Below are 144,179 nucleotides of genomic sequence, written 5' to 3'. Positions count from 1 at the left end.
TATATTTTACATTAGGTTTTAACTGCGACTAAAGTTTTAAAATCGACAAACCGGTCATTAAACGGTAAAAACCCCCCTTTATAATAATAATATTACTTATATATATATTTGTATTTTTATAAAAGTAAACTAATATAGCGTTGAGCTTTGTTTAAAGATTTCCCTGTGGAACGAACCGGACTTACTAAAAACTACACTACTGTACGATTAGGTACACTGCCTATAAGTGTTGTAGCAAGGTTTAAGTATATCCATTCTATAAATAAATAAATATCTTGTGTAAAATTGTATCGTATTTAATAGTATTTCCTGCTAAAATTTAATAGTATTTTATACCCCCCTGCTTTGACATCAAGTATTTTTGGCGCCGCTGCCGGGGAACGCTCGAAGCGAAACGCCATATTTTTAATTTTTAAGTTATAATTAGTTTTTGTAAAATTTATATTTTTGTTTAAATAATAAAAAAAAAAAGAGAGCTTTTAAAAACCGAAAAAAAAAAAAAAAAAAAAAAATATACTTATATATATTTTTAAGATTTTTATTTACAAAATTATCAAATATTTCTATTTTTAGTTTTATAAAAATATAAGTTTTTATTTAAACTATATAAATATTTTATATTAAATAGAAAAAAAAAAAAAAAAAATAATAATAATAATCGGGCCAAGGTACTGTAGCAGCCCAACTTTTGGCCTGGAACCGAACACCATGCGAGTCGCATGAGATTTCAACTAAACCCCATGCGAGTCGCATGAGGGGTCTGACAGGGCCACATTCAAACCCTAATTTCGCATTTAATGCGTATTAATTTATTATTATTATTTAAACCCTAGTTTTATTTATTATTATTAATTAAGTTTTAGTTATTTAAATTAATTATTACTTTTAACTAGTTTTAATTATATAATACTTAATACTTTAAATTATAAAATATAAAAATAATATTTTTATAAAATCTAATATTTTTATAACTTTTAATAACTTTTAATATTTTGTACCTTTTTAATCGTTGTAGCGTAATATTTGTATTTTTAGCTCATATTTAATTTTAAACTTAGTTTTCGCTATAGTTATTTTTACTCCTATATTTTTAGGCTTCGCCGTAGAACTCCTTAAGTGCTTTTTCTTTAGACTAAGATTTAGGTGCTTTAGAATTTTGCGACGCCTTTTTAAGTTTTAGTTTCTTTTTAAGTTATTTCCATTTGGGATTTAGTTTTTCCTGTAAGCTTTAATATTTTTAGAGACCTTTTACTATGTATCAATTATCATTTCAATTAGTAATTTCAATTTGCGATTATAATTTTAAGTTAGTTGTAGTAATAAGGTTAAATTAGTTAAGTATTTTTAAGTTTTTATAAGTTTCTTTTATTTTTCCGTCACCTTTTATTTTTCAACCATTTTTCTTTTTCGACCTTTTTCGACGAACTCTTTTTCTCTCTTATTTCTCGCTATTCTAGTTTTAGGACTTAGAATTTTTTCTACTTCTTATCTAAATTTCTTAAAATTACGAAAATTTATTTTAAGTAGTTAAATTGATAGACATAAAAATTTTCTGGTTCGTAGTAATAGTTGGATTTGTACGTGGACCGGGTTATTGGAGCCAAACAGTCCTCAATTATATTGAGACCAAACGAATCCTGCCTCTCTGCTGCATCTTTTGGCTATTCAAAACGTGGGCAAAATCAGAAAAGTCTATTAATTGGATAACTTATTATAATTTTTCTTTCCTTTTAAAAACTAATAGGATATTCAGTGAATGCACCGAGCAAGACGTTCACCACCTTTTGTACGTTCACCACCTGTAACTCGATCAAGACATCGTTTAACAAATATAGCCGCCGTTGATTTTTCTTTAGACTCGTCATCCAGTAGACCAAGTACTTCAGTTCAAATTTCCGATAATCCAGTTTTTGAAACAAACCTCACAATTGAGAATCCAGAAAATATTCAGGAACGGTTCATAGATCCTGAACCACTAAACTTTCCTCCGGAACCACCAATCATTCAAACAGAGATTGTTGAGGAACGAACTATTAAATCAGAACCATCTAGTGATACTGATTCAACAAATTCAATTATGGAGAATCTGGAACCTTTAAGTATGGAAGACCGAATGAGAGCTAAACGCACTGGCCAAGGTCACGCAATTACTCATCCAGACATTAATGCGCCAGATTATGAAATCAAAGGACAAATTCTACACATGGTGACTAATCAATGCCAATTTAGTGGTGCGCCGAAGGAAGATCCAAATGAACATCTACGTACCTTTAATAGGATCTGCACACTATTTAAAATCCGAGAAGTGGAGGATGAACAGATATATCTCATGTTATTTCCCTGGACTTTAAAGGGAGAAGCCAAAGATTGGTTGGAATCGTTACCTGAAGGGGCGATCGATACATGGGATGTTTTAATTGACAAATTTCTTAAACAATTCTTTCCTGCATCTAAAGCCGTAAGACTTCAAGCAGAAATTGTTACGTTCACACAAAAGCCAAATGAAACTCTATATGAGGCATGGACAAGATATGGAAAGTTGTTAAGAGGATGTCCGCAACATGGTTTAGACACCTGTCAAATAGTACAAATATTCTACCAAGGATGCGACATCACTACAAGGAAAGATATAGATATAGCAGCTGGTGGTTCTATTATGAAGAAAACCGAAACTGATGCTTACAAAATTATTGATAACACTGCTTCCCACTCACATGAGTGGCACCAAGAAAAAGACATCATTAGATCATCTAAAGCAGCTAGAGCCGATTCTAGCCATGACTTAGATTCCATTTCCGCAAAGATAGATGCTTTCGAGAGACGAATGGAAAAGATGACTAAGGATATTCATGCTATACGAATTAGTTGTGAGCAGTGTGGAGGACCACATTTGACAAAAGATTGTCTCAGTATTGAATTAACAATGGAACAAAGAGAGAATATTTCATACATCAACCAAAGGCCTGGAAATAATTATCAGAATAATTATCAACCGCCAAGACCGATTTACAATCAAAACCAGAATTATAACCGAAATATTCCATACAACAACCAACAAGGTCCTAGCAATCAACAAGTATCCAATAATACTTACAATCAGCAAAGACCGAATTTTCAAAACAAACCACCACAACAAACCGATGATAAAAAGCCGAATTTAGAAGATATGATGACGAAGCTAGTTGAAACTCAAACGCAGTTTTTCACATCTCAAAAACAAACAAATGAACAAAATGCTCAAGCATTTAGAAATCAACAAGCTTCTATTCAAAATCTGGAACAAGAAGTAAGTAACCTAGCAAGGTTAATAGGTGAAAGAAAACCGGGAAGTCTACCTAGTGATACAAATACTAACCCCCGGAATGAAACAGCTAAAGCTATTACCACAAGAAGTGGTACAACACTTAAACCACCTGAAATACCTATAACTTCTGATGAAACTATTCCTACTCCACAAGAACCACAACCTGATCAAGATAAGGAAAAAGAACCGGTAGTTGAAAAGGTTAATGAAGATAACACAGTTAAGGATAAACCTTATGTTAAACCATACCAACCACCACTTCCTTACCCGAGTAAAATGAAGAAAGAAAAACTTGAAGCCGAGCAATCCAAATTCTTGGATATGTTTAAACAGATAAATGTAAATCTTCCTTTCATTGATGTGATTTCAGGAATGCCAAGGTATGCTAAATTCTTGAAAGATCTAATCACGAATAGAAGGAAAATGGAAGAACTCTCGGCTGTTACTATGAATGCTAATTGTTCAGCAGTGCTGTTGAATAAGATACCAGAAAAACTATCTGATCCAGGAAGTTTCACAATTCCATGTTTTCTGGGTAGTCTTAGTTCAATAGAAGCATTGGCTGATTTAGGTGCTAGTATAAATCTAATGCCGTATTCACTATACGCTAAACTAGACCTTGGAGAATTAAAACCAACCAGAATAAGCATACAACTAGCCGATAGATCAATAAAATATCCTAGAGGGATAATGGAGAACATGCTAGTTAAAGTTGGTACTTTAGTATTTCCAGTAGACTTTGTTGTTTTAGACATGGAAGAAGATTCTCAAGTTCCTCTCATATTAGGAAGACCATTCTTAAACACGGCTAAAGCAATGATAGACGTGTTCGGTAAGAAACTGACCCTAAGTATAGAGGATGAGAGTGTTACCTTTTCAGTTGATAGAGCAATGCAACAACCACAATCTGCAGATGATACATGTTATTATATTAAAACTATAGATGCACATGCAGAATTATTAGAAGAATTTCCAGAATTACAAGGAACAGGAGAATGTTCCTTAGGAGAAGGAAATGAACCAATTGATGAAGCTGAAATGTTAGCTACACTAATAGCTAATGGATATGAACCAACAACAGAAGAAATTCAAATGCTAAAAGAAGAAGACAGATATCGATATAAATCATCGATAGAAGAACCTCCGAAATTAGAGTTAAAGCCACTTCCAAACCATTTGGAATACGCTTATTTACATGGTGAATCTGAATTACCTGTAATAATATCGTCTTCTCTTACTGAAAATGAGAAATCACAACTCATTTCTGTGTTGAAAGCTCATAAACCAGCCATTGCATGGAAGATTCATGATATTAAAGGAATAAGTCCTTCGTATTGCACACATAAAATCCTTATGGAAGAAGGTCATAAAACGTATGTGCAACGCCAACGAAGACTAAATCCTAATATGCAAGATGTAGTTAAGAAAGAGATTATTAAACTGCTAGATGCAGGTTTGATATATCCAATCTCTGATAGTCCATGGGTAAGCCCAGTTCAATGCGTGCCTAAGAAGGGTGGCATGACTGTCATCACAAATGAGAAAAATGAGCTTATTCCTACTAGGACTGTAACAGGATGGCGTGTATGTATTGATTATAGAAAATTAAATGACGCCACCAGAAAAGATCACTTTCCCTTACCTTTCATAGATCAAATGTTGGAAAGATTAGCCGGAAATAGTTACTATTGTTTTCTAGATGGATTTTCCGGATATTTTCAAATTCCAATAGCACCCGAAGACCAAGAGAAAACCACATTCACGTGCCCTTATGGTACTTTTGCTTACAAACGCATGCCATTTGGACTTTGTAACGCCCCTGCAACCTTTCAAAGGTGTATGATGGCGATTTTTCATGACATGATAGAAGATTGCATGGAAGTATTCATGGATGACTTTTCAGTCTTCGGTGATACATTTAAATCATGTCTAGTTAATCTGGAACGAATGCTAATTAGATGCGAAAAATCAAATCTAGTACTTAATTGGGAGAAATGCCATTTCATGGTTAAAGAAGGCATCGTTCTTGGACATAAAATTTCAAAAGAAGGAATTGAAGTGGATAGAGCTAAAGTAGATGTAATTGCTAAACTTCCACATCCCACAAATGTTAGAGGAGTTAGGAGTTTTCTAGGGCATGCCGGTTTTTACCGACGTTTCATAAAAGATTTTTCAAAAATTGCCACTCCTATGAATAAACTCCTAGAAAAGGATGCGCCATTCATCTTTTCAGATGAATGTATCAAATCTTTTAATATTCTTAAAGAAAAACTCACTAATGCACCGATCATGATAACACCAAATTGGAATCTACCATTTGAACTAATGTGCGATGCAAGTGATTTTGCAATGGGAGCCGTTTTAGGACAAAGGATTGAAAAACGATTTCAACCTATATATTATGCTAGTAAGACATTACAAGGAGCACAAACGAACTATACAACTACTGAAAAAGAACTCCTTGCTATTGTCTTTGCATTTGACAAATTTCGATCATATCTCGTTCTAGCAAAAACGGTGGTCTATACCGACCATTCTGCTCTTAGATACCTATTTTCAAAACAAGATGCTAAACCAAGATTAATCCGTTGGATCTTACTCTTACAAGAGTTTGATATTGAAATCCGAGATAAAAAGGGAGCAGAAAATCTCGCCGCTGATCATCTTTCTCGTCTTGAAAATCCCGAATTAGAAGTTCTGAATGAATCGGCCATACAAGACAACTTTCCTGATGAATATCTATTGAAGATAGATTATAAAGAAATCCCATGGTTTGCAGATTATGCAAACTACTTAGTTTGTGGATTCCTTGAAAAAGGATTATCGTACCAAAGACGAAAGAAATTCTTCAGTGATATAAAACACTATTTCTGGGAAGATCCACATCTGTTTAAAAGTTGTCCCGATGAAATAATACGCCGATGTGTATTTGGAGATGAAGCGAGTAAAATTTTAAACCATTGTCACACAGGACCAACAGGAGGGCATTATGGGCCTCAACTAACAGCAAGAAAAGTTTATGAAGCTGGATTCTATTGGCCTACAATTTACAAAGACGCACACCTTCTTTGCAAATCCTGTGATGCATGTCAAAGGGCCGGAAAAATAAGTCAACGTGATGAAATGCCACAAAATGTCATCCAAGTATGTGAAGTATTTGACATTTGGGGTATTGACTTTATGGGTCCATTTCCAAAATCTCATAATAATTTATATATACTCGTAGCCATTGATTATGTATCTAAATGGGCGGAAGCACAAGCTCTCCCAACTAACGATGCACGAGTTGTAGTCAACTTTTTAAAACGTCTTTTTGCAAGGTTTGGAACACCGAAAGCTTTAATAAGTGATCGGGGAACTCATTTTTGTAATAATCAACTTGAGAAAGTTCTTAAAAGATATGGAGTAACTCATAAAATCTCCACCGCATATCATCCACAAACAAGTGGACAAGTTGAAAATACAAACCGAGCTTTAAAACGTATTCTAGAGAAAACCGTAGGATCAAATCCGAAGGAATGGTCCATTAAATTGGAGGATGCACTCTGGGCTTTTAGAACAGCCTACAAAACTCCAATTGGAACCACACCTTTTAGACTTGTTTATGGAAAAGCGTGTCATCTTCCAGTAGAAATTGAACACAAAGCATTTTGGGCTTTGAAGACATGTAATCTTGATTTACATGAAGCCGGACGTCTACGATTAAGTCAACTAAACGAATTAGAAGAATTAAGACATGAAGCATACGAAAATTCGTTAATCTATAAAGAAAGAACGAAGAAATGGCATGATAAAAGAATCAGAAGTTCAAAAGAATTTAAAGAAGGAGACAGAGTTCTTCTTTTCAATTCACGATTCAAGCTATTTCCTGGAAAATTGAAATCAAGATGGTCTGGACCATTCATAGTCAAAAGAGTTTTCCCATACGGAACGATAGAATTGATAAATTCAAATGGGATTGAATTTAAAGTTAATGGTCACAGAGTTAAACATTACATACATGATCCGATGGAAGTCGACAACGAAGTTAATCACAATTTCGACACCACAGCTAACTAAGTATGGGGAGAATCAAGTCTTTAAAGAATAATATGAATTTCTGTTAGAGTTAGATTGTCTGTTTTCGTGTAGTTCTCGAAAATGGAACACGTATGGTCTTTCCCTAGCAGACCCTAAAGAACTAGTCTTCTCCCCCCATTCTGAATTTTTATTTTTTTTAGGTTTTTACGAAATGAAGACTGCCTGTGAACTAAACCATGGTCTAATGCTACACGCTTTGATCACTAAAAGAAATAATGACATACTACCAAGTGAATTAGTATCAGTAATCAGAGAAAGAATGGACGGAGTTAGAAAAGGATCCAGATGCGAAGATAATAAGTTACAATTTGGTAAAGGAAAATCAAAATCCGCAGCGAAAAGAAGAGCACGACACCTAGAAAAATGTCACAAATGCGGAAAATGGTCACATGGAGGTAAATGTTCAAATAATCAAACCTATTCAAATACCGAATTTGTTACTTTATGCAGAGACGGACCGTTCATATGTTTAGAAGAAAAGACAATGAATGCTAGAGGTTACGCCTATGCAGCCATGGAAGACCAATTAAACCGACTATCTTATGAATATAATAGATCATATAACTAAGAAATCTATTTCACAGGTATGTCTGTACAGTTTTTATTTTTATTTTTATTTTTAACCTTTTGATAATAAACGCTAATTTGTTCGCTAAAAAGTATTAAATTGGTATTAAATAAAATTAGGTTTGGCGACCGAAATTATTGATATCATTCAAAAATTTATTACATCACTGCGAAATTTAACGTTTATTCTTAAGGTATAAATATCTTTAATCAATCAACCCAAAATATTTCAAAAATTCGTCATGAGTTAAATTAGGTCTTGGAACCGAAATTACTTTACCGAAAAGAGGGGCGCATATTTTTGATAATATTTGATTGATTAAAGTGGGATAAAAAGACAAAAAGATTTTTAATTTATTTTTACCATGTTTTTAAAATTAATATTTAAATCTTAAATTAATATTGTAAACTTTGTAAAAACAATATTTTTAAAATTGTAAATATTTGAAAAATTAATATAAGTTTGATATGAATTTATGAATTTTTAAATTAAGTTTGGTGTAAATTTTTAATTTTTAAAATATGAATTTTAATTTTATGCATTTCAAATTTTAAGTTTGGTGTGAATTTTTAATTTTTAATTTTTTAATTTTGAATTTTATATTTAAGTTGTGTGAATTTAAAAACAAAAATTTACTTTATCTCATTAAGTTAAAAATATGATTTTTAAAATTCGTCGTAAGTTGAAGACTAGGTCTTTGAACCGAAATTGCTTTACCCGAGGAAGGGACGAGAACTTTTATTATCATTATTTTTAATCTTATTGATTTAAAGTATGCCAAAAACATTAAAAAACCCAAAAATCTTAGCTTTTAAAACAATCGCTACAAAGAGACAAATTTTAAAATTTTGTCGAGGGACGGACTAGGGCATCGTCCCGAAACGACCTCGTCTTAAAAAGAAACAAAATTTTTAAAATTTTATTAATTCTATGTTTTAAAAGTATAAGGTTTTACAAAAAAAAAAAAAAAAAAAAAAAAAAAAAAAAAAAAAAAAAAAAAAAAAAAAAACCCTGGAATTACACCCCATGCGAGTCGCATGGGGATGGGCAAGAAGCCATGCGACTCGCATGGATGTAAAAAACTGGACAGGATCAAAAGCTCAGCGAGTTCTGCTTCTTTCTCACAATACACACACATATACACGAAAACTCTCCCAAACTCTCTCAAAAATCCGCCATTTTTCACCAAATTTCTTGCAAAACTTCACAATAATCATGCCTAGATTCAGTAGTCTCAACCCCTTCAGGAGAAAGGTAAAGATTTCACCCCTAATCTCTTTAAATTCGAATTTTTGTGTTCTTGAGCTAGAAAATTTATATTTTGATTTTGTTAAATTTAGGTGTAATTAGAGCTAAATTGTTGTTATATTATGCATGTATATCCTAGATAGAAGCTATTTAACATGAATTGAAGCTAAAAACTTCAAATTTTTAAGAATCTAGGGTTTGTGTTCTTGAGCAATTTGGGGCTTTTTGATATAAATAGGTTATGGCCGATTTTTGTCATGAATTGTTGCTAAATTAAGTAGTGTAACATGTTTAGGTAGTTAATTGATCCAAACTTTGAGCCTAAACATGTTTTTGAGAATTAAAGTAGACTTTTTAAGTCTAAAAATTCATGAACTTGGATAATTTGATATAAAGGCCATTTGAAACTTGTTTCATTGCTAGTAGTGATTATTTTGGCATGTTATTTAAGATAAATGCTTATGAACTTGATGTACATTTTTCGTATATGCTTATTTGACAAAGTGTAGACTTGACAAAAATAAGAAAATGAGCACTAGTTTGATTTGAATGCCATGTAACAAGTGTTTAATTGTTATAATAATTATTGTTGACATGTTTAAGAGTTTAAATGTGATAAAACATTGTACACATTTTCGTATGTAAAAGTGTAGAATTGTTATTGTTAAGAAAATGTGTATAAAATGTGTTATGAATTGAACAGGTCATCATAATTGTTTCAAGTTATTATTTTGCTAACACTAATGCATATTTGGATGCACAAATTTTGTGTTTAATGTGTTTTGCAGAAAGCCGATACTGGAGGTTCAGGAGCATCATCATCCAGGCAACCAGAGCCCGAACCGCAAATGTTTCATGAACAAGAACAACATATGCAACAAGAAGAAGAAGAACAGGAGGAGCAACATATTCCTTATCACGATCAAGATCAATTATTCGTGAATCAGTTTCGTCAATTCGCTCCACATCAAAGGATTCTGAGCTTAGACATTAATGAAGATCAGTTACACCCAAATCTGAGATTTGATCGATGTTGGATAGAGTATCCAGATTATCAAAAGAACATGCACATTCTCTACAATAAGGTTGTTGAAATGCCAAGGGCAATTGACTGGGTACCTTTGGAAACAGTTGACCTTGCCGAACCGATTCGGGGATTATTGGTGCAAAGGTATGGTAATTCTCAGTTTAACGATTGGATGCGCCTATTTTCCATTCGTAGAACCATATATAGGGAATGGTGTATAGAATTACTTAGTACTATTAAGTTAAACAGTGATGTTAGGAGGATAGATGATAGAAGCTTTATTAGATTTCTGTTAGGTGGACGCATGTACAGAATGTCCATGATAGATTTAGCCAGGGCCTTACAGATTTACACCCCTGCTGAACTTTTGAGCCCCGACTGTAATAGCCTGATTGCCCAAGGAGAAAGGGTAGATAGGGAATTTGATGTTAACGCTGTCTGGAGGCGTATGTCACACTTTAATGAATTTCACGCCAGTGGAAATCATACATACTTAGATATAGACAGAGCTGAACTCCGGGTGATTCATAGATTCTTAGCAAACACAATTACACAAAGGGGTAGGAATAAGGAGAAATTGACCGTAAACGATTTGTTCTACCTTAAGTGTATTAGAGACCCGAGGAGTTTCGTTAACATTCCCTATTGTGTTGGTTATTATCTCGCTAATGTAGTTTCGGGGATGAAATCGGGGAGTATTATAGGTGGTGGTATTTTCATTACTCTCATTGGAGAGTATTTAGGTGTAGATAAGCACCAAGGGGGTCCAATGAACGAAATAGAGGACGGAGGTGAAACTATAAGTTCAAACCTTTATCACGGTGCAAGGGTATTATTGATGAGACGTGGTCGGGTATATCGATACGAGGGACCTCAGCGACAGGTAGAGAGAGGTTCGGATGACGAGATGGAGGAGGCGAACAACATTATAGGAGTTGTTCGGGAGACTGCTCTTGATTTAGGTATTCGTATGGAGGATGAATACATGACGAACTATGATAGGCATATGCAGTACGAGGCATGGCAACGCCGGAATGACTACGAGCATTCCCGGCAACGAGAGCATGACCGATGGGATTATCATCAGCGCCAAATTATAAGCCAGTTGCAGCCTGGTGAGATGTATTATCCGACCCGACCCGCATACTATCCCGCACATCAGCCAGAGATGAGACCACCCTATGATTCATATGATTATGACGCAGCATACCAGTACACCTATAATCAGCCATGGAACCCGGACGCGAACATGAATTGGGATCCCTATCCTAATTATCCTCCTAACCCACCTCCTGATCAGTAGAGATAAGTTGGTAATTTTTATTTTTATTTTTTTTTAAAAAACACTTAACATTTCTATTACGTTTATGTAATGTTTGATATTTCTATTATTATTGTGTACTAATATTTTTCTTATAGTTTGAAAGTGGGATGCCAAAGTTCCATTTCAAATTGCATGTATGATTATATTTGTATTGTATGTATTCTATTTTATGCACAAAACAGGGTAAAACAACGCGTTTTCAAAGACTGGCATTAAGTTCAGCAAAAGCAAGTAATTTTGACGACAATGATGCAAAATGTATGTGAAATAACAACAAGACGGAATGAACAAATGACGTGCACCATTTATCATTCAGCAAACAAACGCCAATATATTTGGAAACTTTGGTAAAAATTTAATCATTTTCACACAAATCACCCTCAATAATTTAAATTGTTACTGATTTCTTGCAAATGAGGGCATTGCAAGATCTTAAGTGTGGGAAGGGGTTAAATTGTTAAATTCTTTCGGATTTTAAAAATTTTTATTAAACACTTGGTTACCATTAAAAATACTAGTAAAGCAGTAGTTGTATTAGAATCTAGTGCTCTCTGATAAAAAAAAGAACAGCCCTAGTCTTATATACTGACTACCCAATTCTAGTAAAATTTTTCAAAATTTTCAATTAAATGAATTCAAATCATGTTTATACATATTTATGAACGATAAAACTAGGTTTTAACACCGAAATTATTGTTACCTCGGAAAGGACATAAATTGAGAAACAAACTAAAATGTTAAAATTCATTTAAAATGGAATAGAGGACGATAAAAAGAAAAATAAAAAGCCAAGTGTGGGAAAATTTACCAAGTTATTTTAAACATATGTCACATATATTTGTAACAAATAACTGAAAATACTTTTGCTTTGAACTAAACTAAACTGTTTTACCCGATGAAAGAAAAGAAGAGATGGATCTACACGATGAATCAATTCCATCATTAAAAGGAAGTAAAGTCTTCCGAAAAAGACACGCGCTTCTTGATTTAGGTCATGAAGTTGTCGTTCAGACCAGCTGTAGGTTGACGAAAAATCTAGAAAAGTCATCACTAAAATCAGCAGGAAATCCACGGACCTCAGCATTAAACAGGGTCGTCAAGTGGTCAGATTTATCCTAACCATGAGAAGGATTTATCTCGTACAATGGGGAGGCACCGTGCAAATTAGCTGGATAAGACTAATGAATCAGATCCCCAGAAAGGATAATCTCCTTAAAGATTAAAAATCAGCTTTTAAGACTGATATTACTCAATCCTTGAGATTGACCTTAAAGATTGAGAATTACAAACTCATGGAATTCAATGATATCTAAACTCGAGCTTGAACGAGAAAATATTTTGATCAAAATTATAAACCGATTTGTTTTCTGAAAACCCTATTTTCAATGCGTTCATTACCATTGAACGTAAAATCCTAGGAATTCACCTGGAATTCATTAGGTCACCTGAACTAAATCGGGTGTCAACCGTAAGAACGGTGGTTGCATAACATGGTCAAAGACAGGACCTTGTGCCAGACCGACAAATTATAAGGGTGAGCTTTACTATTGCTCCTACCAAGGATAGTAATTGCGTCCGACACGTTATAGACCATAATCAAAAGCATGTCACGGGACATTGCCTTAAACAGTTGCTTGTTCAACGCTTTCCTTTAAAACCGGACGGTAGTTTGCCGAAAGGTAATATACGGGACAAGTAAACTGGACGTGTTGCTTTCCAAATACAAGGTTAGCAAGTGGGTGACACAAAACCGCAAGTTTTGAGCTAAAATTTTCAAATCTGAAACCCACCAAACCCACAAAAATATTTTGCAAACACCGGTAAAGGGTTATTCCGGAAAACTTATCTAGGGTAAAAACTAGATTTCAAAAGATCAAATGTTTTCATAAAGATCCAATTTCCTTAATGGATCTAAATTTTTATAGTCATGTGGGACTGTAAACCATATCGTTACTACCATTGTTTATACCGCCGTATAGAAATCACTGATGTACAAAGTATGAAGAATAAAGAAGTGATTCTAGTATTTCAAGACAATATTGCTTGAGGACAAGCAACGCTCAAGTGTGGGAATATTTGATAATGCTAAAAACGAACATATAATTCATAGCATTATTCCTCAAGAAAGACAAGCTTTTAGTTGCAATTGTTCTATTTACAAGTGATATTCGTTTAAATAATAAAAGGTGAAGACAAAAGGCAGATTCGACAAATTGAAGACAAAAAGGTCCAAAGAGCTAAAAAGTACAAGATACAATCAAAAAGGTTCAAAATATTGATGAGGAACGTCTCAAAATGACAAGAGTACAAGTTACAAGACGCAAAGTACACGATATAAAATAATACGCGAGGACGTCCGAAAATCCGGAACCGGGACCTGAGCCAAGAAGAAACGCCCGACGCAACGGACCAAAAATATCTAGTCTACTATGCACAAGAATATAATATAATATATATATAATTATATATAATTATATATTATATATATTATTATTATTATATTACGTCGGCAAGAAGAAAACAAAAGTAGTTGGCTGAATCCAGGGTGGCCATGCGACTCGCATGGCCAGAAGCACAAAACCATGCGAGTCGCATGGTGTGAGATTTCTGGTCAGGTCCTATAAATAGCCAGTTTTCTGACGAGTTTTATTATCCTTTTTCTCTTCCTCTTCATAAGTAATATATATTTATATATATAATTTATATTTTAATTTTAATTATAATTCTAATAATAAGGGTATGTTAGCAAATGTTGTAAGGGTGTAAGTCGAAATTCTGTCCGTGTAACGCTACGCTATTTTTAATCATTGTAAGTTATGTTCAACCTTTTTACATTAATGTCTCGTAGCTAAGTTATTATTATGCTTATTTAAAACGAAGTAATCATGATGTTGGGCTAATTACTAAAATTGGGTAATTGGGCTTTGTACCATAATTGGGGTTTGGATAAAAGAACGACACTTGTGGAAACTAGACTATGGGCTATTAATGGACTTTATATTTGTTTAACTAAATGAAAGTTTGTTAATGTTAATATAAAGATTTACAATTGGGCGTCCCTATAAATTACCATATACACTCGATCGGACACGATGGGCGGGGTATTTATATGTACGAATAATCGTTCATTTAACCGGACACGGGAATGGATTAATAGCCACTAGAATAATTAAAACAGGGGTGAAATTACATTCAAGGGTAATTGGTGTAATTGTTAACAAAGTAGTAAAACCTTGGTTTACACGCAGTCGATAACCTGGTGTATTCATTAAACAAAGTATTAAAACCTTGTTACAATTCGAATCCCCAATTAGTTGGAATATTTATCTTCGGGTATAATAATAATTTGACAAGGACACTTGCAATTTATATTTATGACTGATGGACTGTTATGGACAAAAACCAGACGGACATATTGAATAATCCAGGACAAAGGACAATTAACCCATGGGCATAAAACTAAAATCAACACGTCAAACATCATGATTACGGAAGTTTAAATAAGCATAATTCTTTTATTTCATATTTAATTTCCTTTATTTTATATTTAATTGCACTTCTAATTATCGCACTTTTATTTATTGTTATTTTATATTTAATCGCACTTTTAATTATCGTACTTTTAATTATCGCAATTTTATTTTATCGCATTTTTATTATTCGCAATTTCATTATCGTTATTTACTTTACGCTTTAATTTAAAGTCTTGTATTTATTTTATATTTTACATTAGGTTTTAACTGCGACTAAAGTTTTAAAATCGACAAACCGGTCATTAAACGGTAAAAACCCCCCTTTATAATAATAATATTACTTATATATATATTTGTATTTTTATAAAAGTAAACTAATATAGCGTTGAGCTTTGTTTAAAGATTTCCCTGTGGAACGAACCGGACTTACTAAAAACTACACTACTGTACGATTAGGTACACTGCCTATAAGTGTTGTAGCAAGGTTTAAGTATATCCATTCTATAAATAAATAAATATCTTGTGTAAAATTGTATCGTATTTAATAGTATTTCCTGCTAAAATTTAATAGTATTTTATACCCCCCTGCTTTGACATCAGCAGTAATGATCGAGTTCTCTATACAGGGTTGAGGTTGATTCTATAATAATATATATACTTTGAGTTGTGATCTAGTCTGAGACGTATACGGGTCACGACACGTATTAATTAATTCGAATATTGTATATTAAACTATATATGAATTATTGGACTGTTACTGTGGACTATCGACTGTGGACTAATAACATTGGACAATTAAAATGAATTAAAATATTGATTATAATATATGAAACTAAACAATTCTTCAAGTTGCCACTTGATTTCGTCTTAAACATCATTTGTATCTTCACGATTACAATCTGCGTTCAAACCTTTCATGATTTTTGAAAACACCTCAATCGATAGGATGAATCAACCGCACTCCATCTACGGAAGGAAAGATTTATGCATATAGTTATGCACCAGAGAAACTCTCAGCAACTGAGTAAAAGTTTAACACGTAGCCGCGTCAGATCCTTTGGCATTTATTAGCAAAAATAACTTTACGATCCCTTTTCAAAGTAGCCAATTTTTTCACAGCTCCAGTAAGTCAACTTCGACTTTTCATCCGAAGTAACCTTACTATAATCCTGATATATACGATTACCCTTTTGATACCGGAGAATTCTTTTATATTCCACTATATTACCAGTAGACGTACCAGCAACCTCGTTGCTCCTTGGCTCAAATCTCTCTGACAAATCATTATATTTATATTTATTCATTGAAACCCTATCATATACTCATCCGTATCTTGTAACGAGAACTGCCATAACAATTACTGGGAATCAGCAATCAGTACTTTGAAAACTCACAGCATATCTACATCAACAGTTATATGTATGACATTTATCTCTTAGAATTATGATCTCTCATTCTGAAATTCTGAAAAGCACTCAGTCACAAATCAATACTCTGAATGTTGAAAAAGCTGAATGAAGCAGCAGAAACCATAGACAACCGTAAACGACTTTAATCGTCGGAAGTTTGATGATAAAGAATAATATGTTGAAAAAGCTCAGAAACGTTGGAACTGGAAAACGGATAGAGTTAACCACGAAGGAGACCAAGGACAAATACAAGGACCATACCCTATATTCAAAGAATCCAGATAATTCTGGATCCGTTGAAATCTTTAGAGAATATCTTGCTCCGAAGTCATGTTAAAATCTTGCAGAAAATCTTTCTCCATCAACCATCGAACTTAGAAATTCCAAAATATCATCATCAATATCTTCGATATTTCTGAGGATATTTTCATAAATATTCTCGTTCAAATTTATATACCTCTTCGTGCTTCCTGTGTATCATTATATTGGAAACATTCAATAGAAAATTTAGTACCGAAAAGCAGATTATGCGAAACTATGAAGAAAGTCGTGGACAAATCACAAAGAATAAGTTTGACTTCAAAGAATCCAAATAATTCTGTTTCTGATGAAATCTTTAGCGAATACCTTGCTTCCGAATCTAAACCCTTACGGATAAATCTTCTTCATCATCCATCGATATTAGAAATTCCAAGATATCATCGTATCTTTCATTATAAATATCCTCCATATTTCTGAAGATATTTTCATAACTAATCATATCTGAAATCATTAACCTCTTCGTGCTATCAGTGTTACATCATATAGAAACTGTTAGTTTCTATATTCTGTAAACTTTCGAGTTTAAAATACAAATGTTTTGAAGTAGTGTTGGGAACTGATGCATGAGTTAGTATAATATAATGACACTTGATCAACGTGATTATATTACAGTAAGTCATGCTGAGTTTCTTAATGGAACGCGATGATTCACAGATTATAACATCATCATGTGCCATGTTACATAACTCTTTCATTGTGCTTAACTTCTGAACATATCAAGAAAATATATTCTTGATAGTTCTATTCTCAGTGTTTCAGATAATTTGACAAAACAAATCGTGCTACTACCTTTCCTTTCTACCTTGTATATTATGATAATTTGAAACTCTATATCTACAAATTCTGGACCATTATTCGCTTGACTTGAAGTCGGGAAGAGAAAACAAAATCATAGAGCTTTGAAATATAAGGGAGAATAAAAAGCCCGATAACAACACATAAATTACAAACCGTGTATATCAATGTTTATCGCAACATAAAGACACGGGAGAATTAAAAACATTATAATCTCGAGGGCGAAGTAGAAGAAAGCAGATTCCTCTGGTGGAAGTTAGAAAATGAGAATGATTTTTGCGATAATAAGGATGAGGACAAGGATCAGAACTGGATTAAGCATTCTCAGAATCCTTTGAATATATAAAACAAGAAGGAAAGTATAGAAATGGTGAGAATAATGGAACGAAAGAGTTTAATTTATAATGGAAATATCAGACAGAGTAATCGAAGCAGATCACCGCATTTAATTCGAGAGATTTTAATTTCCTTATTCGCCGAAGAATCAGATCTTAAAGATCTTCAAGATTTTCTTTTAAATCCCTTGAATTCCGGAATTCAAACCTGACTACGTCAAAAGTTAAAAACAAATCTTTGTTTCTCATTTCATTCTTTTGTGAATAGCTTCATTCGTACTCTTCGAATAATCAAATTTTTTTTATCCATATTACTCAATGATGATAAAACTCAAGTTATCAACTCATATTCGTCATGAAAACATTTTTATTGTTAGCCATGACCACCTCTCTCAAATTTCAAGACGAAATTTCTTTAACGGGTAGGTACTGTGATGACCCGAGAATTTCCAACCAAATTTTTAACTTAATCTTTATTGATTTCGACACGATAAGCAAAGTCTGTAATGTTGTGTTTATATAATCAATTACCTTTTGACCATTCTCGACGATTCACGAACAATTGTTTGTAAATAAATATATAGATATAAATCTAAATTACAAGTATACATAGATATTAATACGAATTAATAAAATGAACTCCAAACAATTGGAATTATTAATGTAAAAATAAAATATAGAACAAATAAGTTGCTAGTAGAATATATATATATTTATATACATGAATTATGAACATAAATAATATTATATGTATTGTAAATCATAAATATTAAATATTTAATATAAGTTATTATATAATATATATTATATAATTAGTGACTAGGATGAAATTCATAAATTATAATAATTTGAATTACAAGTTTGAATAGAATCGTTATGTTAATCTTATTAACACTAGTTACATTATAAACACTAATATGAATATTTGAATAATTAATAAAATATATATATGAATATGTAAAACCTGATATGTACTAGTAAAATTAATATTATTGACATTATTATTATTATTATCACTTTATTTAAAAATCATGACTGCCATTATTTTGTTTTTTTCATTATCACTAGTAATACTAATAGTATTATTTTTATTATTTTTATTAAAATAATACAACTTGTTATATTTATCATGAATGCTATTAATAATACTGGTTATTAATATTAAAAATATTACTATTAATATATTTAACTGTATTACTATTTATTGTTAAATAAATTGTTATTAATATAATTATTATTATTATTATTTATTATATAATATATAATGTAAATATAAAGATAGTAGTGGGATCTTATTTTTTTTTTTCAACATCTACTTTATTTTTTTTTTGTTTCTTCTTCAACCCGTGAGCATACCTTTCCATATCAGTTGGTACAAATCAAATCCTAAACTGTTACTGTCATATTACTCAAGTAATTACATATATTATATACTGCAAATTGATGAACTCGATATTAAAGAAAACCCTGTATTTTTTTTCCTCTGTCGTTAAACCTTTTTAAGCATGAACACAATTTCTATGAATCTTCAAAAAGTGTTAATGCTGTTTTGTTAGGATTCTCACACTCAATGTTTCTGCAAAGTTTCATCCATCAATTTCTAATATCGAATAAGAATTTTCAAGTCAAAGTTTTGATATCAAAAAGTCAAATGATTTTCTATGAACAAATTCGAGTAATAGGTTACGATTCTGATGCAATTGATGATTCTCGTGTATTCCATTGTCGATTTGAAAGATAGTTTATGAAGATTTCGAAGTCTAAAAACGTTGCAATGTCGAAATCAATTTTTTTTTCTCTTTGTGTTACCGTCGCTGCTCAGCAGCTTTATTTTTTATTTTTTATTTTTATTTTGCTTTTAAAACAATGATATCATAATTAGCTAAAACTTGTTTCGTTTACGTTTTTAAATCTAAACTTTTAAGTTGTTGATTGTATTTAATCTATAAGTATTGATCGAGTTCCAATTTGATGAGGAAGAAGATGAACACTAGTCACAGTTTATATGTTTGGGTGTGGGATAAATATCAGAAAGAGCATCGATGGAGCAGTGGTCTAGGGTGTTTTTGGGTAGACGTGAGGTCGTGGGTTCGAGCCCGACTCGGGACAGTTTTTTTTTTTTATGGCTTAATGAGGTAGTTTCCTAATTTAATGATTATTATTATTGTTGTTATGATCATTATTATTATTATTAATATTATTATTATTATTAAGGTTATTATAATTATCATAACTAATAAAGTAGTAATTATCATTATTATTATTTTTAGTTACACTTATAGTTATTATTATAACAATTGCTAGGTTTATTTATTATTATCACTATCATGATGAAAAGTAATATTACTATCATTAATAATAGTATTATTATTATTAAAACTATTACCATTAGTAGTAAAATTATAGTCAGTATTATTATTATTAACATAGGTATCATTATTAACAATATCGTTATTAATAGTATTATCATTATTAGTCTTAGTAATAAAAATGTTATCTTTAGAATTATTATTATTATCATTGTTATTATTATAATTATTTTAACAACTAATATATGTATTATCAGGAGAACATAAATACCATGATTAATATTAGAATTAGTATCACTTTTAGTATTATTATTATTATTATTATTATTATTATTATTATTATTATTATTAATATTATTATTATTATTATTATTATTATTATTATTATTATTATTATTATTATCAGTAACATAGGTATTATTATATATAGTAGCATTAATATCATTAATATAATCATTAGTATTATTAAATTTATTATTATTATTATTATTATTATTATTATTATTATTATTATTATTATTATTATTATTATTATTATTATTATTATTATTATTATCATTCTTACTAAAATTATTATTTTGTTATCACTAAATATATTAAACTTATCTAAATAACAAGTATATTATTAATAACCAAATATATATATAATTGCTCAATTACGATTATATGTTTTAATATATATATATGAATAATATAGGTTCGTGAATTCGAGGCCAACCCTACGTTTGTTCAATGTCGTTATATGTATTTTTACTACAAAATACATTAGGTGAGTTTCATTTACCTTTTTACCCTTTATATTTTTGGGCTGAGAATACATGCGAAATTTTTATAAATGTTTTACGAAATAGACACAAGTAATCGAAACTACATTATAAGATTGAATGATCGAAATCGAATATGCCCCTTTTTATTAAGTCTGGTAATCTAAGAATTAGGGAACAGACACCCTAATTGACGCGAACTCTAAAGATAGATCTATCGGGCCCAACAAGCCCCATCCAAAGTACCGGATGCTTTAGTACTTCGAAATTTATATCATGTCCGAAGGAGGATCCCGAAATGATGGGGATATTCTTATATACACATTGTGAATGTCGGTTACCAGGTGTTCAATCCATATGAATGATATTTTTGTCTCTATGTATGGGACGTATGCTTATGAGAAATGGAAATATGAAATCTTGTGGTCTATTGAAATTATAAAATGATTACTTATGTTAAACTAATGAACTCACCAACCTTTTGGTTGACACTCTAAAGCATGTTTATTCTCAGGTATTAAAGAAACCTTCCGCTGTGCATTTGCTCATTCTAGAGATATTACTTGGAGTCATTCATGACATATTTCAAAAGACGTTGCATTCGAGTCGTTGAGTTCATCAAGATTATTATTAAGTCAATTATAGTTGGATATATTATGAGATGGTATGCATGTCGTCAACTTTCGATGTAATGGAAGATTGTCTTTTCAAAAACGAATGCAATGTTTGTAAAAATGTATCATATAGAGGTCAAGTACCTCGCGATGTAATCAACTGTTATGAATCGTTTATAATCGATATGGACTTCGTCCGGGTGGATTAGGACGGGTCCTTTCATCGCATAAATCAAATGACTCAGAGCCAGTTGATTCCAAAAGCCCATCCGATTGGAGTTTTGAAATGCGTTGTTTATTTATATGACCAAGACGACAATGCCATAGATAGGTATTATTCAAGTCTTGCTTGACTCGTTTGGCAGTACAGGTATATACAGAATTATTATTTGAAATCACACCATGCATATCAATTTCAAAAATACCATCACGTGGAATAACATTAAAATAAAATACATTATTCTTAGAAGCTGAAATACCAAGGTGCGTAAATGTAAGTTCAAAACTAACATCTTTCAAAAGAGAAACTGAAATTACATTGCTCGTAATACTAGGAGCATAATGATATTATTCCAACAAAACAATAAGACCACTAGGTAGAGTAAGATCATAGGTGCCAATAGCTTCGACTGCAGCTCGAGCCCCATTGCCCACTCTTAAGTCTAGTGTGTTGTTCTTCAGTCTCTTACTTCTTCTCATTCCCTGCATATTGTTACAGATGTGAGTACCACAACCAGTATCAAAAATCCGGGAGTCACAAGAAAAAGTATATAACTGTATATGAAATATACCTGATTTGCTGGTCTGGCCAGCTTTGCCTTTTCTCAATTCAGATAGGTAGGAAGGACAGTTCCTCCTCCACTGACCAACTTTTCCACAGTGGAAACATTCGGCGTCTTTCGCTGGGTTTTCTTTCTTGGGAGATGGTGGAATATTTTTCTTAGCAATTGAATTGCCTTTTCCTTTTCCCCAAGTTTTCGGCTTATTCTTTCTCACCTTACCATCCCTAATCATCAGGACACCTGGATTGGAAACCTTATATGGAATATCCTGTTCAGCAGTTTTGAGCATCGAGTGCACCTCTGCCAGAGATTTCTCCCAACCTTGCATATTGTAATTCATCACAAATTGGTGATACGATTTTGGTAGTGAAACCAAAACCGTATTCACAGCCAAGTTAGGTGGCAAGGTAGTTTCAAGTTTTTCCAATCGGTCAATGTAGCTTTTCATTTGTAAGACATGAGAGCTCACTGATTGACCCTCCTCTGTTTTGCATGTTTGAAGAAGCTTATAAGTTTCATATAACTCTTGACTAGCCTGTTTCTGAAACATATTTTTCAGCTCAGTCATCATATCATATGCTGTACGATCTTTCATTTCCTTTTGGAGGTCAGAAGTCATACTAGCAAGCATGATTAAAGCTATCTTCTCTTGCTCATTAAACAACTTCTGATAAGCATTCTTTTGAGCAACAGTAGCTGTCTCAGGAGGAGCTTCGGGTAAGGGTTCTTCAATTTTGTTCAACTTCCCTTCATATTTGAGAACAATTCTCAGGTTGCGGTACCAATCGAGGAAGTTTGAACCATTGAGTTTCTCCTTCTCCAACAAATAACGGAGGGTGTTTTGGTTTACGTTTTGATTGTTTGACATCTACAAAAGAACAAGATTCAATTTTAGTATTTTCGATATTGTACTTTAATAAATTAACTACCCAGGTTTTAATATATTTGAAAACAATTAATTTACGAAAGCCTAAGATCCACATAGAGGTTCCATAACTACATCTGTTGATCAGGTAGCAGTTATAGAGTCTATTGGTAGGTAGCGGTTACCAATTGCATCACAAGTGCAGCTCTTAGATCATTATGGAACTCAGTAGTATGTGTAGTTCAACAAACCACTATTATCTACTAGCATGTTTGTCCCATCCTTGCCTCGAACTCAGGTCTCACCGTGAATACGATTAAGTCATCCAATTTGAAAACTGTGAAAATTCAGCCTAGTCTCACTCGTAACTGAAAATCCACCTCGTGGTTATAATTCAATTAGGTCTCACCGTAATCAAAAATAACGAGGAGTGTTTGCAAGCTCATTGGATGGCATGACTTAAATTTGACGGGTATTTTAAAAATGTTTGTGTTAACGAATAATGCATGCACACAAGATTCGCTACACTATTTGTTAAAAATCATTTTAACCAATTGTATATATGTCGATCGTGTTTATGCATCTAGTTTGTTATTTTATTTTATATATAAAAATAACAAATTTACAAACGTGTATCGTTTTAAAACTATTTTAAAAGATTTCGGTCATACATAATTTGTGTTTCAATAATCATTTAACTTTAAACTCGTTAGAGTTTAACTTTTAAAATCATCAATTTTAATCTTTGAAACTTTTTCCGGTTTTATTTGATGTTTTCATCAAAAACATTTAGCATATGTTCTAATTAACAGTTATGTATAATGCAAAAATAAAGCACAACCATATCATGCAGCACACACACACATAGTCTAGCCTGAAAATCCTATTCTCGATCCCATGAGCCGACATGGGATCAAGAGGTCAAACTAAGGGTAATATCGAAGCTCCCATTTGATTCAAGAATCAAGTGAAAACTTGACAAACGTCATCGTTGTCAACTTGACCTGTTCGCCATCTTCTAAGCCAAAAGCATGTTGTATTTTATCTTCAATCTTCATCTTGTTACATTTATTTAAATTTGAAAATACAACTAAACTAGTAATTTTACAAATTGAAATAAACTTAAATACAATAATATGAAAATGAAAAATAAATATAATACAACTTTGGCTTCAAAATGGCCTTTATAATGATACAAATAATCAATCATGACATAATATTGCCGTAATCAACAATCACAACAATCATACATAGGTCGGGGCATTATGGGCTATGTGTGCAATCACAATTCTAATAACTACATTATTAAAAACTACATATGGCTTGTCCATGGTTACAATGCATGTGTACAACCATGGAATGAAATAAACAACAATTATTCAAGCCATAATAAATTCAAAATTTATAACAGTGATATTTTTCAGATCTTATTTGTGCCTCATGAGGTTTAATTTAAAACAAACATGTTGAAATTATATAAAAAAAGTTTTTACTTTTTACCAATTCACCACAAAACTAGATCTGAGAAAATCACGTGACAATTAAAATGGTGTAAAAGCGGCTCGGATACCACGGAAGGAAAACCGTGTGTACTTTTTCATTCAGATTAACGCAGCGGATAGTTAAAATAAACTTATTATTACAAAACATGCACACGATTGACGGTTCCAACAAGATCCAATTACACCACTATTAATTGTCAAAATATATAAATTTACAAAGTGAGTAAACGATATACCTTTCTTGAAGAAACGGATTGTAGGAGAGAAACTTACGATCAATGGTATGACCGTCTCTTTGGATAGTCCACACTACACTTCAAACGACTGTCAATGGATGCTAGTCCAAACTCCAAGTAACGTATTAATATAATCAAATTATATTAATATAATAGATAATATTACTCTTAGCCTTTCTTGAAGAAAACAAAGGTTTATAGTTTTAACTTGCTTAAACTTGCGTACACAAAAATGAACCGAACTTGTGTTTTTTTTTTTTTTTTTTCATACTCTGCTACTACATAAAAACCATATGTTATGGAGTACATATTATAATTTCTTAGTGCAGCACAAAATAAGAATATATTATATTGTTTTTTGTATCAAGACTCTCCACAAAACCAAAAAACGGTTTATATAATATTAGTACATGGAGCACTAAACTTATCACATATATAAAATATTTGTATATTGAGTCGATGATGAAAGACAAAGTAGGAACATGTTTCCAATTCTATATTTTCTCTCATGTAGTAGCCAGCTAACATTTATCATTAACTATTAACTAATTACTATTAATTAATCACTATTAAATAATTCATAATTAGATATTTATATTTGTTCCGTTACTTGAGTAATATATATAAATCATATATATATATATATATATATATATATATATATATATATATATATATATATATATATATATATATATATATATATATATATATATATATTACATTTGACGTCTAGGTGTATATGTGTGTGACCCCGAATGCTCAAATAGATTTAGCCATATAGTTATATGTTGTACCTTGCGCATTAATCCTATAGAAAGAACATTCTTCATGATGCTATTGAAAACAAGAAACTTGAAGTTATCAAATTCATGTTTAGTTGTGAATTCTTTACACGACTTATCAACGAAAGTGATGGTGATGGGAATACTCCTATTCATTTATTCATGAGATCTGACGACATTGAGATTGAGATGATGAAAGTCATAATGGATTCTAGGGTTAACATGAATGCCCTGAACAATGAATATTGCACTCCGTTAGATGTAGCATCCTTGGACGAAAAAAGAGAAAGATTGTTGAAGGTAATCCTTTCTCCAATTCTATTACGGGGATTGATATTCATTTTTGGTACACTGGTCTGTCTAAAGATCTTCGTTCTTTGTCCAACGGTTGGATCGATCTGTTTCTTCCTTCTCTTTTCCCAAAAATAACGCCTTGTTTCTCTTTCGTTTGCGGTTTTTTCTTGCCAGTTGTGTGGACGGAATGAAGTATGGTCAGTGATCTTTTCAGGTTTTTCCTCTTTATCTCCCTTGTTCCTTTTGTCTGCCATGACTTTTTGTGTTTTGGTAGTCGGAATTCCTGCCGGAATTTCGGCTTACGGTTGGCTGGATCATTGCTAACTTTTTGTCAGCTTTTCTTTTGGTCTCGTTGGCTCCATCTACCTCGTCGTCATTTCCTTCGGGTCGGGTTGATGTTGTTGCCGACTTGGTTCGGCTCCAAAAATCAAGGTTTTCGGGGGTAGACTCTTGGGGGTATATCGACCGCACATACGGTTATTATTAGCCTGATCAATGGTTCTCGGTGGTTCCCGTGAGTTCCTTTTATTTTGGTGGGTTCCTCCGGTTTTATTGCTTTCAGGGGTTTTCTTCTATTAGCTGGTCTGGGGTCGGGTGTTATTGGGTTTCCCGGTGGACGTTTCCTGATGTTTGGTTTAGTGGAGGCTTGGTTCAATGTTGTATTTTAAGAATTCGAGACATACCCGAAATCTAGTTGCGGAAGCAGAAGGATCGCGGTTTAGATCATCGGTCGGAAAAATAATCACAAACGGAAAGCTTTCATGGTTCACAACCTAAGATTCTTTTGTTTGTTTGCATTAAATGAACACGGACCAAACAAGAACAATATCTTGTTTCTATAGATGTTTCTCTCAACTTAATTGTGTGTTTGTATCTTTTCTTGTGTACTCAACAAGAAGTGATTAACTCTTTATTTAGAGACACAAATGTACTTATTACCATATTAGTGTACTACCAAAAGTACATGGTATTAATTAACTCATGAGTGTACTACCACAAGTAAATGGTATTACCACTAAAAATAATGGTAGGTCAATTAAGTTTGTGGGTGTACTAAGATTTCCAACATCTCCCACTCGCACACAAATGAATTTGATATACTCATTATATCTCGAGAGAACAAACGTGTAATTTGCAAACAGTTCATACTAGAAAAATAGGTCGTGCGACCGACATACATTGAGAGCACATGCGCTATACATCTGTTAGGAATATATCTCGTCTCAAATAAAAATGATAAGAGTAGATTTAGTATGCAATATCCTAGATCATTAATCACATTACTAACTCACATGATCTCAGTTTTACTCATAAACCATATTGTATTCCCAATTATCATTTATCACTAAGACTTGTCACTAAGATGGGATAATTGACCGGCCAGTGAATACAAATTAATGTGAACTTCAAATGATCTTCCTTTATCTTAGAATCCTTTGGCCTTAACCCAACTTGATTTTCTAAGAACATCCTGCTAGGTTGAATCACTTATAACCCTTAAGCAACGTCTTAAGATAGCAAACATCAAGCTAAGCCTTAAGAGACAAGAAAAAGTCATAAGGATATTAATTGAGGTTACTAATACCTCAAGGGACTCACATAACATAGAAGTAGAGATTGTTCTCTTCTATTTTCCTTATTGGTCGTCTTGATCACATGTGGTATGAATCACATGCTGCAACTTTTCTCCTTTTCCAATGGAGGTATGTCTTTAAATCAATGTTGCACAGATGATAGTTTGAACATGCTCAATGTTCAAACTCGAGTTCACTCATCTACTCATAAAAACACATCTTTATCACAAGAACTCACATCTGGATATAAAAGACAGATAATGTGAAACTTAAGTAATTCACATATTGTTGTAAACGTTACAACTGTAGCATCAAATATTTTAAGTTTGTGCTCAATTGTCACTCTGACAAAATACTTAAAATGCGCTATTTCATCAGTCACTACTAAAGTGATGGAGCTGATCACCCATGTGAGTGGGCTGACCTCTAATCTGTCCAACATACTTTTCTCACAATAATACTTTGTATATAGGATTTGACAAACACATTGTCACTCATGGATATTAGAACACTAAATATGTTGGGAAAAATACAACTCGGTACAATCTCAAAAACTATGCAACCTTTGAGACGTGATATGTCACATAAACATATCTCTCTAGGCATGGATTTCTCAAATGATCTGCAACCATTTCATCGTAGATATGTACCACATATTTATTATTATATATCTTGCAACCTTGTCACTAAGTAACATTGCAATTGACAACTATGTGCTTTATTTTACAATGGAACTTGAAATCCTTTTCATATGTTACAAAGTACGTACTATTTGAGTAAACTGTTACTCAATTGATAACTTCGTAATAAGTTCCAAGTTTCTCAAATGATTTGTTAAGCTACACAGCTTTTGAAACCATGACCGAAATACAAAATATCAGCATCCATTGTATACAAGGCTTCATATGACTAATTCTTGTTACTCCATGAGATAACAACCTAGTCAATAAGTGTACAACCTTTTATTTGTAAATCATTTTAATTAAGTCACAATAAGCCAACATTACTACTTAGATACCTTAGTATCATTTTCATGACTTTTAATTGCTTTCAATTCTACATGAAAAGAAAGTAATCTAATTTGCACATTTCATAACATATAAAGAATTTCCAACATATTCACATAAACAACAAACTTCATTTGCTCATTTCATATTGTAGTCTAAGGACAAAACGATATGTTCAATATTCACCATAAGATTGTCAGTGAGATTATTTAACATGTTTAAGGATCTTATTAATATAAGCTCTTGTAAAAGAGATATTAACTTCCTTGAACAATCTCTTGAAATTCTAATTTCAAGAATACATGAGATTCTCTCACAATAACATTCTTCTTATTGATTCAAGCTACAAAAATATCATCAACGTATAACGATAGAATAAACATTTAGACCTTCTATACTCATGATCCTTATTGATCATAATGAAATCATTCGATATGATTACATTGTGAAAGTACATATATCATTTTCTCAAAGACCCGTTGAGGCCAAAGATTAATTCAAAAAATCTACAAACCATATGTTTGTGTCCATTGTTGAAGAAATCTACACATTGATTTCTTGCTACAGTTCTTCATTGAGAAGTTAAGACTATTTACAATGATATAATGCAATTCACGGTCTATTGTTTGTCATTGTGGCTAGAATCAACCTAACTTGGTGAAATTATAACAAGATACGAGGTTCTCACAAAGTAAACTTTTCTTGTTAGTTGTAGCCTTTTGCCACATGTTGACCTCAGGATACTCACTCCAATTCTTATCCATTACTTTTGATCCATTTATCTTTTAGATGTCATGTTAGAGCTTCTCTTATTCAATCTCATATCGAATAGGCTTTATAACGACAACTTCATTGTCGTAATTGAGATTTTTTTGAAACTAATTCTTGGTATCTCATAAGCTCCCACTCAAATCAGAATTATTCTCATTCGCAATAGTTTGAGGAATCGTGCATAGATAAACAAATTCTCTTAACATTATTCCTCAAATTTCTCCCACTCGAATGAGATAATTATGTGGCATCAAATAAAGACGAATCTTTATCTTTATTTGTATCTAGAGATTTTGGAAACTCATTTCTCAAATTGTAAATTGAGTTAGACTCCCACTGACGTGTTCACGTATGAACATATAACCTCTTGATTGTTAACGTACTTGGTGAAAACAAATTTTCACCTCTTGGACCTATTTTCCAAAATTTATTTTATAAATTTTATATATACGTTTCACAACCTTAATGTCCTATGATATTGTAATTGTCATAATCTTTCCATAACTTATATGATGTGGAAGTTACTAATTTCCAAAGACATACAATTAGGTACGAATGTGGGATTTCACATTACCCCATCATCGCCTTAACCAATTCGAGGACCGTTTATTCCAACTTTCTAAAACATCGTTTTGCTGTGATGTTATTGGAGTAAAGAAATGACGGTTGAATACATTTAGCATCACACAGTGCTATGAACTAATCACAAGATATTCACATCCTCGATTAGACCTTTATATGGAGTATATGTTTTTAATAATTTTTCGCTTAAGTTAATTCTCAACAAAATTCACATAATTTTGAAATTTAATCCAACGCTTTAGATTTTTCAAGAAATCAACTAACACGAGGAAATTATTAACAATATGTCCTTTGTCTTTCTCTAACGTTCATAAGATCACATAATATAAATGAGTCATGTGCAATGGAATAAACAATTTAGTTTACTTTCTACATGATTTTTCGTAGCTTTTTCCTTGGCGATGCTTACAAGTGCACATTTTAACTTTATCACTATCTAACTAGTAAAAAGTGATAGATTAAGCTAGAAGTATTGTTAGTCAATCTGACTAATCTAGAATGCCGTACTTACTTCATTCAAACATATTGAAATCGTAAGTGAGGAAATTTCATTTAGTTATCACTTAGATAACGATAAAATCATTTAGAATAAAACTAATATTAAATGAGCTTATTCTTAAAGAGAACTCAACCGCATTTCGTGAAATCAATAATGAAAATAAATAACACACATATATTTGTTTTGATGAACAATCATGTAAGGATCTAAATTCGATCATCATTCAAGACTAACTTGTATAAACCGTTCTTTACAACTCCATCTAAAGAGTTATTTCCCATATATATCCACTTCACTTAAAAAAGTGAAATTCATCAAAACTCTAGAAAGATTTCGTTATTCTTTAATAAATGGTTTCCCATGTTCAAAGCTACTATCCACAGAGGACAAGATGCAAACACTAAGTTTACCAACCTTGGTAACCATATACAATTCAAAACGAAACTTGATGTTTTCATTATAAGTAAGGTGCAACGTCATATGCTCCAAACTTTGAGGTAAGAAAATAATTAAATCTTGAACTGATGTTCATACGTAAGACTTTAATCATCGTATATTAACCGATATTGGCAATATATTTTTAATGATAATAAGTCGTTAAAGAAAAAAAAATTACTCAACAACATGATGTGAGTGATAGTTTAACTTGTGTAAAGCGTCGCACTCTTCACACTCCCACTTAATTAGGGATTTATTTTCTTTCTCATATACATTTCTTAAATACGGTAAGAGCATCTTGAGCCTCTTGCTCTTCCAACCGCATTAGGTATTCATGCTTCTCAATTTTCAATTTTTTTTTTTATATTTAACTTAAAATCCTCGTTAAGTTAAACAACGTTGTTGCATGTGAAAGCCATGATAGAACACAAAGTTCAAATGAGACAGTTTTAAATTGAACCAACGTTCAATACATATACCATTATGCAAGACTAGTTAATATCCATACATATATACAAAACACTTTGTCAATAATAACATCATGCCAAATAATAGTTTACGGTAGGTCGTGAAGAAAAAGTTCACTATGTTCCCAATTATCGTTCACGAAGTCTACCATGAAACTACAATTAACATAATCAATCATGCAAAGTTATCTAATTATATCACATATGCTATTTTCATAAAGGTTCTAATTTCCCTAAGAAATTACTTTTAAACGAAAAAAATTTAATTATAACACTTAGTAATGATTCATGTTTATAATATTTCACTAAGAAATATAAAATTTGGTCCTCGTAGAAACTTTTCTTTCTTTTCCTTAATAGTTTCTATAACAAATATAGAATCGAAGGATAATATTAAATTGGATACATAACCTCACTTCATGTCAAAACCAAAATAACATGAATCGATTTTGAAAAATAAATAAATCAAATCGTGGAAATATTTATTTACACCAACAAATGGTTAATATATTTAATATTCAATATTTCGTATAGAAATACCTATTCCAAATGATAAAAGTTATACTATTACTTTCAAACAAAATGAAAGTTTATCATAATTATTACTGCACGAAAATAATTAATTGTTATGATCACAATTTCATTAATTTAAAAAGAAATAAATTTGTAATCATTACAAAAATAATTAGCCAAGTTTTGTCCTCGATACAAAACTTTCTTTAAAATGATATTTATAACGTATTTAGAAGAAATCAATGGGTATAACAATTATCACAAAGATAATTAATGGACCCAAAAGTTAATGGTTGAACCGTTACAAATTCGTTTAATAAATCATTGTAAATACACGTTAGTTATTACAAAAATAACTTTATGATTCTCTAGTCCAAAACCCAAAAGTCACGATACTATATTAAAGTGATACGATCTTTCTGAATTCAAATGAATCGAGAAAGATCTCGAAACAACCTGGAAGCGTCGAAGGAAGAATCAGCTTCGGAATTAAATCGAAATGAACTTTTTATTGATGTTATTCAATTGACAGTTCACAATTACAGAGAATTAGAGAGAGGAAATGTGTTTTCACACAATACAAATCTAAGCTAGTGATCTATACAAAGGGAATTGGTATTTATACTATTTAAATGGTGAGCGTCTAACTAACTCGTTCGTTGATGTGTAACCGCTCTCTGAAGTTGGGTTCCCAAAACTCTTGTGCTTGGCACGTGACACGAATACTTATTGACTCGTAACAATCCATCCTCCTTGAAAAGATTCTTGTCCTCAAGAATCTCATTTGTATCGATTCACATGTGTTCCCCATATTAGCATTCAACATCACCTGGTCGTATCCATTACTCCATCGTTAACAGCCTTGAAACTTGAAAGTGCCACTTCCCAATTTCTCATTATACCCACTGTAGCAAATCTTAGAACCCCTTCCAACAACACCATTTACAAATAGTGAACTTCTCCTAGATTTGGATGTAACGACAACCCCACAGATTTACTATCATGCTCATCTAAGGTAGCGATTTCGTTTTTAACTTTACTCCACTGCTGAGAAGAAACCATAAGGTCATCATCTCTTTGAAATGACCCATAACCCAATTTAGTACTAAAAGCCATTTTCTCAGCAAAAACCTTCAATGCTACTTCATTTGGTACTTCAAAGGTGACATAACCTTTCTCATATTTCTCAATGTCTGCATCATTACCCACAGCAGTTAACTTTGCAATTTTTTGAAGATTAACATCTATTTTCCCTTTTGGCCAGTCATAGATTTTCATCATTTTAGCTTCTAACAAAACTGCAGCCTCTTTTAAATCCTTGGCACCATCTACAACCTCCAACTTGCTTACCCTTATTATCATTTCCATCAGCACATTCATCACCTGATCAACCTTAACGTAATCTTCCTTAAACTCAAAAGACACCCTATATAGTCTAGAAACAGAAAATTTTGTAGTTTGTGATCTATTTTTTTTTTCCTCTTGGGCCATTTCCATAAATCAAACTTCATAAATTTTTGCTCTAATGAGAAAAACTGAATTTTCTTTAAAGCAATAATTGCCATTTTACCTCTACCACAAGCTTTCTAGCCAACAATCTTCACTTGCGAGTAACTATCCATATGATAATATTCCAAATGAGAAGTGAAAGTACTTAAGTTGACCCATTTTGAATCATTAAGAACTGACTTAACTGTGAAGTGGACAGATTGTGGAAAACCAGAAGCTTCCTTAGATGATGCGCGCATTGAAGTAAATGTATTGAACCGTGAAGTGTGTAGTTTAGTCCTTCCATAATTTGTCTTCGACTTGCATTCCTTCATACCCTCCTTGCTTTGATGCATATTCTGTGTATGTTCATTGTATGCTGAGTTAGGACTTTTTCTCTTACCCAAATTTTCATCAGATAGATCATCAGTTTCATCCATTATTTCATTCTTTTCAGTTCCTTGATTTTCTGTAATTTTAGTTTCAAAAGTATCATATTTGTTGAGCAACTGACTTTCATTCTTGTCATCAATAGAATCAAGAATATCCATCACTTCAAATACGTCATCAAAGTTCACAACTTGGGTATCATCATCATGATTTAACACTTTAGTTTGACCCTCAAGATCTATGATTTGGGTTGTTAACACATCTTCTTCAAACATGCTGACTTTATTACAAGAAGTTGTTGAATCATAAAACTGACTATCAAAGACTTGTGACCTGCGCTTGATTAACGCTAGTGTCTCTTCTTGTACTTTAGCCAAAATATACGCATCATAAAGGCTTTTCGGTTTGAACATGCTCACACCACTTTTAACTTCCGGTTTCAACCCCCAAATGAAAAGACTAATGAATACCCTTCATCAAAACCCATCTTACCATACAAAGAATGAAAAGCATCGTAATATTCTTTCACTGTCTCATCTTGTTTAAATCCTTTTCTTTTAGGCATTTCATCAAACATGTGATGTGCATATTTCATGTTCTCTATTTTTTCTGCACCATCACCATCATTTACCCTCGACACTTTCAATTTGCCAACAAAAGCTGAACTATGTTCTAAATCTTTAGAAATATGACTTGAAAAATGTAAACTTTGATTGTAACCTTGTTTGTTTCCTCCAAGACTTTGTATCTGGCTGATCAAGAAATCTTGACTGTTTGAAATCATTTCCAGCTTCAAGTTCAATTTATTGCTCCAATCTTTCATGGAGTCACAAATTTTCTGAAGAGATTGTTTGATATCTTCATTTACCCCTGTTATTCCAGCAGCTGCCATTGATAGACCTTGAAGCTTCTTCTTTTATATCAATTTCAGAATTTGGCGATCAAATTATTTTTAAGCAATCAAACATCAAAATTGGATCAAATTGGCCAGGAAAGTGCTCTAGATACCAATTGATACGATCTTTCTGAATTCAAATGAATCGAGAAAGATCTCGAAACAACCTGGAAGCGTCGAAGGAAGAATCAGCTTCGGAATTGAATCGAAATGAATTTTTTATTGATGTTATTCAATTGACAGTTCACAATTACAGAGAATTAGAGAGAGGAAATGTGTTTTCACACAATACAAATCTAAGCTAGTGATCTATACAAAGGGAATTGGTATTTATACTATTTAAATGGTGAGCGTCTAACTAACTCGTTCGTTGATGTGTAACCGCTCTCTGAAGTTGGGTTCCCAAAACTCTTGTGCTTGGCACGTGACACGAAAACTTATTGACTCGTAACATAAAGTGTATTTATTTCGATTTATCATAAAAACTCATTAAACTCGAGCATTACTCGGTTTTTATAATGACGTTCATGTCATTATTAAGATCAAAATTTATAAGAGTATAGTAGGAGTTACACAATGAAAAGCCATATACTTTATAGATAATCTCATAAGTTAGCAAATATTAAATACTAATTGAGAAATATAAAACCATCGTATATGGTTTCATGACTTGCACAATATTAATGGTATGAGGACAAATTTGATTCATTATTTTATAACTCCCACCCATACAAAGAGAAACTTATTGCCTCTCAATCTAACATCTCTAATGTTTCAATTAGTAATCAACACAATACTTATATAAAAAAATATATTACACAGTGAACCAACATATATATATTGTTTTCTTGTACATAACACATATGCTACATTTTGAATCATATACATTGAAACATAGTAAAAGTTCGATCTTATTTTAGTACACAATATCAATAGCATATTTACAGTTCACACGAATATTAAAAATATTCATAGTAACACCTTTTCAACTTTTACATCTTCTAAAATTATTTACACAAAGCATCATAGGTTTATCAACATATCTTAGTTTAACGTTAATATTCAATTTGTTTCGAAAGGACGACTAGCGAAAAATATTAAACGTTACTTTTTGTTTGTGAGTGGAGAGAGTCTCATAAGTGAAACATATCAAATGCATTCCAATTCAATTATAACCATTTGATATAAGTTTTAATCAGTTTCATATTAAATAATTAATCACATCCTATTATATAAAAAATATGTAATAAAGCCTAACTTTAAGTCTTATGGAGTAGTGGAATTCATATCATCAAATTAATGATGTATCACCAAGAAATAATTATTGATTTAAGTTATGATTAACAAAAAGATCATAAACATAATAATCCGTAATACACAATAATTCACCTAACATACACCCTTTCATAGGTGAGATTGAATATGTACAGCACATCTTCGAATATATAATATGTTTTAACACATAATCATATATATTTATAACACTAAAGATATGCATGGTTAGTTATAGTTATTTTAGCTTCAGTTTGTCTGATTCATATGTGATAGAGTTGATATAAACACAATCATAAAATGATTTTACAAACTTATGTAATATTATCTTTTAACCGGGAAATAAACACCAAGCTCTTGATACCAATGTTGTATTTTAAGAATTCGAGACATACCCGAAACCTAGTTGCGGAAGCAGAAGGATCGAGGTTTAGATCACCGGTCGGAAAAATAATCACAAACGGAAAGCTTTCATGGTTCACAACCTAAGATTCTATTGTTTGTTTGCATTAAATGAACACGGACCAAACAAGAACAATATCTTGTTTCTATAGATGTTTCTCTCAACTTAATTGTGTGTTTGTATCTTTTCTTGTGTACTCAACAAGAAGTGATTAACTCTTTATTTAGAGACACAAATGTACTTATTACCATATTAGTGTACTACCAAAAGTACATGGTATTAATTAACTTATGAGTGTACTACCACAAGTAAATGGTATTACCACTAAAAATAATGGTAGGTCAATTAAGTTTGTGGGTGTACTAAGATTTCCAACATTTTTGGTGATCGATGGTGGTTGCAACTTAATTTATGTTTGGTTGTTCTGATAGTTGGTTCTTGTTGCTTTGTATTGTATGTTAAGTTAGTGGTTCTTGTACGTACACAGTTTCTTGGTTACGTTGAACGCATTATAACTTACCAAATTCCATCCTGAAAATGAGATATAGACTATATTTCTTTTTTAGACTTTGATAAAATCTGACCAAATTATTATGCAGGGCGTAGGAAAGGTTAGAGGCATAGGTAATCAAACAAGAGTCGTATTCCCTACAGTAGATATGAGTTCCAGCCTTGAAGAAGAACGGGTTCGAGAATTAGAAGAGAGACATAAAGAAGTAGAAGAAATAAATCAAGTAGTGAAAGTGAAAGAACATGAAGAGAAATTTGAACCATTTTATAAGGTTGTTACAAATGTTGTTTTAGTAACTACTCTAATAGCAACAGCAACATTTGCAGCTGTTTTTGCGGTGCCAGGTGGTTTTGACGGAAATGAAGGCAGCAATCAAGGCATGCCCATCTTACTTAAAAGGGCAGCTTACAAAGCATTCGTGGTTACTAATGCTATCGCATTCTCTTGCTCTTGCTGTGTTTTAAGTGGATATATCTGGATGATAATCTATTATATGCGTATTCATTATCAAGGCATCGATACCTACGATTTTGAGAAGATTAGACAAAAAACGCTGGTTACATACTTTCTTACCGGGGTTGCCAAGATAACAATAACAATCGCATATGTTAGACCATATATAACCCTGCCTGTGACGTCACAGGCGGATTATACACTTTTTGGCCAAAAAGTACAATCTGCCTCTGACGTGGCAGATGTCAGTTTCTGACACAAAATAACCCTGACGCTCCAGTTCTGTGTCACCTGAATGTAGGTCCCACCAGTTTTATTATTTTTTTATTTTATATTAAATATGAATACAAAGTATTTTTTATAAAATAAAATGCATGTCAAATATAAAAAACATCACAAATTAATATTTCATAAAATTCAACCATTACATAAATTATTGAGTTTTATGTGTTAAAAATGATAGGTTTTGATGAGTTTATATAGAAAAGAATATAAATAATTCAAATAAAAAAAACAAAACAAAAATCATTTGAATGAAAGTGTTAAAATGAGAGAAAATATTGAGTTTGATGTGTTAAAAATGATAGGTTTTGATGGGTTATATATAAAAGAAAATAAATAATTTAAATAAATAAAAAAAACAAAAACAAAACAAAAATAATTGAATGAAAGTGTTAAAATGAGAGAAAATATTGAATTTGATGGGTTAAAAATGATGGGTTTTGATGGGTTTATGTAGAAAAGAATATAAATAATTTAAATAAATAAAAAAAACAAAAACAAAATAAAAATCATCAAAATACGTGGACCAATCAGATCAACTGACGCGTTTTGATTTTTTCGTGAGAAATGTGACTAACGCCCCGGTTACGTCACCGGTGACGCCCCACTAGGGGCGTCAGGGGGCGTCACCCGTCGCCAGCATGTCTGACGGGACCCCTCTGACGCCGCGTTAAAATTGGTCTTACTGGCGTATATGTTGTGCTAACTCCATCCATAGGTCTGGCAATCTTCATGTGCGTGATGAGCTTATTTATTATGATATTTATGTCATTGTTTCCCAGAAAACTTGAACCTTGCATAGCCTCCCTTTTATGTTAAAATAATGGGTTAATTTTTAGGAAAAAAGATTATGCCTCATTCTACTCAATGTACTAGAATAAAGCTCTGTGTGATTTGTTGTTGTAATGTAAAAGATAACATTTTCCGTCTCCTTACTTTTAATCCCTCTTTACGTGCGTCGAAATCACGAGTTAAAAACGTCAGTCGATAAAGGACTTGACATGTTATGCGAAGTTGATACTTAACTGAGAATGCTAACAAAAGTTAACGACACCCCTCTTTTTGATTAACTTATAAAAAAAAAAAACTCCTTTATTTATATTCAAATGAAATAGATTATCTAGAATAAAAAAATAGAGAAAATAGGTTAACTTTTTTTTTTTTAATGTAATTTGCATTTTTAATAATAATAGTAATAGTAATAGGGCTTATCAAAGTATCTAGATTATTAAGTTGGGCCGAGCTTAAACGCTAGTCAATCGTTACTTTTACGACAGTCTATACAAGTTCAACCGTTTTTAACACTGACAGAGGTGATCCAATATTATATCTTAGCTAAAACGTGATAATGCGATATACTTTCCTAAGTAAAGTTCTTTCTAGAAACCAAAGGGTGAAAAGCACTGGACACTAAAGTGTCACTTAGTGGGTACTAAGGTGGTTATTAATTCCACAATCCTTTCGTCTTTGTTTATAAAACTGGTTTTAGAAAGACCCAGTTACGATATAAATTTGAGGTGCGTTTACGAGGCGTGTTTTTCTGCGCGAAAACGCGCCTCGTAATCGTGCCTCGAAAACGCGCCTCAAAAAACGCGGGTCGAAAACGCAAGTTGGAATCGCGCGTCAAAACGTGCGTCGACAAGCGTGTATCAAAAACGTGCGTTGAAATCGCGAGTTGAAAATGTCGGTCGATAAAGTACTTGACATGTTATGTGAAGTTGATACTTAACTGAGAATGCTAACAAAAGTTAACGACACCTTTCTTTTTTATTAACTTTGAAAAAAAAAGACTCCTTCCTTTATATTCAAATGAAATAAATTATCTAGAATAGAAAAATAGAGAAAAAAGTTTAACTTTTTTTTTTTTAATGTAATTTGCATTTTTAATAATAATAGTAATAGGGCTTATCAAAGTATCTAGATTATTAAGTTGGGTCGAGCTTAAACGCTAGTCAATCCGTTACTTTTACGCCAGCCTATACAAGTTCAACCATTATTAATACTGACAGAGGTGATCCAATATAATATCTTAGCTAAAACATAATAATGCGATATACTTTCCTAAGTAAAGTTCTTTTCGAGAAACCAAAGGGTGAAAAGTACTGGACACTAAAGTGTCACTTAGTAGGTACTAAGGTGGTTGTTAATTCCACAATCCTTTCGTCTTTGTTTATAAAACTGGTTTTTGAAAGACCCAGTTACGATATAAATTTGAGGCGCGTTTAAGAGGCGTGTTTTTCGGTGCGAAAACGCGCCTCGAAAACGCGGGTCGAAAACGCAAGTTGGAATCGCGCCTCGAATTCGTGAGTTGAAAACACGCCTCCAGAACATTCGTCGAAAACTCTGATAAAAAGCGCGCCTCGAAACGCACCTCAAAAAACACGGGTCGAAAACGTGCTTCGAAAACGTGAGTCGAAACGTGCGTCTAAATCGCGAGTTGAAAATGTCGGTCGATAAAGAACTGGGAAATTGTTCAAAATACACTTTTTTAAGGCTTCAAACAAAATACACTTTTTTAAAAAAAATTGTCTTTTTACACCATTCGGTAGACGGGATTTCCGTCTACCACCTTTATCTGTCGTCTACTACCATTTTTACAAAGTAGTCGACGGTGAGATAAAGGTGGTAGACAGAATTTACAAAGTAGTCGACCGTCTACTGCCTTGTTGTTGCTGTCTACTGTCTTGTTGTTGCTGTCTACTGCCTTGTAGACACTAACAAGGCAGTAGACAGCAACAACAAGGCAGTAGACAGTCGACTACTTTGTAAATGTCTGTCTACTGCTTTGTTCTCGCTGTCTACTAACCCTGCCAGTAGACGGGAATTCGTCTACCACCTTTATCTCACCGTCGACTACTTTGTAAAAATGGTAGTAGACGACTGATAAAGGTGGTAGACGGAAATCCCGTCTACCGAATGGTGTAAAAAGACAATTTTTTTTAAAAAAAAGTGTATTTTGTTTGAAGCCTTAAAAAAAGTGTATTTTGAACAATTTCCCTAAAGAACTTCGCATGTTATGCGAAGTTGATAATTAATTGTGAATGCTAATAAAAGTTCACGACACCCTCTTTTTGATTAACTTTTGAAAAATAGACTCCTTTATTTATTTATATTCAAATGAAATAAAATAGATTAATAGAAAAATTGAGAAAATAGGTTAACTTTTTTTTTAATATCTACATCTACATCTACATTTCTACATTATATATAATAACAAAGTCCTATTTGCCTAATCATTTTCAAAAAAATTTGAATGGAAAAGCAAAGACCATTAGATCAAAAAAGAACTTTCAAAATCAACCATTGGATTTATTGATCACTCAACATTTGTCTCTCTCCTCAAATTCATTTGTTGAGTGACCAAAATACCCTCCCCTAAAACGTATACAATATAACAAATACCAAATACGGAGAAACATATTTGAAATCCATCCATAAGTTCATATACAATAAACCTATTCAACAAAAACAAATCGATCCGCTCTAGATTCATCCGTAAGATTGAAACCTAAAAATTCAAATATTTTCCTGCAATTAAATTAAGATTCGACACTTGATTTTGCAATTGTTTGAAATTATTATTCTTGTTCTATAAAAACAGGGTTCTTGATTGAAAATCAAAATAGGGTTCTTCATGGTCAATCTCAGCTTGTCGCCACCTGATATTGTGTATTTGCAGGTAAAGAACCCTGTTATTAACGTAATATTCGACACTTGATTTTGCAATTAGTTGAAATTATTAGTCGTGTTCTATAAAAATAGGGTTCTTGATAGAAAATCAAAATAGGGTTCTTCATGTTCAATATCAGCTTGTCGCCACCTGATGTTGTGTATTTGTAGGTCAATGAAGATTATTAACATAAATTGAATAAACGAAGCTAATCAAAGTAACATTCCAAACCTTATATTGCAAACATCAGTTTAATTAGGACTTGACGCCACCTGATATTGTGTATTTGCAGGTCAATGAAGATTATCAACATAAAATGAAGAAAGGAACCTGATCAAAGTAACATTCCAAACCTTATATTGCAAACGTCGGTTTAATTAGCCTACTGATATTAGGGGCTTGCAGGTCAATGAAGATTTGTATCGGGCCAATTGAAAAACACAAGCTGCTAAAAGTCTAAATTGGAAAGGACATGATGGCCGATTCTAACACTCTAAATACTATCCAATCTGTAATCTGTAAGTCATCAAACACATTACAATGCAAAACCCTTGTCATCCTTAAATTATTTCTACTATGATATCTACATTAATAGATTGTGATAGGTAACTGGGCATGTTACAAAAATATATCTACATTAATATGTTGTGAAAAACTAATATCTAAATTAATATGTTATGATAGTTAAGTGGGCATGTTATACTATAGCATAAGAATAACATGTGAAAAATATATCTACATGAGTGTATCTGCATAATTGAATTATTTTCCTGTAACTTAATCACTATACACTATATATATTTTGAGTTGGATATAATTAAGAAGATTTGAAAATATATATATATATATATATATATATATATATATATATATATATATATATATATATATATATATATATATATATATATATATATATATATATTCAATGCTGTCGAAATCCTAAATTGTAGTACATCATAGTTTCTAAACATTCAAAGTCAGCTGTAGTGAGTAATTTATACGGTGTAAATTAGGATGAATATAATGATAATGATAATGATAATTGATCATCCTGAATATGTAAAAGATTGCAAAATTTTAAATTTCCATACTTAGGTCGAATACAAAATTAATCATGAATAAAAAAAACGAACTCGCCTATAAATGAGGGATTGATACTACAGATAAAGATGATTTAAAAATTAAAATACCCAACCAATCTTTTCCATAATAAAATGATCTTTTGTTACACAATCTCACTATAAATACACATCACTGTTGCACCATTCAGAAACACGCTCACCATTTCGATCTTTCTCTACATTCAAAAAATATAAGAAAAAAATGGCAGCACAACAAGAAGTGTTTACTCCTTTGAATGAATTGGACATCACTCATTCAGGGAGATCTGTAATCTGTGTGAAAGTGTTTGTGAAGTGGACACAGTCCTACTTCAACAATCCTAAGGAGATAGCTTCACATGACATGATTTTGATTGATCAAGAAGTAAATATATGTAGCAATAATTTTTACAATTTTGGTCATATATTTACACATATCACATATTTATATTGAGTACTGACTAATTTCGTGTTCACTATGAAATATTGATTTTTAGGGCAACAAAATTGTTGCAACGGTCAAAAAGTACATGTATGAAAACACATTCAGTCAAACTGTGCTTGAAGGAAAGTATCTGAGGATTGAAAATTTTGGGGTGCAGCCCTACAAAGGTTCATACAAGTTGGTTGATCATGGATTTAAGGTTATTTTTGGAAGGTTGACCAGGGCAACCATTACAGAAGAATTTACTCCAGTCACTTTTGGCTTTAATTCTAATGACCCGTCCTAATCCATCTGGACGAAGTCCATATCGATTACAACCGGTTCTCAATAGTTGATTACATCGCGAGGTACTTGACCTCTATATGATACATTTTACAAACATTGCATTCATTTTTAAAAGACAACTTGCTTTACATCAAAAGTTGACGGCAGGTATACCATTTCATAATATATCTAACTATAATTGACTTAACAATAATCTTGATGAACGCAACGAATCGAATGCAACGTCTTTTGAAATATGTCATGAATGACTCCAAGTAATGTCTCTAAAATGAGCAAATGCACAGCGGAAGATTTCTTTCATACCTGAGAATAAACATGCTTTCAAGTGTCAACCAAAAGGTTGGTGAGTTCATTAGTTTATCATAAATAATTATTTCATAATTTTTAATAGACCACAAGATTTCATATTTCCATTTCTCATAAACATACGTCCCATGCATAGAGACAAAAATCATTCATATGGATTGAACACCTGGTAACCAACATTCACAATATGCATATAAGAATATCCCCATCATTCCGGGATCCTCCTTCGGACATGATATAAATTTCGAAGTACTAAAGCATCCGGTACTTTGGATGGGGCTTGTTGGGCCCGATAGATCTATCTTTAGGATTCGCGTCAATTAGGGTGTATGTTCCCTAATTCTTAGATTACCAGACTAAAAAGGGGCATATTCGATTTCGATCATTCAACCATATAATGTAATTTCGATTACTTGTGTCTATTTCGTAAAATAGTTATAAAAGTTACGCATGTATTCTCAGCCCAAAAATATAAAGGGTAAAAAGGCAAATGAAACTCACCTACTGTATTTTGTAGTAAAAATACATATAACATCATTGAACAAGTGTAAGGTTAGCCTCGAATTCACGAACCTATATTAATTATATGTATATTAACACATATAATGGTAATCGAACAAATTCATATATCTAGATTTATTAGTTATATCATTTTTATATTAATAACTTATATATTTCATTATTCAGTTAAATATATTCATTTTATAGATAAAAATATTAATGTAGTTAAGTTATGTATATTAAATATATTTTTATATGAAGATTGTTTGTTTGTGAAATTAAATAATTATGATAATTCTAATATTAGTAATAATAAGGATACTATATAAAAATAATGATAAAAGTGATAATAATAATGATAATGTTAATAAAAATAATAATGTTAATAATGTTAATATTACTAAATTGTATTATAATAACTATGATAATAATAATTTTGTTAATTCCTTTAAATCATAATATAATTGAAATTTTTATCCTAATGGTACTAAATTTTAACCTTAGTGATAATACTAACAATAATACCATTAATGATAATAGTAATGATAATTTCAAAAATAATGATAATGATAGTAATAATAATAATTCTAATAATAATAATTATTTTAATTATAATGTTAATTTTAATGTTAATGATAACAACCACAATAATAATAATAATAATAATAATAATAATAATAATAATAATAATAATAATAATAATAATAATAATAATAATAATAATAGTATTAATAATAAAAATAGAATAACTACCTCAAAGGCTTTCTAAAAAGAAAATATTTGTCCTAGCCCAGGCTCGAACCTGAGAACTCTCGATAATCCGAACTATTCCTAATCCACTCCTCCATTCCTGCTTTCCGATTAAACTCGTAACTCGTTTATATTTAACCCAAATATTAATCCTTTTTCTTCCTCTTCTATAAAGAACATCCATAAGTATTTATCATCATCAAAATACATCTTTATCATCATCAAAATACATCTTCATCATAGAATTATGATCATAACCGAAAGCATCATCATAATTCTTATCATCATTCTTTCATTATCATAATCATCTTAGCATCATAATATCGTAATCATTTTCATTTCATCCTCGTGTAATATTACTATCATCATCCTACATCGTTCATCGTAACCCTTAACATGATCATGATTAACACTCGTTTCATCACTATCTTATTATCGAACGTATCATTATCATAACCTTCATCATCAACTTAAAATCAAAATTTTACGTTCACCATTTCTTATCACCTTATCATCATGAACTAATTGTCTATATCATCATTCTACATGGTTCAACATCATCACTGTTATCATCGACCCATCATCATCAAATAATTACGACTTACCTAATAAAGATGGGGTTTGGCCTAAATAAATCCATAGAACTTGGTAGTCCAAAAATGGCTCGGTAACTTAACCCACAAATCACGGCTCAAAGTACAAAACTCTTAACCCACCAACTATGACAATATCCATTAATAACAAGATAGATACATGCATATGTGTTGTCCCCTGGCTCCACGGAATTAACTACTAATAACATTAAGTCATCAAATTACACAAGTGGGTTTCACCTTTATTGGTACCTGTCGGCTAAAGGATAAAAAGAAAAGAGAAATGCAACACCTCATGATCTCATCTTCATTATTATGCATAAGTCATCCGATCTTAATACCACAGATCCATCATCATCCTTATCGTTATTTTACAAGAAATAGAAATAAAACTCGAAAAGAAAAGGAAGATTTTTGGCAGCGTAAGGTAGGAAACAGAAAATATGATATTTTAGTATTGGGTGGTCCTTGGGTGGTTTCAACGAGATAGAAGTAGGAGAGAGAGAGAGATGGAAATGGTGGTTTGTGGTTCGAACATGAAACAAGGAAGAAGACCGAAGATCAATGATAGGTGGTGATTGTTTGGGTCAAACAAAAAGCAACAAGAATGGTGATGGTTAGTGGGTTGTTGTGTTTAATGAGCACGAAACAGAAATAGTGATGGCATAAAAGAACTGTTTTGGGTGGTGTTCTAAATGGGTTTGAAATGGTGAAGGTGGTGACTTGTCGTTGGGAGTTGTTTGAGGTAGTAGCCGAAAGTTTCAAATGATGGTGGCGGTTTTAATGACATGGTGGTGGTAAAGTGGTTATGGAGGTGAAGATGGTGGTAGTCATAATAGTGATTGTGGGTGATGGAATTGAGTGTTGGTTCGATGACAGGTGTTGGTTTCCCGAATGCATATGTATATATATGTGTATAAGGATTTGATCATAAAAGAGTGGTTGTGAGAGTGGTGGAGAAGAAAGTCGTTGGTGATATGGTTGTGGAAATTCAAGAGGTGAAGTGGGTTGATCATGAGTAGTTCTTGGTGGTGGTGATCGGGTGGGTTTTGGTTCTCGTTCGGGAAGTGTTTGAATAGCCTACAACATGAACAATAGGGTGGGTGTTCGTACAGGATATGGCAGCAATTTTTGTTTGATAATCTGATCGAACAAAGAAGACTTAACAGTAGTATTTCAAGTGGTTTCAAGGTGATTTACGGTGGCGATTATTAGAGTAAGTTTATGAAAAATATAAGAGAGTGATAGAGATATAAAGAATGCAGAAAGATAGAAAGATATTGAGTTCAAGATCCCCGTAACCGAGCATGTATATGTATAAAGATATAATAGATAATAGAATAGGTTTAATCATATAATTCAATCAAACAAAAATCAAACACAGTAATATCAAATTCACTGTGACTAATTGGTACTACATAATTGATAGAAAAGTTAGAATATGAATTCGTGAATATGAAATATTAATAATATGATAATATTAATAATAAACGTGCGTAAGTATTCATCATTCTAGATATTTATTTGCCGACGTTTTCACGGACTGTGCTATAACGTGGTTCATTGCTAAACAGTTAGAATATAAAAGTGTTCCTAAAAATCCCAAATTATTAAATTAAATTCCTTTATTTATTTTCGTCATTTTGGTATAAAATTCGATCATTATTTTATTAAATAATATTACATCAACCGTCCCGCTCAACTCTGGGTAAAATATAAAAAGTGTTAAAATTTAATCACTAGATCCTAAATACATTTTTTTAGTAAGTCTAAAATTTATATAACTCATTTTCGTATCACCGTTTATTTTAAAATCCTATAAGTTTGAGTTTAACTTGCTTAATATCAATCGGAACCTTAAACGAGTATTACATTCATTCAACAATTTATTTTTAATATACATTATATCTATATATATATATATATATATATATATATATATATATATATATATATATATATATATATATATATATATATATATATATATAGATTCATTCTAAAGTGTAACTTCATTATCTTATATTATTTTATTTTACATATTTATTTCTAATACTTAAATAGTATTTTAATTAAATTTATATTTCAAATCATTATATATATACATTTAAATATATATGTATCTGTTTATAATTAGTTGTTCGTGAACCGTCGGGAATGGTCAAAGGTTAATTGAACACATGAACATAGTTTTCAAAGTTTTTGAGAATTCAACATTACAGACTTTGCTTATCGTGTCGGAAACATATAAAGATTAAGTTTAAATTTGGTTGGAAATCTCCGGGTCATCACATTAATCCTGTGACTTATGATGATCTGCTAGCACAAAAATTCCCCCAAACAAAGCCTATTGGTATGTATTTTACATATGTTTTGCTGTAAAATTTTAAATTATGTCATTATATCACATCAACATATATGAAATTATTATATTAAATAATCCATAATATGTTAATCATATGCTTGAAAATGCATATGTGGTTGGGCAAATTCATTCAGTACAGAATAAGAAAGAGAAGGTTGAAGAAGATGTAGAGCAAAAGTCAATAGACTTTATCATGTGTGATGTTAGGTGACTTCACAATTAACACTTATACATAAATAAAATCAAATTAGTTAAGTAGGGATTATTTGGTATTCATACACATTGTTTAACGTGTTGCATTATTTAACAGTGGTAAGCATGTCAAGTGCACAGTCTGGGGAGAGCATGCGGATCAGGTGACCGCATATGTAAGAGCACATTTGAATGATGAAACTCCTCGAGTCATCATGATACATAATGGAAAGCTGGGAAAATTTGTCGGTATGACTACTAATTGAGTATGAATGAATTTAATAATTGAATAATTTGTCAGTATGTGATAACAGTTATGTAAAACAAATTTGCCCGTCTTGATGTCAACAGGTGCACCTCAAGTATTAAACCAGCACTTTGGGTGCCGTATTTTTAAGGACGAGTCAATTGGCCCGATAAAAGAATTCATCTCAAAGTAATGTTAAAAAAAATCAGTTCTGTCTTACATTATTTCAAAGGATACATGCTTTATAAAAAAAACTAATATGGTGCAATATATTAATGAATCAGATTGAACCAAAATGATGAAGATGCAGGGAGTGTGCCTAAGTTTGCTGACAAAGATTTTGGAACTGATAGGAAGACTGCCTTGGATGAATATAAGGTTAAGGGTGTTCCTATTGTACATGTTGATGGGATAAGGTTCCTAAGTGAGGTACATTCCCTGCTATACTTCCAAAATTATATTTCGACTTATAAGCTCAAATAATGAAAATAATTTTCTTATTCTTAGGAAATACAGGATGGCAGCTGTGTCACTAAGGCTGAAGTTAAAAAAATATTTTCGGAGATGGGATGGTTTAACTATGCCTGTAAAAATTGTCATGAAAAGCTCGGTAATAAGGTTATGGGTCCAGGTGGAGAATGGGTACATTATTTCTCAACCTGTAGTGGAAATACTACTGATGTGTTTCATAAGTAAGTGAATCATGCACAAACAGACTTATAGTTACCCATAAGTACATACAAAATTATGTTATGAATGGTATTAATTACTTTTTTTGTTTATACTTGAATAGGTTAAGGATGACAATTCAGGTTGCAGATAAGTCCGGTTCTGCAACATTTGTGGTGTTTGCATCACAACTTTCTAAAATGTTAAAGAAGAGTTGTAACGATCCGGCTTTTTCGACATGCTTTTATGCCTTGTATTTTTGCGAAACTGCGTATTTGTGCGTACTGTGTTACTTTATTACTCCAGAACCTTGGCACACGTGTTTTATATTCATATATATTTTAAAACGTGCCTTGGTGTATGTAGAATGCTTAACTTGTCCACCGGATGCTTTATACCCGTTAGTGTTACTTGCCGTTACGAATAAACCGCGGACTGCGCGCACGTTTGACTTTTGTCAGAACCGGAATATTTGGGCAACGAAATATTAATTATTATTTTATAATAATAATTACTTGGGCCTTTGGATGCTTAATTTTATTTATTTAATTGCTAAAGCCCAATAGTTAGTCTTGTTGGACTTTCTACCTTGTTGGGCTCAAGCCCACCCTACTCTAGCTAGTGACCCAATTAATTAGCCCAAGTATTATTACTAGTGACCCATAATAATAAATAAATAAATAATTAATTAATTAATGAGTCATACTAGCATAATGGATAAGGATTATCTAATTGTCACATGTGATTCTAGCATTAGTACACACTTTAGACAACCATTATCCATAAAGTAACAATTTGTCTCCCCCTCCCCTCCTCAAAAATCACGGCCCATGAGGCCTTTGCCATGTCATCAATCCATGTCAATTTCCTTGCCTATAAATACTAGCCATTAGCCTCTCATTCCAACACTTGATCATTTGGTTTTCACACACACTTGTTCTTTCTTTCTTTCCTCTCTAGTTCTTCTTGTAAGTTTTCTTTTTCTTCCTCTTTTTCCTTATCATTTTCGTGTACCATCATCATCATTTATGGAGATCAAGTTCCTTTTAGCTTTGATCTTGCTTATATCTTGTTGATTCAAGCATGAATCTTTCAAGAACATGGAAGATTCAAGCTTTCTAGCTTGAATATTCATATCTTTTGTAGATCTACTTCTTTTATACTTTAATCTTTCTATTTTGTGATAAAGATTCAAACTTTTGTTTGTAATCTTCATGTATCTTCAAGATCCAAGCTTTATGCTTCAAGATCTTCAAGAACACTTAAAGGTTCAAGCTTTCTAGCTTTGTGTAATGACCCGCACTTTTTCGATCGTTCTATACTTATAAGATTAATATTTATATAAATTAAACCTTACCAACATGATAAGCAATCCAAATTGTTGAGATTTATGTCTCCGAAAAGAGTTTTACACAACGTTTGACCGTCTAGTTTGACCGATGATATCACGAACTATACAATATATGATAATTATATGTTTGTGTATATATATGTATATATACATATTTAACATGATTAATGAATGTTTTAATACCTCATTTTGTATTAATAACAATAAGTTATAAGTATGTTTTGAAACTACTAACTTAAGTTTTCAAAACGATAACCATACGTAACGTTATTTGACATAAATACTTATAATCTATAATGTTTATACATATATCGTATAAGTAATGTATTTAATCACTTTTAAGGACTTAAATACATAAAACCATATAAGTGTATTCACAAAAGATAGCTATATTTGAATCCTCATTCCATTTTTCACAAAATTTCTATACGTATATCTAGAGTATAAGTACTCGTATCATACCTAGCTCCTATACGTATTTACTATTGGTATATACACATCAAATCACCACCTAACTAGCCCTTGTTACTGCCCTAAGGTAGAGGTAATTGCTTTTGTATGATTGTTTGACAAATACACAAGATTACAAGCTAAAAATTTTGTCCTTGCCCCCCCCCCCCCATATCACGTTTTTAAAGGGTCTTCATGGATCCTCATTTTGATTCATTTTAACTTCAATTATCTTAGCTAAAACACACACTCTTTCTTAACCTTTAAACTCCATAATCATCCAGCAAGTTACCAAGAAGATCTAGCCATAAAAACCTTACTTAATCACCATAAGAAAACTCTTACAACAACACTTCAAGAAATCCTTCCAAGAACACAAACTTACTTCCAATCTTTCATCCAATTCCATCACCCTTTTGGTTCTAGCTTTTTACTCCTCTTTTACAGCAACCTTGTCCAAGGAACTTGAGGTAGTAACTATGTTCATAACCTTATTCGATTCATATATATGTAGCTATCTTATTTTGTGGTATAAGATTTAACAACAAGAACATAGTTTGAATATTTTCAAACTTGTTTGCAAACTAAATAGATCCTTCTAACTTAACTTTTAAGATACTTCAAGACCTGTAATATAACTTAAATATATGTTAACTTAACAAGGTATAACTTGGTTTTTCAAAGATTACCTTAAAAACTGTTTTTACGACGTCGGAGTGTAACCGGGGGCTGTTTTGGGTTGGATAATTAAAAACTATTTTGAACTTTGAATTGGAGGTTTATATTCTGGAAAAATGATATTTCTTATGAATATGTTAACACATAAAAATTTCATGATTTAACTCAAAGTATAAGTATTTTTAGAAAAATAATCATTTAAGGTTGTTTACATGATGGAAAATGATTAACTTCATAAGTTTCACCAAAGTTTGACCTATGACCTGTGATTTCGAAAACAAACTAAGGTATTTACAGTTCATATTCTTAAAGAGGGACTCGATCCAAGGAAGTGGCAAGTTGAACCAACGAAAACGGAGTTGTAACGAAGAAACTATGACCAAAACGAGATCGGATATCTAAGACTAGTTTAGCTACGAAAATAATTGGAGAAAATTAAATAAATCACATATTTTTAAAATAACATGATATTTCATATATATGTACTCATAATTTAATTTTATATGGTTCAGGATCACCCGTAAACAATACGAGAAGATTAATCATAAGATTCCCATGATTGTACGCAACACGTCATCTGACAACACCGGTACTTTATGTACGCAACACGTCATTTGACAACACCGGTACCATGGGTCAAGATTAATCTCGACCAATACATATACGATGGGGTTTTATTTATTTCGTTGGGGGTTTATTAAACACCTAAAAATGAACCATTTAAAATTGAATTACTAACATCGGACTGCTAACTACGGACTAAGGAATTATTAAAAGTATTAAAAGTATTACAAGTATATATATGTGACGATTGTTTAAAAAGAAAAGGTATTGATATATTATATATGGATAGGTTCGTGATATCAATCGGAGACCAAGTCAAAACTACATATCTTCAAGACGAAAGTGAGTATATAGTCCCACTTTTAAACTCTAAATATTTCGGGATGAGAATACATGTATTTTATGTTTTACGATATGGACACAAGTAACTGAAAAATATATTCTACGTTGAGTTGTACCACTGGCATACTTCCCTGTAGCTTGGTAACTGTTATTTACAGCGGTATTGTAAACGCGAATCCTGTTGATAGATCTATCGGGCCTGACAACCCCAACCGGACTGGACGACCAGTATTCAACGGTTGCACAGTACTTCGTTTCGTGACTACACTTGGTACGGTGTAGTAAGATTTCATAATAAAGGGAATATGCGACGTGATTAAATGTTAAGTATGGTTACCAAGTGCTCAACCACTTAGAATATTTTTATTAAAACGTTTATATATGAAATCTTGTGGTCTATATATATATTGCTGCCGGCATTAAACCTATATCTCACCAACTTTATGTTGACGTTTTAAACATGTCTATTCTCAGGTGATAATTAGAAGCTTCCGCTGCAACATGTTGAATTTAAGCAAGATCTTGAGTATGCATATTTGTGTCAAAAATAAAACTGCATATCCGAGGAATTGTAATGTAAAATATGCTAGAAATCGTATTGTTATCATCACATGTAAAGTTTGTAAGTCTAAGATTATCGCTAAACGATAATCATCTTTTTATTGTCTAAAGCTTGTATTAAAATAAGAGTTATGGTTTGTAATGTAAAATATATGCAGTTGTTCTTTTAAAAATGTCGCATATAGAGGTCAATACCTCGCAATGAAATCATACGTTATCTAACACGTTCTTATGGTTAAGGACGGGTTATGACATGTGGTATCAGAGCGGTGGTCTTAGCGAACCAGGTTTGCATTAGTGTGTCTAACCGAGAAGTCGTTAGGATACATTAGTAAGTCTGGACTTTGACCGGGTTTGATTTAAAAACCATTGCTTATCATTGTTGGTTAAAATTTATATGTAAATATTATGTAGTACTAATGGGTTAGTTGTTGTGTGATAGATGTCGGGCTCAAAACTTGTTATCACATTCAGCGACTCCAAACCAGAATCTTCAGATGGTGTTCCAGTCATTAACCTATCCGATGACGAAAATGATATCTTTGGGGAAGACTCACAAATTCCGGATGAACCGACTATAGAGAACCCGAAAAGTGAACCCGAGGAGGAAAGTGAACCCGAGGAGGAAAGTGAACCCGAGGAGGAAAGTGAACCCGAGGAAGAAATACAGGAAATTACAAAAGACGAGTTCGAACTAGGAAAGAAACGAAAGGCTAATGAATTAGAAAATTCAAATCCCGAGTTTAGTGAGGATGATGTGGCACCAACTCCACTAGACACTACCACCCCTATTCCCGCTATTCCTATTCGTTCTATCCCGGCATCCAGTTCTTCAGTCCCACAGCCAAAATATAGGCAGACAGCCAGGATAAGCGTTAAGCGATTCTTTGAACCTAAACGTCCTAGAAAATAGACCAAACGATGCGCTGCCGTATTAAACCATGGGATCATATAATGTTTTGTATAATATTATTAGTGTGGTTTGCTTAATGTTCGATGTAAGATAAGCATATGTAAAATAGTGAAGTGTGAAATGCAATAATTTTCCATGGTTAAGTATTATTTAGATGGTAGTAATTGATTCTGTACTAAGCTATTAAGTATGAACATTAACGGGTAGGTATTACCCTAGATATAATTATAAAACGCTAATAAGAAGAAAAGGCTTTTATAATAATACCTGGTTCATATTATTAATAAGCTATAATGTACTGTAAATATACACTACATCTATAATATTCCATGTGAATAATTATTTTCTTTTCATTCTTATAGAAGAATATGGCGCGATTGAACCGAATGACGGAACAAGAAATCCAGGAACTCATCAATCAGCGAGTGAACGACAGAATGTTATGGGTCGAGGCTGTAAGAGGTGCTGCAGTTAACCCAAATCCTCGTGTGGGGTGCACTTACAAAACTTTTCAAGCTTGCAAGCCCTCATCATTCAGTGGAACAGAAGGACCGATCGGTTTAACCCGATGGATAGAAAAGATGGAGACTGTGTTTAAAATAAGTGGTTGTGTTGAAAAGGACATGACCAAGTATGCATCGTGTACTTTACAAGATAGTGAACTCACGTGGTGGAAAAATTATGTGAAGGCTGTAGGAGGAGATGTAGCTTATGATACCCCATGGGAAGAATTTAAAACAATGTTAATCAACGAATATTGTCCAAGGAACGAGGTTAGGAAGTTGGAAGATGAGTTACGAAGTCTGAAGGTTATTGGTACTGAAATCACCAACTACAATCAGCGATTCATGGAATTAGTTTTGCTATGTCCTGAATTGGTTCCAACCGAAGAACGGAAGATTGAAATGTACAAAGATGGTTTGCCCAAAAAGGTCAAGGCAAATGTTACAGCATCGAAACCTAAGACAATTCATGAAGCTATAACCATGGCAAACGAGCTAATGGATCAGGTCATCATGGATAAGAAAGTATCCAATACTGATGTGAAGGTATCAGGTAACAAAAGAAAGTGGAATGGAAATTATGATCGAGGTAACCAACAACAATCTTTTAAGAAACAAGAAAACACGCAAGGTGCGGGTAGTGGTTTAAGCTTTGGTTATAAAGGACAAAATCCTTTATGCAACCGATGCCACAAACATCACTCTGGTTACTGTAATGTGGTATGCAACAAATGTAATCGAAAGGGTCATCTTGCTGAAGATTGTAGGGCTCTCGTTACAAATACAAATGGTACCAAGACTCCTGCCACCAATGCAAATAGAACTGCTTTGGCTACCATTACTTGTTTTGGGTGTGGAAAACAAGGTCACTATAAGAGCCAGTGCCCGAATCCAGAGAAGAATATCGGACCTGCACGTGGGAGAGCATTTGTTATTAATGCTAGAGAGGCATGTGAAGACCCGGAGCTTGTTACGGGTACGTTTACCATTAATAACTTATCCGCATCTATTATATTTGATACTGGTGCTGATAGAAGTTACGTGTGTAGAGACTTTCACGCTAAATTGAATTGTTCATCATTACCTCTAGATGCTAAGTACATGATTGAGTTAGATAATGGTAAACTAATTAAAGCCGATAAAATTTGCCGTGATTGTAAAATAAATTTAGCCGGAGAAACATTTAAGATTGATTTGATACCCGTAGAATTAGGAAGTTTTGATGTAATAATCGGCATGGACTGGATGTCCAAAATAGGAGCTGAAGTTGTGTGCGCCAAGAAGGCAATTCGCATTCCTCGTAAGGATAAAATGCCAGTAATGATTTATGGAGAGAAGGGTAACTCAAAGCTAAAACTCATTAGTTATTTGAAAGCTCAAAAGTGCTTGAAGAAAGGGTGCTATGCTATCTTAGCACATGTTAATAAAGCCGAAAAGAAAGAAAAAGAGAAGTGCATCAATGACGTGCCTGTGGCAAGAGATTTTCCTGAAGTATTTTCGGAAGAGTTGCCGGGATTACCTCCATTTAGATCTGTAGAATTTCAAATAGATCTTGTACCAGGAGCTGCACCGGTTGCCCGTGCTCCATATAGACTTGCACCGTCCGAGTTAAAAGAACTTCAGAGTCAGTTAAAAGAATTACTGGATCGTGGATTCATACTGATGTTATGCGAGGTGTATATAAAATAGTATTATTTTTAGTGCGAAAATACTATTAAATACGATACAATTTTACACAAGATATTTATTTATTTATAGAATGGATATACTTAAACCTTGCTACAACACTTATAGGCAGTGTACCTAATCGTACAGTAGTGTAGTTTTTAGTAAGTCCGGTTCGTTCCACAGGGAAATCTTTAAACAAAGCTCAACGCTATATTAGTTTACTTTTATAAAAATACAAATATATATATAAGTAATATTATTATTATAAAGGGGGGTTTTTACCGTTTAATGACCGGTTTGTCGATTTTAAGATTTTAGTCGCAGTTAAAACCTAATGTAAAATATTAAATAAATAAAAGACTTAAATTAAAACTTAAAGTAAATAACGATAATGAAATTGTGAATAATAAAAGTGCGATAAACTTGCGATAATTAAAAAGTACGATAATTAAAAGTGCGATTAAACAACAATAAATAAAAGTGCGATAATTAGAAGTGCAATTAAATATAAAATAAAGGAAATTAAATATGAAATAAAAGAATTATGCTTATTTAAACTTCCGTAATCATGATGTTTGACGTGTTGATTTTAGTTTTATGCCCATGGGTTAATTGTCCTTTGTCCTGGATTATTTAATATGTCCGTCTGGTTTTTGTCCATAACAGTCCATCAGTCATAAATATAAAGTGCAAGTGTCCTTGTCAAATTATTATTATACCCGAAGTTAAATATTCCAACTAATTGGGGATTCGAATTGTAACAAGGTTTTAATACTTTGTTCAATGAATACACCAGGTTATCGACTGCGTGTAAACCAAGGTTTTACTACTTTGTTAACAATTACACCAATTACCCTTGAATGTAATTTCACTCCTGTTTTAATTATTCTAGTGGCTATTAATCCATTCCCGTGTCCGGTTAAATGAACGATTATTCGTACATATAAATACCCCGCCCATCGTGTCCGATCGAGTGTATATGGTAATTTATAGGGACGCCCAATTGTAAATCTTTATATTAACATTAACAAACTATCATTTAGTTAAACAAATATAAAGCCCATTAATAGCCCATAGTCTAATTTCCACAAGTGTCGTTCTTTTGTCCAAACCCCAATTATGGTACAAAGCCCAATTACCCAATTTTAGTAATTAGCCCAACATCATGATTACTTCGTTTTAAATAAGCATAATAATAACTTAGCTACGAGACATTAATATAAAAAGGTTGAACATAACTTACAATGATTAAAAATAGCGTAGCGTTACACGGACAGAATTTCGACTTACACCCTTACAACATTCGCTAACATACCCTTATTATTAGAATTATAATTAAAATTAAAATATAAATTATATATATATATATATATAAATTTTACGTATGATAAGAGAAGAAAAAGATATGAATTTTTGATCAGAATTCGGTTTGCTTTATAGGCAGAGTTGAAATTTGGGGCTTCGCGACTCGCGGTGAAAACCTCTTCAAACTCCGCGAGTCGCGGAGGTTACTTTTACAGCTCAGTCCTTGGAGTTTTTCTCTGCCGACGGTTTTTTATTTATAAATATAATATATATATAATTAATATAATTAATTATATATTATATTATATTTATATACATAGTTAACTTGTAATTTTTAGTCCGTTGCGTCGAGCGTTGAGAGTTGACTCTGGTCCCGGTTCCGGATTTTCGAACGTCCTTGCGTACAATTTTATATTTTGTATTTTGCGTTTTGAATCTTGTACTCTTGTAATTTCGAGACGTTTCTTATCAATAATTGGAACCTCTTTGATTGTCTTTTGTACTTTTGAGCTTTTTGGTCGTTTGCGTCTTCAATTCGTCGAATCTGTCTTTTGTCTTCACCTTTTATTATTTAAACGAATATCACTTGTAAATAGAACAATTGCAACTAAAAGCTTGTCTTTCTTGAGGAATAATGCTATGAAATATATGTTCGTTTTTAGCATTATCAAATATTCCCACACTTGAGCGTTGCTTGTCCTCAAGCAATATCGTCTTGAAATACTAGAATCACTTCTTTATTCTTCACACTTTGTACATCAGTGATTTCTATACGGCGGTATAAACAATGGTAGTAACGATATGGTTTACAGTCCCACATCACTATAAAAATTTAGATCCATTAAGGAAATTGGATCTTTATGAAAACATTTGATCTTTTGAAAATTAAATCTAGTTTTTACCCTAGATAAGTTTTCCGGAATAACCCTTTACCGGTGTTTGCAAAATATTTTTGTGGGTTTGGTGGGTTTCAGATTTGAAAATTTTAGCTCAAAACTTGCGGTTTTGTGTCACCCACTTGCTAACCTTGTATTTTGAAAGCAACACGTCCAGTTTACTTGTCCCGTATATTACCTTTCGGTAAACTACCGTCCGGTTGTAAAGGAAAGCGTTGAACAAGCAACTGTTAAGGCAATGTCCCGTGACAGGCTTTTGATTATGGTCTATAACGTGTCGGACGCAATTACTATCCTTGGTAGGAGCAATAGTAAAGCTCACCCTTATAATTTTTCGGTCTGGCACAAGGTCCTGTCTTTGACCATGCTATGCAACCACCGTTCTTACGGTTGACACCCGATTTAGTTCAGGTGACCTAATGAATTCCAGGTGAATTCCTAGGATTTTACGTTCAATGGTAATGAACGCATTGAAAATAGGGTTTTCAGAAAACAAATCGGTTTGTAATTTTGATCAAAATATTTTCTCGTTTAAGCTCGAGTTTAGATATCATCGAATTCCATGAGTTTGTAATTCTCAATCTTTAAGGTCAATCTCTAGGATTGAGTAATATCAGTCTTAAAAGCTGATTTTTAATCTTTAAGGAGATTATCCTTTCTGGGGATCTGATTCATTAGTCTTATCCAGCTAATTTGCATGGTGCCCCCCCATTGTATGAGATAAATCCTTCTCATGGTTAGGATAAATCTGACCACTTGGCGACCCTGTTTAATGCTGAGGTCCGTGGATTTCCTGCTGATTTTAGTGATAACTTTTCTAGATTTTTCGTCAACCTACAGCTGGTCTGAACGACAACTTCATGACCTAAATCAAGAAGCGCGTGTCTTTTTCGGAAGACTTTACTTCCTTTTAATGATGGAATTGATTCATCGTATAGATCCATCTCTTCTTTTCTTTCATCGGGTAAAACAGTTTAGTTTAGTCCAAAGCAAAAGTATTTTCAGTTATTTGTTACAGATATATGTGACATATGTTTAAAATAATTTGGTAAATTTTCCCACACTTGGCTTTTTATTTTTCTTTTTATCGTCCTCTATTCCATTTTAAATGAATTTTGACATTTTAGTTTGTTTCTTAATTTATGTCCTTTCCGAGGTAACAATAATTTCGGTGTTAAAACCTAGTTTTATCGTTCATAAATATGTTTAAACATGATTTGAATTCATTTAATTGAAAAATTTTACTAGAATTGGGTAGTCAGTATATAAGACTAGGGCTGTTCTTTTTTATCAGAGAGCACTAGATTCTAATACAACTACTGCTTTACTAGTATTTTTAATGGTAACCAAGTGTATAAAGTAAAAAAATTTTAAAATCCGAAAGAATTTAACCCCTTCCCACACTTAAGATCTTGCAATGCCCTCATTTGCAAGAAATCAGTAACAATTTAAATTATTGAGGGTGATTAGTGTGAAAATGATTAAATTTTACCAAAGTTTCCAAATATATTGGCGTTTGTTTGCTGAATGATAAATGGTGCACATCATTTGTTCATTCCGTCTTGTTGTTATTTCACATATATTTTGCATCTTGTCGTCAAAATTAGTTGCTTTTGCTGAACTTAATGCCAGTCTTTGAAAATGCGTTGTTTTACCCTGTTGTGTACATAAGATAAACTGCAAACATATATACATATTTTTGAAGTTTGGTATATTACCCCACATTAAAAAATTATTAAAATCTAAGAATAAAAGTTAGATAATTATAAAAATGATTACAATATTAATTAAAAGTATTAAACATATCAATAATTACAAATTACAAAAAAAAAAAAATAATAAGTAAACTAAGGATGATATTAGTACCAATAGGGGTTCCAGGCATAACCATAAGTGCTATAGAATGCTTCGGCAGGGTCATACGTAGGATATGGTGGCTGCATCTCTATAGACCAAGGAGGAAAGATGGGTTTCGGTGTAGGAATATAGTTTCTACCTATATGTTGGCAATGAGCTATGATCTGGTTCTGATGAACTTGCCAATCTTCAAATGCTCTCTGTCTAGCATTTTCGTATTCCTGAGAAGCTATAAACCTATGCATTTCTTGCATCTCATTCCCCCCTCCTACATTACCTTGTTGCTGGTTTCTCTCCACCTGTGGATGTCTACCATGGTATCGTACTGCGGCGTTATTTCGCCTCTTCAAAACTTTCGCACCATGGTATACATTTAAACCTATAGTATCGCGGGGTTCCGGCTCTTCTAGTAATAATCCCCCCCGACTTATATCCACACCGAGATATTCACCAATCAAAGTAATAAAAATACCACCTCCTATTATGCTATGTGGTCGCATCCCCCGAACCATAGCTGATAAATAATAACCCACACAATATGGTATACTTACAGCGCTTTGTGGGTCTCGAATACACATATGGTAAAACAAATCCTGTTCATTTACTTTTTCTTTGTTCTTACCCCTTTGTGTAATCGAATTAGCTAAAAACCTATGTATCACTCTTAATTCGGCTCTATCTATATCCAAATAAGAGTAATTTCCCCCTTTGAAACGGTGATGGCTTGTCATTTGACTCCACACACCGTGTGTATCAAAATTCTCATCTATCTTTCTACCGTTTAGTATCAATCCTCTACAATCGGCAGACGCTAACTCCTCAGGCGTATATATACGTAAAGCCTGAGCCATGTCCAGTAAAGACATGTGGCGCATCGAACCGCCTAACAAAAATCTAATAAAAGAACGATCGGTTAAACTAGCTACCCGATCATTCAACTCTATACTACATAACAATTCTTCACACCATACTTTATATACAGGTCTGCGTATGGTGAATAAACATATCCAGTCATTAAAAGAAGAATTACCATACCTCTGTACAAGTAATTCCCTAATTGGCCCGGCCAATTCTACAGCTTCTAAGGGTCCCCATTCTATGACCCTCGGTACCTCAACAATCTTGGAATGAAGAGTATGCAAACCCCGTTGATATTTTGGATAATCTATCCAAAGTCTGTCAAATCTCAGGTTCGGGTGCAACTCTTCCAAGTGCATATCGGAAAAAGTCATGACTGGATGAGGTACATCCTGCTTGTAGTAGTTATCCACCTCCTGTTGTTCCAAATTCTCAGCAGGAGCATTGCGGGCTTGGGATGAAGATTCACCCCTTTCATTCTGCAAAACACATCAAACACAATTTTTGTGCATCCAAATATGCATTAGTGTCAGCAAAATCATCAATCAAAATAATTACAATGATATTATCAATTTATATCAAACTTAAGCTCATTTTCACATTTTTATCAAATCTACACTTTTTCAAATAAGCATATACGAAAATGTTCACCAAGTTCATAAGCATTCAACTCAAATAACATGTCAAAATAATCATTACTAGCAATTAAACAAGTCTCAAATGGCATTATCTTTCAAAAATCAAGTTCATGAATTTTAGACTTGAAAAAGTCCACTTTAATTCTCAAAATCATGTTTAGGCTCAAAGTTTGGATCATTTAACTACCTAAACATGTTACACTACTTAATTTAGCAACAATTCATGAAAAAAATCGGCCATAACCTGTTTATATCAAAAAGCCCCAAATTGCTCAAGAACACAAACCCTAGATTATTCAAAATTTGAAGTTTAAGGCTTCTAATCATGTTAAACAGCATCAATCTAGGTTATACAAGCATAATACATAAACAATTTAAGTCTAATTACACTAAAAAGCATTAAAATCAAATTGGGGAAAAAATAGCTCAATAACACTTAATTTCGAATTAAATGGTGTTTAGGTGTAGAAATTTACCGTTTTTCTTGAGTAATTCTTAGATAGCATCCTTCTCAACATGATTTTAGCAAAAGATTTGGTGATTAACGGTTAAAAATTGTGATTTTGGGGGTTTTTTTTTCGTGTATTTCGTGTGCAGTTTTTCGCAGTGTTTTTGGGTGGGGGAGTGAACTGATCTGTTTTTACGTTTTATTTTTTTTCTGGGTTTTGGTCCCTCCGCGAGTCGCGGAGATTTCCTTTTCAAACTTTTTTTTTTTTTTTTTTATCTTTAACTTATAAAACAATTAAGAAATTAATTTAAAATTTTGTTTCCCTTATTATTTAGGACGAGGTCGTTTCGGATCGATGTCCTAGTCCGTCTCTCGACAAAATTTTAAAATTTGTCTTTTTGTAGCGATTGTTTTAAAAGCTAAGATTTTTGGGTTTTTTCAATGTTTTTGGCATACTTTAAATTAATAAGATTAAAAATAATGATAATAAAAGTTCTCGTCCCTCCCTCGGGTAAAGCAATTTCGGTTCAAAGACCTAGTCTTCAACTTACGACGAATTTTAAAAATCATATTCTTAACTTAATGAGATAAAGTAAATTTTTGTTTTTTAAATTCACACAACTTAAATATAAAATTCAAAATTAAAAATTAAAAATTAAAAATTAAAAATTCACACCAAACTTAAAATTTAAAATGCATAAAATTAAAAATTTATATTTTAAAAATTCACACCAAACTTAATTTAAAAATTCATATTATAAATTCACTCCAAATTTATATTAATTTTTCAAATATTTACAATTTTAAAATATATTGTTTTTACAAAGTTTACAATATTAATTTAAGATTTAAATATTAAGATTAAAAACATGGTAAAAATAAAATTAAAAATCTTTTTGTCTTTTTATCCCACTTTAATCAATCAAATATTATCAAAAATATGCGCCCCTCTTTTCGGTAAAGTAATTTCGGTTCCAAGACCTAATTTAACTCATGACGAATTTTTGAAATATTTTGGGTTGATTGATTAAAGATATTTATACCTTAAGAATAAACGTTAAATTTCGCAGTGATGTAATAAATTTTTGAATGATATCAATAATTTCGGTCGCCAAACCTAATTTTATTTAATACCAATTTAATACTTTTTAGCGAACAAATTAGCGTTTATTATCAAAAGGTTAAAAATAAAAATAAAAACTAAAAACTGTACAGACATACCTGTGAAATAGATTTCTTAGTTATATGATCTATCCCATTCATAAGATAGTCGGTTTAATTGGTTTTCCATGGCTACATAGGCATAACCTCGAGCATTCAGTATCTTTTCTTCTAAACATATGAACGGTCCGTCTCTGCATAAAGTAACAAATTCGGTATTTGAATAGGTTTGATTATTTGAACATTTACCTCCATGTGACCATTTTCTGCATTTGTGACATCTTTCTAGGTGTCGTGCTCTTCTTTTCGCTGCGGATTTTGATTTTCCTTTACCAAATTGTAACTTATTATCTTCGCATCTGGATTCTTTTCTAACTCCGTCCATTCTTTCTCTGATTACTGATACTATTTCACTCGGGAGTATGTCATTATTTCTTTTAGTGATCAAAGCGTGTAGCATTAGACCATGGTTTAGTTCACAGGCAGTCTTCATTTTGTAAAAACCTAAAAAAAATAAAAATTCAGAATGGGGGGAGAAGACTAGTTCTTTAGGGTCTGCTAGGGAAAGACCATTCAGGTTCCATTTTCGAGAACTACACGAAAACAGACAATCTAACTCTAACAGAAATACATATTATCCTTTAAAGACTTGATTCTCCCCACACTTAGTTAGCTGTGGTGTCGAAATTGTGATTAACTTCGTTGTCGACTTCCATTGGACCATGTATGTAATGTTTAACTCTGTGACCATTAACTTTAAATTCAATCCCATTAGAATTTATTAATTCTATCGTTCCGTATGGGAAAACTCTTTTGACTATGAATGGTCCAGACCATCTTGATTTCAATTTTCCAGGAAATAGCTTGAATCGTGAATTGAAAAGAAGAACTCTGTCTCCTTCTTTAAATTCTTTTGAACTTCTGATTCTTTTATCATGCCATTTCTTCGTTCTTTCTTTATAGATTAACGAATTTTCGTATGCTTCATGTCTTAATTCTTCTAATTCATTTAGTTGACTTAATCGTAGACGTCCGGCTTCATGTAAATCAAGATTACATGTCTTCAAAGCCCAAAATGCTTTGTGTTCAATTTCTACTGGAAGATGACATGCTTTTCCATAAACAAGTCTAAAAGGTGTGGTTCCAATTGGAGTTTTGTAGGCTGTTCTAAAAGCCCAGAGTGCATCCTCCAATTTAATGGACCATTCCTTCGGATTTGATCCTACGGTTTTCTCTAGAATACGTTTTAAAGCTCGGTTGGTATTTTCAACTTGTCCACTTGTTTGTGGATGATATGCGGTGGAGATTTTATGAGTTACTCCATATCTTTTAAGAACTTTCTCAAGTTGATTATTACAAAAATGAGTTCCCCGATCACTTATTAAAGCTTTCGGTGTTCCAAACCTTGCAAAAAGACGTTTTAAAAAGTTGACTACAACTCGTGCATCGTTAGTTGGGAGAGCTTGTGCTTCCGCCCATTTAGATACATAATCAATGGCTACGAGTATATATAGATTATTATTAGATTTTGGAAATGGACCCATAAAGTCAATACCCCAAATGTCAAATACTTCACATACTTGGATGACATTTTGTGGCATTTCATCACGTTGACTTATTTTTCCGGCCCTTTGACATGCATCACAGGATTTGAAAAGAAGGTGTGCGTCTTTGTAAATTGTAGGCCAATAGAATCCAGCTTCATAAACTTTTCTTGCTGTTAGTTGAGGCCCATAATGCCCTCCTGTTGGTCCTGTGTGACAATGGTTTAAAATTTTACTAGCTTCATCTCCAAATACACATCGGCGTATTATTCCATCGGGACAACTTTTAAACAGATGTGGATCTTCCCAGAAATAGTGTTTTATATCACTGAAGAATTTCTTTCGTCTTTGGTACGATAATCCTTTTTCAAGGAATCCACAAACTAAGTAGTTTGCATAGTCTGCAAACCATGGGATTTCTTTATAATCTATCTTCAATAGATATTCATCAGGAAAGTTGTCTTGTATGGCCGATTCATTTAGAACTTCTAATTCGGGATTTTCAAGACGAGAAAGATGATCAGCGGCGAGATTTTCTGCTTCTCTTTTATCTCGGATTTCAATATCAAACTCTTGTAAGAGTAAGATCCAACGGATTAATCTTGGTTTAGCATCTTGTTTTGAAAATAGGTATCTAAGAGCAGAATGGTCTGTATAGACCACCGTTTTTGCTAGAACGAGATATGATCGAAATTTGTCAAAAGCAAAGACAATAGCAAGGAGTTCTTTTTCAGTAGTTGTATAGTTCGTTTGTGCTCCTTGTAACGTCTTACTAGCATAATATATAGGTTGAAATCGTTTTTCAATCCTTTGTCCTAAAACGGCTCCCATTGCAAAATCACTTGCATCGCACATTAGTTCAAATGGTAGATTCCAATTTGGTGTTATCATGATCGGCGCATTAGTGAGTTTCTCTTTAAGAATATTAAAAGATTTGATACACTCATCTGAAAAGATGAATGGAGCATCCTTTTCTAGGAGTTTATTCATAGGAGTGGCAATTTTAGAAAAATCTTTTATGAAACGTCGGTAAAAACCGGCATGCCCTAGAAAACTCCTAACTCCTCTAACATTTGTGGGATGTGGAAGTTTAGCAATTACATCTACTTTAGCTCTATCCACTTCAATTCCTTCTTTTGAAATTTTATGTCCAAGAACGATGCCTTCTTTAACCATGAAATGGCATTTCTCCCAATTAAGTACTAGATTTGATTTTTCGCATCTAATTAGCATTCGTTCCAGATTAACTAGACATGATTTAAATGTATCACCGAAGACTGAAAAGTCATCCATGAATACTTCCATGCATTCTTCTATCATGTCATGAAAAATCGCCATCATACACCTTTGAAAGGTTGCAGGGGCGTTGCAAAGTCCAAATGGCATTCTTTTGTAAGCAAAAGTACCATAAGGGCACGTGAATGTGGTTTTCTCTTGGTCCTCGGGTGCTATTGGAATTTGAAAATATCCGGAAAATCCATCTAGAAAACAATAGTAACTATTTCCGGCTAATCTTTCCAACATTTGATCTATGAAAGGTAAGGGAAAGTGATCTTTTCTGGTGGCGTCATTTAATTTTCTATAATCAATACATACACGCCATCCTGTTACAGTCCTAGTAGGAATAAGCTCATTTTTCTCATTTGTAATGACAGTCATGCCACCCTTCTTAGGTACGCATTGAACTGGGCTTACCCATGGACTATCAGAGATTGGATAAATTAAACCTGCATCTAACAGTTTAATAATCTCTTTCTTAACTACATCTTGCATATTAGGATTTAGTCTTCGTTGGCGTTGCACATACGTTTTATGACCCTCTTCCATAAGGATTTTATGTGTGCAATACGAAGGACTTATTCCTTTAATATCATGAATCTTCCATGCAATGGCTGGTTTATGAGCTTTTAACACAGAAATGAGTTGTGATTTCTCATTTTCAGTAAGAGAAGATGATATTATTACAGGTAATTCAGATTCACCATGTAAATAAGCGTATTCCAAATGGTTTGGAAGTGGCTTTAACTCTAATTTCGGAGGTTCTTCTATCGAGGATTTATATCGATATCTGTCTTCTTCTTTTAGCATTTGAATTTCTTCTGTTGTTGGTTCATATCCATTAGCTATAAGTGTAGCTAACATTTCAGCTTCATCAATTGGTTCATTACCTTCTCCTAAAGAACATTCTCCTGTTCCTTGTAATTCTGGAAATTCTTCTAATAATTCTGCATGTGCATCTATAGTTTGAATATAATAACATGTATCATCTGCAGATTGTGGTTGTTGCATTGCTCTATCAACTGAAAAGGTAACACTCTCATCCTCTATACTTAGGGTCAGTTTCTTACCGAACACGTCTATCATTGCTTTAGCCGTGTTTAAGAATGGTCTTCCTAATATGAGAGGAACTTGAGAATCTTCTTCCATGTCCAAAACAACAAAATCTACTGGAAATACTAAAGTACCAACTTTAACTAGCATGTTCTCCATTATCCCTCTAGGATATTTTATTGATCTATCGGCTAGTTGTATGCTTATTCTGGTTGGTTTCAATTCTCCAAGGTCTAGTTTAGCGTATAGTGAATACGGCATTAGATTTATACTAGCACCTAAGTCTGCCAATGCTTCTATTGAACTAAGACTACCCAGAAAACATGGAATTGTGAAACTTCCTGGATCAGATAGTTTTTCTGGTATCTTATTCAACAGCACTGCTGAACAATTAGCATTCATAGTAACAGCCGAGAGTTCTTCCATTTTCTTTCTATTTGAGATTAGATCTTTCAAGAATTTAGCATATCTAGGCATTCCTGAAATCACATCAATGAAAGGAAGATTTACATTTATCTGTTTAAACATATCCAAGAATTTGGATTGCTCGGCTTCAAGTTTTTCTTTCTTCATTTTACTCGGGTAAGGAAGTGGTGGTTGGTATGGTTTAACATAAGGTTTATCCTTAACTGTGTTATCTTCATTAACCTTTTCAACTACCGGTTCTTTTTCCTTATCTTGATCAGGTTGTGGTTCTTGTGGAGTAGGAATGGTTTCATCAGAAGTTACAGGTATTTCAGGTGGTTTAAGTGTTGTACCACTTCTTGTGGTAATAGCTTTAGCTGTTTCATTCCTGGGGTTAGCATTTGTATCGCTAGGTAGACTTCCCGGTTTTCTTTCACCTATTAACCTTGCTAGGTTACTTACTTCTTGTTCCAGATTTTGAATAGAAGCTTGTTGATTTCTAAATGCTTGAGCATTTTGTTCATTGGTTTGTTTCTGAGATGTGAAAAACTGCGTTTGAGTTTCAACTAGCTTCGTCATCATATCTTCTAAATTTGGTTTTTTATCATCGGTTTGTTGTGGTGGTTTGTTTTGAAAATTAGGTCTTTGATGATTATAAGTATTATTGGATACTTGTTGATTGCTAGGACTTTGTTGGTTGTTGTATGGAATATTTCGGTTATAATTCTGGTTTTGATTGTAAATCGGTCTTGGCGGTTGATAATTATTCTGATAATTATTTCCAGGCCTTTGGTTTATGTATGAAATATTCTCTCTTTGTTCCATTGTTAATTCAATACTGAGACAATCTTTTGTCAAATGTGGTCCTCCACACTGCTCACAACTAATTCGTATTGAGTGAATATCCTTAGTCATCTTTTCCATTCGTCTCTCTACAGCATCTATCTTTGCGGAAATGGAATCTAAGTCATGACTAGAATCGGCTCTAGCTGCTTTAGATGATCTAATGATATCTTTTTCTTGGTGCCACTCATGTGAGTGGGAAGCAGTATTATCAATAATTTTGTAAGCATCAGTTTCGGTTTTCTTCATAATAGAACCACCAGCTGCTATATCTATGTCTTTCCTTGTAGTGATGTCGCATCCTCGGTAGAATATTTGTACTATTTGACAGGTGTCTAAACCATGTTGCGGACATCCTCTTAATAACTTTCCATATCTTGTCCACGCCTCATATAGAGTTTCATTTGGCTTCTGTGTGAACGTAACAATTTCTGCTTGAAGTCTTACGGCTTTAGATGCAGGAAAGAATTGTTTAAGAAATTTGTCAACTAAAACGTCCCATGTATCGATCGCCCCTTCAGGAAACGATTCCAACCAATCTTTGGCTTCTCCCTTTAAAGTCCAGGGAAATAACATGATATATATCTGTTCATCCTCCACTTCTCGGATTTTAAATAGTGTGCAGATCCTATTAAAGGTACGTAGATGTTCATTTGGATCTTCCTTCGGCGCACCACTAAATTGGCATTGATTAGTCACCATATGTAGAATTTGTCCTTTGATTTCATAATCTGGCGCATTAATGTCTGGATGAGTAATTGCGTGACCTTGGCCAGTGCGTTTAGCTCTCATTCGGTCTTCCATACTTAAAGGTTCCAGATTCTCCATAATTGAATTTGTTGAATCGGTATCACTAGATGATTCTGTTTTAATGGTTCGTTCCTCAACAATCTCTTTTTGAATGATTGGTGGTTCCGGAGGAAAGTTTAATGGTTCAGGATCTACGAACCGTTCCTGAATATTCTCTGGATTCTCAATTGTGATGTTGGGTTCAAAAAATGGATTATCGAAAATTTGAACTGAAGTACTTTGTCTACTGGATGACGATTCTAAAGAAAAATCAACGGCGGTTATATTTGCTAAATGTCTTGATCTAGTTACAGGTGGTGAACGTACAAAAGGTGATGAACGTCTTGCTCGGTGCATTCACTGAATATCCTATTAGTTTTAAAAAGGAAAGAAAAATTATAATAAGTTATCCAATCAATAGACTTTTCTGATTTTGCCCACGTTTCGAATAGCCAAAAGATGCAGCAGAGGGGCAGGATTCGTTTGGTCTCAATATAATTGAGGACTGTTTGGCTCCAATAACCCGGTCCACGTACAAATCCAACTATTACTACGAACCAGAAAATTTTGATGTCGATTAATTTAACCACTTAAAATAAATTTTCGTAATTTTAAGAAATTTAGATAAGAAGTAGAAAAAATTCTAAGTCCTAAAAACTAGAATGGCGAGAAATAAGAGAGAAAAAGAGTTTGTCGAAAAAGGTTGAAAAAGAAAAAATGGTTGAAAAATAAAAGGTGACGGAAAAATAAAAGAAACTTATAAAAACTTAAAAATACTTAACTAACCTAACCTTATTACTACAACTAACTTAAAATTATAATCGCAAATTGAAATTACTAATTGGAATGATAATTGATACATAGTAAAAGGTCTAAAAATATTAAAGCTTACAGGAGAAACTAAATTCCAAATGGAAATAACTTAAAAAGAAACTAAAACTTAAAAAGGCGTCGCAAAATTCTAAAGCACCTAAATCTTAGTCTAAAGAAAAAGCACTTAAGGAATTCTATGGCAAAGCCTAAAAATCTAGGAGTAAAAATAACTATAGCAAAAACTAAGTTTAAAATTAAATATGAGAGAAAAATACAAATATTATGCTACAACGATTAAAAAGGGACAAAATATAAAAATATACAAAAAGTTGTAAAAAGTACAATTTTTATAAAAATATTATTTTTATATTATTTATTTAATAAAACTACTAATTTTACAAATTAATTAAACTAATTAATACTAAATAAAACAAATTAAATAAAAAGTATATCTTAAAATAAAACTAATAATAATAATAATAATAATAATTAGGTTTAAATAATAATAATAATTAATTAAAACCCGTAATTAATGCTGGTTTAGGGTTTTTTGTCGCCTGTCAGAAAGGCTCCGCGAGTCGCGGCAATTAAAGCATCAAACCCCGCGAGTCGCGGGGTTCCAGAATTCAGCTGACAGGTTTGAATTTTTACGCGTTTTTCTTTATTTATTTTTTTTTATTTTCTGTTTTCTGTTTTTAAATAAATAAAAGATTTTAAAATAAAACTTATATTTTTATAAACTAAAATAAAAATAAAGAAACTTATAAAACTTAAATATTTAACAAAATCTTAAAAATACATATATTTTTGTTTTTCTTTTTATATTTTTGAATAATTAAAACGTATTTTTACAAAAACGAATTTTAATAAAAGTTAACTAAAAATCTTTTTTTTTTATTAGCGTTGCGCTTCCGGCTTTTAAGATAATCCCCGGCAGCGGCGCCAAAAATACTTGATGTTATGCGAGGTGTATATAAAATAGTATTATTTTTAGTGCGAAAATACTATTAAATACGATACAATTTTACACAAGATATTTATTTATTTATAGAATGGATATACTTAAACCTTGCTACAACACTTATAGGCAGTGTACCTAATCGTACAGTAGTGTAGTTTTTAGTAAGTCCGGTTCGTTCCACAGGGAAATCTTTAAACAAAGCTCAACGCTATATTAGTTTACTTTTATAAAAATACAAATATATATATAAGTAATATTATTATTATAAAGGGGGGTTTTTACCGTTTAATGACCGGTTTGTCGATTTTAAGATTTTAGTCGCAGTTAAAACCTAATGTAAAATATTAAATAAATAAAAGACTTAAATTAAAACTTAAAGTAAATAACGATAATGAAATTGTGAATAATAAAAGTGCGATAAACTTGCGATAATTAAAAAGTACGATAATTAAAAGTGCGATTAAACAACAATAAATAAAAGTGCGATAATTAGAAGTGCAATTAAATATAAAATAAAGGAAATTAAATATGAAATAAAAGAATTATGCTTATTTAAACTTCCGTAATCATGATGTTTGACGTGTTGATTTTAGTTTTATGCCCATGGGTTAATTGTCCTTTGTCCTGGATTATTTAATATGTCCGTCTGGTTTTTGTCCATAACAGTCCATCAGTCATAAATATAAAGTGCAAGTGTCCTTGTCAAATTATTATTATACCCGAAGTTAAATATTCCAACTAATTGGGGATTCGAATTGTAACAAGGTTTTAATACTTTGTTCAATGAATACACCAGGTTATCGACTGCGTGTAAACCAAGGTTTTACTACTTTGTTAACAATTACACCAATTACCCTTGAATGTAATTTCACCCCTGTTTTAATTATTCTAGTGGCTATTAATCCATTCCCGTGTCCGGTTAAATGAACGATTATTCGTACATATAAATACCCCGCCCATCGTGTCCGATCGAGTGTATATGGTAATTTATAGGGACGCCCAATTGTAAATCTTTATATTAACATTAACAAACTATCATTTAGTTAAACAAATATAAAGCCCATTAATAGCCCATAGTCTAATTTCCACAAGTGTCGTTCTTTTGTCCAAACCCCAATTATGGTACAAAGCCCAATTACCCAATTTTAGTAATTAGCCCAACATCATGATTACTTCGTTTTAAATAAGCATAATAATAACTTAGCTACGAGACATTAATATAAAAAGGTTGAACATAACTTACAATGATTAAAAATAGCGTAGCGTTACACGGACAGAATTTCGACTTACACCCTTACAACATTCGCTAACATACCCTTATTATTAGAATTATAATTAAAATTAAAATATAAATTATATATATATATATATATAAATTTTACGTATGATAAGAGAAGAAAAAGATATGAATTTTTGATCAGAATTCGGTTTGCTTTATAGGCAGAGTTGAAATTTGGGGCTCCGCGACTCGCGGTGAAAACCTCTTCAAACTCCGCGAGTCGCGGAGGTTACTTTTACAGCTCAGTCCTTGGAGTTTTTCTCTGCCGACGGTTTTTTATTTATAAATATAATATATATATAATTAATATAATTAATTATATATTATATTATATTTATATACATAGTTAACTTGTAATTTTTAGTCCGTTGCGTCGAGCGTTGAGAGTTGACTCTGGTCCCGGTTCCGGATTTTCGAACGTCCTTGCGTACAATTTTATATTTTGTATTTTGCGTTTTGAATCTTGTACTCTTGTAATTTCGAGACGTTTCTTATCAATAATTGGAACCTCTTTGATTGTCTTTTGTACTTTTGAGCTTTTTGGTCGTTTGCGTCTTCAATTCGTCGAATCTGTCTTTTGTCTTCACCTTTTATTATTTAAACGAATATCACTTGTAAATAGAACAATTGCAACTAAAAGCTTGTCTTTCTTGAGGAATAATGCTATGAAATATATGTTCGTTTTTAGCATTATCACATACGACCAAGTACTTCACTGTGGGGAGCTCCAATTTTATTCGTCAAGAAGAAAGACGGATCTTTCCGAATGTGTATAGATTATCGTGAATTAAATAAGTTAACTATCAAGAATCGGTATCCACTACCGAGAATTGACGACTTATTTGATCAACTCCAAGGATCATGTGTGTACTCGAAAATTGACCTAAGATCGGGCTATCATCAATTACGTGTCAAAGAAGAAGATATACCGAAAACTGCTTTTCGGACACGCTACGGTCATTACGAATTTTTGGTCATGCCGTTTGGATTGACGAATGCGCCAGCTGTATTCATGGACCTCATGAATCGAGTTTGTAGTCCATATCTAGATAAGTTTGTTATCGTTTTCATTGATGATATTCTTATCTATTCCAAGAGTGAGCAAGAGCATGAGCAGCATTTAAGGTTGATATTAGAGTTGTTAAGAAAAGAACAGCTATATGCTAAATTTTCTAAATGTGCTTTCTGGTTGAAAGAAGTGAAATTTCTTGGCCACGTTGTTAGTAGCAAAGGAATTCAGGTTGATCCAGCAAAAATTGAAGCCATTGAAAAATGGGAGACTCCTAAGACACCAATGCAGATACGCCAATTTTTGGGTTTAGCCGGTTATTATAGAAGGTTTATTCAAGATTTTTCCCGAATAGCTAAGCCGTTGACAGCGTTAACGCAAAAAGGGAAGAAATATGAATGGACTTCTGAGCAGGAGAGTGCATTTCAATTACTGAAAAAGAAGTTGACTACGGCGCCTATTTTATCGTTACCAGAAGGGAACGATGATTTTGAAATATATTGTGACGCTTCGCGACAAGGTTTTGGTTGCGTTCTTATGCAACGGAAGAAAGTTATTGCATACGCATCCCGACAATTAAAGATTCACGAGCGGAATTATACGACGCATGATCTAGAACTGGGAGCAGTCGTGTTTGCATTGAAGATATGGAGACACTACTTGTATGGGGTTAAATGCACTGTGTTTACTGATCATAAAAGCCTTCAACATATTTTCGATCAAAAACAGCTGAACATGAGGCAACGTAGGTGGGTTGAGTTAATAAATGACTATGATTGTGAAATTCGTTATCATCCCGGGAAAGCGAACGTGGTGGCCGACGCTCTAAGCAGAAAGGAACGAGAACCAATTCGAGTACGAGCGATGAACTTAAAAATTCGCATGAATCTCAACTCACAAATCAAAGAAATTCAACGAGAAGCACTTACTAAAGAAAATGTAGGGAATGAAATAATGAAGAAGTATGAGAAGCAACTCGTTATACGGGAAGATGGAATTCGATATTTTGCAAATCGTATTTGGGTACCGAAGTTGGGTGGATTAAGGAAGTTGATATTGAACGAGGCACATAAGACAAGATACTCAATACATCCTGGAGTCGGAAAGATGTATCAAGATCTTAAGACGCATTATTGGTGGCCTAACTTAAAGACAAACATTGCAACATATGTTGGGGAGTGTTTAACTTGTTCCAAGGTCAAAGCAGAACACCAGAAGCCGTCAGGGTTACTTCAACAACCAGAAATCCCAGAATGGAAATGGGATGGTATTACCATGGATTTCATCACGAAGTTACCAAAGACTGCCTGGGGATACGACACCATTTGGGTGATTGTTGATCGTCTCACCAAGTCTGCACATTTCTTGCCTATAAAGGAAACGGATAGAATGGAGAAACTATTACGATTGTATATAAAGGAAGTTGTTTCAAGGCATGGAATACCTATTTCCATTATATCCGATCGTGATAGTAGATTTACATCAAAGTTCTGGCAATCACTACAGGAGGCCCTAGGAACTCGTTTGGATATGAGTACCGCGTATCATCCGCAAACCGACGGGCAGAGTGAAAGAACGATTCAGACTCTTGAAGACATGCTCAGGGCATGTGTGATCGATTTTGGAAACGGATGGGATAAATATCTACCATTAGCAGAATTCTCGTATAATAATAGTTATCATGCGAGCATTAAAGCTGCGCCATTCGAAGCATTGTACGAAAGGAAGTGTAGATCTCCTATTTGTTGGAATGAAGTAGGAGATCGACAATTAACTGGTCCCGAGATCATACACGAAACGACTGAGAAGATAGTACAAATCAAGGAGAGATTGAAAACAGCCCGTAGTCGCCAAAAGAGCTACGCCGATGTTCGAAGGAAACCATTAGAGTTTCAGATCGGTGACATGGTTATGTTAAAGGTGTCACCTTGGAAAGGTGTAATACGTTTTGGAAAAAGGGGTAAACTGAACCCAAGATATGTAGGCCCGTTCAAGATCATCGAACGCATTGGACCGGTAGCTTATCGACTCGAGTTACCGCAATAACTCGCCGGAGTACATAATACCTTTCACGTCTCAAACCTTAAGAAGTGTCTTGCAAAGGAAGACCTCACCATTCCTCTTGAAGAAATCCATGTCGACGAGAAACTACAATTCATCGAAGAACCAATCGAAATCATGGATCGTGAAGTTAAACGGCTCAAGCAGAGCAACATACCGATCGTTAAGGTTCGTTGGAATGCTCGAAGGGGTCCCGAGTTTACTTGGGAACGAGAGGATCAAATGAAACAAAAATATCCACACTTGTTTTCCGATGACGCAAAATAGGTACAATTTTAAAATTTCGGGACGAAATTTATTTAACGGGTAGGTACTATAATGACCCGCACTTTTTCGATCGTTCTATACTTATAAGATTAATATTTATATAAATTAAACCTTACCAACATGATAAGCAATCCAAATTGTTGAGATTTATGTCTCCGAAAAGAGTTTTACACAACGTTTGACCGTCTAGTTTGACCGATGATATCACGAACTATACAATATATGATAATTATATGTTTGTGTATATATATGTATATATACATATTTAACATGATTAATGAATGTTTTAATACCTCATTTTGTATTAATAACAATAAGTTATAAGTATGTTTTGAAACTACTAACTTAAGTTTTCAAAACGATAACCATACGTAACGTTATTTGACATAAATACTTATAATCTATAATGTTTATACATATATCGTATAAGTAATGTATTTAATCACTTTTAAGGACTTAAATACATAAAACCATATAAGTGTATTCACAAAAGATAGCTATATTTGAATCCTCATTCCATCTTTCACAAAATTTCTATACGTATATCTAGAGTATAAGTACTCGTATCATACCTAGCTCCTATACGTATTTACTATTGGTATATACACATCAAATCACCACCTAACTAGCCCTTGTTACTGCCCTAAGGTAGAGGTAATTGCTTTTGTATGATTGTTTGACAAATACACAAGATTACAAGCTAAAAATTTTGTCCTTGCCCCCCCCCCCCATATCACGTTTTTAAAGGGTCTTCATGGATCCTCATTTTGATTCATTTTAACTTCAATTATCTTAGCTAAAACACACACTCTTTCTTAACCTTTAAACTCCATAATCATCCAGCAAGTTACCAAGAAGATCTAGCCATAAAAACCTTACTTAATCAACATAAGAAAACTCTTACAACAACACTTCAAGAAATCCTTCCAAGAACACAAACTTACTTCCAATCTTTCATCCAATTCCATCACCCTTTTGGTTCTAGCTTTTTACTCCTCTTTTACAGCAACCTTGTCCAAGGAACTTGAGGTAGTAACTATGTTCATAACCTTATTCGATTCATATATATATAGCTATCTTATTTTGTGGTATAAGATTTAACAACAAGAACATAGTTTGAATATTTTCAAACTTGTTTGCAAACTAAATAGATCCTTCTAACTTAACTTTTAAGATACTTCAAGACCTGTAATATAACTTAAATATATGTTAACTTAACAAGGTATAACTTGGTTTTTCAAAGATTACCTTAAAAACTGTTTTTACGACGTCGGAGTGTAACCGGGAGCTGTTTTGGGTTGGATAATTAAAAACTATTTTGAACTTTGAATTGGAGGTTTATATTCTGGAAAAATGATATTTCTTATGAATATGTTAACACATAAAAATTTCATGATTTAACTCAAAGTATAAGTATTTTTAGAAAAATAATCATTTAAGGTTGTTTACATGATGGAAAATGATTAACTTCATAAGTTTCACCAAAGTTTGACCTATGACCTGTGATTTCGAATACAAACTAAGGTATTTACAGTTCATATTCTTAAAGAGGGACTCGATCCAAGGAAGTGGCAAGTTGAACCAACGAAAACGGAGTTGTAACGAAGAAACTATGACCAAAACGAGATCGGATATCTAAGACTAGTTTAGCTACGAAAATAATTGGAGAAAATTAAATAAATCACATATTTTTAAAATAACATGATATTTCATATATATGTACTCATAATTTAATTTTATATGGTTCAGGATCACCCGTAAACAATACGAGAAGATTAATCATAAAATTCCCATGATTGTACGCAACACGTCATCTGACAACACCGGTACTTTATGTACGCAACACGTCATTTGACAACACCGGTACCATGGGTCAAGATTAATCTCGACCAATACATATACGATGGGGTTTTATTTATTTCGTTGGGGGTTTATTAAACACCTAAAAATGAACCATTTAAAATTGAATTACTAACATCGGACTGCTAACTACGGACTAAGGAATTATTAAAAGTATTAAAAGTATTACAAGTATATATATGTGACGATTGTTTAAAAAGAAAAGGTATTGATATATTATATATGGATAGGTTCGTGATATCAATCGGAGACCAAGTCAAAACTACATATCTTCAAGACGAAAGTGAGTATATAGTCCCACTTTTAAACTCTAAATATTTCGGGATGAGAATACATGTATTTTATGTTTTACGATATGGACACAAGTAACTGAAAAATATATTCTACGTTGAGTTGTACCACTGGCATACTTCCCTGTAGCTTGGTAACTGTTATTTACAGCGGTATTGTAAACGCGAATCCTGTTGATAGATCTATCGGGCCTGACAACCCCAACCGGACTGGACGACCAGTATTCAACGGTTGCACAGTACTTCGTTTCGTGACTACACTTGGTACGGTGTAGTAAGATTTCATAATAAAGGGAATATGCGACGTGATTAAATGTTAAGTATGGTTACCAAGTGCTCAACCACTTAGAATATTTTTATTAAAACGTTTATATATGAAATCTTGTGGTCTATATATATATTGCTGCCGGCATTAAACCTATATCTCACCAACTTTATGTTGACGTTTTAAACATGTCTATTCTCAGGTGATAATTAGAAGCTTCCGCTGCAACATGTTGAATTTAAGCAAGATCTTGAGTATGCATATTTGTGTCAAAAATAAAACTGCATATCCGAGGAATTGTAATGTAAAATATGCTAGAAATCGTATTGTTATCATCACATGTAAAGTTTGTAAGTCTAAGATTATCGCTAAACGATAATCATCTTTTTATTGTCTAAAGCTTGTATTAAAATAAGAGTTATGGTTTGTAATGTAAAATATATGCAGTTGTTCTTTTAAAAATGTCGCATATAGAGGTCAATACCTCGCAATGAAATCATACGTTATCTAACACGTTCTTATGGTTAAGGACGGGTTATGACACTTTGTAACCTTGTAACTTATGTGAAATGGATCCAAGCTCTCTAGTTTAGGGTCCCATCATCTCTTTTGACTTAGATTGTGCTTATACTTGTTGAATTGATGTAAAGTTTGTAGCTTTAGTTGTAATTGTAACTTGAATTGGTGTTAAGACTAAGGATATGATGTAACCTTGGTTCATCATTCATCTAAGACTCATGAATGAGTTGTGTTCTTACTTGGTCTTAACATATTATGTATTGATGGTGAATTCTTAGTCAAGGTGATGCTAAGCCATCAACGAGTTGTACACTTGAAGCTACAAGCATCAAGGATGAGAACCGTGATGAGCATCAAGCACTAAGAATCCCACCGGAGCACCTTAGCTTCTGTTTTTCGTGTCTGATCAGTCCACCTAGGCTACTGAAAAGTTGATTTTCAGTTAGTTCGTTTCGAGTATATGATTTTCCGTTTAGACCTCGTCTTAAACCGAGTTACGGTTTAGGATCTATGGCCTTCCGAAAGTCAATACTCCTTTGTAACGTTGTGCTGAAAATTCGGACCTACTCGCACTCAGACCGTCACCACGGTCAAACTAAGACGAGTTTGAGTCTAAAAATTGGTCAGCAACTATAGGACTCCCATACGGAGCCATAGCCACTGATTTTGCGTCTTTTCGACTTACGTAGAGGCCGTAGCAGCTGACCGAATCAGCTTATTGTTTGACCTCTATACTTGACTAGTTTACTTAGCTTATATGATGATGAATGATGATGATGATGACACTTAAACTTAATTATGAACTATTTGAACTTGTAAAGACAACCTACTGACCTAGTGACCTTTTACTTAGGTTGACGACCTTTCGGACCGACTTACTACTTGCGTACTTTCATAACAACTTGTCTTGCTTATTCACTGTGAGTTATAGCATCCCTTTTTACTACTTTTATTGTTTTTGGGACTGAGAATACATGCGCTTTTTATACGTTTTACATGTTAGGCACGAGTACTTAAACTTTGTATGTATGTGGGTTATATAACGGCATAAATATTCCCTTTAGCACGGTAACGTTTAGTCATTGGTCTTTGTACCGGTGAACGCGAATCTTAGATATGAATCCATAGGGTTTGACATCCCCACTCGGGCTAGTCGCGCTAGCATTTAACGGGTGTTTAATACTTCGTGAACATACGCACTCTCCAAGTGTACTTTCAGGGGGTTATAAACGTTAAGTCTAGTTACCGGGTGCCCACGGTTATACATATACTTTATCATACTGATTTGAATTACTGATTTGAAACGCTTGTTTGAAGCACTGAAATCTCGTGGCCTACCTTACGTTACTGTTACAACTTAAACTATAGCTCACCAACATTCTTGTTGACTTTTTAAGCATGTATTTCTCAGGTGCTTAGACGATGTTGCTTCCGCTGTTAAACTTGCAGTCTTGGTGTTAGACTTGCTGTTATAGACTTGCTGTTACAGACTTGCTGTGTTAGACTTTCGCTGCATTACTTAGAGATGTCTCAAGCATGGAACTTTACTTTGCATTCGCAACTTATGTTATTTTCAAAACAATAGCTTTGTAATGACCTTTGTATTATGTACTCATGTTAATGTTTTCTAGTCATCTTTTGTAAAACGCTATCTTTTCATGAATGCAAAACTGGTTTTCAAACAGCATATAGTGTTTGACCTTGTAATGATCCTGTTGTTGATGATCCGTACACGATGGTTTTGTATGGGGCGTCACAAGAGTATTGTGTGGCTGTCCACAAAGATGCAAAATATATGCTTTTTTTTTATGAATGAATTATAGATCATATAATTCATATTACACTACATAATATGGCTTAATTGTGATCTTAGGTGGCTAATCCAACGGTCGTACCTGATGACATTGGGATAATTTTGTTGAAGGAGTATGTGTTCAAAGTGGTGTCTCCAATTTTAATCATGAAAGTGATTATGATGCTTACACCATTGATAAAATAACCGAGGATCCCTATAGTTCTTTCTGAAATTGGTGAAGAGTTGGAAGCGAAGATAGTCCAAAATGATGACTTGAATTATACACCATCTGCTAAGGTAATTGTAACATACAATTATAATATTATGTAGTGTAAAATAGTTGAACAATGTATATTATATGTTTAACTGGAATTTTATCGGGCCAATTTATAGTTGTTGTTTTTTGATTGAGCACTAAAACGAATTCATATTTATGAAATAAACAGGTACCTGCTTCCAACAACACTGATGGTACTGATGTGACCCCGTCTTCAGCCTCCTTGAAGAGAAAAAGTGAATCAAATGATGTAGGAAGTTCAGGCTCCTACAAAGCAGTTAAAAATCTTGAAACCTTGAACATAGCAAGGATGGGAGAAATCAATTGTGATGAAGACAGTGAGGCGGTCGAGTAATGATTTATCATTACCATCCTTATGCATCTTCACATTTTTTATTTTAATTTCTATCGTTTGTTTCATAATTTCTATCGTTTGTCTTCAGCCTCCATTAAGTTATTACATTTAATTTTATCTTAGTTTATTGTTTTTATTTAATTTTTCCTTTGTTTTAATAACAATACGAAAATACGAATTTGATTTCAACCTATTACTCTTTTTTTCTTCATTTGCAAATATTTATTCATTGCAATGCATTTATGCTTAACTTTTCAATATAACTTTCATAATATCTAATTTAAAAAACCCTCGAAACCGCGGGTTATAAGCTAGTGTAATTAATAATCGGGCTTATCAAAGTATCTAGATTATTAAGTTGGGCAGAGCTTAAACGCTAGTCAATCCGTTACTTTTAACTCCCAAATTCACGCAGCCAAACTTCAAACCCTATTGAAATCCTATTGTTATGCGGAGTATATCTGAACTATACGACGTATTTGTTCCACCCAAATCAAAACCCTAATTCTATGCCTTTCTTATCGACTTTAACATAAATCTGTTGATCGTCGCATTCTCTTTTAATCGCGCATACTCATATCTTGAATCATTATTATCAAGATCAAGCATCTCGATTGCTAAGGTTTGTCTATCAGCATTCATCTTATTTAGATATAATGATTAGCGGTTGTTTGATAATAACTTTTTTACTTAACTTCAACAGGTGCAGGTTTAATTATTTACATATTTAAACCTGCACATCTCGGCCTATGTAATATGTTGTACATCTGTAATCATAAAACTTTATTTAAAGATTTTTAAAGAGAATATAACTTAGATTATAAATTCAATAATTATAAATATATTCAAAATTTTATTCTATCTAAATAAATCGTTTCTGGTATTTATATTCTAATTTACACATATTAGGTAACCATTAAATCAATATAATTTATAAGCTTAATTATGCCCTAAAATTTTATTATTACTATTATTTTTATTTTTATGTTATTTTATTTCAAAACAAATTTGAATTATTTCAATGTAAAAAACAATATTTTAATTTGTATTTTTGATTGATTTTGATGTCAGATTATAACCTTTAAAATTACAATATAATATAACTAGTTTAATACCCGTGAGGTTGAAAAAATAAAATGCTATTAAGAAGAATGACAATAATAAAATATCTTTACAACGATCTAGATTAAGCAATCTTAAAGAGAGTATAGAAAATATAAAAGCAACGTATTAATGTCACTAATCAGGAGTATAATAAATAATATAATCCTTGTTTTGCCAAGAGTGCAGCAATCAACAGGCTAATCTTTTCAATAGACTTAATCAAACCAACAATATCATGATAGTTCAATCCAAAGATATAAAACACTTGTGATTGTCTTAAGATGTGAAAGAACAATACATGTAACATCCAACAAGACCAAATATACATTCATGGTTGGCTACATAACCATTAAAAACGATAAAAATAGCAAGAACACAAAGGGGGTGCAGTCTTGCAAATCAACTACATCTCAAAGCTTCCTCATGTATGAGCTACCACAAAGAAAGAAAATGAATAATACCGATAACATGTCTAACACAGATTACAACTTACAATCAGCTAATATGCAAAATACATACTGTGTCTATTTTGTCATAGAAGTATGCGTATGAACATTTGAATAAAGAATCACCACCATTAACGTCTAATATCAGATCAAATATATAAATAGAAAGCAATACGCCTGAAATCCTAATTAAACAATGTAGTCCCCGATGGTGTCATCATACAGTAACAATAAAAGGCTAGAAACCAACACATCTTCAAAAAAAAAAAAAAATAGCGAAATAATATCAAAAAGAGGACTAAAGATTGTTCATACCCATTATAATTTAGTGGCCAAAACTGAAAATAAATCTCATTTTATGTTTAACATGTCAACAGTTTAATACTAACTTGCTAACATGTAGTATAAGATAATTAAGGTCATAATAGAAATACTTACAGAACAAGTTCATCATTGCACCGGTCCACATGGACCCGTGTTTTTGCACTACATTATAGTACCACTCCATACTCTCTTCCGAAGTCAATTCCTTTCCTTTTTACTAAAATCCATCTCACTTTCCTGCAAAAAGAATATATGTAATCATCTTTATTCTTTATATAGTACGAGTAGTAAATTGCATACAAGTCATAAAATAGTTTGCGGAAGGTTAGAACTTCAACGGATCCAAAAATATAGCAAACGGGGCGGCAGGGCAGACTTTCAGGGTAAAGAACCAGTCAAGTAAGGTTGACCTACCCTTTTGGGCAGTTTCGACAAATGTATGTAAACTGGAACTCAATTATATATGATCACATAGCTTCTTTTTGCAACAAATTAGTTCGATGTAATCATTTAAATACACTTGGGCTTTATTTACCCGTGTAACCCATACTACATGTGTACTTTTTAGCACAATCTCATATTTTTCACATTATACATGTTAGATATAAATGGATCATCTATATGGACCTATTAGGTAACTTTTTTTTTGGACATGAGTTTGGGATCACCCAGGGGGACTTAACCACGCACGCATTCATCTCCCGTAGTTGCATAACCCGCCCCCAACTACTGCCCTGAAGGAAACCCGGACCAATCCGAGGGCATGGCCGGTAAAATCCCCCTCCCTGCTAACCCCCACACTAAGCGAAAGGCGACCTGGGTGGATACTTCAGGTCAGGGATAACATTGAGTGCAATGTTTCCGCCCAGAGTCGAACTCCTGACCTCTCGCTAAGAGAGGCAGGCCACTACCAGCTGAGTTACAACTCAATGTCGACCTATTAGGTAACAAGGTCAAGTAGAGTACATTGAACCGGTTATTTCAACTGTAGGCCTTTAAGTATATACCCGAGGGGTGCTCAATTTCCTTCGAGCATATATCAGATAAAATGTATCTCTGGGTAACATCATAAACTGTAGTAATTCATATAAAAAATAAATAATCAATATAACATGTAATAACATAAATACTTAAAGCTTCGTCATATATGAGGCACCACAAAGATAGAAAATGAACAATATTGAGTGGCTCGACAGTTAAATAATACCTAACAAAGTAAATCGCTAATATTAAACAAATACTAGCTCGATGACTCGACAGTTTTACAGGAAGATAAAAAATGGTACACATACAATATGTAAGTTTGATCAATCTAATTTGAATAAATAAAAAACATAAAGGAAAAAGGATAATATGATGATAGACTGAATCTAATACCTAACACCGATTGTTCGCTTATTGTTGTAAAACGGCTATGTGGCAATATCATTCAGTTTCTATGTGTATCTATAAGTAAACATTGTTCGGTTATTATCTATATGTGATTTGTCGTTACATTCTAATAGAAATAATATCTGCACAAAATAAAGAAATGTTTCAAAATAAGAAAAAATTATATGTGATGAATGTTGGTAATCACTGTTTGCACTATTTCGATGGTGTGGAATCAGATCTGCTACGATAATCGTAACTTCCAAATTGTCTTCAATTAATCTCCGCATCATTGATATTCTTGGAATACTTTTAACCTGATTTAACCAATAAAAAAAAATTGTAAATAGAACGAAGGATATCTCAAACACGTACAATGATTGATTCAATTGAATCCGACTAATCCGATTACTCAAAATGACGATAATTCAATATTTTGAGAAGTATTAACCTACACATGATTTCGATCGTATGAGATTAAACTTTTATTGAGAGAGAAAGGAAAGGGTTTCTTAATTTAGGTTTGAAGAATGGGAATGGGATTTTTGATTCTGCATTTTTTAATAAAGATTTGAATTGCTTGCATAGCGAGTTAATCTTTTAATTTGTAGTTTCAAGCTAGCTTTTGGGAGGAAGTTCTACACCACAATTGGGTTCATGGCTACTCCAACTCTCCTCCGGACTCCTTTTCCATGTAAAAAACGATCTTTTAATTTGCATTATTCATTATATACCCTCATCTTTAATGTTTAAATAGCATATGCGTATTATTTAGTAAGTGCATGTGTCTTTTGGTGAATCAGGAAAATAAATCTACCATCATTCATTTCTAAAGAAGTGGAATGATAGGTAAAGGGTTAATTTTCTAAATCATACCAAACCATTTTTTTTGTAGCCCAGAGAGCTCGACCCTGAGTTCCCTGCAAGAGGTCTCAGGTCCGAATCCCGTCTAGGATGAATATTTAGTGGTGGCTAGGGAAGGGTAGGAAACAGCCGCGGAGTAATCCTGCTGGGCTGCGTACATCAGAGGGTCGGATTACTCGCCCTCCAGGGTTGCCCGAATAGGGAAAACCTTTTACCAAATACGAAACCATTTTTTGATAACTTGATGGTATTTGTTTTGAGAGTTTGAGAACACGGTTATGGGTATTAAATTGATTAATGTTGTGTATTATGTTAAATAAATAAATGTGTATGACATAAGCTACAAAATTAACTCAGATAATTGGGTTTTCTTGAATCTAATGATGATAGGTAACCATAATAAGAGGATGTGTTGTGTAACACCACCTAATGAAGAGAATAGTCGTCTCAGTAAATTGCCAGACTACCTGGTGGAGTCTATATTAGAGAGGCTCCCTGTTCACGATGCTGTTCGGACCAGCATTCTATCTAGAGACTGGAGGTACAAGTGGACCACAATGAGGTCACTGGTACTTGATAAGCATTTCTCTGAAAAGTTGCCCTATACATGCCGTTTTTATCGTGATGGTTTTAATAAGATTACGAACCAACTCTTTAACTTCCTCAAGGGCCCTATCTTGAAATTGCATCTCCACATACCAAAGATGACTCTTGATAATACTGCCCAGGAACTCCATCAATGGATTTTATCTTTGTCAAGTGTGAGGGAACTTGTCCTTACTAATTTAAATTCAAGTTATCAACTCTCATCGTCTTTGTTTCATTGTTCACAATTAAGAAAGCTACAACTTACAAGATTTAAATTTAACTCTCCACTCGAGTTTCAAGGATTTCTCTATCTCGAACATCTGTCCCTTGAGAGAATTAATTTTGGGGCTAACTTATGTGAAACTGTCATCAACTTACCACAGCTTAAGAGCTTGAAGCTAATTATATGCCAACATGTTAACAATTTTAACATCTCGGCTACAAAGCTGAAAAGTCTAAGGGTCATAGGTTGTGAAACCGACATGTTGCTTCGATTATTGCACACTCAGTCGCTTACTACAGTTCATTTTGCTATGCTCATGCCCATGCTATTTGAAAGAGGACTCAATCTGGCCACAATTTTTTGTAACTTGCCTTATCATCTTGCGTCTTTATCTATGGATGGGTATTTTCTTAAGGTATAACAATAATTTCAACTTTAAATTTCAAGTTTGCAAAAAAAAAAAAAAAAAAATTTACCTCTCTAGTTCAATGTATTCTCGTTTTCATGTTCTTTTGTAAGTTGAAGTCTCACTTTCATCCATACAGTTTTCTATGCCAGAGGAGAATTCCAAAAAGTGGTTTCCACACGCAGCTAATAGACTAAAGAGACTCACTTTAATTGAATGGAATTTTGGTGACTTGGATCAACTTGAAGGTGCTTTATATATGCTTCGTAATTCAACTAACTTAGTACGACTCGATATGACGAATTTGGCCATGGTAAAGTGTGCTAAACTTTATTATTATATATTTTTGTGTGTGTGTGTGTGGGCGCGTTTGTATAGTAATTTAAGCTATGTACTTCTAATAATGCACGGAATGTATTTTTTAGGCTCCTGAGAACATGCATTTGGATGTGAGACCAGCACTAACTTATTTGGAAGCATCAGACCCTTTTGATCAGACATTGACACTATTAAAAACTATAATTATCAAATGTGTAACTGGATCAAGACCGATTTTGCTATTTATAAAGCTTTTACTTGATCATTGTCCCGCTCTTGAAAAGATATCAATCAAATACTGTGCAACTGTTGGCGTCCATGAAAGGTACAACTTTGCTAAGGATGTTACGAGCTTCCCACGAGCTTCTTCGAAAGCAGAGCTTATTTTCTTGGATCCGTAGCCACAAACTATTAATAACTTATGACATTGAAATTTAGTTGTGATCTGATTGTATATGCACGTTCTTTGTCCTTTTCTTTTTTCTTTTTCCATTTAATGTATTATGTATTATGTATTATGTATATGTATAGGTATAGGTATAGGTATACGTATATGTATATGCATGCTTTGGACATTACCACTTTTACCCATCACTGTCTGGTTTTAATAATGAAAACGAAACACGTAGACGAGCAATTCAGAGGTTTATTGATATTGCAAAAAACTTATAATTATGGATATTCAGAATTGTTTTGTTAGGGTTTATCGATATTGCAAAAAAAATGTTCCTATATTTAGATTGAGGAGGATGAAACCTTCAGAAGAAAATGATCGCTTCATTCATCATTACTTGATGGATATCCACCCTAGGAACGCTTCATAAATGTTTCGATTACATCTGACGTTTAAAACTTGTCATAGAAAGGACCGGTTTATAGACATTCTAATAATTACTTTGTGATGGTTCTAATGTTCGATTTTGGAATGACAATTGGTTAGGTGATGGTGTCTTAAAAGACAAATTAAGTTGCCTATATCATTTAGAAATCAATGACAACTGCAAAATTTATGAGTTACCGCTTAAAAGTGGATCCAACCCCGATTATGTTGGGACACAGGTCCCTTAATACTCACAATTACAAAACAAAAATATATATGATGTTAACCAATATTATTTGGACGTAAAAGTGAAAGCAAAAAATACAGTAGACTACATTGCTTTTACTTCGGTTAAAATTTTATTCACAAAACAACGGCTTTATATATAGCCAAGTACTAGAAAGGTGGAGCATTAAAATAGCAGCCAACTAACTCACATTCATCACACGTATAGGTGCACAAACCAGATAAAAAACCGGATTCGGACAAAAAGAAAATCGGATTTTTTTTGTCCAGATCTTCAAGATCCGGTTCCGGATCGGTTCCGGTTCTCAGAATCAGATTTTTTTCGGATTTTTTTCTGGAATCGGATTTTTTTCGGTTCTCAACCGGATTTTTTTTCCAGATTCGATTTTGCCTGTTATATTTTTAAATTTCAATGATTCGATTTTTTTTAAGAAGTTTGAACAACAATAATATAATCAATATAAACAAAAGTTATAATGCTTAATACAATAAATAATATAAATACCAACATTTTAATTTGACCGATACAATTATAATTTATACAAAAGTTAATACATTTCGAGTTATATATATATATATACACACACGTTATCTATTGGTTTCATTTTAGTAGAGTATTTCTCAACTAGATGGACTTTTATCTTTGTAAATTTGGAGTTAAATGACAAATACTCCGTAGTACTTCAAGGCTAATACTCCGTATGAAACAATAATTAACTTTAAGTAAAAGATTAGAATATAAAAACATGTTCGTGTGGCATATTCTCAGCCTTTCCTTTTTAATGATCACCTTCCCATTTTGTCATCTATTTCACACTCCTCAAGATACTCATATGAAATATGAAAACTCCATTAATTCAGAACTTAATATCCATTAGTAACTTACGATTTTCAAATGTTCAATGATTCAAGCGAATTAACAAGATCTGACTTTACTCCTTGATTTCTTAAATATAATTCCAAACTGGATCGGATCCGGATCGGATTCCAAATCGGATCGGATTGGATCCGGTATTTATCCGGAAAAAATCCGGTTTTCCTGAGAATCTGGATCCGGTTGGAACCGGATCGGATCTCGGATCCGGATCCGGATTTGGTTGTGTCCGGTTCTTGGCGTGTCCGGTTCCGGATCGGGTCTTCGGATCGGATCTAGATCCGGTTTTTTTGCCCATCTCTGATCACACGTACACCTCTCCAACTTGATTTCCTTTATATGCGGTCAAACTAGACTACCAAATCAAATTACCTAAAACTTAGACCAAAAGATAAACATAGCATAAATGATAAATAATAAACACTTATCATATCTAAAACACTTAGCCATAGTAACGTGAAATAATAATCACCGAAACATGACTATCAATTGCATCCATATACGTAAACAACCGATTAATCCAACAATCATCCCCTTAATCGGTTTATCTGCACCAATCGTTCACCACACTTGTAACATACACCGCGGCTCTCCCCGGACTCACCACCATCTCGGCTCTTCCCGGACACCAGACCTCATCCTCGGTCACGCCCATAGCCATCTCGGTTTGAATCTCTATAGCCACTATGTCTACAACGGTGTATCTTCTCCTTTTGAATCAATCTTTTGATGGTGACCAAAACTTGATCCTTCGTGTTTACCATCCTTCAAATTTTCTGCACATCCAAGGTTTGATAATCGAGTAAAACGCTTTTGAAAGTATCACCTGCAACCACCTTTTGATACCTTTCTTCTTCGGTTTATAGACTTCGATCAAAACCTTTACTGGCTGCTTACATTCCTCTGTTCTTGGATCAAAAATCTGGGTTAACAAGCCCACTGATTTAGGCCTTAATCATGACTTGTTTCTCTGCTACCCTTTTGATCTCCTAGAACATGAACCTACACTCCCACTTCAATCGAACCTAAGCTCTTGATACCAATTGTTGGGACACAGGTCCCTTAATACTCACAATTACAAAACAAAAATATATATGATGTTAACCAATATTATTTGGACGTAAAAGTGAAAGCAAAAAATACAGTAGACTACATTGCTTTTACTTCGGTTAAAATTTTATTCACAAAACAACGGCTTTATATATAGCCAAGTACTAGAAAGGTGGGGCATTGAAATAGCAGCCAACTAACTCACATTCATCACACGTACACCTCTCCAACTTGATTTCCTTTATATGCGGTCAAACTAGACTACCAAATCAAATTACCTAAAACTTAGACCAAAAGATAAACATAGCATAAATGATAAATAATAAACACTTATCATATCTAAAACACTTAGCCATAGTAACGTGAAATAATAATCACCGAAACATGACTATCAATTGCATCCATATACGTAAACAACCGATTAATCCAACAATCATCCCCTTAATCGGTTTATCTGCACCAATCGTTCACCACACTTGTAACATACACCGCGGCTCTCCCCAGACTCACCACCATCTCGGCTCTTCCCGGACACCAGACCTCATCCTCGGTCACGTCCATAGCCATCTCGGTTTGAATCTCTATAGCCACTATGTCTACAACGGTGTATCTTCTCCTTTTGAATCAATCTTTTGATGGTGACCAAAACTTGATCCTTCGTGTTTACCATCCTTCAAATTTTCTGCACATCCAAGGTTTGATAATCGAGTAAAACGCTTTTGAAAGTATCACCTGCAACCACCTTTTGATACCTTTCTTCTTCGGTTTATAGACTTCGATCAAAACCTTTACTGGCTGCTTACATTCCTCTGTTCTTGGATCAAAAATCTGGGTTAACAAGCCCACTGATTTAGGCCTTAATCATGACTTGTTTCTCTGCTACCCTTTTGATCTCCTAGAACATGAACCTACACTCCCACTTCAATCGAACCTAAGCTCTTGATACCAATTGTTGGGACACAGGTCCCTTAATACTCACAATTACAAAACAAAAATATATATGATGTTAACCAATATTATTTGGACGTAAAAGTGAAAGAAAAAATACAGTAGACTACATTGCTTTTACTTCGGTTAAAATTTTATTCACAAAACAACGGCTTTATATATAGCCAAGTACTAGAAAGGTGGAGCATTAAAATAGCAGCCAACTAACTCACATTCATCACACGTACACCTCTCCAACTTGATTTCCTTTATATGTGGTCAAACTAGACTACCAAATCAAATTACCTAAAACTTAGACCAAAAGATAAACATAGCATAAATGATAAATAATAAATACTTATCATATCTAAAACACTTAGCCATAGTAACGTGAAATAATAATCACCGAAACATGACTATCAATTGCATCCATATACGTAAACAACCGACTAATCCAACAGATTAGACCAACCTGGTTAGGTCAATTAATTATTGACCAACTCTCACTTATTTGCATATGAGCTCTTAATTTTATAAGCTTTGCAATTGCAATCGCAATTTGCAATATGTTCCTTTTTAGTCCCGAACTATCAATTACTCATCAACACAAGTATAAAATCGTATAACACAAATATTAACAGTAACTAAGATCACTCACCATACTAAACAGCATTACTGGGTTTTTGTACTAAATTTTAAGATTCCCATAACTGTAATCGGGATTTCGGGGTTTACTGTTACGATTATGGGTGTCGTGATTTACATTGAAGCCAAAAGAAGGTTGAAAGTTACAGCACATTGATAATGGAACGGATATCACATGGTACGAATTCGTTCTTCTTTTTTTGTAACTTCATTTTGTTAGGATTGATTGAATTCATTTTGTTGTGTGTTAATGAATATGGCTTAAAGTGAATTTGGGATAAAGTAAAAGCAAAGAACACAATTCGATTCATTAGATATGAAGACATGATAAATCGAGTTGGAAAAGGAGACTGTGTTTTGTTTCTGTTTCTTTTACAAGCTTGTGATTTACTGCATATATATGAGAATAAATGTTCTCCTTTTTGCTTTCTCCCGTTTTGCAATGTGAAGTACATGGAAAATTATTCATATTATACCATTTTGTTATTGTTAATTGACTAACCGATTAGCTCCAACAATCACCCCCTTAATCCGTATCATATAACGTGGCTTTTTTACTTAATCGGTTTGTTCATGCACTCGTATCATATAACGTGGCTTTTTTACTTAATCGGATTGTTCATGCACTCGTATCATATAACGTGGCTTTTTTACTCGGACCCGTTCATTAACATCTCGAATTTTCCCGGACATCTGACCTCTTCCCCTGGTCACGTCCAAAGTCACCCCGATATGAACCGCCACTGCCACAATGATCACACCCGTGCCACCCGGTCTGATACCATCTGTAGGATCGTTTAAGGTCCACCACCATGTACAACATATAAGCTCATGAGTTCCACATTTCTCTAAAACCAATTGGTGATAGAGGGAGGTTCCCCTAAGCTTATATACAAGCATTTATTTCTTTCTACTTCCGATGTGGGACACACAAACCGATTAGCTCCAACCTTAGTAACCTGTTTTAGTTTTCTACTTGTCTGATTTTGACTTGATATAGATTACTAGTGATATTCAATACATGAATGGATGGATATGTGGATTTGTGTATAGTTAGCAGCTTCTAGATGTTTGTTCCTTAGAGTATGTTAAGAATATTGTAACACAATTATTTTGACTGTTAGGATAATATGGTGTCTTGCTTACAAATTAAGTCTGACATTAGTTAGTCATTCTTTTCAATGATTGGTTTTTGTTACGTGTTGCTTTGAATTTAGAAAAGCATTTCCTAGAGGTTAAGACTTAAGTTTTAGGGATTTTGTTATGTGCTTGACGGGGTGGTTGTCAAGCTGATCATTAAGACTCGGAAAGGTAAATCAGTTGTTGGGTAGTTGGTTCGGGCGTTTCCAATTTGATTTTTAGACTTTTATTTAGAGTTGGTTTCGAATTGGTCTTTTGTATTAGCTCTTATAGTTATTTATGTTTCAGAATCGTTGTATTGTTTAGGATGCCCAAGGCTCGGGTTTGGTTAGCATTTGCACATTGTTTTGTGGTTAGAGTTCGTTTACTACTTTCAAACCTTGCAGTGTTTTTTGGTTTCGATTGTACCTCTGTTCGTCTTTTTATCTTCTAATGACAAGTCTTCGCTATGATGTTATCATTATTTTAGCCAAAAAAAAAAAAAAAAAAAGAGAGAGAAGCTTTCAAGAAAGTAAAATATGGCCCACAGAAGTTTAGGTTGCTACATTTTTTTTTTTTTTTTTATTTTTTTTTTTTTTTTAAACAATAGGTTGCTACATTGATACCCTGAAAATGTGTATGCAATTTGTATGTATGGTGCAAGTGTACTTTGTACCTAGTGGTAAATAGAGTTTCTAGAGTTAAAATAGTGGATGCTAAATGTCACTATGCTTATTGTTTGTTCATCGTTTCTATATTTCAAATACGGAGAGAGACAAGATCATGTTTGTACATTGTTGAAAAACAAGCATGGAATAGGGTGGGGGACTTTAATAATTCATAATAATAATAATAATAATTATAATTATAATTATATTACATAAAATGAACCAGCAAACCAAATGGAACATTTTTGGTATGACCCAAATGAATATCTGTTGATTCCATTATATACAAATACATTTATAAAGAAAACGAAAGTCGGATCATCCAGTTTTAAGTTAAGTTTTAATGTATATAATACAATATTAACTGATCTTTTAGGTCTCATTTACGGTAATCCCATGAATTCCACTTCAATAATTGCTTACTGATATCAGTTAAGGACTTAAGGGTTATGTTGCTTAAAGTTTGGTTGTATGTGATAGAGATTTGCCTAAGTTAAAGTAAATGTGTTTTTTTGATTATCAGATTTATAATTAATAACCGCTTGGATTTTGATTGTTGAAGTCTTAGTATGGGTTTGTTTGTAATTTGATTTACTGATTACTGATTACTGATATAGTAATAGTAATATATCTGAGTAAGAATCTCTAAATTCTTCAACTTGAGTAGTTTCTGCATGACTGTACCTCACATGCTGAACACATTTATTTATAGGATCAAGCAAAGTATCTATATGGATATATGATTGTTGCTTTTATTAATAAGACGTGAATATATTGATATTCATAAACTTTTGAATATATATATATATATATATATATATATATATATATATATATATATATATATATATATATATATATATGGGCAGGATCAATGAGGAAGTAACCAATCGGGGAGAAGCGGGGGGAAGCAAAAAATTTTTTTTTTTTTCGTTTTTTTTGGAATTTTTTTCCGGCATCAAGATCACACAAAAATATGAACATTTAGAAGAGACACTTCGTGATGAATGTCATTATTTAGGCGGGAAAACGATCGACAAAAATAACATTCAAGATAATATTGTTCGTGAAGAATATGAACGTCTTTTTTTCATGTTTTGTGAAGTAAAATTTAGCCCGATTTAGAGTTTAGGGTTTAGGGTTTAGGGTTTGGTGTTTTGGGTTTATTCCATAAACCCAAAACACCAAACCCTAAACTCTAAACCGTTCGTGTTAAAAACTCAATCTAAATCCTAAATCTAAACCCTAAACCCTAAATTTCTAAACCCTAATATCTAAACCCTATAAACCCTAATATCTAAACCCTAATATCTAAACCCCAATAGTTAAAACCTCAACATATGCTCGAAAAACACGATAATTGTTATATATTACTTCTTCGAGCGTTTTCCCGCCAAAAAAAAAATATTTATCACAAAGTATCTCTACTAAATGTTCATATTTTCATCTCATCTATAATGTTCGTGAACAAAGTTTTTTTAAAAAACAAAAAAAAAGAAAAAGTTTTTGCTTCCCCCCGCTTCCCCCCGAATGGTTACTTCCCTCTTGATCCTACCCCTATATATATATATATATATATATATATATATATATATATATATATATATATATATATATATATACACACACACACACACTAATGAAATGACCCGTGGCGGAATCACGAGTTTGTTTAAACGAAACAGTTTAATGATAAGTATTAAGTGAATGTAAATCCTAAAGTTATTTAGTTTTATAACCCGTGGAACCACATAGTCCGACTAAGAAACTCGTCAGCTGAACATTTCATCAAACACCTAAAATGCATATTTAACAATTCAAATTCAATCATAAGAGATAATATTGGTTGCCATTTTAATTTAAAAGTGTAAATTAAAATATAAATGTACAATTGGTTTCCTTCTACCTAACTTTTATACCTTCTCGTACTCAATTCAAAATAATTAATTAAAATTATTTAAAATTATTTAATTTTAATAATTAAAATAATTATTAATAAGATTTAATAATAATAATTAATTAATAAGATTTAATTTTAAGTCAAAATTATTTAGATTAATGACATCACCCAATGACCCGTGAAACTAATGGTTTGTTTAAACGAAATAGTTTAATGATAGGTATTAAGTGAACGTAAATGCTAACGTTATTTAGTTTAATGAACCGTGGAACCACATAGTCCGACTAAGAAACTTGTCAGCTGAACATTTCATCAAACACCTAAAATGATATTTAACAATTCACATCCAATCATAAAAGATAATATTGGTTGTCATTTTATTTTAAAATTATAAATTAAAATATAAATGTAGAATTTGTTCCTTTTGCTAACTTTTGTACCTTCTCGTACTAAATTCAAAATAATTATTTAAAATTATTTAAAATTATTTAATTTTAATAATTAAAATAATTATTAATAAGATTTAATAATAATAATTAATTAATAAGATTTAATTTTAATTCAAAATTATTTAGATTAATGACATCACCCACCATGCTTAGATTTTTTTTTTTTTCTTAATAAAGGAATTAGTCTAATAATGACATCATCGTCTTAGCAATATAATAGAAACTATATATATATATATATATATATATATATATATATATATATATATATATATATATATATATATATATATATATATATATATATATATATATATATATATATATATTTATCAAGATGGAAGTAACCAATCGGGGGGAAGCTTGGGGAAGCAAAATTTTTTTTTTTTTCATTTTTTGAAAAAACTTTGTTCACGAACATTATAGATTGGATGAAAATATGAACATTTAATAAAGACACTTTGTGATAAATGTTTTTATTTTGACGGGAAAACGCTCGAAGAAGTAATATATAACAATTATCGTGTTTTTCGAGCGTATGTTGAGGTTTTAGATATTAGGGTTTAGATATTAGGGTTTATAGGGTTTAGATATTAGGGTTTAGAAATTTAGGGTTTAGATTTAGGATTTAGATTGAGTTTTTAACACGAACAGTTTAGAGTTTAGGGTTTAGGGTTTGGTGTTTTGGGTTTATGGAATAAACCCAAAACACTAAACCCTAAACCCTAAACTCTAAATCGGGCTAAATTTTACTTCACAAAACATGAAGGAAAAAAAACGTTAACATTCTTCACGAACAATATTATCTCTAATGTTATTTTTGTCGATCATTTTCTCGCCAAAATAATAACATTCATCACGAAGTGTCTTTTTTAAATGTTCATATTTTCATCCAATCTATAATGTTCGTGAACAAAGCTTTTACAAAAAACGAAAAAAAAAATTTGCTTCCCCCGATTGGTTACTTCCCCATTGATCTTGCCCATATATATATATATATATATATATATATATATATATATATATATATATATATATATATATATATATATATATATATATATATATATATATATATATAGTGGACCAATCGAGGGATAAACACTGAATGGGGTACAAACGGGATAAGTAAAATTTCAAATTTTTTTTTTTTTATAAAAAAAACGATCCTTTAATATGCAAATAGAAGAAAACGAAAAAATTTTAAAAAGTTTTTTAACAAAATCGTTCGAAAATCGATGATGAATGGTAAACATCGATGATTAATGGTAAAAATTGATGATGAATGGTAAAATTAACCATTCATCTGGTTAATTTATCATTCATTTTTATTCGCGATGAATGATAAAATTAATCAATGCTAAAAAAAAGCAGATGAATGGTTAATTTAACCATTCATCTGTTTATGATGAATGATAAAAAAACAGATGAATAGTTAATTTAACCATTCATCTGGTTTTTTTTTAGCATTGATTAATTTTATCATTCATCGTAAACAAGATGAATGATAAATTAACCCGATGAATGGTTAATTTTACCATTCATCATCGATTTTTGAAAGATTTTGAACTTTTTTTTTATGAAAAAAATTGATTACAGGTGCATTTTAATGCAGATTTATGAATATAAAAAAAAATTCAAATTTTTTTTTTATTTTGCTTATCCCGTTTGTACTCCTTTTAAGCTTATCCATGGATCGTGCCCATATATATATATATATATATATATATATATATATATATATATATATATATATATATATATATATATATATATATATATATATATATATATATATATATATATATAAGCTTAGCAAATAGAGAGTCCATATAATATTGAGTTACTAATTACAAATGGTTTATACCGATTTTAAGAAATTAAGTTAATACAAAAATGTAAATAAAGATAAAGAAAGACCACTGATTCCAAAACTGTGATTCAGTTTTCACTCGATCCTTTTCGTGTACGAGTTGTAGCATATTTTTTGACATCAACTCAATCTCTTAAATAGTCTCTCAATCAATATATCTCTTTGTTCTTCAAAACACTAACCTGCATTCCTATTACATGTCTACATAAAGTAAGTTGTTTGTTACCCACACCACACATACCATTGTTTGCCACGAAGTCTTCCCATATATATATAATCTATAACTCATATTATAGTCCACTGTGTTCTTATGGATATTGCCGAGTTTTATTTAAGAGATTTAAGCCGGTTATGTGAACCGCTTAGCTACCCATTAACACCTGCAGGTGTTAAGAAGGTCAGAGAAAGTTATAATGAAGCTAAGTTTAATGCCTCCTATGCACCACCACTAATATATGCGTCATATCTGGGACTTGAACCCTTAGTCAAAGCCTTCATAGAATGTGCAAAACAAACCAATATGAATCTTCACACTGGTGAAATGGGAAAAGTTCAGGAGTTCTTGTGGCTCACCCATAACACCGGTGAAACAGCATTTGACGTGGCAATTGAAAAGAATAATGTTGAGATAGCAAAGCTATTGTTGAAGAATGCCTCTTTAGAGTGTTTAATATCAGAGAGGAATTATCTGGGACAACTTCCAATTTCCTTGTTATCTGATTCTAAGTATGATGGGTTCATTTTTGACATCTTAGAAAAGGCTATAGAAAGGGAGGTGTATCCACCAACCTCATCAATAGTAATACCCATTGACGACCATCGACAACAAGGTATATATATGTATGTAGTGGTTTAATCCATGCCTAAGCAACTTTAGTGGTTACGTGGGGATAAGCAAAATCAAAAAAAAAAAAAAAAAAAAATTTAATTTTTTTTAGATTCATAAATATGCATCAAAATGTTTTCCTAATCTATGTTTTTATAAGCCAAAAACATTCGAAATCGTTAAAAAATCGATGATGAATGATAATAATCGTGGTGAATGATTAATTTATCATTCATCTAAATAGTGATGAATGATAAATTAATCATTCATCAATCAATATATATATATATATATATATATATATATATATATATATATATATATATATATATATATATATATATATATATATATATATATATATATATATGGGCAGGATCAATGAGGAAGTAATCAATCGGGGGGAAGCAAAATTTTTTATTTTTTTTCCTTTTTTTGAATTTTTTTTTTTTCCGGCATCAAGATCACACGAAAATATGAACATTTAGAAGAGACACTTCGTGATGAATGTTATTATTTAGGCGGGAAAACGATCGACAAAAATAACATTCAAGATAATATTGTTCGTGAAGAATATGAACATTTTTTTTCATGTTTTGTGAAGTAAAATTTAGCCCGATTTAGAGTTTAGGGTTTAGGGTTTGGTGTTTTGGGTTTATTCCATAAACCGGGCTAAATTTTACTTCACAAAACATAAGAAAAAAAACGTTCATATTCTTCCCGAACAATATTATCTTGAATGTTATTTTTGTCGATCGTTTTTCCGCCTAAATAATAACGTGTCTTTTCTAAATGTTCATATTTTCGTGTGATCTTGATGCCGGAAAAAAGAATTCCAAAAAGAACGAAAAAAAAATTATTTGCTTCCCCCCGCTTCCCCCGATTGGTTACTTCCCCATTGATCCTGCCCCTATATATATATATATATATATATATATATATATATATATATATATATATATATATATATATATATATATATATATATATATATATATATATATATATATATATATATATATATATAGTGGTAGGATCAAAGGGGAAGTAACCAATCGGGGGGAAGCGGAGGGAAGTAAATAATTTTTTTTTTCGTTTTTTTAAAAAAGTTTGTTCACGAACATTATAGATTAGATGAAAATATGAACATTTAATAAAGACACTTTGTGATAAATGTTTTTATTTTGGCTGGAAAACGCTCGAAGAAGTAATATATAACAATTATCGTGTTTTTCGAGCGTATGTTGAGGTTTTAGATATTAGGGTTTAGAAATTTAGGGTTTAGGGTTTAGATTTAGGGTTTAGATTTAGGATTTAGATTGAGTTTTTAACACGAACGATTTAGCGTTTAGGGTTTAGGATTTGGTGTTTTGGGTTTATGGAATAAACCCAAAACACCAAACCCTAAACCCTAAACTCTAAATCGGGCTAAATTTTACTTCATAAAACATGAAGAAAAAAAACGTTCACATTCTTCACGAACAATATTATCTTGAATGTTATTTTTGTCGATCGTTTTCCCGCCTAAATAATAACATTCATCACGAAGTGTCTTTTCTAAATGTTCATATTCTCGTGTGATCTTGATGCCGGAAAAAATATTCCAAATAAAAACAAAACAAAAAAAATTGCTTCCCCCCGCTTCCCCCGGTTGGTTACTTCCCCATTGATCCTGCCCCTATATATATATATATATATATATATATATATATATATATATATATATATATATATATATATATATATATATATATCAAAGGGCCTTTGGTCTATCGGTATCGTGTGTGTGACTCATGGTTTCCATTTATCTATACATGGTCATTTATTTTATCGGCATTAGACTGATCCATGTACTTACATTTACGTTTACAGGATCATTGGTTTACAATGAGGCAACAATGTCTCCATTATCATACCCCGTGTCACACAAAAATGGTGATGGAATTAGTACTGAATTGTGTATGCGCAGTCTTGATTCTGGCCTAATTGAGGTGACTCCTAACAAGAACACAATTCTTCACCTTGTATCTGAGTGGGGGAATGTGAATTATGTAAAGGAAATTCTAAAAAATCACTCTTCTTTGTTATATCGTCGCAATTCTGAAGGGGAGACAGCGGCTTATGTTGCTGCAAGGGAGGGACATGTCGATATTCTTGCAATTATGATTAATTATTTCAAAAATAAAAAGGACGATATTGAGCTACTTGTCACAAGGGACATGGATAAAGATACAGCATTACATATTGCGATAAGAAATCATCACGTGGGAGTAGTGTTTTGGTTAATGTTTGAAATTCCCCAACTAATAAATTGTGTGAATGATTATAGTATGATCCCGCATTTTCTTGCTGCTGAAAGAGGATTTGAACATATTTTAGAAAACGTCATTTCTAAGTGTAACCTTCTAGATGTTACAACAAGAAATGGCAAAACAACGTTACATGCAGCAGCCGTTTTTGGATCAGAAGGTAATTTTGACTTACGAAATTACATTGCACGTATTATGATGTTTGCATGAGTATCTAGGAACAGAATATCTAACTTAGTTATGAAATCACCAAGAGAAAAAACCTAATATCCCATCAAGATAATCATGACTGTTTCCAACCCTTCCCTGACCACCCCAAGATTCGAACGAGACCTCTTGCAAGGATGTCAGGGTTCCAACCACTGGGCTACCTTAGCAATATGAGTAGACCTCTTGCCGTCCGAATTTTATAGACTTAACTTTCTGAAGCAATATGAAATCTGACATTGATGTGTACAGTTCTTTAATAATTTACCTAAAATAGCTTCCTTCCACCTTCGCTTAGAGCCAACCACATTTTAATAATGAAAAGCTTGTCGACAACATATTTTAAATAGAGTACAATAAAACCTAACTAAACCTTAGAGCTAAACTCTAACGGGTTGTAAATCCACAAATTGTACTTGAGCTAAATCTAATCCATCATCTATCACTCTATCAGCTCAAATGTGGCTTGAACAAATTAATGTTTGGTGATTTTAGTGTGATCCAACATATCATATGGTGGTCTATTGGATTTGCTAGGTTGAGAGTGGAAGCTATCTCTAACACTCTATAACGGATTTGGAGTGTGTGGGGTACACATCCGTCAAAGGGTTAAAGATATAGCTTGAGTTGGGATTAGTTTGTAAGAGTGCAAATTAAAAGGTGGATGTCAAGGGTAATATGTGCCGCATCTGTTTAAGATGCGCCGCATTTATGAAAGGTGCGCCACACCAAATGGGTCAATGACCCGCACTTCTAGTCATGTTGGGATCCTTTCATTAACATAACATTTAAGGAGTGAAAATGCACCGCATTTTAGGTTCATACGAGCGCATTTTGTTCAGTTCTGCAGAAATTGGTGCAACTCTTGCCCAAACGTTTTGCAACGCTTCACAAAGAGTTGATTATTATTCTTGGACGTATTTGGACTTGTTTAAAGGCTTTATTAGGGTCCTAATGCACCCCTTTAAACAAGTGCATAGCCTAGAGTTGTGACTATTGATCTTTGAAAGGTTGCAACTTTTAATTGCACATATTGACCCATTATAAATACAAGACATCTTGTGTTGGTGAAAGGTTCCAAAAAAAATTCCTTTCTTAATCACTTTCAACACTAGCTCAGTGGTACCCGATGCCTTTGATCCCTGGGCTCACAGTGGGGGAAGGTTTGACACAAGGAAGGCGCAAGTTCGATTCTCAGTCTGGGCGTTCCGCATGGAATTATTTCTCCTCCGGGGGAATTTGTGAAGTGTTTTCGGGGGTCTAGCTAGCTGGGGTAAAAATTGCTCTTGCCGCCACTGTGGGTACTGGGAGGAGGTACTTTTCCGGCACAGGTCTCTTTCGGGGTGGGATTGGTGGGTGCTACGGCACACAGGATTAGCGTGTCCCTGCCATATATACACGTTTTGACACAACACTCTAAAACTTCCAGATTTATTTTCTACAATTGCAAGGATCAATTCTCTTTTGTACAAGAAAGTTGATCATACTAGTCTTATCCCAATATTGATTTCGTGCAACCCGTGTCCAATTGGGTCGAAATACTTTATTGAGAAAGTATTCACACGATTTAGATTTGCAACCCAAAACCCAATAATCCTCATTTTTAATAATTAATGATACAACAACACAACAACAACAACAATACCCAATCCCGCGCAAGCAGAGTATGGGGGAGGTGAGATGTAGACAATCCTTCCTCTAGCCTAGAATAAAAGAGGAGTCGTCTCTCTACCCACGGGTTGGGAGAAAATCCCACCCACCGAAAGAGAAAGTCATCCCCCTCTCTACTCCAGGGTAGAGAAATTGCTTCCGAGGGGACCTCAGACCAAAAAAAAAAAAAACGCCATGGAAACGGTGGGATCCAATTTTCATGGGTTTCAAAAACCTGCCTGGGGTTCAATTTAGGCTCCACGCGGCAGTCAAGTCGCCAATAAGTCGACGCTTGTTGTTGCCTCGATAAATAGAGCCAGAAGTCGTTTAAAAAGAACTCAAAAGGCATGCCAGGTGGAAGTTGTTGCGCAAGCAAAGAGCCAACCACCCGTGACAAACCAAACACCACTCATGCACCTTTACGGTAGACATCCCCGAAACCACACAACTAAGTGAAAACCAACCAAGCTCAGGGGCAAGGAGGATCATCCTCAGCCATAGTGGCCAACGATGCGAGGTAATAATTAATGATCTATCTTGGATTTTATCTCAGCTTGTATATCGATTGTGATGCGTTATTCAAAAGATCTACTCTATAAGCAAGATGAACGTGGTTGGACGCCATTGTTTTATGCTATTTACCACAATAATTCATCAGCAACAGGCACTCTACTAGATGCAGACTGCTCCATCGGGTACAAAATGTTGAACGAGGATGACATATCTACTTCTCCCATTCACTTTGCAGTTAGCCTAGGTGATTGTGAAACAATGAAAGTTCTCATATCTAGATGTCCTGGATGCTTAGATATTACTTGTGGAAATGGAAAAAACATTCTTCACTTTGCTATCGAAAACAAGAAATATGAAGTTATCAAATTCATGTTTAGCTGTGAATTATTTACACGCCTTATCAACAAAAGAGATGGTGATGGGGATACTCCTATTCATTCTTTCATGAAATCTGACATTGAGATGATGGAAGCCATAATAGATTCTAGGGTTAACATTTATGCCCTAAACAATGAAAATCGCACTCCTTTAGATGTAGCATCCTCAGACGAAAAAAGAAAAAGATTGTTGAAGGTATTCCTTTTCTCTAAGTCAATATTCGGTAATCATATCCGTTTTTCTACTCAAGAGCAACCAACTTATACTAGAAATATAAGATAGTTTTTGACAATCCAAAATTAATTTTTACTCCACTATTGTACAGTATATATTTATTTATATAAACTCACTTTTAAAGACACCTTTATATTAATGAAATATTGAAATATGAAGTGTTTGATGTACAGCATTCCATCCTGGAAATGAGATAAAAAATTCTCTCTCTTTTTTTTTTTTTTATACTTTGATAGGATTTAACAAAATTATTATGCAGGGCATAGGAAATGTTAGAGGCATAGGTAATCAAACAAGAGTCTTGCTCCCTGTAATAAGCTTGAGTTCCAGATTTGATGAATATCTGCGTCAAACAGAAGAAAAGAAGCGTAAAGAAGAAGAACTGAAACTGAGAGAACCCCCGAAAAAAGGATTTGAACCATATTTTAAGATTGTGGATAATCTTGTTTTGGTGGCTACTCTTATAGCAACAGCAACCTTTGCAGGTATTTATTCAGTGCCAGGTGGTTTTGACAGCAATGAAGGTTCGAATCAAGGAAACCCTATTCTACTTAGAAAAGCCGCATACAAAGCATTTATCGTCACTAATACTATCGCATTCTCTTGCTCTTGCTCCATTCTAATCGGATATACCTGGATGCTACTCTATCGTTGTGGTAGTAACAAAACCCGTGATTACAAAATCCGTGCATCTATTATAGAGAGATTAGAGATTATGTACTCTCTTACAGGGGTTGCCTTGATTTCAATGTCAATTGCATTTATGACAGGCATATATGTAGTGCTAACACCATCCATAAGTTTGGCAATCTCCTCATGCCTCATGAGCTCATGTATTTTGGTAATGGGGTCGGTGTTTCCTAAAGTTGTTGCGAGGTTAATTGAGTACGTAGGGGACGAGTTACAAGACTTAATCTATTTTGTTATCGAGAAGATGAAATAATTCTTAATAGACAAAATTGCCTAAATCATCCCTGTGCTAATTCTTTTTTGCTCTTTATCCCCCTGTGTTAGTTTGTTAGAAGGCATAAAAAATAAAATTGATGAGTACCCATTATACTAAGATAAGAGAGAGAACGGTGGTTATGTACTTTCTTACAAGGATGCCTTGATTGAACCGTGCTAACACCATCATCTATAGGTTTGGTAATCTCCTTGTGCTTGATGAGTTTAATCATTATGGTATTTATGTCTTTCTTTCCCAGAAAAGTTGCAGGTGTAATAAGAGAGTTTTATCTTGAAATAATGTTGTTTAAGGAAAAGATAATGCCTCATCTCATTCCAATGTACTAGAATAAAAATAAAAAAAAATGTGTGCCTTGTGATTTGTTTTAGTAATGCAAAAGATAAGATTTTATGTCTTCAATTTTAGTTTCTCTCTCTCTCTCTCTCTCTCTCTCTCTCTCTCTCTCTCTCTCTCTCTCTCTCTCTCTCTACATATATACATAAATATTTTAACAGTTAGTAATACAAACATCACAACCGTTAAAATCATGTACGTTGCATCAGCAAGCATAAACACCACCATTACGCCAACCATCATTCTATACCTTAAAAGAGAGTTTTTATTAGGTATAAATAAATCTAAAACCCATTTTCTAACCATTAGATCAAAAAAAGACCTCCTAATACCCTTTGATCCAATGACTAAAATTACTTCCACAAAATTATTAGCTAATAAATCAATTATTTGTCATTAACTTCCCAAATTACCCTCATAGTAATTACTCCGCATAATTAATCCCGACGTTACAATCATTACCCCAACACAGATTTATCACCTTCACCTCATTCTTTTCTTTAACCTAAATTCTTTTTCTTTAACCCAGTTTTATCATCCTTGCCCCACTCTTTCAAATCATGTTGGCATTGAATCGATTTGCTGGTGACTAAATGACAGTGCATCTCTTCAAAGTATAGGGTTACAATGATTTGATTTCACCTCTTTTAATTTTTATCAGATGAATCTGAAAAGTTAGGGTTTTTCCTTTAGTCGTTTGTTGTGATTTGATTGACCACAAAATTGTACCTCTATTGGTCCTGTTGTTGATGGTTGTACAATCTCCGCCAGTCCCCGCTGTGTTTCCACCTGATTCATGCATATTTTACCACGGGGTTTAATATGCCTGCTCAACACGTTAGAAGGGTGGGGTTTAAGGATCTTAGAACGAGGCTCTCCGGTCCGGCTACCGTGAATAACCCTGGCCGACATGACGATGTCGGCGGGGTGGCCAAGTGATTAAGTCCACCTTCGATAGCGATCGCTGATCAGAAGGCCCCAAATAAGGTTGTAGGTGCTAGTTTAATGAAGAACTAACATGTTAACCTTGAAGAGACGAAGAATGATGCTTAATTACTTAAGGCGTGTAGCAGATGGTAGTTACGTAATGTGATGATGTTTAGAATGACAGTTAGGGTTTGTATATATAGGCAAACCTTAATTCTAGAACCATCCGAGATAATGGCAATCCTTTCCATAACAAACTCCCCCGAATCACGGATGTAATTATGGAAAAGATATTCACTTGATAGCCAAGTAATCGTTGTTCCGGGAACAAAGGCATTAGATACGAATCCGCATACCGCATAACGCACATGAGCACACGCATACGCACCCTAGAGGGTGCCCGCATAGATATGGGGTGCGCATGCAGATTGCGGTATCATTATGTCCCCCCAGTTTGATGTTATATGGCGCAAGACATATGACATTAAACTATTAAGCGGAAAAAACAAGAAAACGGCTAGCATTCAATGTTCCGCGTGCGTTTCGAGGTCATTTAATGCCTGTCACTGTCGCATAAAACCATTCGGCTGACAAGACGTAAAGTGGCAGTTGGCAGGCGCGTGACAGCCACGCGCTCATAGGTAACCATACCCAACTGACATCCACGCGCGCACTTAAAATGCCACCCGTTGATCACGTAACACGTGTACAGCCACGATCAACCCATGACTCCAAATCGTCACTAAAAATAGCCCCAATTCACACACATTTCCATTTTTCAGCTCCAAGCTTCCCCAATACGCTGCGATATTCAATTCCGATCAAATCCTAAATACTCCGGCCACCGTCGAAAGGTTAGTAATTCTCCAACCACTCTATAGAAAATGACTAAGGCTAACGAGACCTATGTAGATAGTGTTAGATCGATTATAGAGCAGAAACACATTGATTACTTAGTCAAACAATACCCACCGTTAGCGAAGTACAATCCGGTGCCACCCTTGTCTAATCAGCGTGCGCACGAGCCACCGGAGAAGAAGGTGGCCATCTACGAACATGCGTTCAAGCACGGCAACTTTAGGGTTCCCCCCTCCGACTTCTTCCTAGGCGTACTAGACCACTTCAGAGTGGGATTAGGGTAACTACACCCTTATGCCATAGGTAAAATAGTACTGTTTGAGATGTGGTGCGTCGCACTCAACAAGGTACCGCTTGTTAAAGTTTTCTGTCATCTATACCGCTTGGCCAATCATCACAAATCCTGGTTCACCTTCTTCGCCCGACAAAATTTCACAAAAACCCCAAATTCGAATGCGGGTAACTGGAAAGAAACGTTCTTTTACATTGACCAAACTGTAGTTGGTACCAATTTTCCGCAAACGCTTATATGGTGCGAGAAGGTGGAGAAGGATGTGAACAAAACCCCGGTCCTTGATGATGAGGAAACAAAGCTATTGGCGGAGTGCGCTAACGCACAGCTGGTGCACCGGTCATACGAGAACGTAATGTTGCGGTTAGGGAAGATCTCCGCACACTGGCCATGGGAAGATGTGCGTCCAGCCATAGTCGGACCGGATGGAAAGGGTAGGAATAGTATGATCACGTACTAACATAACATTTTGCTATTTATATATGCTAACGCATGCGTACATGTTTGCAGAGATGAAGATGAAGAAAGTACTGACTGCGGAGGAGATTGCGGGCATTTCCTTCCGCAAGCAGAATGTGAATGAGCTGTTGGAGCAGGAGAATGTTGGCGAGAATGCACCTGCCACCTCCGGTAATAAGCGCAAGGCCGCCGAAGCCTCCCAACCCCAACTGAAGAAGAAGAAACTCACTCCCAAGCAGAGGGAGGATAAGCGGAACGACAACTTCGTTCCCATCGAACCCCGTTCAGCGGATCTACCTGCCCCATCTTCTGGTAAGAGTTCTGCTTTCACGCATACCGCATACTTAAGTTTGCATTTATTTAACCATTTATTAATACGCAGAGCATGCTGAAGAGACGCATCACACCCCACCGCGGGTCAATCCGGACCTTGAAGCTACCGCCGAGTCAAAGGACAAGACGATACACCTTGACTCTGAGTCTACACTGAAATGTCTCGTTCATATTGATTATAAACGTTCCATATTAATTGATTTCATTGCGAGGTTTTGACCTCTATATGAGACGTTTTTCAAAGACTGCATTCATTTTTAAAACAACCATAACCTTTATTTTATCAATAAAGGTTTTAAAAAAACATTACGTAGATTATCAAATAATGATAATCTAAAATATGTTGTTTACACACGACCATTACATAATGGTTTACAATAGAAATATATTACATCGACATATGTTTCTTGAATGCAGTTTTTACACAATATCATACAAACATGGACTCCAAATCTTGTCCTTATTTTAGTATGCAACAACGGAAGTTCTTAGTATTCACCTGAGAATAAACATGCTTTAAACGTCAACAAAAATGTTGGTGAGTTATAGGTTTAACCTATATATATCAAATCGTAACAATAGACCACAAGATTTCATATTTCAATACACATCCCATACATAGAGATAAAAATCATTCATATGGTGAACACCTGGTAACCGACATTAACAAGATGCATATATAAGAATATCCCCATCATTCCGGGACACCCTTCAGATATGATATAAATTTCGAAGTACTAAAGCATCCGGTACTTTGGATGGGGTTTGTTAGGCCCAATAGATCTATCTTTAGGAATCGCGTCAATTAGGGTATCTGTTCCCTAATTCTTAGATTACCAGACTTAATAAAAAGGGGCATATTCGATTTCGATAATTCAACCATAGAATGTAGTTTCACGTACTTGTGTCTATTTTGTAAATCATTTATAAAACCTGCATGTATTCTCATCCCAAAAATATTAGATTTTAAAAGTGGGACTATAACTCACTTTCACAGATATTTCCTTCCTTAGAAATAAGACTTGGTCACGGATCGATTCACGAACCTATACAAATATGTACATATATATCAAAGTATGATCAAAATATAATTACAACCATTTTTATTATGTTTTAAAGATTTGAGTGTATTAAGTCAGCTGTCCTCGTTAGTAACCTACAACTAGTTATCCACAGTTAGATGTACAGAAATAAATCGATATATATTATCTTGAATCAATCCACGACCCAGTGTATACACGTCTCAGGCTAGATCACAACTCAAAGTATATATATTTTTAGAATTAACCTCAACCCTGTATTGTTAACTCCAACATTACTGCATATAGAGTGTCTATGGTTGTTCCAAATAATATATATACATGGGTCGATATGATATGTCAAAACATTTGCATACGTGTCTATGGTATCCCAAGATTACATAATATATTAGAATACATTTATAATACAATATAAGTTAGCTAGGATATGATTTGTATAGATTTGTTAAACATTTCCCGTAGCTAAAAAGATCAAAAATATCCAATCTTGTTTTACCCATAACTTCTTCATTTTAAATCCGTTTTGAGTGAATCAAATTGATATGGTTTCATATTGAACTCTAATTTAAGAATACAAACAGAAAAAGTATAGGTTTATAGTCGGAAATTTAAGTTACATGTCAATTAATAAAGAGGTAGTCATTTCCGTCGAAAGAACGACATCTTAATGACCATTTTGAAAAACATACTTTCACTTTGAGTTTAACCAAGATTTTTGGATATAGTTTCATGTTCATATGAAAAATCATTTTCCCAGAAGAACAACTTTTAAATCAAAGTTTATCATAGTTTTTAATTATCCAAACCAAAACAGCCCCCGGTTTCACTACGACGACGTATATCCGATTTTATGGTGTTCATCGTGTTTCCAGGTTTTAAATCATTAAGTTAGCATATCATATAGATATATAACATGTGTTTAGTTGAGTTTAAAAGTCAAGTTAGAAGGATTAACTTTTGTTTGCGAACAAGTTTAGAATTAACTAAACTATGTTCTAGTGATTACAAGTTTAAACCTTCGAATAAGATAGCTTTATATGTATGAATCGAATGATGTTATGAACATCATTACTACCTCAAGTTTTCTGGATAAAACTACTGGAAATGAGGAAAATGGATCTAGCTTCAAAGGATCCTTGGATGGCTTGAAAGTTCTTGAAACAGAATCATGACACGAAAACAGTTCAAGTAAGATTTTCACTCAAAATAAGATTGTTATAGTTGTAGAAATTGAATCAAAGTTTGAATATGAATATTACCTTGAATTAGAAAGATAACCTACTGTAAATAACAAAGGTTCCTTGATCTTAGATGATTACTTGGAATGGATTAGAAAGCTTGGAAGTAGACTTGCAAACTTGGAAGTATTCTTGATTTTTATGAAACTATACTTATGGAATTTGTGAAGAACACTTAGAACTTGAAGATGGAACTTGAGAGAGATTAATTAGATGAAGAAAATTGAAGAATGAAAGTGTTTGTAGGTGTTTTTGGTCGTTGGTATATGGATTAGATATAAAGGATATGTAATTTTGTTTTCATGTAAATAAGTCATGAATGATTACTAATATTTTTGTAATTTTTTGAGATATTTCATGCTAGTTGCCAAATGATGGTTGAAAGGACCCGTCCTAATCCACCTGGATGAAATCATCAACATTTGGTCCCATTGCGATGATCGGCTCCAAGTAATGTCCTTATATTGAGCAAATGCACAGCGGAAGACTTAATTCGTACATGAGAATAAACATGCTTTAAAGTGTCAACCAAAAGGTTGGTGAGTTCATAGGTTTATCATAACAATCATTTCAATATGTTAATAGACCACAAGATTTCATAATCATAAACATAATACACTCGCAAGTGTATGTAAAGCATTCTAAGTGGTTGAGCACTTGGTAACCATACTTAACATTTAATCAACGTCGCATATTCCCTTTATTATGAAATCTCACTACACCGTACCAAGTGTAGTCACCAAAACGAAGTACTGTGCAACCGTTGAATACTGGTCGTCCAGTCCGGTTGGGGTTGTCAGGCCCGATAGATCTATCAACAGGATTCGCGTTTACAATATCGCATGTAAATGGTAGTTACCAAGCTATTAGGGAAAATTATGCAAAGTGGTACAACTCAACGTAGAATATGTTTTTAGTACTTGTGTCCATTTCGTAAAACAGTTATAAAACAGTGCATGTATTCTCAGCCTAAAAATATATATAAAAAGTGAGTAATGAAACTCACTTTTGCCTTGAAGGTATTTAATTCGACTTGGTCTCCGATAGATATCACGAACCTAACCATATATATTATATCAACATATTTTCTTTTTAAGTAATCGTTACATATATATATACTTTTAATATTTTCTTAGTCCGTAGTTAGCAGTCCGATGTTAGTGGTCCACAATTAGTTGCTTAAATAAAATAAATAAAGACCCCATCGTATTCGTATTGATCAGAATTAATCTCGACCCATGGTACCATGTTGTCAAATGACGTGTTGCGTACATAAAGTACCGTGTTGTCAAATGACGTGTTGCGTACAATCATGAGGTCTTATGATTAATCTTCTCGTGTTGTTTACGGGTGGTCCTGAAATATATAAAATCAAATCATAAGTAATTATATATAAAATATCATATTAATTAGAAAAGATATGATTAATTTACTTTTTCTCCAAATATTTTCGTAGCTAAACTAGCTTCGGATACCCAATCTTGTTTTAGGCGTAGTTTCTTCATTACAACTCCGTTTTTGTTGGTTCAACTTGCCACTTCCTTGGATCGAGTCAAATTTTAAGAATATGAACTGAAAATACCTTAGTTTGTATTCGAAATCATAGGTTATAGGTCAAACTTTGTTGAAACTTATGAAAGTGATCATTTTCCATCATAAAAACAACATTTAATGATCATTTTTCTAAAAATACTTACACTTTGAGTTAAACCATAAAATTTTTATGTGTTAACATATTCATAAGAAATATCATTTTTCCAGAACATGAACTTCCAATTCAAAGTTCAAGATGGTTTTTAATTATCCAACCCAAAACAGCCCCCGGTTGCACTCCGACGACGTAGATTCAGTTTTTAAGATATTCTTTGTAAAACCAAGTTATATCTTGTTAGGTTAGCATATCATTATGATATATTACAGGTCTTGAAGTATTTTAAAAGTCAAGTTAGAAGGATCTATTTAGTTTGCGAACAAGTTTGAAATCATTCAAACTATGTTCTTGTTATTAAAATTTTATACCACAAAATAAGATAGCTATATGAATATGAATTGAATAAGATTATGAACAAGGTTACTACCTCAAGTTACTTGGACAAAGTTACTGCAAAAGATAAGAAATAATCTTGGAATCAAAGAGTGGTGGAGTTAGATCAAAAGATTGGAAGTAAACTTCTTCAAATGGGTGGTTATTTTGATATGTTCTTGAAAGAGTTTTCTTATGGTGTTTAAGGCTTGTAATTGAAGCTAAATGATGGGGAAAATGCTTGGAGATGATCAAGTATGAAGTTAGGAGTATTTTGAGAGACAAAATGAGGGTGTAGGTATGAGAAAATGGAGTGAAGAAATGGTGTTCATTTATAAAAACGTTTTTAGTTTATAAAGAAAGAAAAGGATTCCTAATTTTGTTTTCTTACTAATAATTCATACTACTTGACAAATCCTAGTTACCTCATATCTAGGGCAGTAATAATGTTGATTAGGATGTTGATTTGATGTGTGTATACCAATAGTAAATACGTATAGAAGCTGGGTATGATACGGGTACATATACCCTAGATATATGTATAGAAATCTTGAGGAAACGGAACGAGAATTCAAATATAGCTATCTTTTGTGAATATACTTATATTGTTTTATGTAATTAAGTCCTTAAAAAGTGATTAAATACATTATATATACGATACATGTATAAGCATTATAGATTATAAGTATATATATCAAAGAATGTTACGTATAGTTATTGTTTTGAAAACTTAAGTTAGTAGTTTCAAAATATACTTATAACTCATTGTCATTAGTACACAATGAGATGTTAAACCATTCTTAGATCATGTTAAATATATATAAATACATATATATACACAAACATATAATTATCGTATGTTATATAGTTCGTGATATCATCGGTCATATTGGACGGTCAAACGTTGTGTAAAACTCTTTTCAAAAACACAAGTCTCAACAATTTGGATTGCTTATCATGTTGGTATGGTTTAATTTATGTAAATATTAATCTCATAAGTATAATTTGGTCGGAAAATTCCGGGTCATTACAGTACCTACCCGTTAAAGAAATTTCGTCCCCGAAATTTGATAGAGGTTGTTATGGAGAACAATAAGAAGGTTTTCATGACAAATATAAGGTGATAATGGAGTTTTATTATCATTGAGTAATGTAGATAAAACGATTCGATTATACGAAGAATATAAATGAGACTATCGTAAAAGAGTGAGATGAGTAAAATATATTCGTCTTAACCGATGACGTAGTTATGATTGATTTCCGAGATTTAAGGGATTTAAAGAGAATCTTACGTAATAAGATTTGGTTCTTTGGTGATTAAGAAAATCAGGATCTTCTTTGATTATATGCAATAATCTGTTTCGATTGCTCTGTCGGATATTTCACTATAAATTCACCCCTTCGTTTCCTTATTTTCCACGACTCACACCTTCTATTCTTTCTCCCTTGATTCTTACTTTAAAGCATTCATCAATATGCTCCATCCAGTCCTGATTCTTGATATACTCCTAACTTTTATATCTGTCATTCTTCTTTTTCATCTACCACCAGAAGAATCTATTTACTTCTAATATACTCTTGTGTTTATAGTGTTTCTAATTCTCCCGTGTCTCTATATTGCTATCTGCATCGATATACACGGTTTGTAATTTCGGGGTTATTATCGGAGTTTATATTCTTCCTTATTTTTCGGAGCTTCATGCTTTCGTTTTCTCTTCCCGACTTCGAGTCAAGCGAGTAATGGTCCGGAATTCGTAGATATGAAATTCAGAATGAACATAGCTAATGCTCTAAGAAGAAAATGGTAATAGAACGATTTTGATTTGTTAAATTATCAGAATACCCTGGAGAAGACCGAGTCATCCAGAAAAATATTCTCTTGATATGTTTAGAGATTAGATAGAATGTAAGAGTCGTGTAAATGGCACAAGATGACGGTACTGTGAATCATCATGCTTCATTAGAAACTCAGCATGACTTACTGTAATATAATGACGTTGATCAAGTGTCATTATATTATACTAATCCATGCTTCAGTTCCCAACACTACTTCAAAACATTCATATTTTAAACTCGAAGGTTTCAGAATTTAGAAACTAACACAGTTTCTTTTATGTTGCAGATATTACGGAGAGATAAATGATCTCAGATAAGAATAGTTGTGAAAATATCGCCAGAAATATGGAGGATATTTATAATAGAACATATGAGAATATCTTAGAATTTCTAATATCAATGGATGATGAAGAAGATTTGTCTGTGAAGGTTTAGAATGAGAAATAAGATGTTTGCTAACGATTTCAGCAGGCACAGAATCATTTGGATTCTTTGAAGGCAAACTTATTCTTTGTGATTTGTCCACGGATTTCTTCATAGTATCGCATAATCCGCTTTTCGGTACTAAATTTTCTATCGAGCGTTCCTAACACTCCTTTCTTTATCATCAAACTTTTGGCCATTAAGATCATCTACAACATGCTGCTTCGTCAGCATTTTCAAAGTTAACTGATCTGGGTCATCGGTTATCAAACCGAGGTTTGTGTTTTTTAGAATGATTAATCGCTGATGGTAATATTGTGGAATATAAAAGGTTCCCCAGTAACAATAAAGAGTACGCATATATATCACGGTTATAATAAAGTTGTTTCGGATGAAAAGTCGGAGTTGACTTGCTGGAGCTGTGACAAAATTAGCTACTTTGGAAAGGGATTGCAAAACGATCTTCGGTAATAACAATGTCAAAGGAACTAGAACAGATACATGTCAAATGTTTACTCAGTTTCCGAGGGTTTTTCAGGTGCATAACTATATGCACCAATCTTTTCTTCCGTAGATGAAGTGCGGTTGGTTTATTCTCTCGATTAAAAATCATGATAGATTTGAACGCTGATTGTAATCGTCGAGATACAATGAGGTTTAAGATGAAATCAAGTGGCAATCTTGAAGAAATGTTTAGTTTCATATGTTATAATCAATATTTTAATTCATTTTAATTGTCCAATGTCATTAGTCCACAGTCGATAGTCCACAGTAACAGTCCAATTGTCATGACCCGTCCTAATCCATCCGGACGAAGTCCATATCGATTATAAACGATTCACAACAGTTGATTACATCGCGAGGTATTTGACCTCTATATGATACATTTTACAAACATTTGCATTCCATTTTAAAAGACAAACTTTCTTTACAATGAAAATTGACGGCATGCATACCATTTCAGAATATATCCAACTATAATTGACTTAATAATAATCTTGATGAACTCAATGACTCAAATGCAACGTCTTTTGAAATATGTCATGAATGACTCCAAGTAATATCTCTAAAATGAGTAAATGTACAGCGGAAGATTTCTTTCGTACCTGAGAATAAACATGCTTTAAAGTGTCAACCAAAAGGTTGGTGAGTTCATTAGTTTATCATAAATAATCAATTCATAATTTTTAATAGACCACAAGATTTCATATTTCCATTTCTCATAAACATACGTCCCATGCATAGAGACAAAAAATATCATTCATATGGATTGAACACCTGGTAACCGACATTCACAATATGCATATAAGAATATCCCCATCATTCCGGGATCCTCCTTCGGACATGATATAAATTTCGAAGTACTAAAGCATCCGGTACTTTGGATGGGGCTTGTTGGGCCCGATAGATCTATCTTTAGAGTTCGCGTCAATTAGGGTGTCTGTTCCCTAATTCTTAGATTACCAGACTTAATAAAAAGGGGCATATTCGATTTTGATCATTCAACCATATAATGTAGTTTCGATTACTTGTGTCTATTTCGTAAAACATTTATAAAAGCGCATGCATTCTCAGTCCCAAAAATATATATTGCAAAAGCATTTAAAAGGGGAGTAATGAAACTCACCATACTGTATTTTTGTAGTAAAAAATACATATGACGACAATGAACAAGTGTAGGGTTGGCCTCGGATTCACGAACCTATATCAATTGTATTTCTATTAAAACATATAATAGAAATCTCATAATTTTATTTATTTATATATATATTATTTATTTATATTTCGTAGTTATATAAGATTTATACTAGATTCTATTTAAAAACATATACTTAATTTTATACCTTAAATTATATGTTATATATATTTATTTTGTATATGTATATAAAGTGATTAATATAGTTATATTAATATCTATATATATTTAGTATTATATTATAAATACTTCATTTGTGTATAAGTTTTTATATAAGAAATGTTAATATGTTTTATATCTATTTATATGGAATATTAATATAATTATAGTATATGTAATAACTATGTTTTATTGTACAAAATATTTATTTGTTTAAAAATGATAGTCTTGTTATTAATGGTTTACTAATAATAATAATAATAATAATAATAATAATAATAATAATAATAATAATAATAATAATAATAATAATAATAATAATAATAATAATAATAATAATAATAGTATTAATGATAGTGATAATAATAATAATGAGAATAATAATACTAACTTTTACAAAAGTTATACTAATACTAATATTAATGATAATAAAACTAGTTTGTGTTATTTTTGTAGTAATGATAATAATGATATTCCTAATCATAATAATACCTATATCAATATCACTAATACTAATAGTAATAACACTAATAATGTTACTTGGAAATAAAATGATAATAATCTTAGTATTATTCATAATTGTAATTATATTTATAACAATAACTAACATCTATTTTAGCATTACTAATGATAACAATTCTAATACTTGTAATAATAATAATAACTTGTATTATAATAGTAATAATAATGATTATCTTAATAATAATAACAACAACTATTAATAACAATAACAATAACATTAAAAATAATAATAATAATAGTAATAATAAATACAATACTACCTTAAAGGGAAGTGGCCAAAAAAGAAAATAGCAGTCCATGCCCGGGCTCGAACCCAAGACCTCTCGCCCACACACCAACACATTGAACCATTGAACCATTCTTGTATTTCTGATTTATAATCATACTTATAATTAATAATTAGTCCGCTATCAAAATCGTTTTTTTTTTTAAAATAAACACAACTTATTTATCATTCATCCGGCCCAATCGATAATCTAATCAGACCCTCGGCCCAACAGCAATCATAAGCCCAACAGCTTTTCTTGAAAATAAAAAGGAATATTGTAGTGGCCTGGGTTCGAACTCAGGACCTCTCGTTCACCCGCAACATCACAAACCACTCCTCTGTCCACGTTCTTCTGATTTGTTCTAACAGTTAAAATATGTAACCCATATAAAACAGTTGTCCTTCTTCATCTCCTTCATTGGATAATTAATCTAAGTAAAAAACAAAAACAAACCAACTCACAACTGCGAATTTCCGAATTGATTCAGGAATTGAATTTTAATTATATATAACATGAGTTGAATAATTTAATTAAATCAAAAAAAAAAATTTAATATACAGCTCGTTGTTGCTGCTGCTATAGCGATATACAAAAAAAAATTATATTGATTTTGATTTTTAGGACGTTTTAGCTAAAGGTTGTAAAACGAAATATGTTTTAAAACTTTCCTATAATCTTTATCAACCCTCAATTTCGTTTAATTCTTAATACAAAATGCGAATTTAAGTGAAGAACAGTGTTTGACTTTTTTTTTTTTGTTCATAAGATTTGACTTCGAAATTTTTAACTAATACAAGGAATTGGAGCAAGCAAACTTACAGAAAAATTGATTGGATGATTCGTAATACTCTTGCATTATTAGATTTTAAGGCTTAATTCAAAATTGAATTGTGGGTAAAAAGATTTTCTAACAGAGGAGTTAACTCTTTTTTTTTTATATTCGATTTTTTTTTAATGTTTCAATCACTAGCAAGGAATTTGTAAGTGAAAGTTTTTGGTGATTGACTGATTGGCAGATATTTAGGAGTGATTTAATCAATTTGTTGGAATGATTTGAGTAGTGGAGTCACGGTTGTACAGCAAAGAGGAGAAAGACAAAAATAATTGAAAGTGATATAAAACTTAGTGAAAAAAAATTGTATTTTTAATCATATATCTATATATCGACTGTATAACTGTGTTTGCATATTATATGTATAAAGAGCATAATAATATTAATAATATAAACATTAATATTTAATATTAATAATAATAATGAAACTAATAATAATAATAATAATAATAATAGAAATAACAATAATATTAATGATAACAATAATAAGTTTGTATCTTAGTACAATAACAATACTTAATAATAATTTTAATAATCTCAGTGATATTAATAATAAAATTATTGAAAGTAACTATAACAACTACACTTAATTATATTATTACCCAGTAATCAAACTTAATATTACATTTTATTAATTATGACATACATATAATAACATATATATACATTTAATATTTATATATATTACCATATGTATATAATGCTAACTATGTATAGAAATCATATATATTTTCATGTAGATTTATTTTAATCATAACTTTATTATCATATCTTTATTATTTATATTATTATTATTATTTTACATATTCGATTTAAATGATTAAATTGTTTCTTATTATTTCAAATTATTATATATACTTATATTTATATATATATTTATATATCTATATATCTATTTACATGGTTATTAAAACGCAATTGTTCGTGAATCGTCGGAAGTGGTCAAAGATCAAATGTATATATGAACACAGTTTCATAATTTTTGAGACTCAATATTAAAGACTTTGCTTGTCGTGTCGGTTTCATATCAAGATCAAGTTTAAATTTGGTCGGAAATTTTCGGGTCGTCACAGTACCTACCCGTTAAAGAAATTCCGTCCCGAAATTTGAGTGAGGTGATCATGGCTAACCATAAGAATGTTTTCATGAAGAAAATGAGTTGATAAAAAGAGTTTTTATCATCAGTGAGTAATACAGATAAAACAATTCGATTATTCGAAGCGTATGAGTGAAGCTATCACAAAAGTGTGAAATGAATAAATGAAGTTTCGTTTTAACTTTTGACGTTGCCATAGTTGAATTCCGGAATTCAAGGGATTTAAAAGAAAATCTTGGAAATCTATAAGATCTGATTCTTCGGCGAATAAGGAAATTAAGATCTCTCTAATTAAATACGGTGATCTGCTTCGATTACTCTGTCTGATATTTCCATTATAAATTAAACTCTTCCGTTCCATTATTCTCACCATTCCTATACTTTCCTTCTTGTTTCATACATCCAAAAGATTCTGAAAATGCTTAATCTAGTTCTGATCCTTGTCCTCATCCTTACTATCGCAACAATCATTCTCCTTTTCCAACTTCCACCAGAGGAATCTGCTTTCTTCTACTTCGCCCTTAGGATTATAATGTTTTTAATTCTCCCGTGTCTTTATGTTGCGATAAATATTGATATACACGGTTTGTAATTTATGTATTGTTATCGGGCTTTATATTCTCCCTTATATTTCAAAGCTCTATGCTTTTGTTTTTCTCTTCCCGGCTTCAAGTCAAGCGAATAATGGTCCGGAATTCGTAGATATAGAGTTTTGAATGATTATAATGTTCTAAGCAGGAAGGAACGTGATAGTACGATTTGATTTTCAAATTTATCAAAATCACTGAGGATAGAACTATCAAGAATTTACTTTCTTGATTTGCTCCGAAATTAAGCAGAATGACAGAGTTATGTAACATAGCACATGATGACGTTATGATCTGTGAATCATCACATCCCATTAGAAACTCAGCATGACTTACTGTAATATAATCACGTTGATCAAGTGTCATTATATTATACTAACTCATGCATCAATTCCCAACATTACTTCAATAACATTCATATTTTAAGCTCAAAAGTTTACAGAATATAGAAACTAACAGTTTCTATATGATGTAATACTGATAGCACGAAGAGATTAAAGATTTCAGATAACAATAGTTACAAAAATATCTCCAGAAATATGGAGGATATTTACAATGAAAGATACGATAATATCTCAGAATATCTAAGATCAGAGGATGATAGAAACTATTGTCTGCAAGGGTTTAGAGTAAGGAGCAAGATATTCACTAAAGACTTTAGCAGACATTGAATCATTTGGATTCTTTGAAGTCAAACTTATTCTTTGTGATTTTTCCACGGCTTTCTTCATAGTTTCGCATAATCTGCTTTTCAGTACTAAATTTTCTATTGAATGTTTCCAATATAATGATACACAGGAAGCACGAAGAGGTATATAATTTCGAACGAGAATATTTATGAAAATATCCTCAGAAATATCAAAGATATTGATGATGATATTTTGGAATTTCTAAGTTCGATGGTTGATGGAGAAAGATTTTCAGCAAGATTTTAACATGTCTTCGGAGCAAGATATTCTCTAAAGATTTCAACGGATCCAGAATTATCTGGATTCTTTGAATATAGGGTATGGTCCTTGTATTTGTCCTTGGTCTCCTTCATCATTAACTTTATCCGTTTTCCAGTTCTAACGTTTATGAGCTTTTCCAACATTCAGAGTATCGATTCGTAAACTGGGTGCCTTTTCAAAATTTAAGAATTGAAGATCGTAATCCTAGGAGATAATTGTTATATGTATACATATAACTATTGATGTAGATATGCTACGAGATTCGAAATACTAATTGCTGATTCTCGGTAATTGGTATGGCAATTATTGTTACAGGGTATAGATGAATACAAGATGGGGTTTCAATGAATATAATGATTTTTCGGAAAGTCCAAATTCATTGAATTTGCTGGTAATTTTACTGCTAATGTGGTGAAATATAAATGCTTCTCCGGTAACGATGACGACAGGCAAACTTATATATCGAGGTTATAATAAGGCTAATTCGAATGGAAGTTGAAGTTGATTTGTTGAAGCTGTGATAAAATTGGCTAATTTGAAAAAAGAGTTGCAATGTTATTTTCGGTAATAACAATGCCAAAGGAGCTAACACAGACACGTGTTAAACTTTTACTTAGGGTCCAGGAGTTTTCAGGTGCATAACTATATGCATAAATCTTTCCTTCCATAGATGAAGTGCGGTTGGTTCATCTTCTCAGTTGTTTCTTAATTGAGAGGTTTCAAGAATCATGAAAGATTTGAACGCAGATTGTAATCGTCGAGATACAAATGAAGTTTAAGATGAATTCAAGTGGCAAACTTGAAGAATGTTTAGTTTCATATGTTATAATCAATATTTTAATTCCTTTTAATTGTCCAATGATATTAGTCCACAGTCGATAGTCCACAGTAACAGTCCAATAATTCATATATAGTTTAATATACAATATTCGAATTAATTAATACATGTCATGACCCGTATACGTCTCAGACTCGATCACAACTCAAATTATATATATTATTGTAGAATTAACCTCAACCCTGTATAGAGAACTCGATCATTACTGCATATAGAGTGTCTATGGTTATTCCAAATAATATATATAAATGCGTCGATATGATATGTCAAAACCTTGTATACGTGTCCCGATATTTAAAGTGCGTAAAATAAATACAGAAATTAAATGACGATAAATAAAATTGTTAGAATATAAATTGCGATAAATAAACTGCGATAAATAAATTGCGATAATTAAATTGCGATAAAATAAAATATAATACGGAATTAACAGTTAGCTAGGAACAATTAGCTAGGATCTTGTTAACGTGGTTTCTTAACAAAATTTCATATTGTTAATTAGTCTGTTTCTAATCAATTTTTATTGTGTCCATTATTTCTTCATTATGCCACTTGTTGGATTCTGATAGATCAAAATCCAAATACGAAATTGAATTTGAATGAAAATAGTTATTCTTTGGTGAACGGATACGTAAATCGGTGGTTGTAAATAGGATAGTAAATGATCGTTGAATCAAATTCGAAGAATGTACAGTGTAACTTATTAATGTGAAATCTAAATATTCCTCGGGTATTACCTACCCGTTAAAATATTTTCACCATTAACAGTTTGTACAAAAGAATTTTTAATTACAATCTTTATGAAAACATATATACGTATATATTTTCTTCAGATGTAATCATGGATTTAATGAATTAATATGATATTAAACTCATATGATTTTCGGTTAGAACAAGGATATATAATCTCTAAAACATTAGAGATTACATAATCGCCATGAAGAACGAAGATAATTGATGTAGAACGTCATGTAGAACGATGATTATACTCGAGGTACAGAATGAGATGTCGAAGCTGGTGATGCGGATGTTGTTGTTGGTGGTACTAGTGCTGTTGGTGCTGAGGTTGGTGATGTTACTGGTGTTGGTGATACTGCTGGTGCTTGCAATTTGTGTACCGTGCTCTCTAAAGTTAACACTCGAGCTCGGAGTTCTTTAACTTCTTCTACTAACCCTGGTTGGTTATCAGTGTGAGGTAGAGATCGGATATCTTCTCTAGTTCCATTAATGGTAGTCTCAAGACGAAAAATTCTGGCAAACAGGGTATAAACGGTGTTGCGAACAGGTTCGCCGGTGAGCGGGTCGAGTACTCCAAGGTTAGGTGGTAGATTCGTTTCATGATATGGAGTACCTTCTTCCCTTCTCCATAGGGTGAGTATGTCACGAACCTACCCCCATTTTATCCAGTAATCACGGTAGTTAATTGGTTGGTGTGCTCCTGTCACACTGTCTTGGGAGTCAGAGGAACGTGGTAGATTCGTAGAGGCCATCTTACGCGATCACAGAAAAGATTTTTTTTTTTTGTATGAAGAGTTTAGTGACAATAATTGATAGTTAGATGTATTCCCAATGCATAATATGCATAGATATATATAGTACCAGGATTCCTTAAATTACGGAGAGGTTTACGTGGGATATCAAGCAAGGTCTTCAGTAACAGATACGCTAAGATATGAATTGTCAGATACGCTAAGATATGAATTTTGTCTATGCACTATTCATGCAGTCAATGCAGTAAAACGTGTCTAGACTAAGAATAATGAGCAGATAATTTTCTAAGGCTGATAAGCAGATGATTTTCTACAAAAATGATAAGCAAAACTTTTGACATGCAGACACGGTCGAAGTCCAGACTCACTAATGCATCCTAACGACTTATCAGTTATACACACTAATGCAGACCTGGTTCGCTAAGACCACCGCTCTGATACCAACTGTAGATACAGTGGGGACAACCACCGTCCCACCCAGTGCCTTCCCAGCTAACCGCCTGGTGACCACTGAGTGTACCTCAGATACTGATTTTAGGGCCTGCCTCTCGGCAATTGCCAACCCTCGTAAGGGATCGCAAGGAGTAAGAGCCAATGCTTCGTCACAGGTAACACTATGAGAACCTCCTTTACGACTAACCCGCCACACATGGACGGCGTTATACCAGCTCTGATAACAACTGTCAAGATCCGTCCTAATCCATCCAGACGAAGTCCATATCGATTATAAACGATTCACAACAGTTGATTACATCGCGAGGTATTTGACCTCTATATGATACATTTTACAAACATTTGCATTCCATTTTAAAAGACAAACTTTCTTTACAACGAAAATTGACGGCATGCATACCATTTCAGAATATATCCAACTATAATTGACTTAATAATAATCTTGATGAACTCAATGACTCGAATGCAACGTCTTTTGAAATATGTCATGAATGACTCCAAGTAATATCTCTAAAATGAGTAAATGTACAGCAGAAGATTTCTTTCGTACTTGAGAATAAACATGCTTTAAAGTGTCAACCAAAAGGTTGGTGAGTTCATTAGTTTATCATAAATAATCAATTCATAATTTTTAATAGACCACAATATTTCATATTTCCATTTCTCATAAACATACGTCCCATGCATAGAGACAAAAAATATCATTCATATGGATTGAACACCTGGTAACTGACATTCACAATATGCATATAAGAATATCCCCATCATTCTGGGATCCTCCTTCGGACATGATATAAATTTCGAAGTACTAAAGCATCCGGTACTTTGGATGGGGCTTGTTGGGCCCGATAGATCTATCTTTAGAGTTCGCGTCAATTAGGGTGTCTGTTCCCTAATTCTTAGATTACCAGACTTAATAAAAAGGGGCATATTCGATTTCGATCATTCAACCATATAATGTAGTTTCGATTACTTGTGTCTATTTCGTAAAACATTTATAAAAGCGCATGCATTCTCAGTCCCAAAAATATATATTGCAAAAGCATTTAAAAGGGGAGTAATGAAACTCACCATACTGTATTTTTGTAGTAAAAAATACATATGACGACAATGAACAAGTGTAGGGTTGGCCTCGGATTCACGAACCTATATCAACTGTATTTCTATTAAAACATATAATAGAAATCTCATAATTTTATTTATTTATATATATTATTTATTTATATTTCGTAGTTATATAAGATTTATACTAGATTCTATTTAAAAACATATACTTAATTTTATACCTTAAATTATATGTTATATATATTTATTTTGTATATGTATATAAAGTGATTAATATAGTTATATTAATATCTATATATATTTAGTATTATATTATAAATACTTCATTTGTGTATAAGTTTTTATATAAGAAATGTTAATATGTTTTATATATATTTATATGGAATATTAATATAATTATAGTATATGTAATAACTATGTTTTATTGTACAAAATATTTATTTGTTTAAAAATGATAGTCTTGTTATTAATGGTTTAATAATAATAATAATAATAATAATAATAATAATAATAATAATAATAATAATAATAATAATAATAATAATAGTATTAATGGTAGTGATAATAATAATAATGAGAATAATAATACTAACTTTTACAAAAGTGATACTAATACTAATATTAATGATAATAAAACTAGTTTGTGTTATTTTTGTAGTAATGATAATAATGATATTCCTAATCATAATAATACCTATATCAATATCACTAATACTAATAGTAATAACACTAATAATGTTACTTGGAAATAAAATGATAATAATCTTAGTATTATTCATAATTGTAATTATATTTATAACAATAACTAACATCTATTTTAGCATTACTAATTATAACAATTCTAATACTTGTAATAATAATAATAACTTGTATTATAATAGTAATAATAATGATTATCTTAATAATAATAACAACAACTATTAATAACAATAACAATAACATTAAAAATAATAATAATAGTAATAATAAATACAATACTACCTTAAAGGGAAGTGGCCAAAAAAGAAAATAGCAGTCCATGCCCGGGCTCGAACCCAAGACCTCTCGCCCACACACCAACACATTGAACCATTGAACCATTCTTGTATTTCTGATTTATAATCATACTTATAATTAATAATTAGTCCGCTATCAAAATCGTTTTTTTTATAAAAAAAAATAAACCCAACTTATTTATCATTCATCCGGCCCAATCGATAATCTAATCAGACCCTCGGCCCAACAGCAATCATAAGCCCAACAACTTTTCTTGAAAATAAAAAGGAATATTGTAGTGGCCTGGGTTCGAACTCAGGACCTCTCGTTCACCCGCAACATCACAAACCACTCCTCTGTCTACGTTCTTCTGATTTGTTCTAACAGTTAAAATATGTAACCCATATAAAACAGTTGTCCTTCTTCATCTCCTTCATTGGATAATTAATCTAAGAAAGAAAAAAAACAAACCAACTCACAACTGCGAATTTCCGAATTGATTCAGGAATTGAATTTTAATTATATATAACCTGAGTTGAATAATTTAATTAAATCAAAAAAAAATATTAATATACAGCTCGTTGTTGCTGCTGCTGCAGCGATATACAAAAAAAAATTATATTGATTTTGATTTTTAGGACGTTTTAGCTATAGGTTGTAAAACGAAATATGTTTTAAAACTTTCCTATAATCTTTATCAACCCTCAATTTCGTTTAATTCTTAATACAAAATGCGAATTTAAGTGAAGAACAGTGTTTGACTTTTTTTTTTTTTTGTTCATAAGATTTGACTTCGAAATTCTTAACTAATACAAGGAATTGGAGCAAGCAAACTTACAGAAAAATTGATTGGATGATTCGTAATACTCTTGCATTATTAGATTTTGAGGCTTAATTCAAAATTGAATTGTGGGTAAAAAGATTTTCGAACAGAGGAGTTAACTCTTTTTTTTTTTCGATTTTTTTTTAATGTTTCAATCATTAGCAAGGAATTTGTAAGTGAAAGTTTTTGGTGATTGACTGATTGGCAGATATTTAGGAGTGATTTAATCAATTTGTTGGAATGATTTAAGTAGTGGAGTCACGGTTGTACAGCAAAGAGGAGAAAGACAAAAATGATTGAAAGTGATATAAAACTTAGTGAAAAAAAATTATATTTTTAATCATATATCTATATATCGACTGTATAACTGTGTTTGCATATTATATGTATAAAGAGCATAATAATATTAATAATATAAACATTAATATTTAATATTAATAATAATAATGAAACTAATAATAATAATAATAATAATAATAATAATAATAATAATAATAATAATAATAATAATAATAATAATAATAATAATAATAATAATAATAATAATAATAATAATAATAATAATAATAATAATAATAATAATAATAATAATAATAGAAATAACAATAATATTAATGATAACAATAATAAGTTTGTATCTTAGTACAATAACAATACTTAATAATAATTTTAATAATCTCAGTGATATTAATAATAAAATTATTGAAAGTAACTATAACAACTACACTTAATTATATTATTACCCAGTAATCAAACTTAATATTACATTTTATTAATTATGACATACATATAATAACATATATATATACATTTAATATTTATATATATTACCATATGTATATAATGCTAACTATGTATAGAAATCATATATATTTTCATGTAGATTTATTTTAATCATAACTTTATTATCATATCTTTATTATTTATATTATTATTATTATTTTACATATTCGATTTAAATGATTAAATTGTTTCTTATTATTTCAAATTATTATATATACTTATATTTATATATATATTTATATATCTATATATCTATTTACATGGTTATTAAAACGCAATTGTTCGTGAATCGTCGGAAGTGGTCAAAGATCAAATGTATATATGAACACAGTTTCATAATTTTTGAGACTCAATATTGAAGACTTTGCTTGTCGTGTCGGTTTCATATCAAGATCAAGTTTAAATTTGGTCGGAAATTTTCGGGTCGTCACACCAAGATCAAGTTTAATATATAATATACGAATTAATTAATACGTGTCGTGACCCGTATACGTCTCAGACTCGATCACAACTCAAACTATATATATTATTGTAGAATTAACCTCAACCCTGTATAGAGAACTCGATCATTACTGCATATAGAGTGTCTATGGTGATTCCAAATAATATATATAGATGCGTCGATATGATATGTCAAAACATTGTATACGTGTCCCGATATTTAAAGTGCGTAAAATAATTACAGAAATTAAATGACGATAAATAAAAGTGCGATAATTAAATTGCGATAAATAAACTGCGATAAATAAAATGTAATCAGTTAGCTAGGAACGGTTAGCTGGAACAGTTAGCGTGGATTCTTAACAAAATTTTTCATAGTTAATTTGTTTGTTTCTAACAGATTTTATTTTGTCATATGTTTTCTTCATATGCCACTTGTTGGATTCTGGAAAGTCAAAATCCAAATATGAAATTGAATGAAAATGGTTATTCTGCGGTGAACGGATACGTATATCGGTGGTTGTAAGTAGGATAGTAAATGACTGTTGAATCAGCTTCGACGAATGTACAATGTAACTTATTAAGATGAAATCTAATTATTCCTCGGGTATTACCTACCCGTTAAAAAAAAAAATTTCACCATTAATATTTTGTACAAAAGAACTTTTAATTTCAATCTTTATAAAAACATATATACATATATATTTTCTTCAGATGAAATCATAAATTTAATGAGTTAATATGATATTAATCTCATTTGCTTTTCGGTTTGAGCTAGAATAGGAAATCTCTAAAACTTTTTGAAACCACATATTCTTCACATAATATCAATGAAGTTATGGATCAATACTTCATCGTTCATTATTGTTGGTACTCCTTGGTATCTCTGGTGCGTATGATGTTGATGTTTGTGGGACAGATTATGATGTCGATACGTGTGATGCGGATGTTGTTTGTTAGTGGTGATGATGGTATTTTTGATGTTATTGATGGTGGTGCTGATTATACTGCTGGTGCTGCTGCTGGTGTTTGCAACCTTCGCACCATGTTCTCCAAAGCCGTCACGCGAGCGCGAAGTTCGTTAACTTCTGCTAGTACACCGGGATGATTGGCGGTTGGAGCGAGCGAATGAACAAGATTTGTAATATGGGATAGTATATAATCGTGACGAGATACTCTAGAAATGAGAGAGAAAATGGTGTTTCGAATAGGTTCGCCGGTAAGTGCTTCAGGTTCATCGCCAAGAGGGCAATTTGGTGGATGGAATGGATCACCTTCTTCTTGTCTCCAGTGATTTAGTATATTACGAACCCATCCCCAATTCATCCAGAATAGATGATGGGAAATTGGTTGATCCATTCCGGTGACGCTGCTTTCGGAGCCCGAATGGAAATCCATATCGGCATAACTGTCGGAATCTGAAGAATTCGAACTAGATGTGGAATCCATCTTGTATAATGGGGAAAATAAATTTTTGGTATGGAATAGATTATAGGAGTTAGATTTGGTACTTTTCAATACATAATTTACATATGTATATATAATACCAAAATCCCGTAAATTACGGAGAATCTTTGAAAAGGTATCAGTCAAAGTTCGCAATAACAGATATGCTAAGATAAGAATTCGTCTATACACTATCAATGCAGTAAATGCAGTAAAACGTGTCTAGACTTATGAATGATAAGCAGGTAATTTCCTAAGGATGATAAGCAGTTGATTTCCGACTAGAAATGATAAGCAAAACTTTTGACATGTAGACACGGTCGAAGTCCAGACTCATTAATGCATCCTAACAACTACTAGTTAGACACACTAATGCAAGACCTGGTTCGCTACGACCACCGCTCTGATACCAACTGAAAGTTGGGGACGTATCCCACTCAGTGCCTTCTCAGCTAACCGCCTGTGACCACTGAGCGTACCTCAGACACTGATTTTACAGCCCGCCTCTCGGCAGTACAGCCAACTCTAATAGGGACCACGAGGAGTAAGAGCCAATGCTTCGTCACAGGTAACACTGTGAGAACCCCCTCTACGATTAACCCGCTAATAAACGGCATTAAACTAGCTCTGATACCAACTGAAAGGACCCGTCCTAATCCACCTGGATGAAGTCATCAACATTTGGTCCCATTGCGATGATCGGCTCCAAGTAATGTCCTTATATTGAGCAAATGCACAGCGGAATACTTAATTCGTACATGAGAATAAACATGCTTTAAAGTGTCAACCAAAAGGTTGGTGAGTTCATAGGTTTATCATAACAATCATTTCAATATGTTAATAGACCACAAGATTTCATAATCATAAACATAATACACTCGCAAGTGTATGTAAAGCATTCTAAGTGGTTGAGCACTTGGTAACCATACTTAACATTTAATCAACGTCGCATATTCCCTTTATTATGAAATCTCACTACACCGTACCAAGTGTAGTCACCAAAACGAAGTACTGTGCAACCGTTGAATACTGGTCGTCCAGTCCGGTTGGGGTTGTCAGGCCCGATAGATCTATCAACAGGATTCGCGTTTACAATACCGCATGTAAATGGTAGTTACCAAGCTATTAGGGAAAAATATGCAAAGTGGTACAACTCAACGTAGAATATGTTTTTAGTACTTGTGTCCATTTCGTAAAACAGTTATAAAACAGTGCATGTATTCTCAGCCCAAAAATATATATAAAAAGGGAGTAATGAAACTCACTTTTGCCTTGAAGGTATTTAATTCGACTTGGTCTCCGATAGATATCACGAACCTAACCATATATATAATATATCAACATATTTTCTTTTTAAGTAATCGTTACATATATATATACTTTTAATATTTTCTTAGTCCGTAGTTAGCAGTCCGATGTTAGTGGTCCACAATTAGTTGCTTAAATAAAATAAATAAAGACCCCATCGTATTCGTATTGATCAGAATTAATCTCGACCCATGGTACCATGTTGTCAAATGACGTGTTGCGTACATAAAGTACTGTGTTGTCAAATGACGTGTTGCGTACAATCATGACGTCTTATGATTAATCTTCTCGTGTTGTTTAAGGGTGGTCCTGAAATATATAAAATCAAATCATAAGTAATTATATATAAAATATCATATTAATTAGAAAAGATATGATTAATTTACTTTTTCTCCAAATATTTTCGTAGCTAAACTAGTTTCGGATACCCAATCTTGTTTTAGTCGTAGTTTCTTCATTACAACTCCGTTTTTGTTGGTTCAACTTGCCACTTCCTTGGATCGAGTCAAATTTTAAGAATATGAACTTAAAATACCTTAGTTTGTATTCGAAATCATAGGTTATAGGTCAAACTTTGTTGAAACTTATGAAAGTGATCATTTTCCATCATAAAAACAACTAATGATCATTTTTCTAAAAATACTTACACTTTGAGTTAAACCATAAAATTTTTATGTGTTAACATATTCATAAGAAATATCATTTTTCCAGAACATGAACGTCCAATTCAAAGTTCAAGATGGTTTTTAATTATCCAACCCAAAACAGCCCCCGGTTGCACTCCGACGACGTAGATTCAGTTTTTAAGATGTTCTTTGTAAAACCAAGTTATATCTTGTTAGGTTAGCATATCATTATGATATATTACAGGTCTTGAAGTATTTTAAAAGTCAAGTTAGAAGGATCTATTTAGTTTGTGAACAAGTTTGAAATTATTCAAACTATGTTCTTGTTGTTAAAATTTTATACCACAAAATAAGATAGCTATATGAATATGAATTGAATAAGATTATGAACAAGGTTACTACCTCAAGTTACTTGGACAAAGTTACTGCAAAAGATAAGAAATAATCTTGGAATCAAATAGTGGTGGAGTTAGATCAAAAGGTTGGAAGTAAACTTCTTCAAATGGGTGGTTATTTTGATATGTTCTTGAAAGAGTTTTCTTATGGTGTTTAAGGCTTGTAATTGAATCTAAATGATGGGGAAAATGCTTGGAGATGATCAAGTATGAAGTTAGGAGTATTTTGAGAGAGAAATGAGGGTGTAGGTATGAGAAAATGGAGTGAATAAATGGTGTTCATTTATAAAAACGTTTTTAGTTTATAAAGAAAGAAAAGGATTCCTAATTTTATTTTCTTACTAATAATTCATACTACTTGACAAATTCTAGTTACCTCATATCTAGGGCAGTAATAATGTTTATTAGGATGTTGATTTGATGTGTATATACCAATAGTAAATACGTATAGAAGCTGGGTATGATACGGGTACATATACCCTAGACATACGTATAGAAATCTTGAGGAAACGGAATGAGAATTCAAATATAGCTATCTTTTGTGAATATACTTATATTGTTTTATGTTATTAAGTCCTTAAAAGGTGATTAAATACATTATATATACGATACATGTATAAGCATTATAGATTATAAGTATATATATCAAAGAATGTTGCGTATAGTTATTGTTTTGAAAACTTAAGTTAGTAGTTTCAAAATATACTTATAACTCATTGTCATTAGTACACAATGAGATGTTAAACCATCCTTAGATCATGTTAAATATATATAAATACATATATATACACAAACGTATAATTATCGTATGTTATATAGTTCGTGATATCATCGGTCATATTGGACGGTCAAACGTTGTGTAAAACTCTTTTCAAAAACACAAGACTCAACAATTTGGATTGCTTATCATGTTGGTATGGTTTAATTTATGTAAATATTAATCTCATAAGTATAATTTGGTCGGAAAATTCCGGGTCATTACAATGGTTCCCACATGTGTTAGGTGACTCACATGGGCTACTAAGAGCTGATCATTGGAGTGTATATACCAATAGTACATACATCTAAAAGCTGTGTATTGTACGAGTATGAATACGGGTGCATATGAGTAGAATTGTTGATGAAACTGAACGAGGATGTAATTGTAAGCATTTTTGTTAAGTAGAAGTACTTTGATATGTGTCTTGAAGTCTTTCAAAAGTGTAAGAATACATATCAAAACACAACATGTATATACATTCTAATGGAGTCGTTAAGTCTTCGTTAGCCGTTACATGTAAGTGTTGTTTTGAAACCTTTAAGTTAACGATCTCAATTAATGTTGTTAACCCAATGTTTATTATATCAAATGAGATGTTAAATTATTATATTATCATGATATTATGATGTATGAATATCTCTTAATATGATATATAGATTATAATATCGTTACAACGATAATCGTTACATATAAGTCTCGTTTCGTAATTCTTGAGTTAGTAGTCTTGTTTTTACATATGTAGTTCATTGTTAACACACTTAATGATATATTTAAATATCATTTTATCATGTTAAATATAGTGTATCAATATCTTAATATGATTGATGTGCAGCGGGGTAGTATACAAAATAGCTTATATTTTAGCAGGGAAATACTATTAAATACGATACAATTTTACACAAGATATTTATTTATTTATAGAATGGATATACTTAAACCTTGCTACAACACTTATAGGCAGTGTACCTAATCGTACAGTAGTGTAGTTTTTAGTAAGTCCGGTTCGTTCCACAGGGAATCTTTTTTAAACAAAGCTCAACGCTATATTAGTTTACTTTTATAAAAATACAAATATATATATAAGTAATATTATTATTATAAAGGGGGGTTTTTACCGTTTGATGACCGGTTTGTCGATTTTAAAACTTTAGTCGCAGTTAAAACCAAATGTAAAATATTAAAAATGAATACAAGACTTAAATTAAAGCATAAAGTAAATAACGATAATGAAATTGCGAATAATAAAAGTGCGATAATTAAAAGTGCAATTAAATACAATAATAATAAAAATGCGATATTTAGAAGTGCAATTAAATATAAAATAAAGGAAATTAAATATGAAATAAAAGAATTATGCTTATTTAAACTTCCGTAATCATGATGTTTGACGTGTTGATTTTAGTTTTATGCCCATGGGTTAATTGTCCTTTGTCCTGGATTATTTAATATGTCCGTCTGGTTTTTGTCCATAACAGTCCATCAGTCATAAATATAAAATGCGAGTGTCCTCGTCAAATTATCCTTATACCCGAAGTTAAATATTCCAACTAATTGGGGATTCGAATTGTAACAAGGTTTTAATACTTTGTTTAATGAATACACCAGGTTATCAACTGTGTGTAAACCAAGGTTTTACTACTTTGTTAACAATTACACCAATTACCCTTGAATGTAATTTCACCCCTGTTTTAATTATTCTAGTGGCTATTAATCCATTCCCGTGTCCGGTTAAATGAACGATTATGCGTACATATAAATATCCCGCCCATCGTGTCCGATCGAGTGTATATGATAATTTATAAGGACACCCAATTGTAAATCTTTATATTAACATTAACAAACTATCATTTAGTTAAACAAATATAAAGCCCATTAATAGCCCATAGTCTAATTTCCACAAGTGTCGTTCTTTTGTCCAAACCCCAATTATGGTACAAAGCCCAATTACCCAATTTTAGTAATTAGCCCAACATCATGATTACTTCATTTTAAATAAGCATAATAATAACTTAGCTACGAGACATTAATATAAAAAGGTTGAACATAACTTACAATGATTAAAAATAGCGTAGCGTTACACGGACAGAATTTCGACTTATACCCTTACAACATTCGCTAACATACCCTTATTATTAGAATTATAATTAAAATTAAAATATAAATTATAAATATATATATATATATTTTACGTATGAGAAGAAGAAGAAAAGGATTATGATTTGCGATCAGAATTCGGTTGCTTTTATAGGAAAAGTCGACTTTTGGGGCTCCGCGACTCGCGGCATTTTTGCCTTCAAACTCCGCGAGTCGCGGAGAATGAAATTACAGCTCAGTCCCTTGGAGTCTTTCTCTGCCGACGGTTTTTATTTATAAATATAATATATATATAATTAATATAATTAATTATATATTATATTATATTTATATACATAGTTAACTTGTAATTTTTAGTCCGTTGCGTCGAGCGTTAAGAGTTGACTCTGGTCCCAGTTCCGGATTTTCGAACGTCCTTGCGTACAATTTTATATTTTGTACTTTGCGTTTTGAATCTTATACTCTTGTAATTTCGAGACGTTTCTTATCAATAATTGGAACCTTTTTGATTGTCTTTTGTACTTTTGAGCTTTTTGGTCGTTTGCGTCTTCAATTCGTCGAATCTGTCTTTTGTCTTCACCTTTTATTATTTAAACGAATATCACTTGTAAATAGAACAATTGCAACTAAAAGCTTGTCTTTCTTGAGGAATAATGCTATGAAATATATGTTCGTTTTTAGCATTATCAAATATTCCCACACTTGAGCGTTGCTTGTCCTCAAGCAATATCGTCTTGAAATACTAGAATCACTTCTTTATTCTTCACACTTTGTACATCAGTGATTTCTATACGGCGGTATAAACAATGGTAGTAACGATATGGTTTACAGTCCCACATGACTATAAAAATTTAGATCCATTAAGGAAATTGGATCTTTATGAAAACATTTGATCTTTTGAAAATTAAATCTAGTTTTTACCCTAGATAAGTTTTCCGGGATAACCCTTTACCGGTGTTTGCAAAATATTTTTGTGGGTTTGGTGGGTTTCAGATTTGAAAATTTTAGCTCAAAACTTGCGGTTTTGTGTCACCCACTTGCTAACCTTGTATTTGGAAAGCAACACGTCCAGTTCACTTGTCCCGTATATTACCTTTCGGTAAACTACCGTCCGGTTGTAAAGGAAAGCGTTGAACAAACAACTGTTAAGGCAATGTCCCCTGACATGCTTTTAATTATGGTCTATAACGTGTCGGACGCAATTACTATCCTTGGTAGGAGCAATAGTAAAGCTCACCCTTATAATTTTTCGGTATGGCACAAGGTCCTGTCTTTGACCACTATGCAACCACCGTTCTTACGGTTGACACCCGATTTGGTTCAGGTGACCTAATGAATTCCAGGTGAATTCCTAGGATTTTACGTTCAATGGTAATGAACGCATTGAAAATAGGGTTTTCAGAAAACAAATCGGTTTGTAATTTTGATCAAAATATTTTCTCGTTTAAGCTCGAGTTTAGATATCATCGAATTCCATGAGTTTGAATTCTCAATCTTTAAGGTCAATCTCAAGGATTGAGTAATATCAGACTTAAAAGCTGATTTTTAATCTTTAAGGAGATTATCCTTTCTGGGGATCTGATTCATTAGTCTTATCAAGCTAATTTGCATGGTACCCCCCCATTGTACGAGATAAATCCTTCTCATGGTTAGGATAAATCTAACCACTTGGCGACCCTGTTTTATGCTGAGGTCCGTGGATTTCCTGCTAATTTTAGTGATGACTTTTCTAGATTTTTCGTCAACCTACAGCTGGTCTGGACGACAACTTCATGACCTAAATCAAGAAGCGCGTGTCTTTTTCGGAAGACTTTACTTCCTTTTAATGATGGAATTGATTCATCGTGTAGATCCATCCCTTTTTTTCTTTTATCGGGTAAAACAGTTTAGTTTAGTCCAAAGCAAAAGTATTTTCAGTTATTTGTTACAGATATATGTGACATATGTTTAAGATAACTTGGTAAATTTTTCCACACTTGGCTTTTATTTTCCTTTTTTATCGTCCTCTATTCCATTTTAAATGAATTTTAACATTTTAGTTTGTTTCTCAATTTATGTCCTTTCCGAGGTAACAATAATTTCGGTGTTAAAACCTAGTTTTATCGTTCATAAATATGTATAAACATGATTTTTAGTTCATTTAATTGAAAATTTTGAAAAATTTTACTAGAATTGGGTAATCAGTATATAAGACTAGGGCTGTTCTTTTTTATCAGAGAGCACTAGATTCTAATACAACTACTGCTTTACTAGTATTTTTAATGGTAACCAAGTGTTTAAGATAAAAAATTTTAAAATCCGAAAGAATTTAACCCCTTCCCACACTTAAGATCTTGCAATGCCCTCATTTGCAAGAAATCAGTAACAATTTAAATTATTGAGGGTGATTTGTGTGAAAATGATTAAATTTTTACCAAATTTTCCAAATATATTGGCGTTTGTTTGCTGAATGATAAATGGTGCACATCATTTGTTCATTCCGTCTTGTTGTTATTTCACATATATTTTGCATCTTGTCGTCAAAATTAGTTGCTTTTGCTGAACTTAATGCCAGTCTTTGAAAATGTGTTGTTTTACCCTGTTGTGTACATAAGATAAACTGCAACCATATATACATATTTTTGAAGTTTGGTATATTACCCCACATTCAAAAATTATTAAAATCTAAGAATAAAAGTTAGATAATTATAAAAATGATTACAATATTAACAAAAGTATTAAACGTATCAATAATTACAAATTACAAAATAAATAAAACTAAGTATACTAGGGATGATACTGGTACCAATAGGGGTTCCAGGCATAACCATAGGTGCTATAGAATGCTTCGGCAGGGTTATACGTAGGATATGGTGGCTGCATCTCTATAGACCAAGGAGGGAAGATGGGTTTTGTAGTGACCCGAACTTTTCCATGTTTATATATATTAATTGAGATTGATATTTACATGATTAAATGTTTCCAACATGTTAAGCAATCAAACTTGTTAAGACTTGATTAATTGAAATATGTTTCATATAGACAATTGACCACCCAAGTTGATCGGTGATTCACGAACGTTAAAACTTGTAAAAACTATATGATGACATATATATGGATATATATATATATATATATATATAGTTAACATGATACTATGATAAGAAAACATATCATAAAGTATATTAACAATGAACTACATATGTAAAAACAAGACTACTAACTTAATGATTTTTAAACGAGACATATATGTAACGATTATCGTTGTAAAGACATTTAATGTATATATATCATATTAAGAGATATTCATACATGATAATATCATGATAATATAATAATTTAAAATCTCATTTGATATTATAAACATTGGGTTAACAACATTTAACAAGATCGTTAACCTAAAGGTTTCAAAACAACACTTACATGTAACGACTAACGATGACTTAACGACTCAGTTAAAATGTATATACATGTAGTGTTTTAATATGTATTTATACACTTTTGAAAGACTTCAATACACTTATCAAAATACTTCTACTTAACAAAAATGCTTACAATTACATCCTCGTTCAGTTTCATCAACAATTCTACTCGTATGCACCCGTATTCGTACTCGTACAATACACAGCTTTTAGATGTATGTACTATTGGTATATACACTCCAATGATCAGCTCTTAGCAGCCCATGTGAGTCACCCAACACATGTGGGAACCATCATTTGGCAACTAGCATGAAATATCTCATAAAATTACAAAAATATGAGTAATCATTCATGACTTATTTACATGAAAACAAAATTACATATCCTTTATATCTAATCCATACACCAACGACCAAAAACACCTACAAACACTTTCATTCTTCAATTTTCTTCATCTAATTGATCTCTCTCAAGTTCTATCTTCAAGTTCTAAGTGTTCTTCATAAATTCCAAAAGTTCTAGTTTCATAAAATCAAGAATACTTTCAAGTTTGCTAGCTCACTTCCAATCTTGTAAGGTGATCATCCAACCTCAAGAAATCTTTGTTTCTTACAGTAGGTTATCATTCTAATACAAGGTAATAATCATATTCAAACTTTGGTTCAATTTCTATAACTATAACAATCTTATTTCAAGTGATGATCTTACTTGAACTTGTTTTCGTGTCATGATTCTGCTTCAAGAACTTTGAGCCATCCAAGGATCCATTGAAGCTAGATCCATTTTTCTCTTTTCCAGTAGGTTTATCCAAGGAACTTAAGGTAGTAATGATGTTCATAACATCATTCGATTCATACATATAAAGCTATCTTTTTCGAAGGTTTAAACTTGTAATCACTAGAACATAGTTTAGTTAATTCTAAACTTGTTCGCAAACAAAAGTTAATCCTTCTAACTTGACTTTTAAAATCAACTAAACACATGTTCTATATCTATATGATATGCTAACTTAATGATTTAAAACCTGGAAACACGAAAAACACCGTAAAACCGGATTTACGCCGTCGTAGTAACACCGCGGACTGTTTTGGGTTAGTTAATTAAAAACTATGATGAACTTTGATTTTAAAGTTGTTATTCTGAGAAAATGATTTTTATTATGAACATGAAACTATATCCAAAAATTATGATTAAACTCAAAGTGGAAGTATGTTTTCTAAAATGGTCATCTAGACGTCGTTCTTTCGACTGAAATGACTACCTTTACAAAAACGACTTGTAACTTATTTTTCCGACTATAAACCTATACTTTTCTGTTTAGATTCATAAAATAGAGTTCAATATGAAACCATAGCAATTTGATTCACTCAAAACGGATTTAAAATGAAGAAGTTATGGGTAAAACAAGATTGGATAATTTTTTCTCATTTTAGCTACGTGAAAATTGGTAACAAATCTATTCCAACCATAACTTAATCAACTTGTATTGTATATTATGTAATCTTGAGATACCATAGACACGTATACAATGTTTCGACCTATCATGTCGACACATCTATATATATTTCGGAACAACCATAGACACTCTATATGTGAATGTTGGAGTTAGCTATACAGGGTTGAGGTTGATTCCAAAATATATATAGTTTGAGTTGTGATCAATACTGAGATACGTATACACTGGGTCGTGGATTGATTCAAGATAATATTTATCGATTTATTTCTGTACATCTAACTGTGGACAACTAGTTGTACGTTACTAACGAGGACAGCTGACTTAATAAACTTAAAACATCAAAATATATTAAAAGTGTTGTAAATATATTTTGAACATACTTTGATATATATGTATATATTGTTATAGGTTCGTGAATCAACCAGTGGCCAAGTCTTACTTCCCGACGAAGTAAAAATCTGTGAAAGTGAGTTATAGTCCCACTTTTAAAATCTAATATTTTTGGGATGAGAATACATGCAGGTTTTATAAATGATTTACAAAATAGACACAAGTACGTGAAACTACATTCTATGGTTGAATTATCGAAATCGAATATGCCCCTTTTTATTAAGTCTGGTAATCTAAGAATTAGGAAACAGACACCCTAATTGACGCGAATCCTAAAGATAGATCTATTGGGCCTAACAAACCCCATCCAAAGTACCGGATGCTTTAGTACTTCGAAATTTATATCATATCCGAAGGGTGTCCCGGAATGATGGGGATATTCTTATATATGCATCTTGTTATTGTCGGTTACCAGGTGTTCACCATATGAATGATTTTTATCTCTATGTATGGGATGTGTATTGAAATATGAAATCTTGTGGTCTATTGTTACGATTTGATATATATAGGTTAAACCTATAACTCACCAACATTTTTGTTGACGTTTAAAGCATGTTTATTCTCAGGTGAATATTAAGAGCTTCCGCTGTTGCATACTAAAATAAGGACAAGATTTGGAGTCCATGTTTGTATGATATTGTGTAAAAACTGCATTCAAGAAACTGATTTCGATGTAACATATTTGTATTGTAAACCATTATGTAATGGTCGTGTGTAAACAGGATATTTTAGATTATCATTATTTGATAATCTACGTAAAGCTTTTTAAACCTTTATTTATGAAATAAAGGTTATGGTTTGTTTTAAAAATGAATGCAGTCTTTGAAAAACGTCTCATATAGAGGTCAAAACCTCGCAACGAAATCAATTAATATGGAACGTTTTTAATCAATAAGAACGGGACATTTCAGTTGGTATCCGAGCGTTGGTCTTAGAGAACCAGAATTTTTCATTAGTGTGTCTTATCGAGTTTGTTAGGATGCATTAGTGAGTCTGGACTTCGACCGTGTTTACTTGAAAAACGATTGCTTAACAAATTTTGTTGGAAACTATATATTTTTAACATGTGAATATTATGTGATATATTAATCTCTTAACGCGTTTGATATTATGTGATAGATGTCTACCTCTAGAACAAGTCCCATTGACTCACCTAATAATAATGAAGAGTCAAATGTAAATTGGAATGATTCGTGGACTGATTCACAAGTTCCCGAAGAGGAACCGGAAGAAGAGTCGGAACCGGAAGAAGAATCGGAACCGGAAGAAGAATCGGAACCAGATGAAGAAATAGAACCGGTGGAGGAAATAATAAAACGGTTAAGTAAAAGAAAATCCTCAACCAACCGATCAAGGTTAATTATGGTCAATGGTGTTTCCGCCAAGGAAGCAAAATATTGGGAGGATTACCAATTCTCCGATGAATTGGATTCCGACGAGAATTCCGATGATGTTATAGAAATTACCCCAACTGAATTTAAAAAGGCAAAAGAAAATAATAAGGGAAAGGGCATAAAAATAGAGAAATCTAATTCCAACCCCGATGAACTTTATATGTATCGTCAACGCCCGAAGTCCTTAAGTTGTAACAATGACCCGGGAACCTCTAAACCACCAGGTTTTTCTAAACCAATGTGGACAACGACGGCTCGTATTAGGGGAACATCATATATCCCTAGAAACTTGGCAAAACGAACCAAAACCGAAGAAGAAGAAGAAACGAGCGAGTCGGAATAAGATAGTTGTATTCGTGTGGTGTAATATATGTAATATAGTGTTCTTATGCTTTATGATATATGTAAAAATTGCTTGTATTAATAAGTATTTTTTTATGAATCTAACTCTTGTCTATTTTACAGTTTAAAAACACAAAATGGATAGACAACCCAATATTTTAAGAGACCTACCCGGAGACATGATTGATGAAATCTTGTCTAGAGTCGGCCAGAATTCCTCGGCACAACTATTTAAGGCGAGATCTGTTTGTAAGACATTCGAAGAACGTTCCAAGAATGTCTTGGTTTATAAGAGACTTTCGTTTGAAAGATGGGGGATATCACATTGGGAAACCCATAAGTTACGATGTGTTTACTTTGACGCATATATTGCGGGGAACCCAAATGCTATTTTACGCAACGGGTTAAGAAATTATTTTGACTCAATATATCCGAATATTGGACTTCGTGATTTAGAAAAAGCGGCTAACATGCAACATAAAGAAGCATGTTATGCTTACGGATTAGTAATGTTCGCTTCTCACCAAAGTGAGAACAAGAACATCGGGCTACAACTATTAAACAAAACGTTTCCACAAGTGACGGAGTCGGTAATTGGGGTAAGAAATGAGGTTTTTAGATTATTACGGGACTGTTGGACATTACGTAACCCTAGTCCCTTTGACGACGTTACAACACGCTGTCTTATCAACGGCCATAACGGTTATGTTGCACAAGACCAAGGATGGGAAGTAGTCCTAGTAAAACCAGAATGCATGACTTGTTTCTGGACGTATGAATTACGTGTCTTTATTGCCTTTGCTGAACGACTTGTGTACTAGCTAGAATTATCTTCACAACTATCTTGTATCAAAGTTATTGTGTGCTATATTTCATGCTTTACGTAAAATAAGCGGTATTGTAAGTTTGTAAAATATTGTATAAAAGTTTGAACGCGAAATATTATTATAATCAGTTTTTCATATAGAATTGTAGTAGTTGAATTGTATATTAGCTACTAAGTATGAACTTAACGGGTAGGTACTACCCGAATTTAAACTTATAAAATGCTAATATGAAGAAAAAGCTTTTATAAATGAGTTCATATTATGCTACGAAATACTATTAACTACTCTTAATATTCTGTATGATTAACTTGTTCCATTTAACTATTTTGAAGGAAATGGCACCGACTACTCGACACACCGTGAATATGAATGAAGAGGAATTCCGTACTTTTCTAGCTTCAAACATAGCCGCGGTACAGGCTGCGCTACATACCAACAATAACCTTGGATCTAGCAGTACAGGAAATCGTGTAGGATGCACCTACAAAGAATTCACTGCCTGCAAACCTTTGGAATTTGATGGAACCGAAGGACCGATCGGATTGAAACGGTGGACCGAGAAGGTCGAATCGGTGTTTGCCATAAGTAAGTGTACTGAAGAGGACAAAGTAAAGTACGCTACGCATACCTTCACAGGTTCTGCGTTAACATGGTGGAATACCTATCTAGAGCAAGTGGGACAAGACAATGCGTACGCACTACCGTGGTCAGCATTCAAGCACTTGATGAACGAGAAGTACCGTCCCAGAACCGAGGTCAATAAGCTCAAGACAGAACTTAGAGGGTTACGAACCCAAGGATTTGATATTACCACGTATGAAAGACGATTCACAGAATTGTGCCTATTGTGTCCGGGAGCATTCGAAGATGAGGAAGAGAAGATCGACGCGTTTATGAAAGGATTACCGGAAAGAATCCAAGAAGATATAAGTTCACACGAGCCCGCCTCCATACAACAGGCATGTAGAATGGCTCACAAACTCGTGAACCAAATTGAAGAAAGAATTAAAGAACAGACTGCTGAAGAGGCCAATGTGAAGCAAGTCAAAAGAAAGTGGGAGGAAAACGGTGATAAGAATCACCAATACAACAACAACAGCAATTACAACAATAATCGCAACAATTATCCCAACAATCGCAACATCAATCGCAACTACAACAAACGGCCCAACAACAACAACAACAACAACAACAGCAACTACAACAATCATCCCAACAACAATAATAACCGCAACAACAACAACAATCAGAAGCAGCTATGCCAAAGGTGTGAAAAGAATCACTCGGGGTTCTGCACCAAATTTTGCAACAAGTGTAAAAGAAATGGTCATAGCGCGGCGAAGTGTGAGGTCTACGGACCAGGGGTTAATAGAACGAAAGGAACAAATGGTGTCGGAACGAGTAATGGCGGAGCAAGTAGTGTCGGAGCAAGTTATGCCAATGTAGTTTGTTATAAATGTGGAAAACCAGGCCACATTATTAGAAATTGCCCGAACCAGGAGAACACGAATGGACAAGGCCGTGGAAGAGTTTTCAATATTAATGCGGTACAGGCACAGGAAGACCCGGAGCTTGTTACGGGTACGTTTCTTATTGACAATAAATCTGCTTACGTTTTATTTGATTCGGGTGCGGATAGAAGCTATATGAGTAGAGATTTTTGTGCTAAATTAAGTTGTCCATTGACGCCTTTGGATAGTAAATTTTTACTCGAATTAGCAAATGGTAAATTAATTTCAGCAGATAATATATGTCGGAATCGAGAAATTAAACTGGTTAGCGAAACATTTAAGATTGATTTGATACCAGTAGAGTTAGGGAGTTTTGATGTGATAATCGGTATGGACTGGTTGAAAGAAGTGAAAGCGGAGATCGTTTGTTACAAAAATGCAATTTGCATTATACGAGAAAAAGAAAAACCCTTAATGGTGTACGGAGAAAAGGGCAACACGAAGCTACATCTTATTAGTAATTTGAAGGCACAAAAACTAATAAGAAAAGGTTGCTATGCTGTTCTAGCACACGTCGAGAAAGTACAAACTGAAGAAAAGAGCATCAATGATGTTCCCATTGCAAAAGAATTTCCCGATGTATTTTCGAAAGAATTACCGGGATTACCCCCACATCGATCCGTTGAATTTCAAATAGATCTTGTACCAGGAGCTGCACCAATAGCTCGTGCTCCTTACAGACTCGCACCCAGCGAGATGAAAGAACTGCAAAGCCAATTACAAGAACTTTTAGAGCGTGGTTTCATTCGACCAAGCACATCACCGTGGGGAGCTCCTGTTTTGTTTGTCAAGAAGAAAGATGGTACATTCAGGTTGTGTATCGACTACCGAGAGTTGAACAAACTTACCATCAAGAACCGCTACCCACTACCGAGAATCGACGACTTATTTGATCAACTACAAGGCTCGTCTGTTTATTCAAAGATTGACTTACGTTCCGGGTATCATCAAATGCGGGTGAAAGAAGATAATATTCCAAAGACTGCTTTCAGAACACGTTACGGTCATTACGAGTTTATGGTCATGCCGTTTGGTTTAACTAATGCACCAACTGTGTTCATGGACCTTATGAACCGAGTGTGTGGACCATACCTTGACAAGTTTGTCATTGTTTTCATTGATGACATACTTATTTACTCAAAGAATGACCAAGAACACGGTGAACATTTGAGAAAGGTGTTAGAAGTATTGAGGAAGGAAGAATTGTACGCTAAGTTTTCAAAGTGTGCATTTTGGTTGGAAGAAGTTCAATTTCTCGGTCACATAGTGAACAAAGAAGGTATTAAGGTGGATTCGGCAAAGATAGAAACTGTTGAAAAGTGGGAAACCCCGAAAACTCCGAAACACATACGCCAGTTTTTAGGACTAGCTGGTTACTACAGAAGGTTCATCCAAGACTTTTCCAGAATAGCAAAACCCTTGACTGCATTAACGCATAAAGGGAAGAAATTTGAATGGAATGATGAACAAGAGAAAGCGTTTCAGTTATTGAAGAAAAAGCTAACTACGGCACCTATATTGTCATTGCCTGAAGGGAATGATGATTTTGTGATTTATTGTGATGCATCAAAGCAAGGTCTCGGTTGTGTATTAATGCAACGAACGAAGGTGATTGCTTATGCGTCTA

The 144,179-nt window shown here is 32.7% G+C and overlaps 3 protein-coding genes across 5 annotated transcripts; all 3 read left to right on the top strand.

Annotated features, from left to right (window-relative positions):
• The first annotated feature begins 42,576 nt into the window (after nt 1-42,576).
• Nucleotides 42,577-80,562, top strand: LOC139855331 (uncharacterized). Its single transcript, XM_071844557.1, has 11 exons — nt 42,577-42,738; nt 42,851-42,997; nt 47,738-47,805; nt 47,909-48,039; nt 48,142-48,226; nt 48,322-48,466; nt 48,545-48,729; nt 48,831-48,882; nt 80,009-80,061; nt 80,140-80,227; nt 80,377-80,562. The coding sequence occupies exons 1-11, from the start codon at nt 42,577-42,579 to the stop codon at nt 80,560-80,562; spliced, it is 1,302 nt and encodes a 433-aa protein (XP_071700658.1).
• A 447-nt stretch (nt 80,563-81,009) lies between these two features.
• On the top strand, nt 81,010-86,844 carry LOC139853091 (F-box/FBD/LRR-repeat protein At1g13570-like). Of its 3 annotated transcripts, none has more exons than XM_071842457.1 (5): nt 81,010-81,184; nt 84,430-84,501; nt 85,062-85,897; nt 86,028-86,201; nt 86,314-86,844. In XM_071842457.1, the coding sequence occupies exons 2-5, from the start codon at nt 84,465-84,467 to the stop codon at nt 86,605-86,607; spliced, it is 1,341 nt and encodes a 446-aa protein (XP_071698558.1). In that variant the 5' UTR covers nt 81,010-81,184; nt 84,430-84,464; the 3' UTR covers nt 86,608-86,844. The 3 variants fall into 3 exon arrangements, with proteins under 3 accessions (XP_071698558.1, XP_071698559.1, XP_071698560.1); XM_071842458.1 differs by having other exon boundaries at nt 84,426-84,501; XM_071842459.1 differs by lacking the exon at nt 81,010-81,184 and having other exon boundaries at nt 83,875-84,501.
• Nucleotides 86,845-97,087: 10,243 nt separating this feature from the next.
• On the top strand, nt 97,088-104,125 carry LOC139855330 (protein ACCELERATED CELL DEATH 6-like). The gene is made up of 4 exons (XM_071844556.1): nt 97,088-97,607; nt 99,476-100,072; nt 102,323-102,855; nt 103,154-104,125. Exons 1-4 carry the CDS (start codon nt 97,088-97,090, stop codon nt 103,835-103,837), a joined length of 2,334 nt encoding a protein of 777 aa, XP_071700657.1. The 3' UTR covers nt 103,838-104,125.
• Nucleotides 104,126-144,179: the final 40,054 nt, after the last annotated feature.

Source organism: Rutidosis leptorrhynchoides, chromosome 6 (genome assembly GCF_046630445.1).
Source record: "Rutidosis leptorrhynchoides isolate AG116_Rl617_1_P2 chromosome 6, CSIRO_AGI_Rlap_v1, whole genome shotgun sequence".
In the NCBI taxonomy this organism is placed as follows: Eukaryota; Viridiplantae; Streptophyta; class Magnoliopsida; order Asterales; family Asteraceae; genus Rutidosis; species Rutidosis leptorrhynchoides.
The sequence above is the reverse complement of the archived record's forward strand: the minus strand, read 5'-3'. Positions and strand labels throughout refer to the sequence as shown.

What these genes read in the sequence shown, in the direction of transcription:
- LOC139855331 (XM_071844557.1), top strand. Translation starts at nt 42,577, where the DNA reads ATGGCAGCACAACAAGAAGTGTTTACTCCTTTGAATGAATTGGACATC. An exon ending in ATAAAAGAATTCATCTCAAA is followed by an intron (nt 48,227 to 48,321) that starts GTAATGTTAAAA and finishes TTAATGAATCAG; the next exon opens with ATTGAACCAAAATGATGAAG. An exon ending in GGATAAGGTTCCTAAGTGAG is followed by an intron (nt 48,467 to 48,544) that starts GTACATTCCCTG and finishes TCTTATTCTTAG; the next exon opens with GAAATACAGGATGGCAGCTG.
- LOC139855330 (XM_071844556.1), top strand. Translation starts at nt 97,088, where the DNA reads ATGGATATTGCCGAGTTTTATTTAAGAGATTTAAGCCGGTTATGTGAA. An exon ending in AGCCGTTTTTGGATCAGAAG is followed by an intron (nt 100,073 to 102,322) that starts GTAATTTTGACT and finishes ATTTTATCTCAG; the next exon opens with CTTGTATATCGATTGTGATG. An exon ending in AAAGAAAAAGATTGTTGAAG is followed by an intron (nt 102,856 to 103,153) that starts GTATTCCTTTTC and finishes ATTATTATGCAG; the next exon opens with GGCATAGGAAATGTTAGAGG.
- LOC139853091 (XM_071842457.1), top strand. Translation starts at nt 84,465, where the DNA reads ATGGCTACTCCAACTCTCCTCCGGACTCCTTTTCCAT. An exon ending in TGGATGGGTATTTTCTTAAG is followed by an intron (nt 85,898 to 86,027) that starts GTATAACAATAA and finishes TCATCCATACAG; the next exon opens with TTTTCTATGCCAGAGGAGAA. An exon ending in ATATGACGAATTTGGCCATG is followed by an intron (nt 86,202 to 86,313) that starts GTAAAGTGTGCT and finishes TGTATTTTTTAG; the next exon opens with GCTCCTGAGAACATGCATTT.